The sequence below is a fragment of the Scyliorhinus torazame genome, chromosome 5 (genome assembly GCF_047496885.1).
Source record: "Scyliorhinus torazame isolate Kashiwa2021f chromosome 5, sScyTor2.1, whole genome shotgun sequence".
Lineage (NCBI taxonomy): Eukaryota > Metazoa > Chordata > Chondrichthyes > Carcharhiniformes > Scyliorhinidae > Scyliorhinus > Scyliorhinus torazame.
In genome coordinates this window covers 141385662-141506391 of record NC_092711.1, presented here as the reverse complement: position 1 = coordinate 141506391, position 120730 = coordinate 141385662, and the positions used below count along the sequence as shown (strand labels likewise).

General features: G+C 46.6%; 2 protein-coding genes across 5 annotated transcripts in view; both read left to right on the top strand.

Moving 5' to 3' along the window:
* Positions 1–4881, top strand: part of LOC140419844 (uncharacterized) — a 9257-nt gene extending 4376 nt beyond the window's left edge. The window contains exon 2 of the mRNA XM_072503891.1: positions 1–4881. This exon is cut by the window's left edge and continues 1901 nt beyond it. The gene's annotated coding sequence lies outside the window, so the exon portion shown is untranslated.
* Positions 4882–32410: 27529 nt separating this feature from the next.
* On the top strand, positions 32411–100322 carry LOC140419850 (uncharacterized). 4 transcript variants are annotated; one of them, XR_011946037.1, is made up of 2 exons: positions 32411–32610; positions 47379–49272. XR_011946037.1 is itself a non-coding variant. In XM_072503904.1 (2 exons), exon 2 carries the CDS (start codon positions 98628–98630, stop codon positions 99504–99506), a length of 879 nt encoding a protein of 292 aa, XP_072360005.1. In that variant the 5' UTR covers positions 32411–32610; positions 98289–98627; the 3' UTR covers positions 99507–100322. The 4 variants fall into 4 exon arrangements, 2 of the variants coding, with proteins under 2 accessions (XP_072360005.1, XP_072360004.1); XM_072503904.1 differs by lacking the exon at positions 47379–49272 and adding an exon at positions 98289–100322; XR_011946036.1 differs by lacking the exon at positions 32411–32610 and adding an exon at positions 32659–32743.
* The last annotated feature ends 20408 nt before the right edge of the window (positions 100323–120730 follow it).

The window sequence follows — 120730 nt, the reverse complement described above, 5'->3', positions numbered from 1 at the left end:
CAGGACTGAACCTGGAGTGGGTGGATGGGTTTGTCTCCTCGTCAACTCCTGGTGCTCGGATGTGGCGACCCTGGCGAACTACTGCTCCCGGACCTGGAATACCCGACTGTGAAGTACCGTCCATACTGCCTTCCACGGAGTTCACTTCTGCCATCATCACGGCGGTCTACATCCCACCCCAAGCGGAAGTGAAGACGCCGCTTGATGAATTGTAACCGCTATAAATAACAATGAAGCAGAATACCTGGAGGCCTTGTTCATCGTGGCCGGAGACTTCAACCAGGCCAACCTCGAGTGTACTGCCAAAATTCCACCAACACATCTCCTGTCCCAACAGGGGCCCCAACATCCTTGACCACTGCTACACAAACATCAAGGGCGTCTGATGATCCATCCCCTGACCGCACTTCGGAAAATCGGACCACAAGATGGCGCTCCCTCTCCCGGCATACAAGCAGAAACTTAAGCTGGAGAATCTGGTTATGAAAGTTGTGCAAATGCTGATCTGAGACAACAGAAGAGCTCCTGCGCGACTGGTCCATATTCAAAAACTCGGCAGCTAACCTAAACGGGTATCCCAGCACCAACACAGACTTCATCAGCAAGTGTGTGGAGGATTGTGTGTCAAAGAAGGTAGTACGTACGTTACCCAACCAGAAACCATGGTTTAATCGGGAGATTCACTCCCGACTGAAGGCCAAGTCTGAGGCGTTCAAGTCAGGCAACCGTGACCTATACAAAAAAATCTAGGTACAACCTCTGCAAAGCCAACAGGGATGTCAAGAGACAACAGAAGAGTTGTCCAGACTATGCTAGAATCATGGACTCTCATCGATTGTGGCGAGGCTTAAACAACATAATGCGCTAAAAAGCAAAGCCGAGTAGAATCTTTAGCAACGGCGCACCCCTTCCCAACAAACGCAATGCATTCTATGCTTATTTCGAGCAGGAAACCAACAAACCTTTGTCATCTGCCCCAGCAGCCTTGGGCACACCCATGCCCACCGTCACAGCGTACAAAGTCAGATTGGCCTCCTTGAAAGTGAACCCTCGGAAAGCAGCAGGTTCTGACGGGAGTCCCTGCCATGCACCCAGATCCTGTGCGGACCAACTGGCGGGTGTGTTAGCGGACATCCTCAACCTCTCTCTACTCCATTCTGAGGTTCCCGCCGGCTTCAAGAAGACCACCATCATACCGGTGCCAAAGAAGAACCAGGCAACGTGCCTCAATGACATCGATCATTACGAAATGCTTAGACCACAGCTGGAGTAATGTGTGCAGTTTTACTCCCCTTACCTTAGGAAAGGTATTGCCACAGAGGAACAGCAACAAAGTTTGACCAGACTTGTTCCGGGTTTGGCAGGACTGTCCTATGAAAGGAGATTGGGGAAACTAGGCCTCTTTTCTCGAGAGTTTCAAGGAATGAGAGGGGATTTCATTGAAACTTACAAAATCCATAAAGGAATAGACAGGGTGGGTGCAGGTGAGATGTTTCCCCTGGTTGGAGAGTCTGGAACCAGGAGATACAATTTCAAAATAAGGATGAAGTCACTTAGGATCGGTCTCGGAGGAGACATTTCTTTACTCGGGGGGTTGTGAATCTTTGGAATTCTCTACCCCAGAGGGCTGTGGAAGCTCAGTCACGGAGTGTGTTTAAAGCAGAGACTGACAGATTTCTGTTTCTTTGTTTAATAAATTATTTTTTTCTAATTAAGGGGCAGTGGAGCGTGGCCAATTCACCAATGCTGCACATCAAGTTCGGTTGGGGATCTGAGACCCACAAGTCACTTGGAGAATGTGCAAACTCCACATGGACAGTGATCCGGGGCCAGGATCGAACTCAGGTTCTTGGTGCCGTGACGCAACAGTGCTAACCACTGGGCCACCGTGCCACCCAACTGACAGATTTCTAAATATCAATAACACAAATGGATATGGAGATAGTGTGGGGAAAAAGACATTGAATCATAGAATCATAGAATTTACAATGCAGAAGGAGGCCATTCGGCCCATTGAGTCTGCACCGGCCCTTGGAAAGAGCACCCTACCTAAGTCCACACCCCCACCCTATCAGAGTAACCCCACCCAACCTTTTTGGACACTGAGGGCAATTTAGTATAGCCAATCCACCTAACCTGCACATCTTTGGACTGTGGGAGGAAACCGGAGGAATCCCACTCAGACTCAGGGAGAAAGTGCAAACTCCGCACAGACCGTGACCCAAGCCGGGAATCGAACCTGGTACCCTGGAACTGTGAAGCAACTGTGCTAACCACTGTGCTACCGTGAAGTGGATGATCAACCATGATCGTATTGAATGGCAACGCAGGCTCGATGGGCTGAATGGCCAACTCCTGCTCCGATGGTATAAAGATAGGTAGGAAAGTAATTTGTGAAGAGGACATAAGGAGACTACAAAGGATAGAGGTAGGTTATGTGAGTGGGAAAAGATCTGCCAAATGGAGAATAATGTGAGAAAATGAGAAATTGTCCATGTTGCCAGAAGAATAAAAAAGTTTCTGATCTGAGTAGTAAGTGATTGTAGAGCTCTGAGACTCAGAGGGATCTGGGTGTCCAAGAGCATGAATCACAAAGGGAATTGAATACAAAAGTAGGGAGGTTGTGCTTCAGGTATACAGGACATTGGTGAGACCACATCTGGAGCACGGTGTCCAGTATTGCTCTCATTTAAGGAACAATGTCAATGTGTTGGAAGTAGTTCAGAGAAGGTTTACTGGACTCCTACCTGGAATTGGAGGCTGGTCTTATGAGGAATGATTGGACAGGCTGGGCTTGTGTCCAATGGAGTTTAGGTGAATTGATTGGACCATATAAGATCCTGAGGGGTCTTGACAGGGTGAATGTGGAAAGGATGTTTCCTCTTGTGGGAGAATCTAGAAATTGGAGTCACTTTAAAAGTAACAACTTGCCCATTTAAGGCAGAGGAGAACTTTTTTCTCTGAGGGTTGGGCGCCTTTGGAACTCTCTTCCTCAAAGGGCAGTGGAAACGGAGTCTTTGAATATTTTCAAGACAAAATTGAATAGATTCTTGATAATCAAGGGGATGAAAGGTTATCGTGGGGTCGGCGGGAATGTGGAGTTGAGGTTTCAATCAGATCAGCCGTGAACTTATTGAATGGTGGAGCAGGCTCGAGGGGCCGAGTGGCCTACTCCTGCTCCTAATTCGTATGTTATCACATCCTTTATAATAGATTGTAGCATTTTCCCTCCTACTGATGTCAGGCTAATGGGTCTGTGGTTCCCCGTTTTCTCTCTCTCCTTAAATATTGGGGTTATATTTACCACCTTCCAATCTGCAGGAACCATTCCAGAATCTAAAGAATTGTAAAAGATGATCACCAATGTATCCACTATCTCTACAGCCGCCTCTTTCAACATTCTGGGATGTAGAGCATCAGCTTCTGGGGATTTATTAACTTTCAACCACATTAATTTCTCCAGTACTACTTTTTCACTAATTCTAATCTCTTTCAGTTCCTCGTGCTCACTAGTCCCTTGGGTCTCTCATGTTTTTGGGACGATTTCTGTATCTTCCACCATGGAGACAGACACACATTGTTTAGTTTCTCTGCCATTTCCTTATTCCCCATTATAAACTCTCCTGTCTCTGCCTGGAATGGACCCACATTGGTCTTTGCTAATCTTTTCCTTTTCACATTCCTATCGGAGCTTTTCCAGTCGTTTTTATGTTTCTCGCCAGTTTGCTCTCATATTCTATTTTCCCTTTGAGTTTCTTGATTCTCCTTTGCTGAATTCTAAAACAAGTTCCCAATCCTCAGGGTTACACTTATTTTGGCAACTATATGAGTGATAAGATATCTTATTTTATCTTCAAAAATGACCCCAAGATCTGGTTGATTGGAGGTGTCCAAAAATACAACTTTATTGCTAATTATTCACCTTGATTCTCTTCCATAAAAATAAATCAAATTCAGATCAAGGAATACATCAAAACATAATAAAGACAGTTAAACAAAAACATAAGAAAATATTAGGAAATGAATAGATGGTTCAGAATTTCTTGAAGCATGAATGCAGAACAAACTTTAATCATGAAACTTTATTCTTAAAGAAATTCTTATCAATGGTCTAACCCCTTATTGGTTTCAAATTCTCAGCTGAGGCCTCCTGATTTATTTTAAAAACTCTGTCACTTGGAACATGATTTGTTATCCAGACATTGGTCATTACTTAAGATTCATTAATGTCTATCAAATTAATTAAATATCTACATGCTCCCGCCACGTGTACCAATCCTCTGAAGATAAGGTGTTCTGCATTAACCTTGCTTGTTGCTAAGGCTTTGCTACATTTTGTAAATGTTTCTGTTGCTCAGGCTGCGATACTTTTTCATTACCAGATGTATTTGTAGAACAATGGTTTATTCATTACGAGGGCTTTTATGCAATTTTCTTGAAACCGTGTTAGATTCTGACACATATTAAGTTGCTGTACAGCAATTCTCATATTTTTATCTGAAACAATGACTTTGCCTTGTGGATATTCCATTTTCTGTCTGTATGTATACTGAATTTAAGAATTATACTGCATCGATTCTTCAAGATACCAATAAATCAGTGAAGCAATAAATCTGTAATCGATCAATGAGCCTCTTCCTTTGACCTAATGGAATCTTAAATTTTTCTTGTTAACCACGGTTGCGTCACTTTTCCTGTTGGATTTTTGTTTCTTAAAGGAATCTCTATTTTATGTAAATATGAGATAATTCCTTAAATGCGACTGCCTGTGTATCATTACACATTTTATTGTAAGTTCCCAATCAACTTGCCTCTCATAGCTTGACCGTTTCCTTCTGAGACAGAACCATGTAACCACCAAAGCCTAACTTCATCTGAACTGCATGCTTTGGGGTTCCAAACAGAAACAGGAACTATCTGTCATCTACCTTCCAAACACCCTTTCACTCTGTGATCCTGGTGAAATTTGAAGCCAAGTATTTGCCACAAGGCTCAAGAGCATCAGCCCACTGGAGGCAAAGTCGTGAGACCGGCCAGTCCAGCAGAAAGAAACCCTCCGACCCTCCCCATTGACCAACTGACAGAATGAACACAATGCTGTTCTGGGTGTAATTGAGAGTAGCAACAATAACAGCAGAATCCAACCCCTGTAATCACTTGTGACCTTGTTGGTGTCTCAGCAGGTACAAGGAAACACAGAATCCCTTCTCACATTGAGTGCAGGTGAATGCTCACTCCCCGGGGTGAACTGGCTGCTGTCTCCGCAGGGTGGATAAATGTCTGAATCCCTTCCCACACTGAGAGCAGGTGAACGGCTTCTCCTCCGTGTGAACTCGCCGGTGGGACGTCAGGCTGGCTGATTGAATCTCTTCCCACACTGAGAGCAGTTCAATGGCCTCTCCCCAGTGTGAACCCTCTGGTGTGTTACAGGGTGAATGACTGACTGAATCCTTTCCCACACTGAGAGCAGCTGAATGGCCTCTCCCAGTGTGAATGCGCCGATGAGCTTCCAGTGCAGATGGGGCTTTGAATCCCTTCCCACAGTCCCGGCATTTCCACTGTTTCTCCATGCTTTGGGTCTCCTTGTGTCTCTCCAGGTTAGACAATTGAAGCCTTACTCATACAGAGAACACGTGTACAGTCCCTCCCCGCTGTGAAGCTCTAACTGGTTGAAGCTCTTTCCACAGTCAGTGCGCTGGAACACACTCACTCGGGTGTGTGTGTCCCAAAGAATCAAGTGACTGTCAGATCAAGATGTGATGTTTGGGATTTCTGTCCGTAATTCCTCCTTTTCTAATATCCTGTAAAAACAATTTACAAAATACATCACTGTCAGTACAGGATAGAAACTCAGAACAGACAGTTCTAGTTTCTCTGGAACATTCTTATCTCTCTCATTCCCTAAAAGCTGTAAATCTCCATCCCAAAAACTCTCCCTCCATTCACTGTATCTAATATTCACCCTCCCAATTCTGAAGGTGCTGATTCAGGCTGATTGACAGATCCCTGCTCACTGCTCTGTGTCCCAGACACAGAGATCAGAACAAATAGGAGCTGCAGTCGACCATTTGGCCCATTAAACATGCTCAACCCTTTATTTGTCGAATGAGGAACAGTTGAGAACTCTGGGTCTGTACTCGTTGGAGTTTAGAAGGATCGGGGGGGATCTTATTGAATCTTACAGGATACTGCGAGGCCTGGATAGAGTGGACATGGAGAGGATGTTTCCACTTGTGGGAAAAACTAGAACCAGAGGACACAATCTCAGACTAAAGGGACGATCCTTTAAAATAAATGTGAGGAGGAATTCTTTCAGCCAGAGGGTGGTGAATCTTTTCAGCCAGAGGGTGGTGAATCTGTGGAACTCTTTGCCCCATTTGAGTTTTCCTTATTTGGGAAGGCCCACGTGCCTCGGACACCAACGACATGGCCGGTAGCGACAAGCCCCACCATCAAGGTAGCAGGTTTAATTGGACATTATCAATCAAAGCCAAATCACTGAGTGTCTTTAAGACAGAGATAGATAGGTTCTTGATTAATAAGGGGATCAGGGGTTATGGGGAGAAGGCAGGAGAATGGAGATGAGAAAATATCAGCCATGATTGAATGGCAGAGCAGACTTGATGGGCCGAGTGGCCTAATTCGGCTTCTATGTCTTATTAGTGTCACAAGTAGGCTGACATTAACGCTGCAATGAAGTTACTGTGAAAATTAGGGCTGAACCGATCCAACCTTGGCTCCTTTATACAATCGAAATCCGCACCACCTCCTCCCATAATCAGCTGGTGAGAATCCAAATCCTAGATTTGACTATTTTGAAGGCAGTGCTGGATAGATTCTTGATAAGCAAGGGAGTGAAAGGTTATTGGGGGGTCGGTGGGAATGTGGAGTTGAGGTTACAATCAGATCAGCTGTGAACTTATTGAGGGGAGCTGCTCCACAATTTGGTTGTGGGATGCAGAATGTATTTATCCCATAACCCGACTCATTCCACTTCCCTTTCTCTTTCCTCTTTTTCGGAGGTCATGTTTGGCTGATCCCACATGCTATTTACACTTATGAACCTGTTGGCATTTGCTGCTACACAAAATCGTGCTGCCCTAAAATTAGGCCCCTTCAGTGAACCTCTGAGCACCCGGGACAAAACCGAATAGAACTGACCCCCCTAAAATTCGGCCGGTTAAGAAAGCTTCAACAACTGTATTATGTTTTTTAAAACTTTTAAAAATAAATTTAGAATACCCCATTATTTTTTTTCCAATTAAGGCGCAATTTAGTGTGGCCAATCCACCTAACCTGAACATCTTTGGGTTGTGGGGGTGAAACCAAAGCAGACACAGAATTTGCAAACTCCACACGGACAGTGACCCAGCGCCGGGATTCAAACCTGGGTCCCAGTGCTAACCACTTGGCCACGTGCCGCCCCATCACTGTATTAAGTTGATCTTTTCTCTACATCTTGCGACAACGTAACATTATATTCTGCAGTCTCTCCTTCCTTCCCTATTTACGGTATGCATTGTTTGTACTGCATGCAAGAAACAATACTTTTCACTGTATCCTAATACATGTGACAATAAATCCAATCCAATCAAAAAACTACATTTACATCATCATCAAAACATATACACAAGGGCAGGCAAAGAATTATACAGTCAATAGGAAAGACAATCTGGTGGGTGTCTATTCTGCACTGGTTGCCTGCTCACTTAAGGGATTTGGTTCTTCTTGACCTTGGATGTCTTCTCTTGGTCTTCAGAGGATGTCTCTCCCCTGGAAGGTGTTATAGTCTCTTTTGCAGACAGAAGATTAGGAGCAGCAAGGGGTTCTTCAGCAATCTCGATTTCTGCGAATTGACCAGAAGTCGCAGTCACATGATCGGGTAGTATGGATGGCGGTTCATCCTGAGGTAGTTCTAGCACACACGGTACTGGCACATTGATGGGTGTCACTAACAACTGATCTGTGTCGTCTCCACACTCGCTCATCTTCAGTTTGCACAGTGTAGGAGACAGGGCCAGTTTCAGACAACACAGTTACAGGGACCTTCTTCTCGCTGGTGGTGCAGCTGCACACCAAAACCTGCTCTCCTTGTCCAAAAAAGCATCTTTTGGGATTCTCTTCTCTTCTTCACGTTTGTGACTGCTGATTGTGTTCCACTGTCCCAGACGTCTCCAGGGGAAATGTTGATCAGATGTGGTTCTCAGCTTCCTCTTCAGTAGTAGTAAAGCTGGGGAACTGAGTGGTCGTGTGTGTGGTGTTGCGAGATGTTGCTAAGAAACTGTTTAGACGGCAATTTAATGAACCTTGGTCCTTGAAGGTTTTCAGTGCATCTTCAAGGACTGGACTAACCTTTCGGCTGAACCATTTGTGGATGGGTGGTAAGGTGCTGATTTTATGTGTTGGATACCACTCCTATTTAGATAGTTCTCAAACTCCTGAGCTGTGAATTGTGGACCGTTATCACTCACAATTTGTTCTGGTTTCCCAAATCTGGTGGGAAAATCACATCAGATTTTCGATGGTTTGTTCCGCAGTTGTTGATTTCATTAGGACCACCTCAGGCCATTTGGAGTGTGTATCTATGACAACCATCAACATGTGCCCCTCGTATGGCCCTGCAAAGTCAATGTGTAACACCATGGTTGAAGTCTCCCTGCTGCCAATGAAAGAAAACCTTTTGTGGCCCAAAATAGTTTAAGGGCCTGTGGGCCGTTAGCAATGTGAAGTGACGACCACAGAGATATTGGTGAAATCTTCTCGCACCATAAATAATACTCAGTGCCTCCTTCTCCAACTGGACGTAATCTGATTCAGCACTTGTTAAGGTATGTGACAAAAGCTATTGGTCTTTCTTCCCCTGAAGGTGGTATGTGTGACACCACCATCCCAACACCGTACAGCGAGACATCATTGGTAAGTTGTGGTGGTAACTTTGGGTTGAAATGGACCAACACTCCTGAATTCTTCAGTGTTTCATTAACTGACTGATGTGTTTTTTCACACTCTGCTGTCCATTGCTATGCTTGTTTTATGCACAACAAATTAGGTCATGGTTTAAGCAGGGTTTTGAATCAAATTTCTCATATTGGTGAATTAACCTGAGGAATGATCTTAACTGTGTTACATTCATTGGTCATGGATCCTCCATGATAGCCTCCATCTTCTTAGCTGCCTTCTGTTAGAATGGTGAGCAAATGTGGAGATTCAGCGTCAACATTCATTTGCAGGTAAGCCTGCGATAGGTCAATTTTACTGAATTTCTGTCCTCCTGCTCGGCCGGTGAACAAAACCTCAATCAACAGTAGCAGGTATTGATCCGCACATAAAAAACCGGATTGATGGTTGTTTTAAAATCTTCGTAAATGCGTATAGTCCTGTCCTGCTTCATTACAGGCACAATAGAGATTGCACAGCCACGAGTGGTGATGAGTTGACCAGTAGTTAATTAATACACTAATCTTCAATTAATACATTTGGTTAATATAAGATCTGATGGTTCAAAAAAAACAATTTGTGGAAAACAATATTTTTTTTCTTACTAATCGTGAATGGATTCAGCAATGAGCCTTATTCTTGACACAGAATTTGACAGAATATGATGTCATGCAGTTTATTAAAATTAGGAAATATTCTCTTTGTTTAAATAATATCTGGTGGCTCTGCTGTTTCTCAGAACATTTAGGTATAATGTTATTTTTAAAAATACATACATCTATGTTAGCTTCCTTGACCTTGTTCTTTATGACAGCGAATATGTTACTTAAGTTATTGATTACCGAAGCCTACATACAGTTTGCTAAATTACAACGGTGATTACACTTCATTGGCTGTGAAACATTTTAGGACGTCATGTGCAAAATTTTAAGTTGTCCAGGAATTAGATATATTACACTCAATTCCTTTGTCAAGATGATTAGTAAAAATTCAATCTTCAATTTCTGTGATACCCATATATTTGACACCATTTTGAAAACTCTTGTGAAAATCCAAACACACTGAGTCCTGAATGATTTGATTAAAAACACAGCGAGTTGTTGTGCTTTGGAATGTGCGCCTGAAAACAGCGCAAGAAGCAGTTTCAACTGTTGTCTTTCAAAAGGGAACTGGACAGGTTCTTGAAAGGACAGGAAAATTGCAGGGTGATGGTTTTAATTGGATAGCTCGGCCAAAGCATGAGCCGGTTGGGCAGAATGGCCTCCTGTGCACTCTGAGCTTCGTGTGCATTTAAACCAAGTGGTAATGAGCTGGAACCCATTTCCTATGAGGCCGGGAGAAGCCTAGATGACAGGATGGTTATAAATGGAATTTGGATCAATACTTTAGGGAAATAAACCTGCAGGGATATAGGGATAGAACGGCGAAATAGAACTGACTGGTTTGATCTACACAGAGCCAGCATGGCCTGGTTCCGAGTGGCTCCATTCTCTACCTTCATGAACCTACATACTAAAGAGAGAAATTTCATCAGCTCCAGTCTCTCCAATTGAAAGCAGAAACGCATCTGAATCCAACCATTGTCATCACTTGTGAACTCGCTGGTGTGTCAGCAGGTGGTGTGAGTGAGTGAATCCCTTCCCACACTCAGTGCAGGTGAACAGGCTCTCCCCGGTGTGAACTCGCCGATGTCTCAGAATGCCGGACGACATTTTAAATCTGCGCAGTGAGAGCAGCTAAACGGTTTGTCCTCGGTGTGAATACGTTGGTGGACCCTCAGACCGCAGCATTTTTGAAGCCCTTCCCACATTCCGAGCATTTAAAGGGTCTTTCATTCGTGTGAGTGACCTGGTGTACAAGCAGGCTAGACGACTGAGTGAATCACTGCCCACACATGGAGCAGGTGAATGGCCCCTCCCCAGTGTGAACTCGCTGGTGTCTGCAGGACCGGTGCATCACTGAATCTCTTCCCACGCTGAGAGCAGACGGATGGCCTCCCCAGTTTGCACCCGCTGATGTCTCACTTAGTTGGAAGAATTCCTAAATCTCTTCCCACAACTGGAGCAGGTGAATGGCCTCTCAAACCAGTGTGAACTCGCTTGTGTATCTGTAGATAAGTTGACCGGTTGAGCCTCTCCCCAGTATGAACTTGTCAGTGTGTCGGTAAGTTGGATGAATGACTGATCCATTCCCACATTCAGGACAGGTGAACGGCATTTCCCCAGTGTGACTGCGGCAAAGAATCTCCAGCTTAGATGGGGCTGTGAATCCCTTCCCACATAGAGAGCAGGTGAACGGCCTCTCTCCGGTGTGAATGCGACGATGCGTTTCTAGCACAGATGGAGATTAAATGAAAATCGCTTATTGTCACGAGTAGGCTTCAATGAAGTTAGTGTGAAAAGCCCCTAGTCGCCATATTCCGGCTCCTGTTCGGGGAGGCTGGTACGGGATCTGAAACCCTTCCCAGCGACCACATTTGCACGGTTTCTTCATGATGTGGATGCATTTGTGACTCTGCAGGTTGGACAATCAGTTCAAATGTCATCCACTCACAGAACACATGTACGGTCTCTCCCCGCTGTGAAGAATGTGATAAATTTGTTCTGCTTTTTAATTAGTTAAAGCACTTTCCACAGTCAACGCTCTGGAACACTCTCACTCGGGTGTGTGTGTCTTGGTGCTTTTCCAGTCACACTGATGATTAAAATCTTTTGAAGCAGACAGAACAGAAAACATTTCTCCTTCCCGCTTCAAAGGCCGATGATATTCCGGTCTCAAGGAAATGAGTGAATCTATCAGATTGAGACATGACATTTGAAATTTCTGTCTGTAATTCTTCCTCTTCTAATATCCTGGAAAAACAATATACGAAAGTTATCACTTTCAGTACAGGATAGAGACTCAGAACAGACAATTCTAGTTTCTCTGAAACACTCTTTCCTCTCTCATTCCCCAAAAGCTGTAAATCTCCATCCCACACACTCTCCCTCCATTCTCACTCTGCTGTATCTAATATTCACCCTCCCAATTTTCCTGAAGGTGCTGATTCAGGCTGAGTGAGATACATGCTCACTGCTTCCTGTCCTGGACACACAGACCTGAAAATGTAAATGCAGGCTGCCAGACAGATATATGTCTATATTACTGGACTAAAAATCATAGAATCTACTGTGCAGAAGGAGGCCATTTGGCCCATCGAGTCTGCACCAGCCCTTACAAAGAGCACCCTACTCAAGCCCACGTCTCTACCCTGTCCCCGTAACTGTCACCCAGTAACCCCCACTTAATCTTTTTAGACACTAAGGGCAATTTAGCATGGTCAATCCACCTAACCCACACGGCAGCATGGTACCACAGTTGTTAGCACAATTGCTTCACCGCTCCAGACTTCCAGGTTCGATTCCTGGCTTGGGTCACTGTCTGTGCAGAGTCTGCATGTTCTCCCCGTGTCTGCGTAGGTTTCCTCCCACAGTCCAAAGATGTGCAGGTTATGTGGATTGGCCATGATGAATTGCCCTTAAGTGTCCAAAATAGGTTGATGCGGTTACGGGGATAGGGTGCCCTTTCCAAGGTCCGATGCAGACTCGATGGGCCGAATGGCCTCCTTCTGCACTGTAAATTCTATTATTCTGAATCTTTGGACGGTGGGAGGAATCCGGAGCACGCAGAAGAAACCCACGCAGACACTGGGAGAACGTGCAGACTCCGTTCAGACAGCGACCCAAGCTGTGAATCGAACCTGGGTCCCTGGAGCTGTGAAGCAACTGTGCCAACCACTATGCTACCGGGCTGTCCCTAAAAAAATGTGTTCTGCCTCTAAAAATGTGGTTAACATACATACTTGATTCCCTTTCTTACCCTTCAATTGCTGCAAATCACCAGTTGAAGGTCAGAATAAGAAAATGAATTGAAAGGAGAGAAAATAAAGTTTTTTACTCACAGATGTTGCAGACAGAATTGGGTTTCAATCTGTGTGAAGGTCAATCTTCGTTCAGACAAAGCCCGCGCTCTGATTAGCTGGAGGACCAAAGTCCTTCCGGTCCTCCAATAGTTTCCATTGGTTGCCAGCTGCCTGAATACAATGAGCAGCTATGTCACGTGGCACTGGAAGCACTTTTGACTCTTGGAAAGCGGACATTTTGGCCAATGGGATTAGCACTATCCTGCACATGCGCAGCTGCCCCTGTCCCTTGGACGTGCAGTACCGGGCTGCCCGCCCGTGCGGCGAATCGAGCGGTTTACCCAGCGTGGGGCATTGTGGGAGGCCCGGCCGCCATTGCTCACTCGCAGCCCAGTCTCCTGGATTGGAATGAAAAGCGTCATTCTGACACAACGTACATATGGGTGGCCACTGGATTTGATTGTGACGCCCCCCCTTAGCAAAACAGTTTCTTAACTTCAGGTGTAAAGATTTAGATACCTAGATGACATATTGGGAAGGGCAATGGGTGAATGTGAAACTGAACCCGAGAGTCAGCACCTTTAGGGGAGGCGAATTGGGGAAAAGCAAGATAACATAGTGGGATGAATTAGTGTCACAATTAATAGGGAGTGTGTGGGTGACAGAGATTTATTGGTTAAGAGGGAGAAGTTTTCTGCTCTTGTTGCTGCTGTTCAGGACAAAGCTTATTCATTTGAAAGGTTGGGGCTCGTTTTTGCTGATGTTAGAGACCACTGTAACTGGGCTGTAGTTTAATGCTCTGGATTTAGGTCCAATGAACCAGATTTGCATTGAACTCCCTGTATTATGTCCTTGATGTGGGATAGTTGGAACTCTGATTTGCTGGGTTAACAGTGTACCTTTAAGAACTGCTGTTTGTGATCTCTCCTTATTTATTCAGGGACTCCTAGCTGAAATTATTTTACAGAACAATTCGTGTTCAGCATCGAACCCAAACAAATCCCAGGTGTGGATTTGACAATTCCAAGTCTGAAATGTTTCATTGATTGAAATGACATAGAATAGATATTGAAGAAACATGCCATTCGGGCCACCTGGTCTGTTATGGCTTTAATGCTTCACACATGGTTCCTCCCAGTCTTATTCACCTTCACTGTCAGTCAGGGCTCAGTGGGTTACACTCCTACCTCTGAGTTCCAAGGTTCTGGGCTCATGCCCCATTGAGGACTGGAGAACTACACTCGGGACTGACACTGCAGTGCAATACTGAGGTAGTGCTGCTGTGTTGGTGTTACCATCCTTCAGATGAGATGTTAGTGAGGCCCAGTTTACCTGCTTGGTTAGATTTAAAATACCTCATGTTATTTTTGAGACAAGCAGGGGAATTGTCCCGGTGTTCTGGTCAATATTTATCCCTCATTCACGAACAACAGCACAAAAACAGTTCTTCTACTCATTATCACACTGCCCCTTCTGGGGTTTTTTTACTTGCCGATAGGTTGTAGGGAGTCTACAAATATGTACAGAAATTCGTGTGAAAAATTTGCAGATGGAGTATAAGGCAGGAGGAATAGAGAAGCAGTATCCTATTTAAATGGAGAGAGATTACAATACTCAGTGTTACAGAGGGATCTGGGTGTCCTGGTATAGGAATCACAAAGTTGGTGTGCAGGTAGAGCAAGTGATTAGGAAAGCAACTGGAATATTTGCGTTTCTCACAAGGGGAAATAGAAGCTACAGCTGTGCAGGGCCTTGGTTAGACCACATCTGGAATATTGTGCACTGCATCTTCACCTTGTTTGAAAAACAAAGATATAATTGTGTTAGCTGCAGTTCAGAGAAAATTCACGCGACTCATTCCTGGGATGAGGGGCTTCTCTTATAAAGAAAGGTTGAACATGTTGGGCAGACTTTAGATGAAGGAGAGGTGATCTTAATGAAACATTTACAATCCTGAGGGGATTTGATAGGGTAGAAATCAGGAGGAGGTTTCCAATTTTGGGAGAGACTAGAACCAGGGGACACAGTTTATCAATATGAGGTCCACCATTCAGACAGAGATTGAGGAGAATGTTTTTCTCTCGGAGGGTCTTTAGTCTGTGGAATTCTCTTCCCCAGAGAGCAGTGGGGGCCGGGTCATTGAATATATTCAGGGCAGAGTTGGACATATTATTAACAGAGGAGACAAGGGTTATGGGGGTGGAACAGGAAAGTGGAGTTGAGATCACAACCAGGTGAGCCATGATCTTATAGAATGGGACAGCAGGCTCGAAGGGCTGACTGGCCTACTCCTGTTCCTATGTTCCTATCCGGTTGTGCCTAAATTTGCTGCCACGTTTCCTACATCACAACAGTGACTACACCTCAGAAAGTACATCATTGGCAGCAAAATGCATCGAGAATTCCAGTGTTCACTTCAGTAAGGCCTTTGACAAGGTCCCTCATGGTAGACTAGTACAAAAGGTGAAGTCACACGGGATCAGGGGTGAACTGGCAAGGTGGATACAGAACTGGCTAGGCCATAGAAGGCAGAGGGTAGCAATGGAGGGATGCTTTTCTAATTGGAGGGCTGTGACCAGTGGTGTTCCACAGGGATCAGTGCTGGGACCTTTGCTCTTTGTAGTATATATAAATGATTTGGAGGAAAATGTAACTGGTCTGATTAGTAAGTTTGCAGACGACACAAAGGTTGGTGGAATTGCGGATAGCGATGAGGACTGTCTGAGGATACAGCAGGATTTAGATTGTCTGGAGACTTGGGCGGAGAGATGGCAGATGGAGTTTAACCTGGACAAATGTGAGGTAATGCATTTTGGAAGGGCTAATGCAGGTAGGGAATATACAGTGAATGGTAGAACCCTCAAGAGTATTGAAAGTCAAAGAGATCTAGGAGTACAGGTCCACAGATCACTGAAAGGGGCTACACAGGTGGAGAAGGTAGTCAAGAAGGCATACGGCATGCTTGCCTTCATTGGCCGGGGCATTGAGTATAAGAATTGGCAAGTCATGTTGCAGCTGTATAGAACCTTAGTTAGGCCACACTTGGAGTATAGTGTTCAATTCTGGTCGCCACACTACCAGAAGGATGTGGAGGCTTTAGAGAGGGTGCAGAAGAGATTTACCAGAATGTTGCCTGGTATGGAGGGCATAAGCTATGAGGAGCGATTGAATAAACTCGGTTTGTTCTCACTGGAACGAAGGAGGTTGAGGGGCGACCTGATAGAGGTATACAAAATTATGAGGGGCATAGACAGAGTGGATAGTCAGAGGCTTTTCCCCAGGGTAGAGGGGTCAATTACTAGGGGGCATAGGTTTAAGGTGAGAGGGGCAAAGTTTAGAGTAGATGTACGAGGCAAGTTTTTTACGCAGAGGGTAGTGGGTGCCTGGAACTCACTACCGGAGGAGGTAGTGGAGGCAGGGACGATAGGGACATTTAAGGGGCATCTTGACAAATATATGAATAGGATGGGAATAGAAGGATACGGACCCAGGAAGTGGAGAAGATTGTAGTTTAGTCGGGCAGTATGGTCGGCACGGGCTTGGAGGGCCGAAGGGCCTGTTCCTGTGCTGTACATTTCTTTGTTCTTTGTTCTTTGGCCATGAAAGGTGTTATATGAATACAAGTCTTTTTTTTAACCTGCAAATCCCTCTGTTCTTTTCTCTTTCATGGACGTATTCAGCTTCTCCTTAAAGTCACGCACACATTGACACTCAAATTGATAAAGGAACCAAAGGCGACCTGAGGGAAACCTTTTTTACAGAGCGATGGGTGAGGATCTGGAAGGTTCTGATGAGAGTGTGGTGGAGGCAGATTCAATCACGGTTTTTAAGAGGGAATTGGGTAAATGCTATAAAGGGAAAGTATTTGCAGGGTTATGGGGGAAAGGCAAGGGAGTGGCGCTAGCTGAGCCGCTCTTACTGAGAGGTGACAGACACAATGGGCCGAATGGTCTCCTTCTGTGCTGTGAGCATTCTGTGATTCTATGCTGCAAATCGTGGGATCTCCATGATCCATCAGGAAGTTATGGAATGGGGAGAATCGAGAATCCCTCAAATGTTGCCCCTCCCTGTCATAGTCATCAGCCAACATCCTTCTCCCGCTCCAACTACGAATCTCTGTCCCCCACAAACCACATTAATCACTTTGAACTTGAACAAAAGGAGCTATCTGGCAGAAGGGAGACCAAATTCAAGGGGTGGCAGCAGGACAATGAGATCGGAGATGAATCAGTCTTGTTGCCGATGGTACAGAATGTCCAGCAGAGGCAGTGTAGATGGAGCCAGATGTCCAATCTGGGCCAGAGCCCCTTGTATGTGATGCTGCTGGATCAATGTTAAAACGGCAGACTGAGACTGTGCAGTACAGCAATGCAATATTACTGGTTTCATAAACCAGAGGCTATGTCACATCACCCTCATCTCTCCACACTACATTTGACAAAGGACCTGTATCCCTCATCGGGTACCCCCGAGATTGTTGAATGTCTCAGACATTAAGAATTGAAAGGAAGGCTGTGGGGCTCTTTGTCTCAGCAAACAAACAGACTCCTGTTGGACAGCCTGGGATATGAAATGCAGATGGCTTTTGTATAGCTCTCTCTGAATTTTGTCTGTGTGGCCCACAATGTGTCTTTGGTGGGTCTTCAGTGATAATGAGGTGCAAGTTTTCTATACACTATCAGATCGCTCATTTTATTCAAGGGCATCTCTCTTAAACAGACATAGATTCAGTCATTTTTGTGTCTTTGTTCAGTGACCATGTCTCTGTACAGGTCGAGATCGTTATCCCTCAACATGTCACACAATCTTATCAAAACTTCACAGGACTGTTGTCCCAATAGCTTAGCTTATATCTCTCTTCAAGCACATGATGTGTCAGGCAGCATCTCGGATTTTAAGCATGCGGCTGGATTCTCCACTGTCGGGATTCTCCGTTGCACCGGCAGTGCACTGAAGCCCGGGAATTTCCCAATGGAGTGGGGTTGCCCACAATGGGAAATCCCATTGGCCGGCTGGCAGGTCGGAGAATCCCGCTGCCGGCGGGGGCGGCGCATATACAACTGGTGCAGCGGGACGGAGAATCCCACCCATGGTTTTCCTTTTAAGGTTTCAGAGGCAAATGATCAAAATATTATCAAGAAAAAGGCAACTTATTCATCTCATCTACACTTCCCTGAATCTCACTGGAATATAGGTGGACACCAGATTGTTACATTCCAGTTAACTACACCCAAGGTGAGTTAGTCCAATTCCTTTCTGTCCAGGACAATCAAACATTCCCATCTGATCCCAGGTATTAACATATTCTGTTTGTTTATTCTTTATTGTCAATGTCAGGCTGGGGTTGTTCACCTTGGAGCAAAGGAGGTTGAGGGGAGATTTGATAGAGGTGGACAAGGTTATGATAGAGTTACGTAAGGTTGATAAAGAATAGCTGTTCCCATTAGCTGATGGGACAAGGATGAGGGGGACAGATTTCAGGTTTTGGGTAAGTGTTTCAGGGGGATGTGAGGGAGAATATTTTTACACAGCGAGTAGTAATGACCTGGAACTCACTGCCCACGAGGGTGGAGGAATTAGAGATAACGACCAATTTCAAAATGATATTAATGGGCACTGGAAGGAAATAAACTTGCAGGGGAACGGTGACATCGAGGGGGAATGGGACTGACTGGATTGTTCTACAGAGTCAGCATGGACTCCAGTTACTGAATGGACCTTTTTGAAGGTAACTTTGTGACATTGAACCCGAGTTTGTGCAGCTGTTGATCAAAACGAACAACTTCTTCACCAAATATTTCTGACTCTTGACCAATGGGAAAAGTGTTACCAGCTTCCCCACAACAAATTGAGGCAATCAGCTTGGAGCCTCTTCTAACGATGAACTAAAACTTGTGTCAAACAGGGTGTTCTGGAATAGCTGGTACTCTGACCCCTTCCTGACCTTAACACCATTTTTTTTTATTCGTAAAGCTACAGTACAGTATTCAACACTTAAAGAGACATGCCACTGAAGACATTTCATCACCGAGCTTACATACAGTACAATTTATTAATTACACAAACGTGTTAATGAGGTGATGTCTCACTGATACTGATGGCTGACTCCAGCTATTCTCCATGGAATCACCGCACTTTTTAGTGACTACAATGTACTGACATCACCAAACCTAAACACATAGAGCTTCCATACTCATCGATCCCCAAACAGGCTGAATGTGCCCCGGTGCCCAAAGTGGAGAGTCACAGGAACAGGGTACAGAGGAGCCAAAGAGAAACCATTTGGGTCCAGAACATTGTGAACATCCTTTTACTCTGGTTGTCTTTGATCCTCAAGTCATTTTCTGCTTTTTTAAAACCATGTTCGGTTTCATTAATAAACTTGTATCAGGAAAAATATTTGATTTTTCTGGACTTTTCATGATTACATTAATGCACTTTAAGGAAAGTGGGTGAGAGGGGTTGACTGACTCTTTAACAGAAAGTGAGACCCTCTGAGGTAATTGGCAAAGGAGCCAGAGGGGGAGATGAGATTTTATTTTATTTTTTGACACAGCGAGGTGTTCTGTTCTGCCTGAAAGCAGATTTAATTGTATCTTTCCAAAGAGTAAATACTTGAAAGGGAAGAATTTGCAGGGCTGTGGGGAAAGGGCAGAGCAGTTGGATGAATCAGAGAGTCCTTTCAAAGAGATAGCAGGGGCACGATGGGCTGAATTGACTCCTCCTGCATCCTGTGAATCTGAGCCTCCTGTTTTTGTGCAGGTTAAAAGGGACAGATTTCATTGCAGCCTCTTCCCTGTATATGTATTTAAAGTGACAAGTTTCTCTTTAGCTCTGAGTGACCGATATAACAATTGGTTGGAGGTTCATTTCCCAGTCAGTCCTCCAGCACCTTCCTGTCTCTCTATTAGTGCAACGCCCATGGCAGTTTCCCAACTGGGGCACAGGCCCCATTATTCTCAGCTAAATCGGGCAGGAGATACAGAGGTCTGAGAACACGCACGAACAGACTCAAAAACAGCTTCTTCCCCACGGTCACCAGACTCCTAAATGACCCTCTTATGGACTGACCTCATTAACACAACACCGTGTATGCTTCATCCGATGCCAGTGCTTGTGTAGTTACATTGTATACCTTGTGTTGCCCTATTACTTTCTTTTATTCCCTTTGCTTCCCATGGACTTAATGATCTGTTGAGCTGCTCGCAGAAAAATACTTTTCACTGTACCTCGGTACACGTGACAATAAACAAATCCAATCCAAGGGGTCTTGCGGTGGCGGCTCTGAGGGAGGAAGTCGCACATTTGGTGGCTCTCGCTCCGGTCGGACTTTTAGACCTTTTCCCCCGACTTTTTCGAACTTTTGAGCGCTGGAGTGGAAAACAAAAGCACTGTAGATCTGGATCCATACAGAGTTGTATGGACTTAAGGAGCAGAAGGAAGCGAAAACAGGCGAAGAATGGGCTGAACAAAGGCGGTGTGGAAGTTCAAGCGGGAGGAAAGATGGCCGACGAACGGATGGTCCAGTCAGCACTGGACAACATGCCGAAGATCATGAAGGAGAGCTTTGCAGCGCTGAAGCAGGATAATCTGGAACCTCTTCAGAAAGCGTTTGAGCGGCTGGACCAAAGTCTGGACGCCCAGGATAAGAAGGTCCAGGCACTGGAGTTACAGACGGATTTCCAAATGGTAGCGGACGTGGAAATTAGAAAGTTGAAGGAGCAACAAACGAGACTGATGGACAGGCTGGAGGACCTGGAAAATAGGTCTCGCTGTCAGAACCTAAGAATCATTGGCCTCCCGGAGGGGGCCGAGGGAGTGGATGCCACGGTGTATGTGGCAGACATGCTGCAGAAGCTGGTGGGGGATGATTTCTTCCCGCGTCCGTTGGAGCTGGACAGGGCACACAGAGTGCAGGCGAGGCAGCCGAAAGGGGGGGATGATGGTCAGGTTCCACAGGTTCGTGGACAAGGAGCGGGTTCTACAGTGGGCCAAGAACACAAAAAGCTGCACATGGAACAACAGTGTCCTGCGCATCTACCAAGATCTCAGCCAGGAGGTGGCCAGAAGGAGGGCAGCCAAATTAAAGAGATTCTGTACAAAAAGGTGAAGTTCAGACTACTTTTCCCGGCGCATCTTTGGGTCACGTACCAGGAACAGCAACATTATTTTGAAGACCCTGAGGACGCGATGGACTTCGCAAAGGGACATGGACTGGTGCCGACCTGAGGACCCATGGACTCAAGTTCGAGTGTTTTAAGTGATGTTTACATGTTTTCTCAGATTACCCTTCTGGTTAGTTATTTGATTCTGCACGTTCTTTTATTCACAATTCGGGGTGCGTTTCGTTTGTTTTTTTGTGTCCTCTTGTGTATCGACGCGTTGTCTGGAAACAACGGGAGTCAAAGTTATTCAGTGCTGTTTTGCTATTTTTCTTTTAATGTTCGGATGGGGGTAGTTGGTAGCGCCCACCTCTTTACTCAACTTGAATTGCACTATTGTTGGGGTGGTCTTTGTTCTTTGTTTGTTTTTCTTTTTTCCCAGAGCGATTGCTCGAATAGGGCTGATCTGGGGAAGTGGTGTTGATGGGCGGAGGGGAAGGGAGCGGGGGAACAATAGTTGGGAGACAGGTTGGCACCAGAGTGGAGAGTCATCAGCCTTAAATATACACAAGGACTCTGTCCCCACAACTCTCTCAGTTCCAAAGACTCTCAGAAGAATTTCCTCCTCATCTCGGTCTTAAATTGACATCTCTTTATTCTGAGACAATACCCTCTGGTCCTAGATTCTCCCATGAGGGGAAACATCCTCTCTGTATTTACCCCATGAAGCTCCTTCAGAATCCTGGATGTTTCAATGAGATCACCTCTCATTGTTCTAAATTCCAATGAGTAGACTCCCAACCTGTTTAACCTTTGCTCCTAAGACAATCCCTCCATACCTGGGATCATCCTAGTGAACCTTCTCTGAACCTCCTCCAATGAAATAATATCTTTCCTTAAATAAAGGGGATCAAAACTGCTCTCAGTTCTCCAGATGTGATCTCACCAGCACCTTGTACAGCTGCAGCAAGACTTCCCGACTCTTATACTCCAACCCCCTTGGAATCAGGGCCAACATTCCATTAGCCTTCCTGATTACCTGCTGCACCTGTCTGCTAGCTTTCTGTGTTTCGTGCACAAGTTCCCCAAGTCCCTTTGTGTTGCAGCTTTCTGCAGTTTTTCTCCATTTAAATAATACTGTTCTTTTGTTCTCCCTTCCAAAATGAACTTCACATTTTCCCACATTATGCTCCATGTGGCAACTTCTTGTCCACTTGCTTAACCTATTAATAGCTCTTTGCAAACTGTTTGTATCCCCCTCGCAACTTGCCTTTCCATCTATTTTTGTGTTGTCTTCAAATTTGGGCACAGTACGTTCGCTTCCTTCCTCCAAGTCATTAATATAAATTGTACACAGTTGCGATCCCAGCACTGACCCCTGTGGAACCCCACTGGTTACAGGTCACCAACCAGAAAAAGAACCCCTTATCCCCACTTGCTGTTTCCTGCCCATTAGCCAATTCTCTATCCACGCCAACCCCATGGGTTCTTATCTCATGACTTAACGTTTTGTGAGGTACCTTGTCAAAGGCCTTCTGGAAGTTTAAATACAACACATCTACTGGTCCCCCTCTATCCACTCTGGTTGAGACTTCCTCAAAACACTCTGATAAATTAGTCAGACACGGTTTCCCTTTCACAAAACCATGCTGACTCTGCTTGATTAGATTATGATTTTCTCAATGTGCTGCTATTACTTCCTAATAATTGATTCCAACATTTTTTTCAACAATAAATGTTAGGCTAATCGTCCTATAGTGTCTCGTTTTTTCCTCCCTCCCATTCTGAATTGAGGGGTTGTCACATTGGCAGTTTTCCAATCCTCTGGTACTTCTACAGAATCCAAGGATTTTTGGAAAATTACAATCAATGCATCCACTATCTCTGTAGACATTTCTTTTAGAATCCGAGGATGCAGCCATCCAGGGGACTTATCTTATCCCCATTAGTTTGTCCAATACAACTTCTCCAGTGGTGGTATTTAATTGCTCCCTCCGTATTCTTTAGTATTAATGGGATATTCGAAGTACCTTCCACCGTAAAGACTGATGCAAAATATCTGTTTAACTCCTCTGCCATTTCCTTGTTCCCCATAACTGACATAGTGGCATGGAGGCACAGTGGTTAGCACTGTTGCTTCACAGCTCCAGGGACCTGGGTTCAATTCCCGGCTTGGGTCACTGTCTGCACTTTCTCCCCAAAACTGCGTTGGTTTCCCCCGGGTTCTCCGGTTTCCTCCCACAAGTCCCAAAAGGCGTGCTTGTTAGGTGAATTGGACATTCTGAATTCTCCCTTTGTGTACACGAACAGGTACCGGAGTGTGGCGACGAGGGGATTTTCATAGTAACTTCATTGTAGTGTTAATGTAAGCCTACTTGTGACAATAATAAAGATGGTTATAATGAATATTATTACGCTCTCCCAAGATTTATTTTCTAAGGAGCCTCTGTGGAGTTGAGGTGTCAATCAGATCAGCCGGGAACTTTTTTTTAAAATGTTTTTATTCTCCGTTTTCACATTTTCCCCACCCACAAACAGTAAATGGTAACAAATACAAAATTAATCCCCTTAACAATACCAATGATCCCATCCTCCCACCACCCCAAACAACGGCCCACCTGTCAATATATGCATCCAATAAAACAAACCCTCCCACGGTGGAAACAAAAAACAAAGGAGAAAAAGAAAAAGGAGTCCGGGACCGCCCATGGTCACCATTGACCTATAGAGTCCACTCCCCCTCCCCCCTACACTCAACGCCATCCAACCTCTGAAAGAGTACCGTACATGATACCCAAGAGTTGTACACGCCACCGCCCCCCCCCCCCCCCCTCCCAGCTCCAACTCCTCCCGTCCACTGCCTCTTGTAAAACTCCTCCCCCCAACCTCGGTTTCCTCCCCCCAACCTCGGTTCCTTCCCCCCCAACTTTCCACCCCGGCTAGACCACTCGGACCCTGTTCTGCCAGGCTCCGATGGCCGCAGCCCCTCCCCCCACCTCACTCCCGTTCACTGGCCAGCACAAACCGGACGGCGTGGAGGCCCCCGCCCGGGTCCTTCCCCCCCCTTGCCCGGCCCTAGGAGAGCCCAGAAATCCCCTTTTAGCCCACAAACCCCGCATATCCACTTACACCCCAAAGAGCCCTCATTTCGAGTGAAAGTCCCATCACTTCCCTTGTCCAAATATATACAACACTGGCTCCTTTAGCCCACACACCCGCACGCAGTGAAACAAAAAAAGAAGAAAATAGTCATGAGGTTACATTGGTTACTTCTGCTTTCGCAAACTCCTCCGTTGCTTCCGCCGTTCCAAAATAAAAGTCCCTGAGCTTGTAAGTCACCCTCAGCTTCACTGGATATACAATGCCGCACCGCACCTTGCTAATGTACAGTGCCCTCTTCACCCGGTTGAAAGCAGCCCGCCTCCTTGCCAGCTCCACCGTAAAGTCCTGGTATACACGTATACCAGCTCCAGCCCACTGCACCACCCGCTTCTGCTTGGCCCAGCTCAGGACCTTCTCTTTCACACTGTACCTACGGAAGCACAGAGTCACTACCCTTGGCGGCTCACTCACCATTGGTACAGGCCTCCACGACCGATGAGCCCGAACCAGTTCATATCGGGAGGGATCCTCCCCCTCCCCCAATAGTTTCGCCAGCATCGCGGCAAAATACTCAATCGGCCTCGGTCCTTCAACTCCTTCGGGCAGCCCCACAATCCTCAAATTCTGTCGCCTGGATCCGTTTTCCAGGTCTTCCATTTTTCCTCGCAGATCCTTGTTAATGTCCATCACCTTCCGCATCTCCTTCCCCATCGAGGCAACTTGATCACCGTGCTGCAATAATGTCTCCTCCACTTCCTTCAGCGCTTCCCCTTGCCCCCGCAGCTCCGCTACTGCACTCGTCACCGCCATCGTCACCGGGGAAATAGACTCCTCCACCAACGCACTCATCACCTCCCTCATCTCCTTCCTCATTGTCTCCACGTATCTTGTAAACTGCCTTTCGAATTCCGCAGCCATCACCATAGTTATTTCTTTAGCCGTAAGAAATGCGGCCTCCCCTGGTGCTCCAGCCTCCATTTTCCTTGGTGACCCCGCGGTGACCTTTCCACTCCCCGACGGACCTTCAGCTGTTTTCTTTATGGACGTTCTTTTGCTCACCCTCAACATTTTTCTTCACTGTGCCTTCTCCCTGCTTTTGCCGCCTCCGTGGACCCTGGGACCGGGCTTAAAGCCCCGAAAATGCCTTTCCCGAACGGGAGCCCTCCATTGTGCGCCCGCCTCCCGCCCGCCGTCACCGGAAGTCCCTCAGATCAGCCGTGAACTTATTGAATGGTGGAGCAGGCTCGAGGGGCCGAGTGGCCTACTCCTGCTCATAATTCGTATGTTATCACATCCTTTATAATAGATTGTAGCATTTTCCCTCCTACTGATGTCAGGCTAATGGGTCTGTGGTTCTCCGTTTTCTCTCTCCCTCCTTAAATAGTGGGGTTACATTTACCACCTTCCAATCTGCAAGAACCATTCCAAAATTTGTAGAATTTTGAAAGGTGATCACCAATGTATCCACTATCTCTACAGCCGCCTCTTTCAACACTCTGGGATGTAGAGCAGCAGCTTTTGGGGATTTATTAACTTTTAACCATATTATTTTCTCCAGTTATTCACTAATACTAATCTCTTTCAGTTCCTCGTGCTCACTACGCCCTTGGTTCTCTAGTGCTTTTGGGACAATTTCTGTATCTTCCTCTGTGAAACAGACACAAATTGTTTAGTTTCTCTGCCATTTCCTTATTCCCCATTATAAACTCTCCTGTCTCTGCCTGGAATGGACCCACATTGGTCTTTGCTAATCTTTTCCTTTTCACATTCCTATAGGAGCTTTTCCAGTTCTCCCCAGTTTGCTCTCATATTCTATTTTCTCTTTATCAGTTTCTTGGTCCTCCTTTGCTGAATTCCAAAACAAGTTCCCAATTTTCAGGCTCACTACTATTTGGGCCATTTTATGAGTCTCCTCCATTGATTTAATGGAACCGTTAACTTTTCTTGTTAGCCACGATAGCTTCACTTTTGCTGTTTAATTTTTGCTTCTTCAGGGGAATCTATATTTTATGTAAATAAAATGCAAGTGGTTGCCTGTCTATTGTCTATCGTCATACATAGAACAACAAAGAACAAAGGACAGTACAGCACAGGAACAGGCCCTTCGGCCCACCAAGCCTGCTCGGATAATGATGTCTGTATAAACTAAAACCTTCTGTGCTTCCAGGGTCTGTATCCGTCTATTCCTATCCTATTCATGTATTCGTCAAGATGCCTATTAAACGTCACTATCATACCTGCTTCCACCACCTCCTCTGGCAGCGAGTTCCAGGCACTCAACACCCTGTGTCAAAAGCGTCCCTCGCACACCTCCTCTAAACTTTACCCCTCGCACTTCAAACCCATGTCACCTGGTAATTGACTTTTCCAACCTAGGAAAAAGTTTCTGACTATCCACTCTGTCCATGCCACTCAGAATTTTGTAAACTCTTATCAGGACTTCCCTCAACCTCTGTCACTCGAGTGAAAACAATCCGAATTTATCCAACCTCTCCTGACAGCTAATACCCTCCAGACCAGGCAACATCCTGGTAAACCTCCTCTGTACTCTCTCCAAAGCCCCCACATCCTTTAGGTAATGTGGTGACCAGAATTGTCGGCAATATTCCACGTGTGGCCTAACTAAGGTTCTGTACAGCTGCAGCATGACTTGCCAATTTTTATACTCAATGTCCCGACCAATGAAGACAAGCATGCCGTCTGCCTTCTTAGCTCCTTATCCACCTGCGTTGCCACATTCAGTGATATATTTATTGTAATTTCCCAATCTACCACAGACAACTTGCCCCTCATACCATGACAGTCTCCTTCTGCAAGAAACACCCAGATAAATTTGGCAAAAGAACAATGTAACCACCATAGCCCATCTTCATGGCAACGTGGCTGCTTTGGGAACTAAATATCTTCCAACGTGCAAACACCTTTTCATTCTGTGCTCCTCGTCAAACTTGGAACCAGGTAATCGCAACGAGGCTCAAAAATGGTCAGCCCACCGGAGGCAGAGGTGTTAGACCGGCCAGTCCAGCAGAAAGAAACCCTCCAATCATCACCATTCACCAGATGTCAGAATGAACAAAATGCAGTCCTGGATGTCAGTGAGAGCAGAAACAATAACAACGGAGCCAACATCTGTAATTTATTGTGAACTTGTTGGAGTCACAACAGGTGTGATGAATCACAAAACCCCTCCCCACATTGAGGTCAGATGAATGGTCTCTCCCCAGAATTAACTCGCGAGTGTCTCCGGAGTTGGGACGGACCATTGAATGTCTCCCCTGCTCTACAATTCCCGTTGCCTCGGGAAGGCAGCCAGCATAATTAAGGACCCCACGCACCCCGGACATACTTTCTTACACCTCCTTCCGTCAGGAAAAAGATACCAAAGTTTGAGGTCACATACCAACCGACTCAAGAACAGCTTCTTCCCTGCTGCCATCAGACTTTTGAATGGACCTACCTCGTATTAAGTTGATCCTTTCTCTACACCTTGCTATAGCTGTAACATTATATTCTGCAGTCTCTCCTTCTTTCCTTATGTACGGTATGCATTGTTTGTACAGCAGGCAAGAAACAATACTTTTCACTGTATTCTAATACATGTGACAATAATAAATCAAATCAAATCAGAGCAGGTGAATGGCCTCTTCCAGGTGTGAACTCGCTAGTGTTCCCGCAGGGTGTATGGATATTTGAATCCCTTCTCTCACTAACAGCAGGTTAACTCCTTCTCCCCTGTGTGAACTCGCTGGTGCCTCTCCAGGCTTGATGAAGTAGTAAATCCCTTCTGACACTGAGAGCAGGTGAATGGCCTCTCCCCAGTGTGAACTCGCTGGTGTGACTGCAGGGCGGATAACTGAGTGAACCGCTTCCTACACTGAGAACAGGTGAACGGCCTCTCCCCAGTGTGAATTCGCTGGTGTATCTGCAGGTCGGATGATTGAGTGAATCCCTTCTCACACTGAGAGCAGGTGAACGGCCTCTCCCCAGTGTGAACCCGCTGGTGTCTCCGCAGGTTCGATGAAGTAGTGAATCCCTTCTCACACTGAGAGCAGGTGAACGGCCTCTCCCCAGTGTGAACCCGCTGGTGTCTCCGCAGGCTCGATAAAGTAGTGAATCCCTTCTCACACTGAGAGCAAGTGAACGGTCTCTCCCCAGTGTGAATTCTCTGGTGTGACTGCAGGCTGGATAACTGAGTGAATCCCTTCTCACACTGAGAACAGGTGAATGGCTTCTCTCCAGTGTGAACTCGCTGGTGTGTCTGCAGGGCGCATAACAGAGTGAATCCCTTCCCACACACAGAGCAGGTGAATGGCTTCTCCCCAGTGTGAACTCGCTGATGTATCCGCACGCTCAATAAGGTAGTGAATCCCTTCTCACACTGAGAACAGGTGAATGATTTTGCCTCAGTGTGATCTCGCTGGTGTGTCCGCAGAGCGGATAACTGAATGAATCCCTTCCCACATAAAGAGCAGGTGAATGGCCTCTCCCCTGTGTGAATGCGTCTATGAGCTTCCAGCTGTGAAGGGGCTCTAAATCCCTTCCCACAGTCTCCACATTTCCACGGTTTTGTCATGTTTTGGATCTCCTTGTGTCTCCCCAGATTGGATAATTGAAACCTTGACCACACACAAACACGTGTAGTCTCTCCTCGCTGTGAATGGTGTGATGTTTTTTCAGGCTGTGTAACTGGTTAAAGCTCTTTCCACAGTCAATGCTCTGGAACACTCACTCGGGTGTGTGTGTGTCTCGGTGCTTTTCCAGTCACAATGATGGTTAAAATCTTTTGAAGCCGAAAGAACAGACAAACATTTCTCATTCGAGATTCAAAGTCCGATGATATTCAGTTCCAAGGAATTGAGACTCAGTCAGAATGAGACGTGACGTTTGAGATTTCTGTCTGTAATTCCTCCATTTCTAATATCCTGTAAAAACAATTTACAAAAGACATCACTGCCAGCACAGGATAGGAATTCAGATCAGACAATTCTAGTTCCCAGAGAACATTCGTTCCTCTCTCATTCCCCAAAAGTTGTAAATCTCCATCCCACACACACTCTCCCTCCATTCTCACTCTTCTGTATCTAATATCCACCCTCCCAATTCTCCTGAAGGTGCTAATTCAGGCTGATTGACAGATCCATGCTCACTGCTTCCTGTCCTGGGCACAGAGATCATAACAAATAGGAGCTGCAGTCGACCATTCGGCTCATCGAGCCTGCTCGTCTAATCTGCGATCATTGACTGATCTAGGTCAGCGTCATTCTCTGTGTTATTGACCAGAGGCTGAGTGTGCTGACTCAATATCTGTGAGCTCATGATGCCGAGCTGTAAAACACCAAGGAAAGATCGACGATCCCGAGGCGAGAATCCTGAATGTTGAGCAAGATGCCTCCTCAGCAGAGGCAAGAATTTAATCCTTGGAAAACCGGCTGAGTGGTGTGGTGGACTCCTGGAGGACTTGGAGAACCGAGGGTCAGAGAAAGAACATCCGGACTTTGAATCTAGAAGGAGAAATGTTTGTCTGTTCTTTCGGCTTCAAAATATTTTAACCATCAGTGTGACTGGAAAAGCCCCGAGAGACGACGACCCCCCCCCCCCCGAGTGAGAGTCGTTGTTTTCTCCAGCTGAATGTGAAGCCTGGGTGTTTCCAATTAGAAAGAGCATCGGATCCGGTCTTTGAGGCCGATGGATAGTTTTCATCGCAGGCCTGTAATCATTCCCTTCCACAACTTGAAAGATCACCAGAAGTTCCTGGAGACGGGTACGGTGAAATGAAATGAAAATCGCTTATTGTCACAAGTAGGCTTCAAATGAAGTTATTGTGAAAAGCCCCTAGTCCCCACATTCCGACACCTGTTCGGGGAGGCTGGTATGGGAATTGAACCTTGCTGCTGGCCTGCCTTGGTCTGCTTTAAAAGCCAGCTCTTTAGCCCTGTGCTAAACCAGCCCCCTGTGAGGTGGGACCTGGCTCCATGAGGGAGTGAGGATTTCCTTTTTCCAGGACTTTTCGGCTGCCACACAAACGAAGCATCGAGGCTTCGCTGAAGTTTGAAGGGAACTCAAGACTGCTGAGTGAATTCTGTTATGCTTTATCCTGTGACCCTGAAAATTGTGTCCGACAACTCCGTCAAGTCTTTCGATAATCTGACTACTGCCTTGGCCTTCGTTAAATCCATGAAGGGCAAGGATTTGGACGGATGGTTTGCAGCTCAGACTAACTAAGGCTCTTATTCGGACTCTTTCCTTATTACTGTTTTGTTGTCGGAATTTGTTATCTTTTATCTTGTTGAAGGGAGGTGTTATTCTGTGAGCACTGATTGAATATCTTCTTCTCCTCGAGTGTTCCAGGGACTCATATTATCTTATCTCCGTTATGGTAGATGTGCAGGGCACTTATTATCGGTCGTCTTTCTTCTATTATCCGAGCATTAATCATGGCAGAACCGAGTGGTGCCATTGCCAAAGGGTGGGTGGTGGTGGATGCAGGTCTTTACAGGTGGGTCTAAAATATGGGAGGGGCATTCGATCCCCATTCCCTTGTTGGCCTTTCTTTTCTTCCCTCAGTTTAGAGAAGATATCCCAAGGTTAACAACAGTCTGGCCATGGGCTAACCCTCCGGGTCCTCAGTCTTATTGAGGAATGTCCCCTTGGATCTATTGTGGTCGTGATTCTTTTGTATTTTTGTTATTATGGGAGGGTTTATGTGTTGTTGACTTTATCCTACTCTGGTACAGATGGGGCTTTTATCCATAAAAGGAGCAGTTTGGGGAGACTTTGGTGCCTCTGGTGTAAAGTGAGTTGGAGGAGGGGGTAATAGCCCACGCCCAATTGTGGCGTGAAAATCTGTTCCTGTTCTCTCTGTCGCCTAACTAATGGCGGCTGTTAATCTTCAAATTTTCTCAGGGAATGTACGGCGCATCCATCACCCTATCAGAAGGAAAATGGTCCTCTATTTTCTTAATTAGAAAGTCGACATAGCTTTATTCCAGGAAACTCATCTAGATTAAACTCATTTGGAGCAGCAAGGTGGCACAGTGGTTAGCGCTGCTGCCTCACAGCTCCAGGGACACAAGTTCAATTCCGGCCTCGAGTGACTGCCTGGGTGGAGTTTGCACCTTCTCCTCATGTCTGCGTGGGTTTTCTCTGGGATCTCTAGTTTTCTCCCACAGGGCAAAGATGTGCAGGTTTGGTGGATTGGCCATGTTCAAAAAGGTTAGGTAGGGTTACTGGGTGACAGTGACAGGGTGGAAGCATGGGCCTAGGTAGGGTGCTCTTACAAAGGCAGGTGCGGAATCGATGGTCTGAAAGGCATCCTTCTGCACTGTAGGGGTTCTATAATGAGGAATACTTTAAATTGAGGCCGGATTGGGTGGGAAGGATTTTTTTTGCCTCTTTGTCATCAAGTAGCAGGGGTGTGGCAATCCTTATTAATGAAAATATCCCTTTTAAGGTTGAAACCAGCACCAAGGATAAAGGAGGTAGATATGTGATCATTAGAGGTTTGGTGCATGGAGATGTTGTTTTAATAATGAATGTTTATGGACCCCCGAATTACTCCCTGGAGTTCATTGCAAAGGCTTTTGTGGATTTTGCTGTTAGCTTCGACTAACTCTTTTGTGGTTGGTGACTTCAACGGCCACTTATATCCTCTGGTGGATAAGCTCCTGGATACCTGGTTACCGCCCCCCCCCCCTCCCCCCCCTCCCCCCCCCCCCCCCCCCCAGCTACAAGCTCGGGCGTTGGTCTCGGCTTGTGAAGAGGTGGGTTATGTGGATGTTTGGAGAACTTTGCACCCGAGGGGCGGAGATTTTACCTTCTTTCCAGTCCCACAGCAATGTCAGACTAGAATCGCCGACTTCATCGTGCCGAGGACGACCTGGTGTCCGCTTGCACCACAGGGAACATCTTAAATGCAGCCCCCGCCCCCGTTTTTCTGGAGGTTCTGCTCGAGGGCTCACCCCCAGGGCGAGAAGGTGGAGGTTTGATGCCTCCCTGATCAGAGATACTTCATTCACTGCACATTTTACGGAAGAGTTTGAGTTCTTCCGTTAACTCGGCCCCTGGTATTTCCCCTCCAGACGTGTAAAGCTCATGCCGGGGGGGTGATCATTTGCGTCACTGCTGATGAAAGGTGCAGAATGCTGGAGAACCAGCGGCGTCTGGAGGTTTGTTTGATGAAGGCCCAGGAGGAAGTTTCCGCCGGAGTGAAGCTCAGTCACACCAACCCCGCACTCTGATTGGCTGAATGACCAGAATCCTTCCGGTCGCGCAACTGTTCCCATTGGCCAATGCCTCAGCAGGAAGGTCAGGAGGTGAGCTCCACTGCACATGCGCAGTCTCGGGCAGCTCACCGAGCGGCTTCCAGCTCTGGTCGGAGCCGGTTGCCTGGAAACCTTGTCTCGAGGAGGTGTGGAGGGAGGGGGTTCAACGGGCTGGGCGGCGCGTCCGCGCACTGGAGCACGGTGACGACATTGCGAATAGAGTAATTTCTATTGGCTGATTCAGACAGGGCTCCATTGTGATGTCACAGCGGATGTGAAGGCAAACCTCCTCCTGTCTCCAACATCTGTGAGTAAAACACTTTCTTTTCTCCCCCTTTCCATTTCTCATTCTGACCTTCAATTGGTGACTTGCAGCAACTGAAGGGAAAGGAAGTGAATCCAGGGAGGGTGCAGACTCTGCAAAGCTTGGCCCAGGACAGGTGCAGCAGGGGGTGGATGGGGAGTGGAGCTCACTCTGCGCTGTCTCCATCAAGCGCAGGCTCCCGGGAGGCCAGGTGGGCTCTCTGGGTTTGCGGAATGGAGGAAGGAGGGGAGCTGGATATGTTACTGGAAGCGGCAGGTCGGATTGGGGCCAGGGTTGGAATTCTTGCGGAAGCCCGCGTCCCGCCGCCGGCAGCCCGGGGTGGGTTGGTGCTGGGTTGCTGCTGCTCCTGGAGGCTCCGGGGGTTGGCCCCCTGGGACCCTCGGGATAGACTCTGGGACTTTCCAGCCTTTCACTGACTGTTGCCGACTTCGGAGCGACTCCCCGGGGTTTCCCCCCGGCCGTTGCCATTTTGCTTTTCGTGAGTTTCGGCTGGAAGGTTTCGAGGGCCGAAGGTCACGACATGAAATGTGTAATTTGGTGAACTTTGTTGAGCGCTGCACGGTGTGAAAACGAGCTTTTGTGTTGGACTTTGCTTTTTTTTTTCTTGCCTTAGGACAGACTTCTCATTTTTCCTGGATTTTTGTTTTATTACTGCTGTCTTTGTCAATGATGTTAAATTGCTCTGCTTCCGGGTGGTCCCGTGCCTTTGGGCAGGGTCCATGAAGGAGGGGGAGGGGGAGACCCTCCCTCCCTCCCTCCCTCCCTCCCTCCTCTCTGCCACGCCCGGATGTGACTCCCTCCGGCGGGCTGTGCTCCCTGCGAGGGGCAGCCTTTCCGCCGGTGTGTGGGCTGCCGGGCTGGGTGGAGGGGGTGGGCCGGCGATGAGTGAACTCGCTGCTTGCTGGCTTTCTGGCGAGCGGCTTAGGACGGTTGTTTCGGTTTTGACTGAGAACCCCTTGGGTACCAGGGGGTGATTACACCTTTCCGGGTGGTGTCTCGTGTGTAGTGGGTGTTTTCGACATGATCCTGTTTATTGTTGTCTTTGACTGGACTGTTGGTGATTGTTTCAGTGTTGTAAGACTATGTTGGTTTATTGTTGTTTGTTTTGACCGTGTTGTTGGATCGCTCAGCTTACCAATGGCCCCTTGCCGGTTGAGTCGGTTTCTACGGTTCCCTGACTGAAGGCGCCTCTCTCCTCTACCACGCCCGGATGTGTGACTCTCCGGCGGTCTGTGCTCCTTGCGGAGGGAGCCTCTCCTCCGGCGTGTTGGCTGCCGGGCTGGGGAGGGGAGGGTGAGCGAAGTAGCCGCTTGCTGGATTTCTCTGGCGGGCGGCTTGGGACTGTTGTTTGCGTTGAACTGGGGACCCCTTTCGGGGGGGGGTGACGAACGGGGGGTGATCGAGTCGGACGTGGGCGGCTCTCCGTATTTAGTAAATGTTTCTTTTCGATATGCTGCTTTTCGGTTGTTTCTGTTCAGACTGCCTTTGTCTGTTGATGAACTTCTGGCGTTGTTTCCGTATCCTGGAACGGTCTTTGTTATATCATAGTTGAAGTGGGTCACGGCTTTGTGTCCTGTGATTAACTTTATCCTGCAAATCTTTTAAAGGTGAATTGAGGCCTTGTGATTGTTTTTGGGACGTGACTGTTAAAACATGTATCCAGGCCCCGTGCCTCGTGGTTCCTCTTTGCTCTGAAACGGTCGTATTGTGTCGGGGCCTTGTGCCCCGCGGCTGTTTGTGTTGTGTTTGGGGGATTGTTACTCTGAAATGTATTTAGGCCCCGTGCCTTGAAACTTTTTTTGATTTATAAAAAAAAACAACTGTTGAATTGTGATTGCAATAAAATATTTGAAGGGAAAGGAAGTGAATCCAGGGAGGGTGCAGACTCTGCAAAGCTTGGCCCAGGTCTCTCTCTCTCTCTTAAACACAGTGACATCCTTTGCTCCCTCAGCTTGACACATTTATTTGTCTGGCTAAAAGGATGGTCTCTTTCCCAATGTTCACAATTAAAGGGCTGGTTTCCCCAAAGTTCTCCCTGTGTCTATGCGGGTTTCCTGCAGGTGCTCCAATTTTCTCCCACAAGTCCCGAAAGATGTATGACTGGTAATTTGGACATTCTGAATTTTCCCTCTGTGTACCCGAACAGCACGGTAGCATTGTGGATAGCACAATTGCTTCACAGCTCCAGGGTCCCAGGTTTGATTCCTGGTTTGGGTCACTGTCTGTGCGGAGTCTGCACGTCCTCCCCGTGTGTGCGTGGGTTTCCTCCGGGTGCTCCGGTTTCCTCCCACAATCCAAAGATGTGCAGGTTCGGGTGGATTGGCCATGATAAATTGCCCTTAGTGTCCCAAATTGCCCTTAGTGTTGGGTGGGTTACTGGGTTATGGGGATAGGGTGGAGGTGTGGCCTTGGGTAGGGTGCTCTTTCCAAGAGCCGGTGCAGACTCGATGGGCCGAATGGCCTCCTGCACCGATGATTCTGTGACAGTTGGAGAGAACTGGAAATGGGGTCAGATTTGTACTGTAGTGGGGGAGGGGTGGAATGGTGGGGCTGGATAAGGGCCAGCAGTAGGTGGAGATATAGACAAAGATGTCGAGCACATAAGATAAAAGGAATGCAAATGGTGGTAATTAAGGCTAAGAAGGGTGCTGATAGTGGTACATAAAAAGGTTAGAATGTGTGAATGGCAGAATAAAGGTGAGCAGTGTGTAAAGGGCAACTTGAAATAATTCGAATGAGGGGAGGGGTGTGTGGTGGTATGTATTAGGGGTATTACGGTACCCTGTGATGCCGAGAGGCTATTGGTGGACAGACACTGGTCCCTGATTGGATCTGCTGCCTACTAGCTCCTCCCAGTAAGGCGGAGTATAAGAACCCGGGTTCTCCCAGCAGCCGCATTCTGTAACCGAGCTGCTGGGGAACAAGTCTGCGTAATAAAGCCATCGATTGACTTCTTCTTATCTCGCCTCGTGAGTGATTGATTGTGCTACAGGGTGGAGAACAGTGGGGAGAGAAAAAGCGATCAATGGAAGAAATTAAAACAAAAATAAATTGAGATAAAAATGGGGTAAAGGTGGTGGAGAGTCTGAACTCAATGTTAAGTCCGGAAGGGTGTAACATGCTTAATCGGAAGATGAAGTGCTGTTCCCCCAGTTTGCTGGAGAGGAAATTGCTGAGGCCTTGACAGAAATCTTTGGATCCTCACTGTCTTCAGGTGATGTCCCGGAGGACTGGAGAATAGCCAATGTTGTTCCTCTGTTTAAGCAGGGTAGCAAGGATAATCCAGGGAACTACAGGCCGGTGAGCCTTACTTCAGTGGTAGGGAAATTACTGAAGAGAATTCTTCGAGACAGGATCTACTCCCATTTGTAAGCAAATGGACGTATTGGTGAGAGGCAGCATGGCTTTGTGAAGGGGAGGCCGTGTCTCACTAACTTGATAGAGTTTTTCGAGGATGTCACAAAGATGATTGATGCAGGTAGGGCAGTGGATGTTATCTATATGGACTTCAGTAAGGCCTTTGACAAGGTCCCTCATGGTACAAAAGGTGAAGTCACACGGGATCAGGGGTGAGCTGGCAAGGTGGATACAGAACTAGCTAGGTCATCGAAGGCAGAGAGTAGCAATGGAAGGATGCTTTTCTAATTGGAGGGCTGTGACCAGTGGTGTTCCACAGGGATCAGTGCTGGGACCTTTGCTGTTTGTAGTATATATGAATGATTTGGAGGAAAATGTAACTAGTCTGATTAGTAAGTTTGCAGACGACACAGGTTGGTGGAATTGCGGATAGTGATGAGGACTGTCAGAGGATACAGCAGGATTTATATTGTTTGGAGACTTGGGCGGAGAGATGGCAGATGGAGTTTAATCCGGACAAATGTGAGGTAATGCATTTTAGAAGGTCTAATGCAGGTAGGGAATATACAGTGAATGGTAGAACCCTCAAGAGTATTGAAAGTCAGAGAGATCTAGGAGTACAGGTCCACAGGTCACTGAAAGGGGCAACACAGGTGGAGAAGGTAGTCAAGAAGGCATACGGCATGCTTGCCTTCATTGGCCGGGGCATTGAATATAAGAATTGGCAAGTCATGTTGCAGCTGTATAGAACCTTAGTTAGGCCACACTTGGAGTATAGTGTTCAATTCTGGTCGCCACACTATCAGAAGGATGTGGAGGCTTTAGAGAGGGTGCAGAAGAGATTTACCAGAATGTTGCCTGGTATGGAGGGCATTAGCTATGAGGAGCGGTTGAATAAACTCGGTTTGTTCTCACAGGAACGTCGGAGGTTGAGGGGCGACCTGATAGAAGGTCTACAAAATTATGAGGGGCATAGACAGAGTGGATAGTCAGAGGCTTTTCCCCAGGGTAGAGGGGTCAATTACTAGGGGGCATAGGTTTAAGGTGAGAGGGGTACGATTTAGAGTAGATGTACGAGGCAAGTTTTTTTACACAGCGGGTAGTGGGTGCCTGGAACTCGCTACCGGAGGAGGTGGTGGAAGCAGGGACGATAGTGACATTTAAGGGGCATCTTGACAAATACATGAATAGGATGGGAATGGAGGGATACGGACCCAGGAAGTGTAGAAGATTGTAGTTTAGTCGGGCAGCATGGTCGGCACGGTCTTGGAGGGCCGAAGGGCCTGTTCCTGTGCTGTACTTTTCTTTGTTCTTTGTTTGTTCTTTGCGCTGGGCTTCACCTGAACATTGCAGCAGGCCAAGGACGGACATGTGGACTGAGAGCAGGACGGTGAGTTGAAGTGGCAAACGACAGGAAGGTCTGGGAACTGCTTGCGGATGGACTGGAGGCGTTCTGCAAAGCCTGGAAAAATATATTCATTTTGCTTCCGGTTTGCACCCCTCTATCACCTCCACATGGTCTGTCTCCAACACTTCCCTTTCCTTCCTTGACTTTCTATTTCAATTTCTGAGATAGACTGTGCACTAATATCCATTACAAACCTACCGACTCCCACAGCTACGCCGACTACAGCACTTCACACCCCACATCCTGTAAGGACTCCATCCCATTCTCTCAGTTCCTTCACCTCCATCACATCTGTTCCGATGATGCCACTTTCCTAAACTGTGCTGCTGACATGTCTTCATTCTTCTTTAACCGTGGCTTCCCACTCACTGTGGTCGACGGGGCTCTCAACCGTGTCCGACCCATCTCCCACACCTCTGCCCTCCCCCTCACTCCTCTCTCCCAGAACCAGGATAGAATCCCCACTGTCCTCACTTTTCACCCCACCAGCCTCCGCATTGAAGAAATCATCCTCCGCCAGTTCTGCCAACTCCAGCATGACTCCACCACCAAACACATCTTCCCCTCACTCCCCCTGTCAGCATTTGGAATTCTCCACCCCAGAGAACTGTGGAACCTCGGTCATCAAGTATTTTCAAGACTGAGATTGCTAACGTTTCAAGGTGACGCATGTGATATAAAATAGTTACTTTAGAGAGATTAGTTACTGTAATGTAAACATAGTCTGATTCTGTTAGTTCACAGACAAAGGATTTCAGAACGCATGGCAAAGCAAGGGGTAGGGGTGTCCAGATAAGGAGGAGAAAAGGATGCTGGGTAATAGGAGGCCAGAGGAAGGGATGAGAAGTGAGCCAATCAGGATGTATGGCCAGGTCAGGAGGGGTATAGGATGACCAATGGGAATCATGTATGTGAAACTTGATGCCATTTGAATGTATTTGCAGAAATCCCTTTGTCTCCTTCTTCATTCGTTTCCTGGGGTCTAGGAGACTAGTTGTGTCCTGTGCCTGTGTGAAATGAATCAGACTTGCAAGTCAAATAAAATAACTAATGCTATACCTGCAAATCCATCTCGACTTTTATTGAGGCCAGATTGACGGGTAAAGAAATTTATGGTTTGTCATTTGGTGCGCGAAACCCGGGATTTCTCAAGACCAACCGCAAAATCAGAATTAGACTGATTATGAACAGGGAGAGTGGGAAAACGGGCCCACAATATACTGCTGGAAAATGACCGCGCATTGCTTTTTCCCCTCTTCTTATCGTCTGATTAGTCTGGTCACTCGCGGTTGGTACGGAAAGATCGTCTCGACGAATTCAAAGATCAGTCTGGGGATTAGAAATGTAATTGATGGGATTTCATATTAATGATTCGGCTTGGGTTAGGTTTTGGGTTGATGTAACATCTAAACAGAGATGATTCAATTCCATGTGTGAGTTCTGATTCGGCTTGGGTTAGGTTTTGGGTTGATGTAACATCTAAACCGAGATGATTCAATTCCATGTGTGAGTTCTGATTCGGCTTGGGTTAGGTTTTGGGTTGATGTAACATCTAAACAAAGATGATTCAATTCCATATGTGAGTGTTTTGAATAACTGATGTGACCTCAGGATGAGGGTTCAGTTCAATGAGTGTTTTTAAATCTAAAGATGGTTTAATTCCATATGTGGTGTTTTGAATAACTGATGTGACCTCAGGATGAGGGTTCAGTTCAAATGAGTGTTTTAAATCTATAGTTGATTAAGCTAAAATTGTATCCTTGGACTGAAGTGGCGAGAAACGATAAATTTTAAAACAAACTGGATGCTGCATGTTAGTTAAAGCAGAAGTCTCTCAAAGGGTTAACAGCAGCCAAAGTTAAAGACTACAGACAGTGCTTCTCACACGGGCCTTGAGATAACAGCAGCAGCCTGTGGTGTAATCGGATACCTTTCTTTCGAGTCAGTGAACTCCAGCAAAGTTACGTTTTGAATTAATTAAAGGAAACCAGTGGGTTTCTCCACCTCTTTGATAAAAGTTTATTATTTTCGAAAGCAATTGATTGGAATTGCCAGAATCTTAAGTTTTACTTACTTGAAATAATGTCAATCTCATTTTATTTGTGAATTAATAGAAACTTAAAGAAACTCACTGACACCATTTTAAAAAGTGTAAATCTGGAAATGACAGCTGACTTTGCTCCGGTATAAATCACCGCAGCTAACTGCTTCCTTATTGATAGCAGCCAACATTTTGTGAATGTAAGAAAAACTCGTTGAAAGAAAATTGTTAAGATAAAGAATTAATTAAGTTGTAAAAGTTATACAAGTTTGTGTTAAGCAAATCGTAAATTTAGTTCTGAGTTGAGATCCGAGCTCAGGTTGCAGTATTTCAATTTGAATTTTCAAACATTTTAAGTTTTAAAAACACTGTTAGAAGCTTTTCAATAATTTTTGCCAAGGAGCAAAAATTGCCATTGGTTATAAATAAGCAAATAAAAATATATAATAATAATAAAAAAGAAAGAGCCAAAGTATGAAAGATAAAGAGTTAATCAGATTATGGAGACAGTATTGTCAACATGAGAGGGATAAGATATGTTATCAAGTTGGCAGGACAATGCCCTTAAAATGGGAATTCCAATTAGTGAAGGGGGTAACCAAAAAACATTACAGGTCTTGGAAAAAGGAATGTGCATTCAAAAAATGCGCAAGTGAAGACAGGGAAGGCTCGGGTCAAACAAAAGATGGGCTACGTAGTTCAATGGCTGGCCTTGAATTGACAGAATATGACGAATTGGACAACTTGATCATGTCGGCAAGGATTCCAACTGCACCTGTAGCATTGTCTGCACTAATTCCAGAACCACCAGAGTATAATAATTTATATCCAGTCACTGCTCCCCAGATTCCAATCATGCCAGTCACTCCAGCCGTTTTGGTTGATTGCGTGGGTCCTAATTTACCATCTTCACGATCTAAGAGAGAAGGGGAGCTCTGTTCCACAAGCCCAGTTAGCTCTAGGACAGCGAGAGAAGGGCCTGATCTTATCCAGAAACAATCAAGCATACCACCTAAATCCCTTCAGACCGATAAGGGGGAACAGCAAACTCCGAGAACAAAGGGAGAGAAAAAGGGATGGTTCTGAAGAGAAGGAGCTCCGTCTAGTGACAGGGAGGGACGTCGAAGTCTTGGAAGAGCCAGAGGAAATAGCTAGAGTGCCCCCTGGTGAGACTCTGAGACAGTTGCCGATTAGGAAGATACCAAACCCTGACGCTGTGACGGCCGGGGCCCAGCCCACGATAGACGTTTATGTCCCATGGAGACCCAGTGAGATGATGGTTATTATGGCTACAATCCCAGACAGAAACAAATCTCCTGCTGCTTTCGTGGATTACCTGAGAACTACCATCTCAATTTATCAGCTGATTCTAGAGACCTCTGGGCCCTAGTCCAGCAGGTTTTAACCCCAGCAGAGTACCGCAATCATCTTAATCACTTGAATTATGCTAGCCACGCCGCACTTCAGCAAGCCCATGCGTTAGACGACAATAGACGGATACAAATCCTGAATGCGTTGAATAGCACATTTCAAAAGCCCATAAATATTTCTGCTATCTTAGACCTCAAACCTAAAAAGATTGAAGAGCCAGAGGAATTTCTGGAACGTTTTAATGAAATCTACCGTGGGCAGTCAGGCGACTTGCGATATCAAAATGGTCAGAATTCCCCTCAATATTGTGCTATGTTAATGCATTGCCTACCACCTTCCGTGGCTACTGCTGTGAAATGTAATAACATGAATTGGACAGAGAACGACCCTTCCCAGATGGCAAGGGCAGTCAGATTTTATTGGAAGGTGGTGTAGGCCAGGAAGGAGGCTCAGTTACAAAGGTTAAGACCGAGTATGTAATGAAAATGGATGATCTGAGACTGACGAATGTGATATAAAATAGTTACTTTAGAGATACTAGTTAATGTAATGTAGAAATAAGCCACTTTGATTCTGGCAGTTAGGGACAAAGGTGTTTGAGACCGCATGGAAAAAGCAGGAAGAGGTGTGTCTGAGAGTGATGCTGCATTGATAGGGGCCAGAGAAAGGGATTGGAAGTGAGCCAATCAGAATAGATCGAACAGGTCAGGAGGGACATAGGCTGACCTATGTCCGTCGAGTATGTGAAACTTGATACCATTTGAATTGATTTTGCAGAGATCCCTTTGTCTTTTAGTTCAGTTGTTTTCTGGGGTGTAAGAGGCTGGATGTCTCTTACGTTTCTGTAAGATGATTTAAGCTTGCAAGCTAAATAAATAACTTCTTTTTACGTGCGAATCCATCTCAACTTTTAATGAGGCCAGACTGACAGAGAAAGAAATTTGGGGATCAACAAGACCCCAACCAGCGGCAGAAACGGTAGCTTACCAGCTGGAACCCCAATATTGTGACTTTGGGTGGGTGGATCAGCGAGGGGGAGGATATCAAACCCACCCAAATGGACCCTCGGCTCCTCTTTATGGCCCACCGTATGCACCAACAGCTTTACAACCGCCGCCCCCTCTGAGGGGCCATTGGCCTACTGGGAGAAGAGGACGGGGCAGATATAGAGGGAGCAATGCATGTTTTAATTGCGGCCGTGCAGATCACTGGCAACAGGAATGCCCCTTTAAAAGACAGGCAGCAGAAGGAGATTATCCGACCCAAAGGAGGGGGTACCCACCAAGGGGAGGACAGATGAGATGCACTGACTTCTCCCAGGCAAACCCTTTCCCAACACAGGATTGACTAGCTAATTTAGTCATAAGGACTCTCCAAGTGGACAGGGAACCTATTATTTCTCTGCAGATTGGAGATCAACATCACTCATTTGTAATTGACACTGGAGCAGCCATGTCTTCTGTGCAATCAGAACTTCGCCTACCACTATCCGACCACACGCGGCATTTGTCGGGGTCCCAAGGACAGGTGTGTGAGTATCCTCTCTCTGAACCTGTGACAGTCACTTAACGAGAATAAGTCTGCAGATCATCAGTTTGTAGTGACTACTGGACTGTAACTTGTTGGCCCGAGATTTACTGTGTATCCTCCAGCTACAGCTAGAGTGCGGAGACGAAGGGGTAACGGTTCAAGCATGGAGGATCAGACAACAGTGCTATATTTCTATTACTCCCCAGTGGTGGACGTTAGACATTGAACATTCACTGCATCACGTTACCCTGGCCTATGACAGAACTGGACAAAACAGGGAGTTGGAGGACAAATACCGGCCATTAATTGGGATCGAATGGCCAGTCAAAGTTACAGTCACGGGAAAAGAAGGTACAGCCGATTTTGTTACAATACCACCACATTTATGGCCACAGTCAGCTTCGGTAAGCCCTCATATTACACGTCAGGTCCACGACTAGTACCATGCCAGGGATCTGGGGCCTATGGTAAGGAGGGCAATGGATCATTCGGATCCAACAGAGTACGCACTTCAAGTCACGCCAGACGGCACTTCCATAAAATATTTTGAGGTCCCTGAAACGATTAACACTCGACTGCAGCATCACCGGGGACATGATGTTTTGGAATATGTCAATTCACAGGTCTGGGCGGAATACCCATCACAAGTGATAAAGACAAATGTTACACCTATTAAGGTAACGATTAAGGACAGTGAAAAGCTGCCTTCCATTTGGCAATACCCCCTGAAATCCCAAGCTGCCCGTCTATAGACAAATTAATCCGAGAGCTGTTGCAACAGGGTATTTTGGTCCCTTGCCAATCAGAATGTAACACCCCCATACTTGCTGTGCCTAAACCAGCCAAGCCAGACCAGTACCGATTAGTACAGGATTTACGTTCAATCAATGCCATCGCACAGCCGTCACATGCTCCCACTCTCCAACAGGATATTACGGTGTATAGCTTCCACTCGGTCATCGCACTACTGAGGCAACTGCAGACTCAGCATCTTACCGCAGCTCGTCAGAATAGGTATGAGATATACCTTTTGAACAATCCACGTCTGACATTTAAACACTGTACCACTATCAATCCAGCCTGTTTTCTTAGTGGTCCCCCTGTCCATGAGGACGCACCTGGTCACGACTGTTTAGCCTTGATTCAGGAATCTACCACAATAAGGGACGATCTGAGTGATATTCCGACATGATATTCCGACAACCTGACATGATTATGTATGTTGATGGCAGTGCATTAGTAAGCCCCACTGACCGGAGATTGTCCGGTTATGCAATCGTACAACAGGATCGTCTGATCCTAGAAGCGGCAGCTTTCTAGACCCCTTATTCAGTCCAACAAGCCCAACTTTTTGCCCTCACCCGTGCATGTATACTTGGGGTAGATCGTCGGGTAAATATTTACACTGACTCCCGATATGCTTTCGGGGTAGTTCATGACTTCGGACAACTCTGGAAGAATAGGGGATTCCTTACCTCGGCAGGCACGGAAATATCCCACCGGGGTTTAGTTAATGACTTATTGCAGGCCCTCCTTATGCCCGCGCAGATTTCCGTCATTAAATGCGCTGCCCACACAAACGGTAAGACCCCAGTTGACGTTGGTAATGAACAAGCAGATTGTGCAGCGCGGACAGCCGCGCAAATTCAGCAAGTGATGGTGCCTAAAATGTTAAGTCAGACTAAACGATCTACTATAAATATGTCTGCTTCTGACAAGCCAATGCCAACCATCCAAGACGTCATAAGGTTACAGGAGGACGCTCCTGAGAGTGATAAACAAATGTGGAAACGGTTAGGTTGTAGATATGATTCTGTTTCCTCTTTATGGACCATGCCAGCACATCAAACTTGTGTGTCTGATGTACTGGCTTTATGGGTCATCGAATGTGTACACTTTGCAACTCATTGTGGGGCTCGGGGGACTAGTGATTTGTTGCTGGACACTTGGTGGCACCCTAAAACGCAGGGGTTTGCCCAGAGTATCAGCACTTGGTGTTTGATTTGTCAGCAATATAACACCGGCAAAGGTATCCCTTGTGGGATGAGGCAAACCCTGTTACCCAGTGGTCCCTTTGAGACGCTCCAAATTTATTACATTGAGTTCGAAAGATGTCAATGTTATAAATATGTTTTGGTCAGTGTGGATGTGTTCAGCAGATGGGTTGAGGCGTATCCAACTATCGATAATAAAGCTGCTACTGTGGTTAAAGTTCTGATGCGGGAAATCATTCCCCGGTACAGAATACCAGCTCAGTTGAGTTCTGATAACGGGCCTCATTTTCTTGGACAGATTAGCCTGCCTCCCTTCCCCAGTGCTATTTTACAGGTGTGGAGCATGATGGGGTGGCCAAGCACCGCCTGTGTGATCTTCGGCCTCACCTCGCTTGGAGTGTCATCGGCGACGGACATGGAAAAGGGAAATATTATCTACATTTGTAACCCCAACCAAACTACAAGGACATTTTGTTTATGCAGAGGTGATGTTCTTCACTGTCCCCATATACGAGGACATGGTATCGACTCATGGAAGGTCATCGGGTTGAGGGAAAATGCAGGACTCGTGAAGCAATTGCACCGGTCCCGGCGATGGGAAGGGAACATTACATGGACATTGCCTTGTTTTTGGAGTACATGTAAATTTGATTTTGGATGTGTTAAGATTGGTGCCATAAAGGTAAAATCAGGCCGTCAGGAGAGCGTAGGAAGTGGCTTTGAGAGAGAGAGGGGGACTAGAGAGAGGACGGGGCGTGTAAGAAGGGAAGTACAGCTAGAACGTAGGTTATCAGGGGATTCACTTAATTCATTTAGAGGCCAAACTGAGGAAAACCCGGGTAGTATGAATCTCTTCTACCAGATTTACCACCGCTTGTATGGCCATGGACGGGTTGTCTGCTACCCGAATCCCGCAGCAGTGTCTAGGTTATTTTCTGTTTAACCGCTTTGGGGCACTCCCCAAACGGTGGTTCATTGTCAGCGTTCTGAGCCACCGCCCGAGCAAGTCACTCTTCCTTACGATCCGGGTTCAGCACCACCGGCTGTTTGCCTTCCCCTTCCTCGGGATAATTCCCACTCACAGTATGATAGGCTGCAATGGTGGAGGGCGTACATACCTAGCCACTTCACTCCCAATAAGGACTCCCGGTTATACGAGAATTGTTTCAGCAGTGAAGATACGGCTGTTTGCTGGTAGAGGTGGAAACGAATATAACATGTCTGTTCCCCACCTGTACGGACAGGAGGTGTCATATCACCCAGGCGTCTGGCCAATGCGTTTGTTACAACACCACCTGCGTTCCATTGAACGCCGGCCTCCAGCTCCTTTGTGGCTGGGCGAATGTCTCTCATATCACTGTTGGGACTAGGGCTTTCCGCATTGCTAGGCGGCCCGAATGGGCGTTTCAAAGCTGGATAAACTGGGCTACTGGGGGATCCCTGCGCAACCGATATACAGATTGTGATGCTAGCCTGCACACGGAGCAAGGATACTACTTTTTATTTAATGGCACAGTGACCAATGTTTTGTCACCCCCATTTCCCTGCCAAATTGCTATTGGGACTCTAGTCCCTACCACAGTCCCCTGCCCCTCGGCGTGGATGCTGCATACTCAGTTAACCCGCCGGGCAGTCTCAGCTGAATTCTGCGAGAACTGGAAACAACCTCAGGTTCTCGCACCCAACCGGGGCCACTCAGCCGGGTGGGGAATTCTGAGCGTCGTGTAGCTGCGGTTGTTTGCAATGCAGAACCTGTACGCTCTTGACTATCTTCTGGTCTGAGAGGGTGGGGCATGCGCCATAGTACAGGGCAAGTGTATCATGGGAGTTCAAGACTTAACCGCTAACATCACTAAATTTATGGATCGCATATGGGATCACCTGGACGGAATGCAGGATCCTGGCTCTTGGGGTAACTGGGGTTTTGGAGGTTGGAAGTACTGGTTGATAAATATGGCCATGTATTTAGTGGTGGCTATTGGCTGCATCTTTGTGGGCCTGGCCATCCTTAAATGTGTGATGGGTAGAATGCGGGGTGCACTGGAACAGATCAACGCCCCTAGAATCTTGGCTGGTAAAATCCACGAGAGTGCAGCGGATGAAGGGGGCTACTACAGGAATTGGAAATGCATTGTCGAATCTTTTTAGATGAGGGACCGTAGCTATGGATTGGATAGTTCGGTTATCATGAAATGATAAAAGGAGGGAATGACGAATGTGATATAAAATAGTTACTTTAGAGATATTAGTTACTGTAATGTAAACATAGGCCGGTCTGATTCTGTTAGTTCACAGACAAAGGATTTCAGAACGCATGGCAAAGCAAGGGGCAGGGGTGTCCAGATAAGGAGGAGAAAAGGATGCTGGGTAATAGGAGGCCAGAGGAAGGGATGAGAAGTGAGCCAATCAGGATGTTTGGCCAGGTCAGGAGGGGTACAGGATGACCTATGGGAATCGTGTATGTGAAACTTGATGCCATTTGAATGTATTTGCAGAAATCCCTTTGTCTCCTTCTTCATTCGTTTCCCGGGGTCTAGGAGACTAGTTGTGTCCTGTGCCTGTGTGAAATGAATCAGACTTGCAAGTCAAATAAAATAACTAATGCTATACCTGCAAATCCATCTCGACTTTTATTGAGGCCAGACTGACGGGTAAAGAAATTTATGGTTTGTCAAAGGGAGTGAAGGTATCGAGGGATATGGGGGATAGTGTTGGAAAATGATGCTGAGGTAGATCGGCCAATGCTCTCATTGAATGGTTGAGCAGGTTCGAATGGCCGACTGCAGCTCCTATTTGTTATGATCTCTGTGTCCAGGACAGGAAGCAGTGAACATGGATCTGTCAATCAGCTTGAATCAGCACCTTCAGGAGAATTGGGAGGGTGAATATTAGATACAGCAGAGTGAGAATGGAGGGAGAGTGCGTGGGACGGAGATTTACAGATGTTGCGGAATGCAAGAGAAAAGAAAGTTCCAGAGAAACTAGAATAGTTTGTTCTGAATTTCTATCCTGTACTGACAGTGACGTCTTTTGTAAATTATTTTAACAGATTCAAAGAGGCAAAATTACAGACCGAAATCTAATACATGTCGTCTGGATCTGACAGTCCCTCAATTCCTTGGGACCTGAATATCATTGGCCTTCGAATCTAAAGGAGAAATGTTTGCCTCATCTGGCAACTTGAAAAAACTTTAAACATCATTGAGACTGGAAAAACACCCGAGTGAGAGTGTTCCAGAGCACTGACTGTGGAAAGAGCTTTAACCAGTTACACAGCCTGAAAAAACATCGCACTATTCACCGGGAAGAGACCCTACACGTGTTCTGTGTGTGGACGAAGACTCAACTGATTGTCCGACCGGGAGAGACACGAGGAGACCCAAAACATGGAGAAACCATGGAAATGTGAGGACTGTGGGAAGGGATTCACAGCACCGTCTGTGCTGGAAATTCATCGGCGCATTCACACTGGGGAAAGGCCATTCACCTGCTCTCAGTGTGGAAAAGGATTCATTCTATTATCTGACCTACAGAGACACCAGCGAGTTCACACTGGGGAGAGGCCTTTCACCTGCTCTCAGTGTGGAAAAGGATTCACTCAGTTATCGAGCATGCAGGCACACCAGAGAGTTCACACTGGGGAGAAGCCGTTCATCTGCTCTGTGTGTGATAAGGGATTTGCTCAATTATCCACCCTGCTGAAACACAATGTCACTCACACCAAGAGCAGGCCCTTTAAATGCTCTGACTGCAGGAAGGGTTTCAAAAGCTCTCAGCTACTGATGTCCCACCAGCGCGTTCACTCTGCGGAGAGACCGTTCAGCTGCTCTCACTGCACAAAGAGGTTTAGATCCTCATCCAACCTGATGAAACACGAGCGAGGTCACACCCGGGAGAGCCCGTTCACCTCTCCGACTGGGAAAAGCTTCACTCGGTCATCACTTGCTGAGCCACAATGTCATTCATATCAAATGAGAGACCTTTAAATGCTCCGACTGTGGGAGTGGGTTTAAAAGCTCTCAGGTACTGATGTCCCATCAGTGCATTCACACTGAGGAGAAACTGTTCAGCTGCTCTCACTGCACAAAGAGGTTTCAAACATCATCCACATTGCGGAGGCACCAGCAAGTTCACACTGGAAAGAAGCCATTCACCTGCTCTCTCTGTGGGGAGGGATTCACTCAGTCGTCCAACATGCTGAGACACCAAAGGGTTCAGAAGTGATGACGGGTTGGATTCTGCTGTTATTCCTGCTGTTAATTACATCCAGGACTGAACCTAGAGTGGGTGGATGGGTTTGCCTCCTCTTAAACCCCCCCCCCGGGGCCTACTTTCTGGCTAGGCCGGCCCCTGAACACCGACTCCATCTTGAGTAGGGGCGGCGCACTAAAGAAGTCCCCCGCTCTTGCACAGGATGGCGTACCCCAACTGCGCATGCGCAGGATTGAGCTGGCCCAACTGCGCGTGCATGCATGCGGCGTGAACTGCTCTAGCGCCGTGCTGGCCCCAATGGGGGCCGGAATCGTAGGTAACTAGGCCCGGTGTGCACCGTCGTGAAACACGACGGCGCGAACTCTTGGGCCCAATATTGGAGAAGCGCCCCCAAGGTGTTCTGCATTAACCTTGCTTGTTGCAGAGGCTTTGCTACATTTTGTAAATGTTTCTGTTGTTATGGCTGCGAAACGTTTTCATTATTAGATGTATTTGTAGAACAACGGTTTATTCATTACGAGGGTTTTTATGCAACTTTTCTTGAAACCGTGTTGGATTCTGACACATGTTAAGTTGCTGTACAGCAATTCTCATATTTTATCTTAAACAATGACTTTGCCTTGTGGATGTTCCATTTTCTGTCTGTATGTATACTGAATTTAAGAATTATACTGCATTGATTCTTCAAGGTACCAATAAATCAGTGAAGCAATAAATCTGTAATCGATTAATGAGCCTCTTCCTTTGACCTGATGGAATCTTTAATTTTCCTTGTTAGCCACGGCTGCGTCACTTTTCCTGTTGGATTTTGTTTCTTAAAGGAATCTATATTTTATGTGATTGTGATAATTCCTTGAATGCGACTGCCTGTGTATCATTACACATTTTATTGTAAGTTCCCAATCAACTTGCCCCTCCTAGCTTGACAGTTAGCTTCTGAGACAGGCTATGGTGGTTACATGGTTCTATCTTCATCTAAACCTGCACGCTTTGGGGTTCCAAACAGGAACTATCTGTCATCTACCTTCCAAACACCCTTTCACTCTGTGATCCTTGTGAAATTTGAAGCCAAGTATTTGCCACAAGGCTCAAGAGCATCAGCCCACTGGAGGCAAAGTCGTGAGACCGGCCAGTCCAGCAGAACGAAACCCCTCCGACCCTCCCGATTGACCAACTGACAGAATGAACACAATGCTGTTCTGGGTGTAATTGAGAATAGCAACAATAACAGCAGAATCCAACCCCTGTAATCACTTGTGACCTTGTTGGTGTCTCAGCAGGTACAAGGAAACACAGAATCCCTTCCAACATTGAGTGCTGGTGAACGCTCACTCCCCGGGGTGAACTGGCTGATGTCTCTGCAGGGTGGATAAATGTCTGAATCCCTTCCCACACTGAGAGCAGGTGAACGGCTTCTCCTCCGTGTGAACTCGCCGGTGGGACGTCAGGCTGGCTGATTGATTGAATCTCTTCCCACACTGAGAGCAGCTGAATGGCCTCTCCCAGTGTGAATGCGCCGATGAGCTTCCAGTGCAGATGGGGCTATGAATCCCTTCCCGCATTTCCACTGTTTCTCCATGTTTTGGGTCTCCTTGTGTCTCTCCAGGTTAGACAATTGAAGCCTTACTCATACAGAGAACACGTGTACAGTCCCTCCCCGCTGTGAAGCTCAAACTGGTTAAAGCTCTTTCCACAGTCAGTGCTCTGGAACACTCTCACTCGGGTGTGTCCCCCCCCCAAAGAATCAAGTGACTGTCAGATCAAGATGTGATGTTTGGGATTTCTGACCGTAATTCCTCCTTTTCTAATATCCTGGAAAAACAATTTACAAAATACATCACTGTCAGTACAGGATAGAAACTCAGAACAGACAGTTCTAGATTCTCTGGAACATTCTTTCCTCTCTCATTCCCCAAAAGCTGTAAATCTCCATCACACACACTCTCCCTCCATTCACTGTATCTAATATTCACCCTCCCAATTCTCCTGAAGGTGCTGATTCAGGCTGATTGACAGATCTCTGCTCACTGCTTTGTGTCCTGGACACAGAGATCATAACAAATAGGAGCTGCAGTCGGACATTTGGCCCATTAAATTTGCTCAACGCTTTATTTGTCGAATGAGGAACGGTTGAGGACTCTGGATCTGTACTTGTTGGAGTTTAGAAGGATCGGGGGGGGATCTTATTGAATCTTACAGGATACTGCGAGGCCTGGATAGAGTGGACATGGAGAGGACGTTTCCACTTGTTGGAAAAACTAGAACCAGAGGACACAATCTCAGACTAAAGGGACGATCCTTTAAAACAAATGTGAGGAGGAATTTCTTCAGCCAGAGGGTGGTGAATCTGTGGAACTCTTTGCCGCATTTGAGTTTTCCTCATTTGGTAAGGCCCATGTGCCTCGGACACCAACGACATGGCCGGTAGGGACAAGCCCCGCCATCAAGGTCGCGGATTTAATTGGACATTATCGACCAAGGCCAAATCACTGAGTGTCTTTAAGACAGAGATAGATAGATTCTTGATTAATAAGGGGATCAGGGATTATGGGGAGAAGGATTGAGAATGGGGATGAGAAAATATCAGCTATGATTGAATGGCGGAGCAGACTCGATGGTCCGAGTGGCCTAATTCGGCTCCTCTGTCTTATTAGTGTCACAAGTAGGCTGACATTAACGCTACAATGAAGTTACTGTGAAAATTAAGGCTGAACCTATCCAACCTTGGCTCCCTTACACAATCTAAATCCGCACCACCCCCTCCCATAATGAGCTGGTGAGAATCCAAATCCTAGATTTGACCATTTTGAAGGCAGTGCTGGATAGATTCTTGATAAGCAAGGGAGTGAAAGGTTGGTGGGAATGTGGAGTTGAGGTTACAATCAGATCAGCTGTGAACTTATTGAGGGGAGCCTGCTCCACAGTTTGGTTGTGGGATGCAGAATGTATTTATCCCATAACCTCATTCATTCCACTTCCCTTTCTCTTTCCTCTTTTTCGGAGATCATGTTTGGCTGATCCCACATGCTATTTACACTTCTGAACCTTTTGGTGTTTGCTGCTACACAAAATCAGGCTGCCCTAAAATTAGGCCCCTTCATTGAACCTCTGAGCACCCGGGACAAAACCGAATAGAACCGACCCCCCTAACATTCGGCTGGTTCAGAAAGCCTCAATCACTGTATTAAGTTGATCTTTTCTCCAAACCTTGCTATAGCTGGAACATTATATTCTGCAGTCTCTCATTCCTTCCCTATGTACGGTATGCATTGTTTGTACAGCATACAAGGAACAATACTTTTCACTGTATCCTAATACATGTGACAATAATACATCAAATCAAAAAAACTACATTTACATCATCATGAAAACATATACACAAGGGCAGGCAAAGAATTATACAGTCAATAGGAAAGACAATCTGGCGGGTGTCTATTCTGCACTGGTTCCCTGCTCACTTAAGGGATTTGGTTCTTCATGACCTTGGATGTCCTCTCCGGGTCTTCAGAAGATGTCTCTCCCCTGGAAGGTGTTATAGTCTCTTTTGCAGACAGAAGATTAGGAGCAGCAAGGGGATCTTCAGCAATCTCGGTTTCTGCGGATTGACCAGAAGTCTCAATCACATGATCAGGTAGTATGGATGGCGGTTCATCCTGAGGCAGTTCTGGCACACACGGTACTGGCACATTGATGGGTGTCACTAGCAACTGATCTGTGTTGTCTCCACACTCGCTCATCTTCAGTTTGCACAGTGTAGGAGACACGGCCAGTTTCAGACAACACAGTTACAGGGGCCTTCTTCTCGCTGGTGGTGCAGCTGCACACCAAAACCTGCTCTCCTTGTCCAAAAAAGCATCTTTTGAGATTCTCTTCTCTTCTTCACGTTTGTGACTGCTGATTGTGTTCCACTGACTCGGACGTCTCCAGGGGAAATGTTGATCAGATGTGGTTCTCAGCTTCCTCTTCAGTAGTAGTAGTAAAGCTGGGGAACTCTGAGTGGTCGTGTGTATGGTGTTGTGAGACGTCGCCAAGAAACTGTTTAAATGGCAATTTAATGAACCTTGGTCCTTGAAGGTTTTCAGTGCATCTTCAAGGACTGGACAAACCTTTCGGCTGAACCATTTGTGGATGGATGGTAAGGTGCTGATTTTATGTGTTGGATACCACTCATCTTTAGATAGTTCTCAAACTCCTGAGCTGTGAATTGTGGACCGTTATCACTCTCAATTTGTTCTGGTTTCCCAAATCTGGTGGGAAAATCACATCGAGATTTTCAATCGTTTGTTCCGCAGTTGTTGATTTCATTAGGACCACCTCAGGCCATTTGGAATGTGTATCTATGACAACCATCAACACGTGCCCCTCGTATGGCCCTGCAAAGTCAATGTGTAACACCATGGTTGAAGTCTCCCTGCTGCCAATGAAGGAAAACCTTTTGTGGCCCAAAATAGTTAAGGGCCTGTGGGCCGTTAGCAATGTGAAGTGACGACCACAGAGATATTGGTGAAATCTTCTCGCACCATAAATAATACTCAGTGCCTCCTCCTCCAACTGGGCGTAATCTGATTCAGCACTTGTTAAGGTATGTGACAAAAGCTATTGGCCTTTCTTCCCCTGAAGGTGGTATGTGTGACACCACCATCCCAACACCGTATGGCGCAACATCATTGGTAAGTTGTGGTGGTAACTTTGGGTTGAAATGGACCAACACTCCTGAATACTTCAGTGTTTCTTTAACTGACTGATGTGCTTTTTCACACTCTGCTGTCCATTGCTATGCTTGTTTTATACACAACTAATTAGGTCATGGTTTAAGCAGGGTTGCTCGCTTTGAATCAAATTTCTCATATTGGTTAATTAACCCGAGGAATGATCTTAACTGTGTTACATTCATTGGTCATGGATCCTCCATGATAGCCTCCATCTTCTTAGCTGCCTTCTGTTAGAATGGTGAGCAAATGTGGAGATTCAGCCTCAACATTAATTTGCAGGTAAGCCTGCGATAGGTCAATATTACTGAATTTCTGTCCTCCTGCTAGGCCAGTGAACAAAACCTCAATCAACAGCAGCAGGTATTGATCTGCACATAAAACCAGATTGATGGTTGTTTTAAAATCTCCGTATATGCGTATAGTCCCGTCCTGCTTCATTACAGGCACAATAGAGGCTGCACAGCCACGAGCAGTGATGAGTTGACTAGTAGTTAATTAATACACTAATCTTCAATTAATACATTTGGTTAATATAAGATCCGATTGTTCAAAAAGACAATTTGTGGAAAACAATAGCTTTCTTTCTTACTAACCTTGAGTGGATTCAGCAATGATCCTTATTCTTGACACAGACTTTGACAGAATATGATGTCATGCAGTTTATTAAAATTAGGAAATATTCTCTTTGTTTAAATGTCTGGTGGCTCTGCTGTTTCTCAGAACATTTAGGAACAATGTTATTTTTTAAAATACATACATCTATGTTATCTTCCTTGACCTTGTTATTTATGACAGCGAATACGTTATTAAAGTGATTGATTTTTAAAACTAAAATTGATTACCGAAGCCTACATACAGTTTGCTAAATTACAACGGTGATTACACTCCATTGGGTGTGAAACATTTTAGGACGTCCTGTGCAAAATTTTAAATTGTCCACTAATTAGATATATTACACTCAATTCCTTCATCAAGATGATTAATAAAAATTCAGTCTTCAATTTCTGTGATACCCATATATTTGACACCATTTTGAAAACTCTTGTGAAAATCCAAACAGTATCCTGAATGATTTGATTAAAAACACAGCGAGTTGTGATTTGGAATGTGCGCCTGAAAACAGCGCAAGAAGCAGTTTCAACTGTTGTCTTTCAAAAGGGAACTGGACAGGTTCTTGAAAGGACAGAAAAATTGCAGGGTGATGGTTTTAATTGGATAGCTCGGCCAAAGTATGAGCTGGTTGGGCAGAATGGCCTCCTGTGCACTCTGAACTACGTGTGCATTTAAACCGAGTGGTAATGAGCTGGACCCCATTTCCTATGAGGCCGGGAGAAGCCTAGATGACAGGATGGTTATAAATGGAATTTGGATCAATACTTTAGGGAAATAAACCTGCAGGGATATAGGGATAGAACGTGGAAATAGAACTGACTGGTTTGCTCTACACAGAGCCAGCATAGCCTGTTTCCGAGTGGCTCCATTCTCTACCTTCATGAACCTACATACTAAAGAGAGAAATTTCATCAGCTCCAGTCTCTCCAATTGAAAGCAGAAACGCATCTGAATCCAACCATTGTCATCACTTGTGAACTCGTGGTGTGTCAGCAGGTGGTGTGAGTGAGTGAATCCCTTCCCACACTCAGTGCAGGTGAACAGGCTCTCCCCGGTGTGAACTCACCGATGTCTCAGAATGCCGGACGACATTTTAAATCTCTTTGCGCAGTGAGAGCAGCTAAACGGTTTGTCCTCTGTGTGAATACGTTGGTGGCCCCTCAGAACCGCAGCATTTTTGAAGCCCTTCCCACATTCCGAGCATTTAAAGGGTCTTTCATTCGTGTGTGACCTGGTGTACAAGCAGGCTGGATGACTGAGTGAATCACTGCCCACACATGGAGCAGGTGAATGGCCCCTCCCCAGTGTGAAGTCGCTGGTGTCTGCAGGGCCGGTGCATCACTGAATCTCTTCCCACACTCAGAGCAGACGGATGGCCTCGCCCAGTGTGTACCCGCTGATGTGTCACCAAATTGAAAGAATTCCTAAATCTCTTCCCACAATTGGAGCAGGTGAATGGCCTCTCAAACCGGTGTGAACTCGCTTGTGTATCTGTAGATAAATTGACCGATTGAATTCTTTTCCACACTCAATGCAGGTGAAGAGCCTCTCCCCAGTATGAACTCGTCAGTGTGTCGGTAAGTTGGATGAATGAATGACAGATCCCTTCCCACATTCAGGACTGGTGAACGGCCTTTCCCCAGTGTGGTTGAGGCAAAAAATCTCCAGCTTAGATGGGGCTGTGAATCCCTTCCTACATAGAGAGCAGGTGAATGGCCTCTCTCCGGTGTGAATGCGACGATGCATTTCCAGCACAGATGGAGATCTGAATCCCTTCCCAGCCACCACATTTGCACGGTTTCTTCATGGTGCGGTTGCATTTGTGACTGCAGATTGGACAATCAGTTCAAACGTCATCCGCACACAGAACACATGTACGGTCTCTCCCCACTGTGAAGGATGTGATAAATTTCTTCTGCTTTATAATTAGTAAAAGCTCTTTCCACAGTCAGTGCTCTGGAACACACTCACTCGGGTGTGTGTGTCTTGGTGCTTTTCCAGTCACACTGATGATTAAAATCTTTTTGAAGCAGACAGAACAGAAAACATTTCTCCTTCCAGATTCAAAGGCCGATGATATTCCGGTCTCAAGGAAACGAGTGAATCTATCAGATCGAGACATGACATTTGAGATTTCTGTCTGTAATTCCTCCTCTTCTAATATCCTGGAAAAACAATTTACAAAAGTCATCACTGTCAGTACAGAACAAAGAACAAAGAAAAGTACAGCACAGGAACAGGCCCTTCGGCCCTCCAAGCCCGTGCCGACCATACTGCCCGACTAAACTACAATCTTCTACACTTCCTGGGTCCGTATCCTTCTATTCCCATCCTATCCATATATTTGTCAAGATGCCCCTTAAATGGCCCTATCGTCCCTGCTTCCACTACCTCCTCCGGTAGTGAGTTCCAGGCACCCACTACCCTCTGCGTAAAAAACTTGCCTCGTACATCTACTCTAAACCTTGCCCCTCTCACCTTAAACCTATGCCCCCTAGTAATTGACCCCTCTACCCTGGGGAAAAGCCTCTGACTATCCACTCTGTCTATGCCCCTCATAATTTTGTATACCTCTATCAGGTCGCCCCTCAACCTCCTCCGTTCCAGTGAGAACAAACAGAGTTTATTCAATCGCTCCTCATAGCTTATGCCCTCCATACCAGGCAACATTCTGGTAAATCTCTTCTGCACCCTCTCTAAAGCCTCCACATCCTTCTGGTAGTGTGGCGACCAGAATTGAACACTATACTCCAAGTGTGGCCTAACTAAGGTTCTATACAGCTGCAACATGACTTGCCAATTCTTATACTCAATGCCCCTGCCAATGAAGGCAAGCATGCCGTATGCCTTCTTGACTACCTTCTCCACCTGTGTTGCCCCTTTCAATGACCTGTGGACCTGTACTCCTAGATCTCTTTGACTTTCAATACTCTTGAGGGTTCTATCATTCACTGTATATTCCCTACCTGCATTAGCCCTTCCAAAATGCATTACCTCACATTTGTCCGGATTAAACTCCATCTGCCATCTCTCCGCCCAAGTCTCCAGACAATCTAAATCCTGCTGTATCCTCTGACAGTCCTCATCGCTATCCGCAATTCCACCAACCTTTGTGTCGTCTGCAAACTTACTAATCAGACCAGTTACATTTTCCTCCAAATCATTTATATGTACTGCAAACAGCAAAGGTCCCAACACTGATCCCTGTGGAACACCACTGGTCACAGCCCTCCAATTAGAAAAGCATCCCTCCATTGCTACCCTCTGCCTTCTATGGCCTAGCCAGTTCTGTATCCACCTTGCCAGTTCACCCCTGATCCTATGTGACTTCACCTTTTGTACTAGTCTACCATGAGGGACCTTGTCAAAGGCCTTACTGAAGTCCATATAGATAACATCTACTGCCCTACCTGCATCAATCATCTTAGTGACCTCCTCAAAAAACTCTATCAAGTTAGTGAGACACGACCTCCCCTTCACAAAACCGTGCTGCCTCTCACTAATACGTCCATTTGCTTCCAAATGGGAGTAGATCCTGTCTCGAAGAATTCTCTCCAGTAATTTCCCTACCACTGAAGTAAGGCTCACCGGCCTGTAGTTCCCGGGATTATCCTTGCTACCCTTCTTAAACAGGAACAACATTGGCTATTCTCCAGTCCTCCGGGACATCCCCTGAAGACAGCGAGGATCCAAAGATTTCTGTCAAGGCCTCAGCAATTTCCTCTCCAGCCTCCTTCAGTATTCTGGGGTAGATCCCATCAGGCCCTGGGGACTTATCTACCTTAATATTTTTTAAGACACCCAACACCTCGTCTTTTTGGATCACAATGTGACCCAGGCTATCTACACCCCCTTCTCCAGACTCAACATCTACCAATTCCTTCTCTTTGGTGAATACTGATGCAAAGTATTCATTTAGTACCTCGCCCATTTCCTCTGGCTCCACACATAGATTCCCTTGCCTATCCTTCAGTGGGCCAACCCTTTCCCTGGCTACCCTCTTGCTTTTTATGTACGTGTAAAAAGCCTTGGGATTTTCCTTAACCCTATTTGAAATTCAGAACAGATAATTCTCGTTTCTAGAGCACATTCTTTCCTCTCTCATTCCCCAAAAGCTGTAAATCTCCATCCCACACACTCTCCCTCCATTCTTACTCTGCTGTATCTAATATTCACCCTCCCAATTCTCCTGAAGGTGCTGATTCAGGCTGATTGACAGATCCCTGCTCGCTGCTTCCTGTTCTGGACACGGAGACCTGAAAATTTAAATGCAGGCTGCCAGACAGAGATATGTCTATATTATTGGACTAAAAAATCATAGAATCTACCGTGCAGAAGGAGGCCATTCAGCCCACCGAGTCTGCACCAGCCCTTACAAAGAGCACCCTACTCAAGCCCACGTTTCTACCCTATCTACGTAACCTGTAACTGAGTAACCCCCACTTAATCTTTTTGGACACGAAGGGCAATTTATCATGGCAAATCCACCTCACCCACACATCTTTGGACTGTGGGAGGAAACCGGAGCACCCAGAGGAAACCCATGCAGACACGGGGAGAACGTGCAGACTCTGCACAGACAGCGACCCAAGCCAGGAATCTAACCTGGGACCCTGGAGCTGTGAAGCAACTGTGCTAACCGATATGCTACCGTGCCCCTAAAATATGTGTTCAACATACTGACTTGATTCCTTTTCTTTCCCTTCAATTGCTGCAAATCACCAAATAAAGGTCAGAATAAGAAAATAAATGGAAAGGGGAGGAAATAAAGTATTTTACTCACACATGTTAGAGGCAGAAGGAGGTTTCAGTCTGTGTGAAGGTCAATCTTCGTTCAACCAAAGCCCCCGCTCTGATTGGCTGGAGGACCAGAGTCCTTCCGGTCCTCCAATATTTTCCATTGGTTGCCGGCTGCCTGAAAGGTGATGTCACGTGGCACTGGGAGAACAATTGACTCATGGAACGCAATTTGGCCAATGGGATTAGCACCATCCAGCACATGCACAGCTGCCCCTCTCCATTGGACGTGCGGTCCCGGGCTGCCCGCCCGTGCGGCGGATAGAGCGGTTTTCCCATCGTGGGGCATTGTGGGAGGCGCGGTCGTCATTGCTCACCTAGAGCCCAGTCCCCTGGGACTGGAATGAAAAGCGTCACTCTGACACAACGGACATGTGGCTGATCACTGTATTTGATTGATTTCAGCCATCCCAACTTATCATTTATTAAATTCACTTTAGTTCAGACAAGACTAACCAATTAAGGCAAAGACAAAATTCTCTGCATAGTAAATTTAAAAAGAAGTTTATTAAATCAAAAAGGTTTACTGATCAACTTTAAGACATTGACTATTTACAACTTCATGTGGGTGATCGGTCTGTGGAAGTGTAACCCTCTCTGGCTCCTTGTTTGACAGTAATTCTTGTGAAATTCAGCCTCAGGAGTCGGGCTTCTTCTTTGATCCTAATTTCCTTGGAACTCGGCCTCGGGAGTCTTCAGTACTTGACCAGCAAAGAAGACCTTCAGAACCTCTACTTTTAGCCCCAAAGTGACCATTACCTCACGTCAGAGTGGGTTTGTTCTAACATGACCATTGGTCAATTTGGCTATTAGATTAGTTTAATTGGGATCCCCAATTACTTACACCACCTTCTTTCAGTATCGTAGACAGGGGCGGCACAGTGGTTAGCACTGCTGCATCACAGCGTCAGGGACCCAAGTTCAATTCCATCCTTGGGTGACTGTGTGGAGTTTGTACTTTCTCCACATGTCTGCGTGTGTTTCCTCAGGTGCTCTGGTTTCCTCCCACAGTCCAAATATGAGCAGGTTAAGGGGTAATGAGGATAAGGTGGGAGAGTGGGCCAAGGTAGGATGCTCATTCTGTGGATCGGTGCAGACTCAATGGAATGAATCGCCTCCTTCTGCACTGCAGGAATTCTATGATCCTATGAATACATTGGAACAGGGCAGCATGGTGGCGCAGTGGGTTAGCGCTGCTGCCTCACGGCGCCGAGGACCCAGGTTCGATCCCGGCTCTGGGTCACTGTCCATGTGGAGTTTCCACATTCTCCCCGTGTTTGCATGGGTTTCACCCCTACAACTCAAAGATGTGCAGGGTAGGTGGATTGGCCATGCTAAATTGCCCCTTAATTGGAAAAAATGATTTGGGTACTCTAAATTTATTTTCTTTTAAAAATGAATACATTGGAACTGTTTCATACTATCCCTTTATCTGATTCAATCAATCCGTTATTCATACAGTTTCAAATGTTGAGGCTAATATAAGCTTGAAGGTCTCTCTTGTCAGTACATTTATCTTCATTGCACATTCTTTACATACACAGCAATTAAGCTTTTACATTTTTACAGCAAATAAAACTCAGCCTTTCACTATAACTACTAATTAATTATTGATTCATTAATCTGAACTCAATTAGCTCATTACTTATTCAGTCATTTGTTCCTGACTGGTAGCTGATCAATATTGTTGATTAACACAAGATACATTGGTTCAAAGAGCTTGTTTTGCAGAAGGCTATTCCTTTCTTTCTTATGAACCTTGATTGGATTGAACAATGGGACTTCGACTTGAGCCAGACTTTAACAACATATTATGTCCTGTAGGTTTACAAAATCCTGGAACAATGTTAGTTTAAACAATTTCCATGAGTTCAGTCGTTTATGGAAAAAGTTTGGTTGAAAAACTATTCATTTAAAAAATAACAGTCCAGTCACATGCTGGAGTTTAACCTGGCTTCCTTGACCTTGTTACACACAACAATGATGCAGACGCACAATAATATAATAATAATCGCTTATTCTCACAAGTAGGCTTCAATGAAGTTACTGTGAAAAGCCTCTAGTTGCCACATTCCGCCGCCTGTTCGGGGAGGCTGGTACGGGAATTGAACCCGCGCTGCTGGCACTGTTCTGCATTACAAGCCAGCTGTTTAGTCCACTGTGCTAAACCAGCCCCTATAGCGATTGATTTGAACTAAATATAATTTTTTAATTACATTCATGGGATGTGGGCATTGCAGGTTGTGCCAGCATTTATTGCCCATCTGTAATTGCCCTTGAGGAGGCAGTTAAGAGTCATCCACATTGCTATGGGTCTGAAGTCACATGTAGGCCAGACCAGGTAAGGATAACAGATGTTATTATGAAATTATGAATGCTAATAGAATAGAATGTAATTTTTTATTGCGAGGGGAAATGAATACAAAAGTAGGGAGGTTATGCTTCAGTTATACAGGACATTGGTGAGACCACATCTGGAGTACTGTGTACAGTATTGCTCTCACTGAAGGAATGATATAAATGTGTTGGAAGCAGTTCAGAGAAGGTTTACTGGACTCGTACCTGGAATCGGAGGCTGGTCTTATGAGGAATGATTGGGCAGGCTGGGCTTGTGTCCGATGGAGTTTAGGTGACTTGATTGAACCGTACAAGATCCTGAGAGGCCTTGACAGGGTGGATATGGAAAGGATATTTCCTCTTGTGGGAGAATCTAGGAATTGGAGTCACTTTAAAAGTAATAACTTGCACATTCAAGGTAGAGGAGAACTTTTTTCTATCAGATGGTTGGGAATCTTTGGAACTCTCTTCTTCAAAGGGCAGTGGAAACAGAGTCTTTGAATATTTTGAAGGCAGTGCTGGATAGATTCCTGTTCATCAAGGGGCTGAAAGTTTATCGGGTGGGGTGGCAGGAATACCACAAGAAATAGGAACAGGAGTAGACCATTTGGCCCTTCGAGCCTGCCCCGCCATTCAATCATGGCTGATCCAACATTTCTGTTGGCCACTTTCCTGCACTTTCCCTGTAATGCTTTTTTTAAAAATATATTTTATTAAAGTTTTTCGATCAACCAAGAATTTTCCATTTTTACAACTTTGTAACAGTATATACATTGATCGTTTGAAAAACAATATATTAACTAACGGCAAATGTCAACACAAATAAAAAACAAAAAGAAATAGTAACATTGAGAAAATAAATATGAACAACAATTATGTAACAACACACAAAAAAACCCCAAAGACCCGAATGCACCGCTCCCCCCCCCCGGGGTTGCTGCTGTTGTCTTTCCTATTTTCCCTTATCGTTCTGCGAGATAGTCGAGGAACGGTTGCCACCGCCTGGTGAACCCCTGAGCCAAACCTCTTAGTGCGCACTTTATCCGCTCCAATTTTATAAACCCTGCCATGTCGTTTATCCAGGCCTCCACGCCCGGGGGTTTAGCTTCCTTCCACATGTAGAATCCTTCGCCGGGCTACTAGGGACGCAAAGGCCAAAACATCGGCCTCTCTCGCCTCCCGCACTCCCGGCTCTTCTGCAACCCCAAATATAGCTAACCCCCAGCTCGGTTCGACCCGGACCCCCACCACCTTTGAGATCACTCTTGCCACACCCACCCAGAACCCGTGCAATACCGGACATGACCAAAACATGTGGGTGTGGTTCGCAGGGCTTCCCGCGCATCTCCCGCACCTATCCTCCACCCCAAAAAACCTGCTCAATCTTGCTCCCGTCATATGTGCCCTGTGTAGTACCTTGAATTGGATCAGGCTGAGCCTGGCACACGATGACGAGGAATTTACCCTACTTAAGGCATCTGCCCACAGCCCCTCCTCCATCTCTTCCCCCAGCTCCTCCTCCCATTTTCCTTTCAATTCCTCTATCATCGTCTCCCCCTCGTCTCTCATTTCCATGTATATATCGGACACCTTACCGTCACCCACCCATGCCCCCGAGATCACTCTGTCCTGGATCCCTTGTGCCGGGAGCTGCGGAAATTCCCTCACCTGTTGCCTCACAAATGCCCTCACTTGCATATAACGAAATGCATTCCCAGGTGGTAACCCGTATTTTTCTGTCAGTGCTCCCAGACTCGCGAACGTCCCGTCCAAGAACAAGTCCTTCAGTTTCGCAATTCCTGCTCGCTGCCAAGATTGAAAACCCCCGTCTATCCTTCCCGGGACGAACCTGTGGTTGTTCCTTCTCGGGGACCACACTGAGGCCCCCGTCACTCCCCTATGTCATCTCCACTGCCCCCAAATCTTCAGAGTCGCCACCACCACTGGGTTTGTGGTGTACCTTTTCGGGGAGAACGGCAGCGGCGCCGTTGCCAGTGCTTTTAAGCTAGTTCCCCTACAGGACGCCATCTCCAGCCTTTTCCACGCCGCTCCTTCTTCTTCCCTCATCCACTTACATATCACAGACACGTTAGCGGCCCAATAATAATCACTCAGACTCGGCAGTGCCAATCCCCCTCTATCTCTACTGTGCTGCAGGAACCCCCTCTTTACCCTTGGGGTCTTTCCGGCCCACACAAAGCTCATGATGCTCCTGTCCACCTTCTTAAAAAAAGGCCTTTGTAATCAGCATGGGGAGGCACTGAATCACAAAAAGAAACCTCGGGAGGACCACCATTTTAACTGCCTGCACCCTGCCCGCCAATGACAGGGGCACCATATCCCACCTCTTAAAGTCCTCCTCCATCTGCACTACCAGTCGTGTCAAGTTAAGCTTATGCATGGTTCCCCAGTCCCTGGCCATCTGGATCCCTAAATACCGGAAATCTCTTGTTACCCTCCTCAGCGGCAGCTCGTCTATTCCCCTGCCCTGTTCCCCGGGGTGCATCACAAACAGTTCACTCTTCCCCATATTCAGTTTGTATCCCGAAAACTCTCCAAACTCCCTGAGTGTCTGCATTATCTCAGGCATCCCTTCCACTGGGTCCGCGACATATAACAGCAGATCATCCGCGTATAATGACACCCGATGTTCTTCTCCTCCTCTAAGTACCCCTCTCCACTTCCTGGAGCCCCTCAGCGCTATGGCCAATGGCTCAATTGCCAACGCAAACAGTAACGGGGACAGGGGGCACCCCTGTCTTGTGCCCCTATGTAGTCGGATCGTTGCCTGTTCGTAATCACACTTGCCACCGGGGCCCCGTATAGGAGCCGAACCCATCTAATGAACCCCTCTCCAAATCCAAATCTCTTCAGTACCTCCCACAGATAGTCCCACTCCACTCTATCAAATGCCTTCTCTGCATCCATAGCCACCACTATCTCCGCCTCCCCCTCCGGTGGGGGCATCATCATCACCCCTAACAACCTCCGTATATTGGTATTCAATTGCCTCCCTTTAACAAATCCTGTTTGGTCACCATGCACCACCCCAGGGACACAGTCCTCTATCCTTGTCGCCATCACTTTGGCCAATAACTTGGCATCTGCGTTCAGGAGGGAGATAGGCCTGTATGACCCGCACTGCAGCGGGTCTTTGTCTCTTTTCAGGATCAGCGATATCGTCGCCTCCGACATCGTCGGGGGTAGTGACCCCTTTCCTTAGCCTCATTGAAGGTTCTCGTCAGGAGTGGGGCCAGCAGGTCCACATATTTCCTATAAAATTCCACCGGGAACCCATCTGGTCCCAGGGCCTTCCCTGCCTGCATGCTCCCGATTCCTTTTACCACCACCTCTTCCTCAATCTTCGTTCCCAGTCCTGTCCTCTCCTGCTCCTCAACCTTCGGGAACTCCAACTGGTCTAGGAAATGCACCATTCCCTCTTTCCCTTCCGGGGGTTGGGCCTTATACAGCCTGTCGTAGAATACCTTAAATACCCCATTCACCCTCTCCGCTCACTGTTCCATCCTTCCCTCCTCGTCTCTAACTCCTCCGATCTCTCTTGCCGCCCCCCTCTTCCTAAGTTGTTGGGCCAGCAGTCGGCTCGCCTTCTCTCCGTATTCATACTGTACTCCCTGTGCCTTCCTCCACTGCGTCTCCGCCTTACCCGTGGTCAACAAGTCAAAGTCCGTGTGTAGGCTCCGTCTTTCCCTGTATATCCCTTCATCCGGAGCCTCCGCATATTGCCTATCCACCCTCAAGATCTCCCCAATCAGTCTCTCCCTTTCTTTACCCTCTTGTTTCCCCTTATGGGCCCTTATGGAGATCAGCTCCCTTCTCACCACTGCCTTCAGCGCCTCCCATACTACTCCCACCTGGACCTCTCCATCATCATTAACCTCTAGGTATCTTTCAATACATCCCCTCACCATTCCGCATGCCCCCTCGTCCGCCAACAGTCCCATGTCCAATCTCCAAAGTGGGCGTTGCTCCTTTTCCTCACCTAGTTCCAGATCTACCCAATGTGGAGCATGATCTGAAATGGCTATAGCCGAGTACTCCGCTCCTGCCACCTTCGGGATCAGCGCCCTTCCCAGGACAAAGAAATCTATCCGGGAGTACACTCTATGGACGTGGGAGAAGAAGGAAAACTCTTTACTCCTCGGTCTAGTAAATCTCCAGGGATCCACTCCTCCCATCTGCTCCATAAAGCCCTTAAGCACCTTGGCCGCTGCCGGCCTCCTCCCGGTCCTAGATCTGGACCGGTCCAGCCCTGGGTCCAGCACCGTGTTGAAGTCCCCCCCCATTACCAACTTTCCCATCTCCAGGTCCGGGATGCGCCCCAACATACGCTTCATAAAGTTCGCATCATCCCAGTTCGGGGCATATACGTTCACCAGCACCACCGCTTCACCTTGCAATCTGCCACTCACCATCACGTACCTACCCCCACTATCCGCCACTATGGTCTTCGCCTCAAACGATACCCTTTTCCCCACCAGTATTGCCACCCCTCTATTTTTCGCATCCAAGCCCGAGTGGAATACCTGTCCCACCCATCCTTTTCTTAATCTGACCTGATCCGCCAGTTTCAGGTGCGTCTCCTGAAACATAACCACGTCTGCCTTTAGCTTCTTTAGGTGCACAAATACCCTTGCCCTCTTAATCGGCCCATTCAACCCTCTCACGTTCCACGTGATCAACCGGGTTGGGGGGCTCTTTGCCCCCCTCCCCCCCACTCTCGTCGACTAGCCATCCCCTTTTTTAAACCAGCTCCTCACCCGGTTCCCACGCAACCGCTTGTCCCCCAGACGGCACCCTCCCGTCCCGATCATCTCATCTTGTAACAGCTCCCCCTTCCCCTTAGCAGCAGCAGCAACCCAGTTAATCCCCCCCCCCCCTAGATTCCCCTCTAGCTTAATTGCACCCCCCATATTGCTTCCCGGAGTCAGCAAACTCTGGATGACCTCGGCGTCCCCCGTTTATCCTTAGCCTCCCTGCGTGTGAGGCCCCCTCGTTCCTGCGCCCCCTTTTTCCGCCACAGTTTCCATAGCTTCTCTCTCGGCCCCGCCCCTAATGGCGCAGCTCCCTCTCTCCTTCCCCATCCCCTTCACCACCGGCGCCCACATTTCTTCGTGTCCCCCCCCCCCCCCCTTCGAGGGGAAAAAATTCCCCCATCTGATTTACAATTTCTTGCCACCACCTCGCTACTACATTCCAAACATCCTTTCCCAAATCTAGTCCAACTCTCCTCTTGAATGAATGTCCACGCCTCCTCTGCCGTCTCGAAGTAGTGGTGTTTACCCTGGTGTGTGACCCACAGTCTTGCCAGCTGCAGCATTCAGAATTTCACTTTCTTCCTGTGGAGCACCGCCTTGGCCCGATTGAAACTCGCCCTCCTTCTCGCCACCTCCGCACTCCAATCTTGGTAGACGCGGATCACCGCGTTCTCCCATCTGCTGCTCCGTGTCGTCTGAGCCCATCTCAGAACCATCTCCCTGTCCTTGTAGTGGTGGAATCTCACCACTATTGCTCGCGGTATTTCCCCTGCCTTTGGTCTTCTCATGAGGACCCGGTACGCTCCCTCCACTTCCAGGCGGCCCGTCGGGGCCTCAGCTCCCATTAAGGTATGGAGCATCGTGCTCACATATGCCCCAACGTCCGCTCCCTCTGCCCCCTCGGGAAGACCCAAAATCCTTAAGTTCTTCCTCCTCGAGCTATTTTCCAGGGCTTCCAATCTCTCCATACACCTCTTGTGTAGCGCCTCGTGCGTCTCCATCTTCACCACCAAGCCCTGTATCTCGTCTTCATTTTCGGCAGCCTTTGCCTTCACTCCACGGAGCTCCATCTCTTGGGTCTTTTGCGTCTCCTTCAGCCCCTCAATCGCCTGCAGCATCGGCGCCAGCACCTCCTTCTTGAGCTCCTCCACACATCGCCGGAGGAACTCCGGCTGTTCCAGGCCCCATACCAACTGGGCTCCCTCAGCCGCCATCTTGCTTCTCCCTTCCCTTCTCTGCCACTGCTCCAGAGGATCCTCCACAATCCGGCCACTACTATCACTTCTTTCCATCCACACCCGGGGGGACTCCTTCCTATGTCGCCTCACACTGGGTTTAGCCTTTGAAAATTTCTGTTGGGGCTCCTGATAAGAGCCCAAAAGTCCGCTGAAACGGGAGGTGCCGAAACGTGCGACTTAGCTGGTCATCGCCGCACCCGGAAGTTCCTTTCCCTGTAATGCTTGATTCTCTCGCTCATCAAGAATCTATCTCAGCCTTAAATATAAACAAGGACTCTGTCCCCACAGCTCTCAGTTCCAAAGACTCAAGCATCAGAGAAGAAATTTCTCCTCATCTCAGTCTTAATACAGTAAGAAGTTTTACAACACCAGATTAAAGTCCAACAGGTTTGTTTCGATGTCACTAACTTTCGAAGCGCTGCTCCTTCCTGTCCTGGCTTGACACAATTCACACCTCTTTAACCTGGGGTTACCCCATCTCTGGATCTGTAAAGATTTAATCACCTGCTAATGCTCACATTCCAAGCATTGTCTGTCATCTTTGAATCTGTCTATATATATGTTTCTGACATACCTCTTCATTCACCTGAGGAAGGAGCAGCGCTCCGAAAGCTAGTGACATCGAAACAAACCTGTTGGACTTTAACCTGGTGTTGTAAGACTTCTTACTGTGCTCAGCCCAGTCCAACGCCGGCATCTCCACATCAGTCTTAATAGGCACCTCTTTATTCTGAGACGGGTCCCTCTGGTCTACAGCTGCAGCAAGACTTCCCGACTCTTATACTTCAACCCCCTTGGAATCAGGGCCAACATTCCATTAGCCTTCCTGATTACCTGCTGCACCTGTCTGCTAGCTTTCTGTGTTTCGTGCACAAGTTCCCCAAGACCCTTTGTGTTGCAGCTTTCTGCAGTTTTTCTCCATTTAAATAATACTGTTCCTTTGTTCTCCCTTCTGAAATGAACTTCACATTGTGCTCCATGTGACAACTTTTTGTCCACTTACTTAACCTCTCAATATCTCATTGCAAACTGTTTGCATCCCCCTCGCAGCTTGTCTTTGCACCTATTTTTGTGTCATCTGCACTTTGGGCACAGTATGTTTGCTTCGACCTCCAAGTCATTATGAGATATTATAAACAGTTGTGATCCCAGAACTGATCCCTGTGGAGCCCCACTGGTTACAGTTCGCTGTTTCCTGCCCACCGGCCAATTCTCTTCCATCCCAATATACGAGCTCCAACACCATGGGCTCTTATCTGATAACTTAACCTTTTGTGAAGTCCCTTGTCGAAAGCCTTCTGCAAGTCCAAATACAACACATCTACTGGTTCGCCTCTATCCACTCAAGTTGTGATAAATTAACCAGACACGATTTCCCTTTCATGAAGCCATGCTGACTCTGCTTATTATGATTTTCCAAATGTGTTGGTATTACTTCCTTAATAATTGATTCCAAAATGTTTCCAACAATAAAGGTTAGGCTAATCGGTCTATATTTACCCACTTTTTGTGTAGGGATGTCACATTGCCAGTTCTCCAATCCTCCGGTACTTATCCAGAATAAAATAATTTTTGGAAAATTATAACCAATGCATCCACTGTCTCTGTAGCCATTTCTTTTAGGATCCTAAGATGCAAGCATCAGGGCCAGGGCACTTACCTGCCTTCAGCCCCATTAGTTTGTCTAACATTATTTGTCGTGATTTGATTCCTCCCCCCTATTCTTTAGCATTGATGGGATATTCAAAGCCTCTTCAACCATAAAGATTGATGCAAAATATCTGTTTAACTCCTCTGCCATTTTCTTGTTCTCCATAACTATCTCCCAGATTTATTTTCTAAGGGGCCTGCGTGGAGTTGAGGTTGCAATCAGTTCAGCCGGGAACTTATTGAATGGTGGAGCAGGCTCAAGGGGCCGAGTGGCCTACTCCTGCTCCTAATTCGTATGTTATTACATCCTTTATAATAGATTGTAGCATTTTCCCTCCTACTGATGTCAGGCTAATGGGTCTGTGGTTCCCTGTTTTCTCTCTCCCTCCTTAAATAGTGGGGTTATATTTACCACCTTCCAATCTGCAGGAACCATTCCAGAATCTATAGAATTTTGAAAGATGACCACCAATGTATCCACTATCTCTACAGCCGCCTCTTTCAGCACTCTGGGATGTAGAGCATCAGCTTCTGGGGATTTATTAATTTTTAATCCAAAAAATTCTCCAGTACTACTTTTTCAGTCATGCTCACAATTGTGAGAACCCCTTGGTTCTCTCGTGTTTTGGGGACGATTTCTGTATCTTCCTCCATGAAGACGTGAATGACACATACTTTTTAGTTTCTCTGCCATTTCATTATTCTCCATTATAAACTCTCCTGTCTCTGTCTGGAATGGACCCAAATTGATCTTTGTTAATCTTTTCCTTTACATATTCCTATCGGAGCTTTTCCAGTCGGTTTTATGTTTCTCGCCAGTTTGCTCTCATATTCCATTCTCTCTTCATCAGTTTCTTGGTCCTTCTTTGCTGAATTCTAAAACAAGTTCCCAATCCTCAGGGTTACTACTATTTTGGCCACTTTATGAGCCTCTTTCTTTGATCTAATGGAATCTGTAACTTCTCTTGTTAGCTATGGTTGCATCGACTTCCGGTTGCGGCTATGCGGAGCTAAGTCGCACGTTCGGCAGCTCCTGCCAGAAACTGACTTTTGGGCTCTTTTTAGGGCCCCCAGTGGCATTTGTTCGACGGTTCCCAGTGTGGGAAGGTGATAGTAACATTTCCCCGGCACTGTATGGATTGGACCAGGAGTGGAGCGGTGACAAAAGTAGTTTTGGAGCAGCGAAAAGTGCGAGGGAGGAAAATCAAGATGGCGGCAGGTGGAGACCAGGCAGCGTGGGCGCAGTGGTCGCAGGAACATCAGGAGTTTCTCCAGCACTGCTTCACGGACTTGAAGGCAGAGCTGTTGGAGCCGATGAAGGCTTCGATAGACAAGCTGCTCGAGACCCAGAAGGCCCAAGGGGCGGCGATCCGGGAGGTGCGGCAAAAGGCCTCAGAGAACGAGGACGAGATCTTGGGCCTGGCGGTGAAGGCACGAGGCGATGCATAAGAAATGGCAGGAGACGTTTGAGGACATGGAGAAACGGTCGAGGAGGAAGAACCTGCGGATTCTGGGTCTCCTGGAAGGAGTGGAGGGGTCGGAGTTGGAGCATATGTGGTCACGATGCTGAACACATTGATGGGCGCGGGGGCCTTCCTGGGGCCCTGGAGCTGGAGGGGGCCCACTGAGCCCTGTCGAGGAGGCCCAAGCCCAACGAGCCGCCGCGAGCGGTGCTGGTGCGGTTCCACCGCTTCGTGGACAGGGAGTGTGTCCTCAGGTGGGCAAAGAAGGAGTGGAGTAGCAGGTGGGAGAATGCAGGGGTCCGGATATACCAGGACTGGTGCGCGGAAGTGGCCAAGAAGAGGGCCGGGTACAATCGGGCTAAGGTGGCTCTGCATTGGAAGGGGGTGAAATTTGGAATGTTGCAGCCGGTGCGACTGTGGGTCACTTTCAAGGACCGCCACCACTACTACGAGACGCCGGAGGAGGCATGGACCTTTATCCAGGCCGAAAAGTTGGGCTCGGATTGAGGGTCGGTTGCGAAGGGATGTCGAGAGGGGATTGATGTGTTTTGGGGGGGATGTTCTGTTCTGTTTGGTACTGGGTTTTTTTTGGGTGCTGGGTGGGGTAGGGTGAAATGGTTCGTAGTGGGTGTTTGGTGAGAGTGTGGGCGTCGGTGGTTGGAAGAGGGGGTTCCATTGGGGGGAGGGGTGAGGGGAGGCCCGAGGTGGGGGAGCTGGGATCAGGCCGCGAAAGGGAGCTGCGCCAGAGAGGGCGGGGCCAGCTTGGTGGAAAGCGTGGGCTTTTTCCCGTGCTAGGGAAGGAAGGGGGCAGGGTCGGGTGGTGCTGGAGAGGAGCGCCCGCTGATGGACAGGGGCGGGGGGGGGGAGATTCTCACACTGGGGTAGCCATCACAAAGGAGAAAGTGCTAGAGAAACTAAGAGGTCTAAAAATTGATAAATCTCCGGGCCCAGATGGGCTACATCCTAGAGTTCTAAAGGAGATAGCTGAAGAAATAGTGGAGGCGTTAGTTATGATCTTTCAAAAGTCACTGGAGTCAGGGAAAGTCCCAGAGGATTGGAAAATCGCTGTTGTAACCCCCTTGTTCAAGAAAAGAACAAGGAAAAAGATGGAAAATTATAGGCCAATTAGCCTAACCTCGGTTGTTGGCAAGATTCTAGAATCCATTGTTAAGGATCAGATTTCTTAATTCTTGGAAGTGCAGGGTCGGATTAGGACAAGTCAGCATGGATTTAGTAAGGGGAGGTTGTGCCTGACAAACCTGTTAGAGTTCTTTGAAGAGATAACAAATAGGTTAGACCAAGGAGAGCCAATGGATGTTATCTAGACTTCCAAAAGGCCTTTGATAAGGTGCCTCACGGGAGACTGCTGAGTAAAATAAGGGCCCATGGTATTCGAGACAAGGTACTAACATGGATTGACGATTGGCTGTCAGGCAGAAGGCAGAGAGTTGGGATAAAAGGTTATTTTTCGGAATTGGCAACCAGTGACGAGTGGTGTCCCGCAGGGTTCAGTGTTGGGGCCACAGCTGTTCTCTTTATATATTAACGATCTAGATGACGGGACTGAGGGCATTCTGGCTATGTTGGCCGATGATACAAAAGATAGGTGGAGGGGTAGGTAGTATGGAGGAGGTGGGGAGGCTGCAGAAAGATTTAGACAGTTTAGGAGAGTGGTCCAAGAAATGGCTGATGAAATTCAACGTGGGCAAGTGCGAGGTCTTGCACTTTGGAAAAAAGAATAGAGGCATGGACTATTTTCTAAACGGTGACAAAATTCATAATGCTGAAGTGCAAAGGGACTTGGGTGTCGTAGTCCAGGATTCTCTAAAGGTAAACTTGCAGGTTGAGTCCGTAATTAAGAAAGCAAATGCAATGTTGTCATTTATCTCAAGAGGCTTGGAATATAAAAGCAGGGATGTACTTCTGAAGCTTTATAAAGCATTAGTTAGGCCCCATTTAGAATACTGTGAGCAATTTTGGGCCCCACACCTCAGGAAGGACATACTGGCACTGGAGCGGATCCTGCGGAGATTCACACGGATGATCCCAGGAATGGTAGGCCTAACATACGATGAACGTCTGAGGATCCTGGGATTATATTCATTGGAGTTTAGGAGGTTGAGGGGAGATCTAATAGAAACTTACAAGATAATGAATGGCTTAGATAGGGTGGACGTAGGGAAGTTGTTTCCATTAGCAGGGGAGACTAGGACCCGGGGGCACAGCCTTAGAATAAAAGGGAGTCGCTTTAGAACAGAGATGAGGAAACATTTCTTCAGCCAGAGAGTGGTGGGTCTGTGGAATTCATTGCTACAGAGGGCGGTGGAGGCCAGGACGTTGATTGTCTTTAAGACAGAAGTTGATAAATTCTTGATTTCTCGAGGAATTAAGGGCTATGGAGAGAGAGCGGGTAAATGGAGTTGAAATCAACCATGATTGAATGGTGGAATGGACTTGATGGGCCGAATGGACTTACTTCCGCTCCTATGTCTTATGGTCTTATGGTCTAAACCCATAACAATCTTAAGGGATACATGGGCTACTCAACCTCTCGAACTGGAAAAGGATTTGTTTTTTCTTTCAGAGACTCCATGAAAGCTGAGGAATTAGTGAATGGGAAAAGTGGAGATTGTATTCCAGTCCCATTGTATAAAGTACAATTGGAGTGTGATCTAGTGTCAGGTCCAGTAGTTGTTGGGCTGGCTGAGCAATTCCCAGTGGACCGAGTAGATTTACTTTTGGGGAATGATTTGGCAGGAGTGACGGTTGTAGATTCATCCATGATAACAGAGGGTCTGAGAGAATTACTGCAGTTATCACATGAAATACCAACAGTAGGGCATGTGGGAATTAAGAAAACGCATTGGGCATTAGATTACTCAAAGAAAAATGTTGAAAGATGTTAATCACAGATCAAATGACAATGGTAGTGAACCAGATTCTCAGAATTCTAAGACTGAAGGTGACCATAGGAAAGAGGAGTTTGAATTTAATAGTAGTGACAGTGATGAAGAGGCAGACGAGAGTACCAAATTCAATTTTGCTTCTGATTATGAAGTGATGATGAACAGCTATTACCAAATAGGCCTGTCACTAACTGATCTTGGGCCAATGCCAAGTAATTCTCCTAAAGCTAGGAACAAAGTCAGAAAATTGGAGGCAGAAAGTGATTTGGACTTTTCTAAAAGTGATTTGTTAAAGCCCCTTGCAGTAAATCCATTGCCATCCCCTTCAGGGGAAATATTTCCCACAGCATGCCTGCTTTGAAGCAAAGTATACATGATAGCACAGCATCAGTTAGTCAGGGCGAGGACTGTGAAGTGACACTGAGCTGGTTCATCCACGTCCTTTTAAAGATCCACAGTGCCTCTTAAAGGGAGCAAATGGCAAAGGAGATGAAATAATCAGTCATCAATACCTTTTAAAACTAAGAGGAAGATGAATGGAGACCTATGTCGTGATTCTGTCACCACATCTGGTAACAAAAACCAGAAAATGCATGGGCCCAACAATGTGTTATCCTCTGATTCTGAAAGTCTGTATTGCTAAATGGAGATGAGTTGTGATTACGAAAACTCCAAAGAGGAGGTAGAAGCTGTAAAACAAAGAATGGTTCTTATTTCTGAAAGTAACCATGTGCAAGAAAAGAGAGGATGTAAAGCTGGAGGGGTTGAAGAGTGTTTGAGCATTAAAAATGAACCAAATATTTCCCTCAGCATTGACAATAGTGCTTGTTGTTTGACTGTGGGAAATCTTTGAAATTTGGCTAAACATTCATTGGACAATCAGAAAAGACTGACTACAAGAGATATAGTTCGAGTACATTAGATGGGTCGTTTTCTGTACAGTGTGTGCAGGAGGGTTTCCTGACACAATATGTTGACAGGCCAACAAGAGGCGAGGCCATGTTGGATTTGGTTTTGGGCAATGAACCAGGCCAGGTGTTGGATTTGGAGGTAGGAGAGCACTTTGGGGACAGTGACCACAATTCGGTGACGTTTACGTTAATGATGGAAAGGGATAAGTATACACTGCAGGGCAAGAGCTATAGCTGGGGGAAGGGCAATTATGATGCCATTAGACGTGACTAGGGGGGTGGATAGGGTGGAGAGGTAGGCTGCAAGTGTTGGGCACACTGGATATGTGGAGCTTGTTCAAGGATCAGCTACTGCGTGTTCTTGAGAAGTATGTACCGGTCAGGCAGGGAGGAAGGCGTAGAGCGAGGGAACCATGGTTTACCAAAGAAGTGGAATCTCTTGTTAAGAGGAAGAAGGAGGCCTATGTGAAGATGAGGTGTGAAGTTTCAGTTGGGGCGATAGATAGTTACAAGGTAGCGAGGAAGGATCTAAAGAGAGAGCTAAGACGAGCAAGGAGGGGACATGAGAAGTATTTGGCAGGTAGGATCAAGGAAAACCCAAAAGCTTTCTATAGGTAGGTCAGGAATAAGCGAATGACTAGGGAAAGAGTAGGACCAGTCAAGGACAGGGATGGGAAGTTGTGTGTGGAGTCTGAAGAGATAGGCGAGATACTAAATGAATATGTTTCGTCAGTATTCACTCAGGAAAAAGATAATGTTGGTGAGGAGAATGCTGAGACCCAGGCTATTAGAATAGATGGCATTGAGGCACGTAGGGAAGAGGTGTTGGCAATTCTGGACAGGCTGAAAATAGATAAGTCCCTGGGGCCTGATGGGATTGATCCTAGGATTCTCTGGAAGGCCAGGGAAGAGATTGCTGGACCTTTGGCTTTGATTTTTATGTCATCATTGGCTACAGGAATAGTGCCAGAGGACTGGAGGATAGCAAATGTGGTCCCTTTGTTCAAAAAGGGGAGCAGAGACAACCCCGGCAACTATAGACCGGTGAGCCTCACGTCTGTAGTGGGTAAAGTCTTGGAGGGGATTATAAGAGACAAGATTTATAATCATCTAGATAGGAATAATATGATCAGGGATAGTCAGCATGGCTTTGTGAAGGGTAGGTCATGCCTCACAAACCTTATTGAGTTCTTTGAGAAGGTGACTGAACAGGTAGACGACGAGGGTAGAGCAGTTGATGTGGTGTATATGGATTTCAGTAAAGCGTTTGATAAGGTTCCCCACGGTAGGCTATTGCAGAAAATACGGAGGCTGGGGATTGAGGGTGATTTAGAGATGTGGATCAGGAATTGGCTAGCTGAAAGAAGACAGAAGGTGGTGGTTGATGGGAAATGTTCAGAATGGAGTTCAGTTACAAGTGGCGTACCACAAGGATCTGTTCTGGGGCCGTTGCTGTTTGTCATTTTTATCAATGACCTAGAGGAAGGCGCAGAAGGGTGGGTGAGTAAATTTGCAGACGACACTAAAGTCGGTGGTGTTGTCGACAGTGTGGAAGGATGTAGCAGGTTACAGAGGGATATAGATAAGCTGCAGAGCTGGGCTGAGAGGTGGCAAATGGAGTTTAATGTAGAGAAGTGTGAGGTGATTCACTTTGGAAGGAATAACAGGAATGCGGAATATTTGGCTAATGGTAAAGTTCTTGGAAGTGTGGATGAGCAGAGGGATCTAGGTGTCCTTGTACATAGATCCCTGAAAGTTGCCACCCAGGTTGATAGGGTTGTGAAGAAGGCCTGTGGAGTGTTGGCCTTTATTGGTAGAGGGATTGAGTTCCGGAGTCAGGAGGTCATGTTGCAGCTGTACAGAACTCTGGTACGGCCGCATTTGGAGTATTGCGTACAGTTCTGGTCACCGCATTATAGGAGGGACGTGGAGGCTTTGGAGCGGGTGCAGAGGAGATTTACCAGGATGTTGCCTGGTATGGAGGGAAAATCTTATGAGGAAAGGCTGATGGACTTGAGGTTGTTTTCGTTGGAGAGAAGAAGGTTAAGAGGAGACTTAATAGAGGCATACAAAATGATCAGGGGGTTAGATAGGGTGGACAGTGAGAGCCTTCTCCCGCGGATGGAAATGGCTGGCACGAGGGGACATAGCTTTAAACTGAGGGGTAATAGATATAGGACAGAGGTCAGAGGTAGGTTCTTTACGCAAAGAGTAGTGAGGCCGTGGAATGCCCTACCTGCTACAGTAGTGAACTCGCCAACATTGAGGGCATTTAAAAGTTTATTGGATAAACATATGGATGATAATGGCATAGTGTAGGTTAGATGGCTTTTGTTTCGGTGCAACATCGTGGGCCGAAGGGCCTGTACTGCGCTGTATCGTTCTATGTTCTATTTCATGAGCTTTCGGAGCACAGCTCCTTCATCAGGTGATGAAGGAGCTGTGCTCCGAAAGCTAGTGATTTGAAACAAACCTGTTGGACTTTAACCTTGTGTTGTAAGACTTCTTACTGTGCCCACTCCAGTCCAATGCCGGCAGCTCCACGTCATTACATTACACACGACACAGAAAGGGGCAGATATCATAAAGATGCTGAAAGGGTATGAACAGAGTTGAAGGGAAACACCGGGGGGCACTCGGTTAACAAATCATGAAGTAAACATCAGAAATTCTGAACTAATAAAGCCACATCCTCCTCAGTTAGTAACGGATATAAAATGCACGTTGAATCTGGGGCTGGTTTAGCACAGGGCTAAATTGCTGGCTTTGAAAGCAGACCAAGGCAGGCCAGCAGCACGGTTCAATTCCCATACCAGCCTCCCGAACAGGCGCCGGAATGTGGCTACTAGGGGTTTTTCACAGTAACTTCATTTGAAGCCTACTTGTGACAATAAGTGATTTTTATTTCATTTCATTTCAATATGTAGCGGAAACAACCAGAAATGCAGTGATCCACAGAACGCCAAGTAGAGTTTGACAGACTGATGGCCATGTTGGTGAGCGAACCAATGCTGGCCACCCCAGACATTTCCAGACCATTTAAAGTTGTGACAAATGCCAGTGACATGGGCAGTGCTATTACAAGACAACGATGCAGGAATCAAGAGGTTAGGGAGGTATTTTTAGAAAAAAACTCAGTCTGCGCAAAGAAAGTATTCCAACATTGAAGAGGAAGCCTTGGCCTTGCTACTAGCCCTTCAGCACTTCATAGTATTTGTCCAACATGACAATGAGCTAAGCATAGTTTACGCAGACATAATCTACTTGCATTTATAGAGAAGTTTAAAACCTGGAACGCAAGATTATTCCATTGGAGTTTATTATTACAACAGTTCAATGTTACAATTGTATATATTCCTGGAAAGGATAATGTGTTTGCAGATACTTTGTCATGGGTTTACAGGCTGACTAGTTACCAATGTAAAGACTGGGAAAGGAACTTGTACAATGGGGATGGATTGAACGTTTGCGATTTATGTCTTGCATATCTCATAATGAAACGTCCTTTTGACTGATTTGGCTGGTTGCCAATGAATTGGCCCAAAAAGCTGTGAGCTGCCCAGGAACAGGTGGTGATTGGATATTATTCCACTGGAATGCATTTCCGAGTCCCAAGATATCAGTTGGGTTTCAGTTTTCATTCTGGCAGCACACTGATCAAGCTAGCTCTCTCAACAAAGGTCTAGCTAACTCTCCCCAGAAGGCCTGGTGGGTGCTATATTCCTGAGGCTACAGAGGCCTAAAGACAAACATTGAACTAAAAGCAAAGTTTGATGTGAAATAAGGTGCCTCTCCAGGAACAATTTGACTACTGCATTTTTAAAGTAGAGTACCTGAATGAATGAATCTCCAAAGGAGATCATTACAGACTGCAAACCAAAGACTTTGATCTGCAAGTTTGCTGTGACAAAAAGTGCGGTTAAAACCATAATTTGGAATAAAGACTCTTCCTTCCCTCCACTTTTGATTTTTTTTAACCCCTTTCCACCCCCCACCCCCCTCCCGTGTTCGGCTGTCTTATGTGTGTGCGTATAGAGGGTGGGGCAGGTTGAAGTGAGTATTAGGTATGAACTTGTCGTTAACCAGTTGCATTGACTGCATATTTTATGACAGTTCTTGTTATAAATAAACAGTAATCATGTTTACATTTTCTAAGTATCCTGCTGTAACCTCCTTAATAATGGATTCTCGCACTTTCCCTGTCACACATGTTAGGCTAACTAGCCTATTGTTTCTTGCTTTCTGCCTCCCTTCTTTCTGGAATAGAGGTGTTACATTCTCTATTTTCCAATCGACTGGGATCTTTCCAGAATCTAAGGAATTTTGTGGGATTATACCAATGCATCTACTCTCTTTGCCAAATCCAAAGATGCAGGTCACCCAGTCTTGGGGACTTGTCAACCTTTAGGTCCAATAGTTTTCCTGGCATCTTTTCTCTGGTGATTGTTCTGTGTTCCTCCCTCCCTATTACCTCTTGATTTTCAATTATCTTTGTGAATTATTCTCAGTCTGAAACCATGACAATAGACACAAAATATCTGTTTAAAGCCTCCATCATTTCTTTGTTTTCCATGATCAATTCCCCAGGCTCACTCTCCAGAGGACCAACCTGGATTTAATCACTCTTTTTCTCTTCAAATACTAGCAGAATCCTTTACTGTCTACTTTTATAGTCCGTGAGTGTTTACCCTCATACTCTGATTTCTGCCTCTTTATTATATTTTTGGTAATTCTTTGCTGATTCTTAAAATCCGTCCAACCTTTAAGTGAACACGAACCTTTGCAGATTTGGATGGTGTTTCTTTCAATTTAATACAATCCTGGACTTCCTTATTTAACCATGGATGATGCATTCTTCTCAAAGAGCCTTTCTTTCTATCTGGGCTAAATTGTTGCTGAGAGTTATTCAAAGTCATCCACTTCCATACTGATTTTCCAACTTTTAACCTAGTTTCCCAAGTTCGCTTTAACCAGCTCTCCCTTCATACCCTTCAGAATTATCTTTACTTAGATTTTAAAACACTGGTCTCAGACTAGTCTTTAGGATACCCCATTCTTTTTTTCCAATTAAGGGGCAATTTAACATGGCCAAGTCACCTACACTGCACACCTTTGGGTTGTGGGGGGAGAATGTGTAAACTTCACATGGACAGTGCCCCAGGGCCGGGATTGAACCCAGGTCCTCAGTGCCATGAGACAGCAGTGCTAACCACTGCTCCACTGTGCCTCCCTCAGACGAGCACTTCTCACTTTCAAACTGAAAGTGGAATTATATTATATTATGATCACTGTGACTTAGAGGCTCTATCACTATGAGGTTATTGAATAATCCTGTCTTGTTGCACATTACCAGGTCGTGGATAGTCTGCTCCCTGGTTGGCTCTAGAATGTACGGCTCTAAGAAATTGTTCCAAAAGACTCTCAACCCATTTTTTAGGATATTTTTGTGATTCGGATTCTCCCAATCGACATTAAAATTATCGGGGACCTTGATGATTGTTTCTCCGTTGGTGGGTGTCCTTGTGTCTCTTCAGGTTCAATGCTCAGTTGAAGTTTCATCCACATACAGAACACTAGGAAGGTTTCTCCTCAATGTGAATGTTGTGATAATATTTCAGGCTTTCCACAGTCAGTGCAATGGAACTTTCACTTGGATGAGTCCTTGTGCCTTTCCAGTGAAAGTAATATTTAAATTATTTTAAAGCTGACAGGTTATAACTTCTCCTTCTAGATTCAATGGTTAATGATATTCAGATTTTGATGAATTAAGTGAATCTGTCAGATTGCAATATGGGGCTTGGCTTGCAATTTCTGTCTTCAAATCCACCCATCTGATAAATGAGTTTACAAACATCATCACTTTCAGTACAGGATAGAAATTTAGAACAGACAATTGTGTCTCCTATCCTCCCACCAGGATTTCTCCTGCTGCTTATCCACAATTCTCCTCCCCTGAAGGTTCAGTTTCACTCACACCTATTGTCCTCCCCAATATGTCACCCACGCGTCTAAATCTTTACACCTGAAGTCAACAAACTGTTTGCTAAGGGGGGGCTCACCATCAAATCTAGTGACTATCCACATGTACTTTGTATCAGGGTGGGGTCACTGCCCTCCCATCGCTACTTTTCATCCTTGTCTCAGGAGTTGGGAGACTGGGCTCCGGATGGCGGCCGTATCCCCCACAATCCCCAGCGCTGGGAAACTGCTCTATCCAACGCGCGGGCAAGGACCGGAATTGCACTGGCCCAAGGAAGAGAGGAAGCTGCTCATGTGCAAAATAGAGCCCATCCCTGAACTTCCTGCTACGATATTGACCAATAGGAAAAGTTGGAGGACCGGAAGGATTCTGGTCCTCCAGTTAATCAGAGCGCGGCTTTATGTGAATGAAGATTGAGCTTCACACAGCATGAAACGTCCTGTCTCCAACATCTGTGAGCAAAACACTTTCTTTTCTCCCCCTTTCCATTTCTTTTCTCATTCTAACCTTCAATTGGTCACTTGCAGCAACTGAAGGGAAAGGAAGTGAATCCAGGGAGGGTGCAGACTCTGGAAAGCTTGGCCTAGGTCTCTCTCTCTCTCTCTTAAAGACATTGACATTCTTTGCTCCCTCAGCTTGACACATTACGACACTTGGATTCCATTCAGCAGCCATGCCATCCATGCCAACTCTGCAGAGAAATCCAATCAGTCCTATTCCCCCTCGATATCCCCATTACTCTGCAAGTTTATTTCCTCAGTCTTTTATTTTGAAATGATGATCGTCTGCTACCTCCACCCTCATAGGAAGTGAGTTGCAGATCTCTTACATCTCACTGTTGAAATAACTATCTCCCTCACAGCCCCAGCAGTCTCCAGTCCTGTAATCAAATCCTGTGTATTACATTTTTAGTGTGGTACTGAGTACTTACTGGGAAAAGCAGAGTGAGAATGGAGGGAGAGTGCGTGGGATGGAGATTTACAGCTTTTGGGGAACAAGAGAGGAAAGAATGTTCCATAGAAACTAGAATTATCTTTTGGATTTCTATCCTGCACTGACAATGATGTGTTGTGTAAATTGTTTTTACAGAATATTAGAAGAGGACAAATTCCAGTCAGATATCTCAGACGTCACAACGCGATCTGACAGAGTCACTTGATTCTTTGGGGCTGAATATTATCAGACTTTGAATCTAGAAGAAAAGTTTGTCTCCTCTGTTGACTTCAAAGGATTTTCAGCAACTTTGCAACCTGAAAAGCACAGAGACACACACACCCGAGTGAGAGTGTCCCAGTGCAGATACTGAATGAGCTTTCACCAGCTACACAGCCCAAAGAAACATCGCACCATTCAGAGAGGGGAAAATCCGTACACATATTCACTGTGAAGACAAGGTTTCAACTGATCATTGGACCTGGAGAGAGAGACATTCTGCATGGAGCAACCATGGAAATGTGGGGACTGCGGCAAGGGATTCAAATACCCGTCACAACTGGAGGCTCATCACCGCAGTCACACTGGGGAGAGACCATTCATCTGCCCTGAGTGTGGAAGCGGTTTGAGTCATTTATCCACCTTGCAGTCCCACCAACACTGGGGAGAGGCTGTTTACCTGCGTTGAGTGTGGGCAGGAATTTACTCAGTCATCCAACCAACTGAAACATCAGCGAATTCACACTGGGAAAAGGCCATTCATGTGCTCTGAATGTGGGAAGGGATTCAGTGATTCATCTAAACTGCTGCGACACAAGCGAGTTCACACTGGGGATAGGCCGTTCACCTGCTCCGTGTGTGGTAAGGGATTTGGTGCTTTACCGACTCTACTGACACACCAGCGAGTACACACTGGGGATAGGCCGTTCACCTGCTCCGTGTGTGGTAAGGGATTCGGTGCTTTACCGACTCTACTGACACACCAGCGAGTACACACTGGGGAGAGGCCTTTCACCTGTTCTGAATGTAAGAAGGCTTTCACTCATTCATGCAGCCTGCAGGAACACAGGCGAGTTCACACTGGGGAGAGGCTGTTCTCCTGTTCGGAGTGTGGGAAAGGACTCACTCGTCTGCAGATGTGCTGAGACACCAGTGTGTTCACACTGGGGAGAGGCCGTTTACCTGCTCAGAGTGTGGAAAGGGATTCATTTAGTTACCGCATCTGCAGACACATCAACGCGTTCACAAGTCATTACAAAGGTTGGATTCTGCTGTTAATCACATCCAGGACTGAACCATGTTCATTCTGACACTTGGTGCAGTGGGAGGGTCGGTGGGTTTCTTTCTGCTCGAAAGAACTTTGTTCCCAGTAGACTGGAAACTTTGTTCCCAGTAGAATGATGCTCTTTTGAGCCTGGGAGAGCACATTTCCACTGAAGTGATTCACAAAAGCTGATGCAGGACATTTATTTTATCCTGGATTGTAAATAGTTTTTTTCCCCCACTACAGGTAGATCTCAAATAAATTCAGAAAGAACTGGAAAAACGCAGCAGGTCTGGCAGCATCTGTGGAGAGAAACAGAGTTAATGTTTCACGTCCAATGTAACTCCACTTCAGAACTAAAGAGAGGGAGAAATGAGATGGGTTTGATGCTGGTGAGAAAGGGGGAGGGTCAGGTAGAACAAAAGGGAAAGTCAGGGATTGGTTAGAGGGTGGGTGAGATTAAATGACAAAAATGTCCTGGAACAAACGCAAAGGAAGAGGTAATGGTTGTAGTAAAGAAACAAAGCATTGCCCACCAACTGAGGAAAAGGGGAGCAGCGAGGGAGATACGGGGGGGTGAGAGATGAGGAGAGAGGGATGGAGCGGAGAGAGTGAATGGAGTGTTCAAGGCATTTTATGAAAGATTATATGAAGCGCAGCCCCCGGACGGGAAGGAGAGAATGATGTGCTTTCTGGATCAGCTGGGATTTCCTCAGGTGGAGGAGCAGGAGAGAGTGGTGCTGGGAGCACAGATTGAGACGGAGGAAGTAGTGAAAGGGATTGGGAGCATGCAGGCGGGGAAGGCCCCGGGACCAGACGGATTCCCAGTTGAATTCTATAAGAAATATTTGGACTTGCTGGCCCCGCTACTGATGAGAACCTTTAATGAGGTGAGGGAAAGGGGGCAGCTGCCCCCGACTATGTCAGAGGCAACGATATCGCTCCTCCTAAAGAAGGAAAAAGACCCGCTGCAATGCGGGTCATACAGGCCCATTTCCCTCCTGAATGTGGATGCTAAGATTCTGGCCAAGGTAATGGCAATGAGGATAGAGGATTGTGTCCCGGGGGTGGTCCATGAGGACCAAACTGGGTTTGTGAAGGGGAGACAGCAAAATACAAATATACGGAGGCTGCTAGGGGTAATGATGATGCCCCCACCAGAGGGGGAAGCGGAGATAGTGGTGGCGATGGATGCCGAGAAAGCATTTGATAGAGTGGAGTGGGATTATTTGTGGGAGGTGTTGAGGAGATTTGGCTTTGGGGACGGGTATATCAGGTGGGTACAGTTGCTGTATAGGGCCACGATGGCGAGCGTGGTCACGAATGGACGGGGGTCCGACTATTTTCGGCTCCATAGAGGGACGAGGCAGGGATATCCTCTGTCCCCGTTATTGTTTGCATTGGCCATTGAACCCCTGGCCATAGCACTGAGGGGTTCCAGGAAGTGGAGGGGAGTACTTAGGGGGGGAGAAGAACACCGGGTATCTCTGTATGCGGATGATTTGTTGCTATATGTGGCGGACCCGGCGGAGGGGATGCCAGAGATAATGCGGATACTTGGGGAGTTTGGGGATTTTTCAGGGTATAAACTGAACATGGGGAAAAGTGAGTTATTTGTGGTGCATCCGGGGGAGCAGAGCAGAGAGATAGAGGATTTACCATTGAGGAAGGTAACAAGGGACTTCCGGTACCTGGGGATCCAGATAGCCAAGAATTGGGGTACATTACATCGGCTTAATTTAACACGGTTGGTGGAACAGATGGAGGAGGATTTCAAGAGATGGGACATGGTGTCCCTGTCATTGGCAGGTTGGGTGCAGGCGGTTAAAATGGTGGTCCTCCCGAGATTCCTTTTTGTGTTCCAGTGCCTCCCGGTGGTGATCACGAAGGCTTTTTTTTAAAAGGATTGAAAAGAACATCATGGGTTTTGTGTGGGCCGGGAAGACCCCGAGAGTGAGGCGGGGATTCTTGCAGCGTAGTAGGGACAGGGGGGGCTGGCACTACCGAGCCTAAGTGAGTACTACTGGGCCGCCAATGTTTCAATGGTGTGTAAGTGGATGGGAGAAGGGGAGGGAGCGGCATTGGAGAGGGCGTCCTGCAGGGGGACTAGCCTGCAAGCAATGGTGACGGCGCCGTTGCCGTTCTCACCAAAGAAATACACCACAAGCCCGGTGGTGGTGGCTACACTGAAAATTTGGGGGCAGTAGAGACGGCATAGGGGAGGGACGGGAGCTTCGGTGCGGTCCCCGATAAGAAACAATCATAGGTTCGTTCCGGGGAGAATGGATGGGGGATTTGGAGCATGGCAAAGAGCTGGGGAAGTACATCTAAGAGATCTATTTGTAGATGGGACGTTTGCGAGTCTGGGAGCGCTGACGGAGAAATATGGGTTGCCCCAAGGGAATGCATTTCGGTATATACAATTGAGGGCTTTTGCGAGGCAACAGGTGAGGGAATTCCCGCAGCTCCCGACGCAGGAAGTGCAGGATAGAGTGATCTCAGAGACATGGGTGGGGGACGGTAAGGTGGTGGACATATACAGGGAGATGAGGGACGAGGGGGAGATCATGGTAGATGAGCTGAAAGGGAAATGGGAAGAAGAACTGGGGGAGGAGATTGAGGAGGGGCTGTGGGCTGATGCCCTACGTAGGGTAAACTCATCATCCTTGTGTGCCAGGCTAAGCCTGATACAATTTAAGGTGCTGCACAGGGCGCATATGACTGGAGCACGGCTTAGTAAATTTTTGGGGGTAGAGGATAGGTGTGCGAGATGCTCGAGAGGCCCAGCGAATCACACCCACATGTTCTGGTCATGCCCGGCACTACAGGGGTTCTGGGTGGGGGTGGCAAAGGTGCTTTTGAAGGTGGTGGGGGTCCGGGTCGAACCAAGCTGGGGGTTGGCTATATTTGGGGTTGCAGAAGAGCCGGGAGTGCAGGAGGCGAGAGAGGCTGACGTGTTGGCCTTTGCGTCCCTTGTAGCCCGGCGCAGGATATTGTTAATGTGGAAGGAAGCCGAACCCCCGGGTGTGGAGACCTGGATAAACGATATGGCAGGGTTTATAAAGTTAGAACGGATTAAGTTCGTATTAAGGGGTTCGGCTCAGGGGTTCACCAGGCGGTGGCAACCGTTCGTCGACTACCTCACAGAAAGATAGAGGGAATGGAAAAGAAGTAGACAACAGCAGCAATCCAGGGGGGAGGGGGGGGTGGGGGGAAGGGCGGGGGGGAGGAATCGGACGGACTCTCAGGGATGTTATTGTATATGTATAGGTATTTGGTATATGTAATTGTATATTGGATTGTTGGATTGTATTTTTGGAGAGTATTTATTTTGGACAAGGCAGTTGCCATTTAGTTTTGTTTTTTGTTTATATATTATTTATTTGTTTAAAACTGGCCACGGTTATTTATATTGCTTTATTGTTGTGTAAAAGAAACACTACGTATTGTTATGTTTGGCCAAAAAACTTGAATAAAATATATATTTTTAAAAAGAAACAAAGCATTGGCCCAGAGTAAGTGTTAATGGCAGAATAAAGGACAGCTCTGTCTGGAAGCAAAAAATCATGAAAACAAATGCAGACTGGCACTCGGCAAAAAAGACAAATCAAAATGGAGGAGCGAGTTCCGGTCTGAGCTGTTGAACTCAATGCTGAGTCCAGAATGCTGTAAAGTGCCTCATCAGAAGATGAGGGGCTGTTGGTCCAGCTTGTGTTGGGCTTCTCCGGAACATTGCAGCAGGCCGAGGACAGAAATATGAGCCTAAGAGCAAGGTGGCGAATTCTAATGGCAGCAAGCGGAAGGTCAGGGTCATGCTTGTGGACTGAGCGGAGGTGTTCCACAAAGAGGGCAGGGAACAGGCTACAGATGAATTAAAGACAAACCATTTGTCCCAGGACATTGTGAACATCCTTTTACTCTGGTTGACTTTGATCCTCAAGTCATTTTCTGTTTTTTTAACCATGTTCTGCTTGATTAATAAACTTTTATCATTACAATGTTTGATTTTTCATTATTAGATTGATGTTGTTTAGGGAAAGTGGGTGAGAGGGGTTGGCAGGCTCTTTAACAGAAAGTGAGTCCCTCTGAGGTAATTGGCAAAGGAGCCAGAGGGGGAGATGCGATTTTATTTTATTTATTTGACACAGCGAGTTGTTCTGATCTGTCTGAAAGCAAATTCAATGGTATCTTTCCAAATGGCAAATACTTGAAAGGGAAGAATTTGCAGGGTTCTGGGGAAAGGGCAGAGTAGTTGGATCAATCAGTGAGTCCTCTCAAAGAGATAGCAGGGACACGATGGGCTGATTGGACTCCTCCTGCAGCCTGTGAATCTGAGCCTCCTGTTTTTGTGCAGGTTAAAAGGGACAGATTTCATTGCAGCCTCTTTCCTGTATATGTATTTAAAGAAATGGTTTCTCTTTAGCTCAGAGTGACCGATATAAAAATTGGAGGCTCATTTCCCAGTCAGTCCTCCAGCACCTTCCTGTCTCTCTATTAGTGCGATGTCCATGACAGTTTCCCAACTGGGGCACAGGCCCCGTTATTCTCAGCTAAATTCAGCCTCAGCTCTATTGCCTGGCTGTCATTGACACGAGCAATAGAGACAGAAAGGTGCCCGAGGCTCAAATGGGAAGTCAAAACTTGTGGCTCCAAACCAACACTTCAACATTTGTCAGTTAAATCCATGTTATTTATTCTGGGGGTTTTATTATTAGATTTAGGCATTGGAGGCAAAGGGTGGGAGTTTTAAAGGGTAACTTTCCCTTTCTAACTTTGCATTGGCTATAGTGTCAGCCGTGGCTCAGTGGGCAGCTCTCTCACTCTGAGAGGCCCTGTCTGCCCCTCTCGGGTGGATGTAAAAGTTCCCACAGCCACTAATTTGAAGAAGAGCAGGGGAGTTATCCCCGGTGTCCTGGTCAATATTTATCCTTCAATCAACATCACTAAAAACAGATCATCTGCTCATTACCACATTGCTGTGTGTGGGATCTTGCTGTGTATAAATTGGCTGCTGCTTTTCCTACATTACAACAGTGACTACACTTCAAAAGCGCTTCATTTTCTGTAAAGCACTTTGGGATATCCTGTGGTTATGAAAGGCGCTACAGAAATGCAAGTTTTTAAATTGAAGATTTATGTTTTCTGAACTTGTTATTTGGAACTTAATTGATTTCAGCCACCCCCAACTTACCTTTTAATAAATTCACTTTGGTTCAGACAAGGCAATTAAGGCAAAGGCAGAATTCTCTTGATATTAAATTTTAAACATTTATTCAAAGAAACTTTTAAGACATTGACTTTTACAACTTCATGTGGATGATCAGTCTGTAGAAGCGTAACCCTCTCTGGCTCCTTCTTTGACAGTAATTCTTGTGGAATTCAGCCTCGGGAGTCTGGCTCCTTCTTTGACAGTAATTTCCTTAGAACTCAGCCTCGGGAATCTTCAGTACTTGGCCAACAAGGAAGACTTTTGGAACCTCTACTTTTATCCCCAAAGTGACCATTACCGCACGTCAGAGTTGGGCCTGTTGTAACCTGATCATTGGTCAATTTGGTCACTGGATTAATTTAATTGGATCCCCAATTACTGACACCACCTCACTATCTCAGACAGGAATACAATAGAACTGTTTCATACTATCCCTTCATCTGATTCTATACAATCCCTCATTCACACAGTTTCAAATGTTGAGGCTAATCAAAGTTTGAAGTCTCTCTTGTCAGTACATTTATCCTCATTGCACATTCTTTACATACACAGCAATTAAGCTTTTACATTTTTACAGCAAATAAAACCCAGTCTCTTACTATAACTTACTGATTCATTATTGATTATGTAATTGTAACTCAATTAAGGCTCATTACTTAGTCATCTGCGACTGACTGGCAGCTAATTAATACAGTAATCTTTAATTAATACATTTGGTTAATACAATATCCACTGGTTGAAAAAGACTCTCTTATGGAAGACAATCACTTTCTTTCTTACTAACTTTGATTGGATTGAACAATGAGTCTTAGACTTGAGCCAGACTTTGGCAGGATATGATACCCTGTCACTTGACAAAATTCTGGAACAATGTTACTTTAAACAATTTAGCCTCATGCAGCAGTTTCTAGAAACAGTTTGGTTTATACAGAATGAATTTTTAAAATAAAGGTGCAGTAACGTTTCAGAGTTTAACATGGCTTCCTTAACCTTGTTACTTATAACATTGAAGATTGACGAATGATTGATTTTAAAAACTAAATATTATTAATGTGGCATACCGAGAATTTCCGACATTACAACAGTGACTACACTTCAAAAGTATTTCAAAGGCTGTAAAAAGCTTTAGGAGATTGTGTGGTCATCAAAGTTGTTATAGAAATAGATACAGAATCCCTTGAGTGCAGAAGGAGGCCATTTAGCAAATAGAGTCAGCACCGACTCTTCCAAAGAGCACTCTACCCATATCCACTCACCCGTAACCCCATAACCTAACCTGCACATCCCTGGACACTGAGGGACAATTTTGTCAGGGCTAATCCACCTAACCCATACATCTTGGAGACTGTGGGAGGAAACCAGAGCACTCGGAGGAAACACACACATTCACAGGGAGAACATACAAACACCACACAGACAGTGACCAAGGTCAGAATTGAACATGGGTTCCCTGGTGCTGTGAGGCAACAGTGCTAACTACTATGTCATTGTACCACTCAAATAAATGTAATTTATTTTTAGAACCGGTCCCCAAACTTGGACATATCACACTCGGTCCACTCACAAAGATCACTCGTAAAGACTGAGACTTGATTTTATGTAACAACCATGTCTTTCACTGCATTTCAAATACCCTGTGAAAATCCAAACACAGTATCTCATGACGGTATTTGATTTAAAACAGAATGACTTGTTGTGATTTGGGATTCATTGCCTGACAATGGTGCAGGAAGTAAATTCTGCTGTAACTTTCAAAAGGGAACTGGACAGATTCTGTGGGGAAATAAACTTGCCGGGCGATGGGACCAAATCGATTGTTTATTCAAAGAGCTAGCTTGGGAATAGTAGGCTGAATGGTCTCCTTCTTTGCCCTCTGATTCTCGTTTACATTTGAAGAAAATCTTAGACTTGAACCAGAGTTTGGCGGTATTTGGGAATTACCTGACACCCACTTCCAACGAGGGGGGTAGAAGTGGAGATGATGGAATGTTTCCAAAGGAAATTTGATGGGTTTTTGAGGGAAATAAACCGACAAGGATACGGGAATAGAACAGGGCAATCATTTGATCAATAGAAATCTACAAGTTGTGAATCTTTGGAATTTTCTACCCCAGAGGGCTGTGGGAGCTCAGTCACTGAGTGTGTTTAAAGCAGAGACCGACAGATTTCTAAATACCAACAACACAAAGGGATACGGGGATAGTGTGGGGAAAAAGGCATTGAAGTGGATGATCAGCCATGATCGTGTTGAATGGTGGAGCAGGCTCGACGGGCTGAATGGCCAACTCCTGCTTCTATATTCCAATGATACAAAGATGCGAGAAACACCCAGATAAATTAGACAAAAGAACCCTGTAACCACCATAGCCCATCTTCATGGCAACGTGGCTGCTTTGGGAACTAAATATCTTCCAACGTGCAAACAACTTTTCATTCTGTGCCTCTCGTCAAACTTGGAACCAGGTAATCGCAACGAGGCTCAAAAATGGTCAGCCCACTGGAGGCAGAGGTGTTAGACCGGCCAGTCCAGCAGAAAAAAACCCTCCAATCATCACCATTCACCAGATGTCAGAATGAACAAAATGCAGTCCTGGATGTCAGTGAGAGCAGAAACAATAACAACGGAGCCAACATCTGCAATTTATCGTGAACTTGTTGGAGTCACAACAGGTGGGATGAATCACAAAACCCCTCCCCACATTGAGAGCAGATGAATGGTCTCTCCACAGAATTAACTCGCGAGTGTCTCCGGAGTTGGGACGGATCATTGAATGTCTCCCCTGCTCAGAGCAGGTGAATGGCCTCTTCCAGGTGTGAACTCGCTAGTGTTCCTGCAGGGTGTACGGATATCTGAATCCTTTCTCTCACTAAAAGCAGGTTAACGCCTTCTCCCCTGTGTGAACTCGCTGGTGTCTCTGCAGGTGGGATAACCGAGTGAATCGCTTCTCACACTGAGAGCAGGTGAACGGCCTCTCCCCAGTGTGAACTTGCTGGTGTCTCCTCAGGCTCGATGAAGTAGTGAATCCCTTCTCACACTGAGAACAGGTGAACGGCCTCGCCCCAGTGTGAACCTGCTGGTATGTCCGCAGGTCGGATGATTGAACAAATCCCTTCTCGGACTGAGAGCAGGAGAACGGGTTCTGCACAGTGTGAAGCCGCTGGTGTGTCCGTAGGTGGGAGAATTGAGTGAATCCCTTCTCACACTGAGAACAGGTGAACGGCCTCTCCCCGGTGTGAACTCGCTGGTGTGCCCGCAGTGCGGATAACTGAGTAAATCCCTTCTCACACACAGAGCAGGTGAACGGCCTCTCCCCAGTGTGACTGCGCCGATGAGCGTCCAGCTCAGATGGAACACGGAATCCCTTCCCACAATCCGCACATTTCCACCGTTTCTCCAGGGTGGGGGTGTCTTTGTGTCTCTCCAGGTTTGTCGATCAGTTGAAGCCTCTTCCACACACAGAACACGTGTACAGTCTTTCCCGACTGCGAATGGTGTGATTTTTTTTTTCAGTCTGTGTAACTGGTTCAAACTCTTTCCACAGTCAGTGATCTGGAACACTCTCACTCGGGTGTGTGTGTCTCGGTACTTTTCCAGTCACACCGATGTTTTGAAGCCGACAGAAAAGACAACCATTTCTCCTTCTCGATTCAAAGTCCGGTGATATTCAGTTCCAAGGAATTGAGAGACTCAGTCGGATTGAGACGTGATGTTTGAGATTTCTGTCTGTAATTCCTCCTCTTCCAATATCCTGTAAAAACAATTTACAAAAGTTACTTTTCTTCTCCTCATTTTGGAGACGGTTTCCTGAGGGTAACGACAGTCTGGCCGTGGGGTTAATCCTCCGGGTCCTCAGTCTTATTGAGGAATGTCCCCTTGGTTCTATTGTGGTGGTGATTCTTTTGTATTTTTGTTATTATGGGAGGGTTTATGTGTTGTTGACTTTATCCTACTCTGGTACAGACGGGGCTTTGATCTGTGAAAGGAGCAGTTTGGGGAGACTTTGGTAAAGAGAGTTGGAGGAGGGGGTAATGGCGCACGCCCGATTGTGGTGTGAAAATCTGTTCCTGTCTCTCTGTCGCCTAACTAATGGCGGCAGTTAATCTGCAAATTTTCTCAGGGAACGTACGGGGCTTCCATCACCCTTTCAGAAGGAAAAAGATCCTCTCCTTTCGAAAGGAGAAAGTCGACATCGCTTTATTCCAGGAAACCCATCTGGATTATGAGGAACACTTTAAATTGAGGCGGGATTGGTTGGGGCAGCTTTTTTCACCTTTTTTTCATCCAGTAACAGACTTGTGGCAATGCTTATTATACACTATCCAAGCAGTCAGGGTAACTCTGCCGATTACAATGTGCATGTCAATTTCCTTTGTGCCGGTCCCCCCATCTCCCGTCCCTCCCCTCCGCCCCCTTCACTCGTCGTTTCTGGCTTCTTTCCTGGGCCCTTCACTGTACAATGGGAGTTATCTGTTATTTACAAGTGGACGGTGCCCTCCCTTCCCCCCCATTGGTGGGCCTCCCCCCTTCCATCCCGCGCACTCCCTGTCCTGTTTTAAACCTTCCCTTGGGGGTTCCTCTTCTTGTGTTTTTGTTCTCTGCTCTCTGGTCTGTCAGTTGGTTTCTGGCCTCTCCCTCCTTTTCCCAGTAGCGCCTGCCCGCCACATCCCTTTCCTGCCTGCTCCCTGTGATCCCGGTGGCTCCCAATCGCCCACCTCCCTTCCCCAGTGTTCCATTGGCCGCTGGCTTCAAACAGGTCCTGGAAAAAGTTGGTGAATGACCTCCACACTTTGTGGGAACCATCCTCTGACCCTCGGACGGTGAACTTGTTCTTCTCCAGGTGGAGAAATTCCGATAGGTCTGCCAGCCAGTCTGCAGCCTTTAAATAGGCTGTGCAGAATTCGACAAGTCTGGGGCACACCCAGAACAGGTGGGCATGGTTTGCTGGGCCCCGCTGGCACCATTCACATTTGTCCTCCATCTCCGGGAAGAACCTGCTCATTCGGGTTCGTGTCAGGTGTGCTCTGTGCACAACATTCAGCTGCATGAAACTTAGCCTTGCGGAGGAGAAGGTGGAGTTGGTCCCGTTCAGTGCTTTGCTCCAGAGTCCCCACCCTATTTCCATCCCTCGCACTTTCTCCCATTCGTCCTGGGTTTCGTCAAGTAAGGAGCGCATCCTTATTAAGAGTTGTCCGTACAGGTCCCCACAGTTTCCCTTCCCCAGACTGTCTGCGTCCAGTAACTCCTCTTGCATTGTGCTGCTCAGGGTTCCTGTGTATGTTGGTGTCTCCTTGCGGAGAAAGTTTTTGACCTGGAGCTCATCCCTGTTTGGTAGGTCCAGTCTCTCAGTCAGCTGCTCTAATGTCGCTAGTCTATTTCCCGTGTAAAAGTCCCTAACCATCAGTGTTCCCCCGTCCTGTCTCTACTTCTTGAAGGTGGTGTTGAGAACAGCTGGTGCAAACCTATGGTTGCTGCAGATGGGGGCCATGATGGACACATCGGTCAGACTGAAATGCTGCCACATCTGGTTTCAGGTTCTCAGGGTAGCTGCCGCCACTGGACTGGTGCTGGCGGGGATGGGAGTGTTGCCGTGACGAAGGCCCGGAGGGTCATTCCTGTACATGAGGACTCGTCCATCCTCACCCATTCCATGTCTGGGTCCTTTACCCATCTCCTCACTCTTTCGGCCGTGGCTGCCCAGTGATAGTATTGTAAGTTCGGGAGGGCCAGGCCTCCCATGTTTCTTCTCCATTGTAGTACTGTTTTAGGGATTTTTGAATTCTTGCCCCTTCGCACAAATGATGTTAGGTTAGGTGGGTTGACCATGATCAATGCACTGGATTATGGGAATAGGATGGGGAGTCTGCCTCTGTGAGTGCATTTTCTGAGGGTCAGTGCAGACTTGAAGAAGCGAATGGCCTCCTTCTGCACTATAGAGATTCTGTGTCATCTATATTATTTTAATTTGACTATGCTGTTTGTCTGTTATGTAATATTTTGGGGTATGCGCCCTGCATTGTTATTCTTCTGTTTTTATATAATCTTACCCTCTTTCTCCACTCACTCTGTTAACCTGTTAACTGATCTGGCATTTCATCTAGAGGCTCTTGTCGCTCAAATATCCTGCTATGAATTAATTCTGCGATGTGTTGCTTGTATTTATGCGGCAGTATCAGTTGTTCTACACTGTACCCATTTTCCATCAATATTTCTGTTATTCTGTTGCATTCATTATTTTAAAAATGGTTAAAAAACGTGGCAAAAGAAGTATTAAAAATCTGTCCAACTCATCCTTGTATATATTCAGTGACCCACATACTCCACTGATCCCTGTGGAAGAGAATTCCATAGACTAATAGCTTTTTGAGGGAAGAGATGACTGGAAATATATAAATAGCAACAGTACAATATTACACAACCAGAAATAATAGTAAATGTACTTTATTACAGACCATAATATATCAAATTTAAAAATACTGGACATATCTCTAGCTGATATTAATTTACTGTCCCATTAAATGTCAGCCATCTCCTGGAGAAACCAGCCCTTTAATTGTGATAAAAGAAAATTACTGCGGGTGCTGGAATCTGAAACGAAAGAGAAAATGATGGAAAATCTCAGCAGGTCTGGCAGCATCTGTAGGGAGAGAAAAGAGCTGACGTTTCGAGTTCAATGACTCTTTGTCAAAGTTTTGTCAAAGAGTCATCGGACTCGAAACGTCAGCTTTTTTCTCCCTACAGATGCTGCCAAACCTGCTGAGATTTGCCACCAATTTATCTTCCTTTAATTGTGAACATCAGGAAAGAGACCATCCTATTATTTATTAATTATTTTTTAAATGCATTTTATTCAAACTTGTATCAAAGTTACAGCAAATAAACACCCCGGGAAACATTCTTCCCAACAATCAACTATACGGTTTGTACAGATTTTTCTCCTTTTTCAACCCCCCCCGGTCGAACAGCTCCTCAAACATGGTCACAAACATCCCCCACCTTTTCTCAAACTCCCCTGCTGCACCCTTAACTCAGACTTTCTCTTCTCTAACCGCAGTAAGCCGTGCAGGTCACCCAACCGCGCTGCTACCCCCGGTGGCGAGAGACCATCCTTTTAGCCAGACAAATAAATGTGTCAAGCTGAGGGAGTCTTTAAGGGAGAGAGAGACCTGGGCCAAACTTTGCAGAGTCTGCACCCTCCCTGGATTCACTTCCTTTCCCTTCAGTTGCTGCAAGTGACCAATTGAAGGTGAGAATGAGAAAAGAAATGGAAAGGGGGAGAAAAGAAAATGTTTTACTCACAGATGTTGGAGACAGGAGGGAGTTTCCTTCACTTCCGCTGTGACATCACAAAGGGCACTGCCTGAATCAGCCAATAGGAATTACTCTATTCCGCGCTGTCGTCACCGGGTTCCAGTGCGCAGGCCCAGCGCTCCCCGCCCCCCACCCGTTGTTTCGCCCGGCCCTTGAACAAGGGAGAAAAAACCCGACAACAGAACCTCCTCGAGACAAGGTTTCCAGGCAACCTGTTGACGGCCAGAGCGAGAAGCCAATCGGTGATCTCCCCTGCCCACGACTGCGCATGTCCAAGGGAGGGGCGTCTGCGCATGTGCAAAGGGTAGCCCGCCTCCTGACCTTTTACTTGAGGTATTGACCAATGGAAAGAGTTGGAGGACCGGAAGGACTCTGGTCCTCCAGCTAATCAGCGCGGGCTTTGTGTGACTGCTCGATTGAACTCCACAGGGACGCAAACTTACTCTCGTCTCTAACATCTGTGAGTAAACCATTTTCTTTTCTTTCCATTTCTTTTCTCATTCTCACCTTCAATTGGTGACTTGCAGCAACTGAAGGGAAAGGAAGTGAATCCAGAGAGAGTGCAGACTCTGCAAAGCTTGGCCCAGGTCTCTCTCTCTCTTAAAGGCCTCAACCGGGACCTGGGATTCATGTCGCATTACATTCATCCCCCACCATCTGGCCTGCAAAATCCTATCAACTGTCCTGGCTTGATACAATTCACACCTCTTTAACCTGGGGTTACCCCATCTCTGGATCTGTAAAGATTTAATCACCTGCTAATGCTCGCATTCCTAGCATTGTTTGGCATCTTTGAATTTGTCTATATATGTGTTTCTGGAACAGACCTCTGCATTCACCTGAGGAAGGAGCAGCGCTCCGAAAGTTAGTGACATCGAAACAAACCTCTTGGACTTTAACCTGGTGTTGTAAGACTTCGTACTGTCTTAAAGACATTGTCATCCTTTGCTCCTCAGCTTGACACATTTATTTGTCGAGATCTTCTCAGAAGCCCAAATACGACATTCATGAACCCTGCCGCTGCCCAGCTTGTAATATAATTAGGAGCCAATTTAGCTCAGCTGGTTAGTGATGCAGAGCGAGGTCAGACTGGTCCTCCCTCATGATTGTCAGAAGGAGGGCAGCATGGTAGTGCAGTGGTTAGCACTGCTGCCTCATGGCGCCGAGGTCCCAGGTTTGATCCCGGCTCTGGGTCACTGTCCGTGTGGAGTTTGCACATTCTCCCCGTGTTTGTGTGGGTTTCACCCCCACAACCCAAAGATGTGCAGTGGAGGTGGATTGGCCAAGCTAAATTGTCCCTAAATTGGAAAAAATGAATTGGGTACTTTAAATTTTAAAAAGAAATTGATTGTGGGAAGGATGCCCTCCAGCTTTCTCACCAAACCTTTAGATAGCAGTTTCAAGTCAACATTCAAAAGAGAGATTGGCTGATAAGAGACAAACTCCCATGATACTTGTCCGCTTCAGAATCAAACAGACATAAGCCTCACAAAGAGTCGATGGCAGCATACTTGAGTCAAAGTGATAATACATACCCACAAATAGATCCAACAGTAAATCCTCAAATCCCCCGTAAAACCCACACCCACAGCCATGTGGTCCCAGCGCTTTACCTGGCTGAAGCTCCTTCATGGTCTTTGACATTGCTTCCCCAGAAAGAGTAGCATTAAGAGCTTCACGCTGGCTTTGTGAGGCCTCCGGGAGATTCAAGGAAGAGACATAATGCTCCACACCTCCAACACATCACCAGACTGCTCAGATTTGTATAATCCTGCATAGAATTCCCGAAATTCCTGTTTAGTTCCTCCGTCTTCATGACCCTTTGCCCTCCGCCAAGCCGCACAGAGAAAATCGCTCCAAAGTCGGTGTTTGTATTTGCTCCGGTTACTCCCAAACTCGTACAACTTCTGCCTCACAAACTTTAAACTTTTCTCAACCTGCTGAGTAAATTGGGAGACTTGCTGCGTTAACCTCCTTCAGCAATAGCTTACTTGGGCCTCCTTATAATTCTCCTCGGCCTTCGCCAAACAAACCTCCCAGACGCCGCCGGTTCTCCAGCACCTGCACGTTTTATTAGCAGTGTAAGAAATGACCCCCCCCCCCCCCCCCAACCCCGGCATGAGTTTTACACGTCTGGAGGGGGAAATTCTAGGGGCCGAGTTAACGGAAGAACTCAAACTCTTCCTTAAAATGTGTAGTAAATGAAGTCCTCTTATCAGGAAGGCATCAAACCTCCACTTTCTCGACCTGGGGGTGAGCCCTCGAGCAGAAGCTCCAGAAAAATGGGGGGGCGCGGGGGGGGGGGGGGGGGGGCGAGGTGGATTGGTCCAAAATTATAATGTTTCCTGTGTTGCAGGAGGACACCAGGTGTAGGATCGTCTTCGACACAAAAAAGTTGTTGATTCTAGTATGACATTGATGTGGGGCTGGAAAGAACAGAAAATCTCCGCCCCTCAGGTGCAAAGTTCTCCAAACATCCACATAACCCACCTCCTCACAAGCCGATGCTACACCCTAGCTTGAAGTGTGGGGGGTTCTTGGTAACCGGGAGCTTATCTACCAGAGGATTTAAGTGGCAGTTGAAGTCGCCAACTACAAAAATGTTAGTTGAAGCTAACTCTGCGAAATCCACAAAAGCCTTCGCAATTAACTCCGGGAGTAATTCGGGGATCCATAAACATTCATTATTGAAACAACATCTCCATGCTCCAAACCTCTAATGACCACATATCTATCTGCTTTGTCCTTCGTGCAGGTTTCAACTTTAAAAGGGATATTTTTATTAATAAAGATTACCACACCCCTGCTACTTGATGAAAAAGAGGCAAAAAAACCTGCCTCACCCAATCCCGCCTCAATTTAAAGTATTCCTCATCACAGAATCCCTACAGTGAAGAAGGAGGGCATTCGGCCCATCATGTCTACACCTGCCTTTGTAAGAGCACTCTCCTTAAGCCCTTGCCTCCAGCCTATCCCAGTCACCCAGTAACCCTACCAAACCTTTGTGAACACTAAGGGGCAATTTACATGGCCAATCCACCTAATCTGCACATTTTTGGAATGTGTGAGGAAACCGGAGATCCCGGAGGAAACCCGCACAGACACTGGGAGAATGTGCAAACTCCACACAGCCAGTCACCCGAGGCCAGATTTGAACCTGGGATCCTGGAGATGTGAGACAGCAGTGCTAACCACCATGCCACTGTGTCGCCCCGATTGAGTTTAACCTAGAAAGAGTTTCCTGTAATAAAGCTATGTCGACTTTCTCCTTAAGAAAGGAGACTATCATTTTCCTTCTGATAGGGTGATGGATGCCCTATACATTCCCTGAGAAAATATGGGTTGGATTGGATCCGCTGGTGTCTCAGCAGGCTGGATAATTGAGTGAATCCCTTCACACACAGAGAGCAGGTGAATACTCTCTCCCCAATGTGAATGCGTTGATGAGCTTCCAGCAAACATGGGGCTCTGTATCCCTTCCCACAATCCGAACATTTCCACGGTTTCTCCATGTTTTGGGTCTGTGAGGGACAGAGATTTACAGCTTTTGGGGAATGGAAGAGGAAAGAATGTTCCATAGAAACTAGAATTGTCTGTTCTGAATTTCTATCCTGTACTGACAGTGATGTCTTTTGTAAATTGTTTCTGCAGGATATTAGAAGAGGACGAATTACAGACAGAAATCTCGAACGTCACGTCTCAATCTGGCAGAGTCACTCGATTCCTTTGGACCTGAATATCATCAGCTTTTGAATCTAGAAGGAGAAATGTTTGCCTCATGTGTTGACTTCAAAAGATTTTAAACATCAGTGTGACTGGAAAAGCATCGGGACACGCACACACCCGAGTGAGAGTGTTCCAGAGCACTGACTGTGGAAAGAGCTTTAACCAGTTACATTGCACCATTCACAGTGGGGAGAGACTACACGTGTTTGTGTGTGGTCAAGGCTTCAATTATCCAATCTGTGGAGACACAAGGAGATCCAAAACATGGAGAAACCATGGAAATGTTCGGATTGTGGGAAGGGATACAGAGCCCCATGTTTGCTGGAAGCTCATCGACGCATTCACACTGGGGAGAAGCCGTTCACCTGCTCTCAGTGTGAGAAGGGATTCACTCAGTTATCCAACCTTCACAGACACCAGCGAGTTCATACTGAGGCAAGGCCATTCACCTGCTGTCAGTGTGGGAAGGGATTCACTCAATTATCCAGCCTGCAGAGACACCAGCGGGTTCATACTGGGGAGAGACCGTTTACCTGCTCTCAATGTGGGAAGGGATTCAAACATTTATACAGCCTGCACACACATCAGCGAATTCACATTGGGGAGAAGCCATTCACCTGCTCTCAATGTGGGAACAGATTCAGTGCGTTATCCAGCCTGAAGTCACACCAGCGAGTTCATACTGGGGAGAGGCCGTTCACCTGCTCTCAGTGTGGGAAGGGATTCAGTCGTTCATCCAACCTGTGGACACACCGGCGAGTTCACACTGGGGAGAGGCCGTTCACCTGCTCTCAGTGTGGGAAGGGATTCACTGAGTTATCCCACCTACAGACACACCAGCGACTTCACACTGGGGAGAAGCCATTCACCTGCTCTCAGTGTGGGAAGGGATTCAGACATTCATCCACGCTGCAGAGACATCAGCAAGTTCACACTGGGGAGAAGCCGTTCACCTGCTCTCAGTGTGAGAAGGGATTCACTCAATTATCCAGCCTGCAGAGACACCAGCGGATTCACACTGGGGAGAGGAAATTCACCTGTTCTCAGTGTGGGAATGAATTCACGCAATTATCCAGCCTGCAGAGACACCAGCGGATTCACAGTGGGGAGAGGCCGTTTACCTGCTCTCAATGTGAGAAGTGAATCACTCGATTATCCATCAGAGACACCAGCTGATCTGATTGTAACCTCAACTTCACATAGATCATAGAGTCATGCAGCACATAAAGGCCTTTCGGCCCATCGAGTCTGCGCGAGTCCAAAACAACCACTTAACCATTCTAATCCCATTTCCCAGCACTTGGCCTATAACCTGGGCATCACAAGTGCCGATCTAAATGCTTCTTAAATGTTTTGAGGGTTTCTGCTTCCACGAGCCTTTCAGGCAGCGAGTTCCAAACTCCCACCACCCTCTGGGTAAAAAAGCTTTTCCTCACATCCCCTCTAAACCTCCTGCCTCTTATCTTAAACCTGTGCCCCCTGGTCACTGATCCCTCCAGGAAAGGGAAAGGTTTTTTCCTGTCTACTCTATTTATGTCCCTCATAATTTTTTACATCTCAATCATGTCCCCCCCTAGTCTTCGCTGCTCCAAGGAAAACAATCCAAGTCTATCCAATCTCTCTTCATAACTGGTACCTGGGACTTCGATGTTGTGGCCATTTCGGAGACATGGATAGAGCAGGGACAGGAATGGATGTTGCAGGTTCCGGGGTTTAGGTGTTTTAGTAAGCTCAGAGAAGGAGGCAAAAGAGGGGGAGGTGTGGCGCTGCTAGTCAAGAGCAGTATTACGGTGGCGGAGAGGATGCTAGATGGGGACTCTTCTTCCGAGGTAGTATGGGCTGAAGTTAGAAACAGGAAAGGAGAGGTCACCCTGTTGGGAGTTTTTTATAGACCTCCTAATAGTTCTAGGGATGTAGAGGAAAGGATGGCGAAGATGATTCTGGATATGAGCGAAAGTAACAGGGTAGTTATTATGGGAGACTTTAACTTTCCAAATATTGACTGGAAAAGATATAGTTCGAGTACAATAGATGGGTCGTTTTTTGTACAGTGTGTGCAGGAGGGTTTCCTGAAACAATATGTTGACAGGCCAACAAGAGGCGAGGCCACGTTGGATTTGGTTTTGGGTAATGAACCAGGCCAGGTGTTGGATTTGGAGGTAGGAGAGCACTTTGGGGACAGTGACCACAATTCGGTGACGTTTACGTTAATGATGGAAAGGGATAAGTATACACCGCAGGGCAAGAGTTATAGCTGGGGGAAGGGCAATTATGATGCCATTAGACGTGACTTGGGGGGGATAAGGTGGAGAAGTAGGCTGCAAGTGTTGGGCACACTGGATAAGTGGGGCTTGTTCACGGATCAGCTACTGCGTGTTCTTGATAAGTATGTACCGGTCAGACAGGGAGGAAGGCGTCGAGCGAGGGAACCGTGGTTTACCAAGGAAGTGGAATCTCTTGTTAAGAGGAAGAAGGAGGCCTATGTGAAGATGAAGTGTGAAGTTTCGGTTGGGGCGATGGATAGTTGCAAGGTAGCGAGGAAGGATCTAAAGAGAGAGCTAAGACGAGCAAGGAGGGGACATGAGAAGTATTTGGCAGGAAGGATCAAGGAAAACCCAAAAGATTTCTATAGGTATGTCAGGAATAAGCGAATGACTAGGGAAAGAGTAGGACCAGTCAAGGACAGGGATGGGAAATTGTGTGTGGAGTCTGAAGAGATAGGCGAGATACTAAATGAATATTTTTCGTCAGTATTCACTCAGGAAAAAGATAATGTTGTGGAGGAGAATGCTGAGCCCCAGGCTAATAGAATAGATGGCATTGAGGTACGTAGGGAAGAGGTGTTAGCAATTCTGGACAGGCTGAAAATAGATAAGTCCCCGGGACCTGATGGGATTTATCCTAGGATTCTCTGGGAGGCCAGGGAAGAGATTGCTGGACCTTTGGCTTTGAATTTTATGTCATCATTGGCTACAGGAATAGTGCCAGAGGACTGGAGGACAGCAAATGTGGTCCCTTTGTTCAAAAAGGGGAGCAGAGACAACCCCGGCAACTATAGACCGGTGAGCCTCACGTCTGTAGTGGGTAAAGTCTTGGAGGGGATTATAAGAGACAAGATTTATAATCATCTAGATAGGAATAATATGATCAGGGATAGTCAGCATGGCTTTGTGAAGGGTAGGTCATGCCTCACAAACCTTATTGAGTTCTTTGAGAAGGTGACTGAACAGGTAGACGAGGGTAGAGCAGTTGATGTGGTGTATATGGATTTCAGCAAAGCGTTTGATAAGGTTCCCCACGGTAGGCTATTGCAAAAAATACGGAGGCTGGGGATTGAGGGTGATTTAGAGATGTGGATCAGAAATTGGCTAGCTGAAAGAAGACAGAGGGTGGTGGTTGATGGGAAATGTTCAGAATGGAGTACAGTCACAAGTGGAGTACCACAAGGATCTGTTCTGGGGCCGTTGCTGTTTGTCATTTTTATCAATGACCTAGAGGAAGGCGCAGAAGGGTGGGTGAGTAAATTTGCAGATGATACTAAAGTCGGTGGTGTTGTCGATAGTGTGGAAGGATGTAGCAGGTTACAGAGGGATATAGATAAGCTGCAGAGCTGGGCTGAGAGGTGGCAAATGGAGTTTAATGTAGAGAAGTGTGAGGTGATTCACTTTGGAAGGAATAACAGGAATGCGGAATATTTGGCTAATGGTAAAGTTCTTGAAAGTGTGGATGAGCAGAGGGATCTAGGTGTCCATGTACATAGATCCCTGAAAGTTGCCACCCAGGTTGATAGGGTTGTGAAGAAGGCCTATGGAGTGTTGGCCTTTATTGGTAGAGGGATTGAGTTCCGGAGTCGGGAGGTCATGTTGCAGCTGTACAGAACTCTGGTACGGCCGCATTTGGAGTATTGCATACAGTTCTGGTCACCGCATTATAGGAAGGACGTGGAGGCTTTGGAGCGGGTGCAGAGGAGATTTACCAGGATGTTGCCTGGTATGGAGGAAAAATCTTATGAGGAAAGGCTGATGGACTTGAGGTTGTTTTCGTTGGAGAGAAGAAGGTTAAGAGGAGACTTAATAGAGGCATACAAAATGATCAGGGGGTTGGATAGGGTGGACAGTGAGAGCCTTCTCCCGCGGATGGATATGGCTGGCACGAGGGGACATAACTTTAAACTGAGGGGTAATAGATATAGGACAAAGGTCAGAGGTAGGTTCTTTACGCAAAGAGTAGTGAGGCCGTGGAATGCCCTACCTGCTACAGTAGTGAACTCGCCAACATTGAGGGCATTTAAAAGTTTATTGGATAAACATATGGATGATAATGGCATAGTGTAGGTTAGGTGGCTTTTGTTTCGGTGCATCATCGTGGGCCGAAGGGCCTGTACTGCGCTGTATTGTTCTATGTTCTATAGCTAAAACTCTCCAACCCAGGAAACATCCTGGTAAATCTCCTCTGCACCCTTTCCAGTGCTATCCCAACCCTCCTATAATGTGGATTCCAGAACTGCACACAATACTTTAGCTGTGGCCTAACCAATGTTTTATACAGTTCAAGCATAACCTCCCTGCTCTTAAACTCTCTGCCTCAGCTAATAAAGACAAGTATGCCATATGCCTTCTTAACCACTGGATCCTCCTGCTCTGCCACCTTAAGGGCCCGGTGTACATGCACACCAAGTCCCTCTGATCCTCGGTGCTTCCCAGGGTCCTGCCGTTTACCATGTATTCCCTTGTCTTGTTTGACCTGCCCAAGTGCATCACTTCACACTTATCCAGATTGAATTCCATTTACCACTGATCAGCCCATCTGACCAACCCGTCTATATCCCCCCTGTAATGAAAGGCTATCCCCCTCACTATTTACCACCCCATGTCATGTCATCCGCAAACTTACTGATCAACCCTCCTACATTCATGTCCAAGTCATTTATATAAACCACAGACAGCAAGGGCCCCAACACTGATCTCTGTGGGACCTCACTGGACACAGTCTTCCAGTCAGAAAAACACCCCTCAACTATCACCCTCTGCTTCCTGCCACTCAGCCAATTCTGGATCCAAATTTCCTTGGATTTCTTGGGCTCTTACCTTCGCTATCAGTCTCCCATGTGGGACCTTATCAAAAGCCTTGCTGAAGTCCAAATAGACTCCGTCAAATGCATTTCCCTCATCTACACAGCTGGTCACCTCCAGGTTTAGTGCCCAGAACTGCTCACAGTCTCCAAGTGGGGTCTAACTAGAGTTTTGTAAAGCTGCAGCATAACGTCTGCGTCCTTATACTCCAGTCCTCTAAATATAAAGGCCAGCATTTCATTAGTCTTCTCGATGACTTTCTGCACTTTATGCTCGATAATAAAATTCTCCTGTCTCTACCTATAAAAGACCCATGTTTATCTTCACCAAATGTTTCCTTTTTATGTACCGACAGAAGCTTTTACAGTCCATTTTTATGTTTTTTTTTCTGGTTTACATTAATATTCTATTTTCCCTTTCTTTGTCAGTGTCTTCGCCCTCCTTTGCACAATTGTAAAATCCTCCCAATCCTCAGCTTTATTATTTCTGGTAACTTTATTGGCCTTTTCTTCCATATCTTATACTATCTTTACCTTCCTCTGTTGGCGGGCATAATGGTGGCACAGTGGTTAGCACTGCTGTCTCACGGCGCCGAGGTCCCACGTTTGATCCCGCCCCGGGTCACTGTCCATGTGGAGTTTGCACATTATCCCTGTGTTTGCGTGGATTTCGCCCCCTCAACCCAAAGATAAGCAGGGTAGGTGGATTGGCCACGATAAATTGCCCCTTAATTAGAAAAAATGAATTGGGTATTCTAAATTTTAAATGTTTTTTTTAAACTTCCTCTGTTAGCCACGGTTGACTGACTTTTTGGGGTTTTTGTACCTTGAAGGAATGTAAACTGTGTAATAATTCTATAAAGTCTCTCCATTTCCTGTGTACTGTCACACCTTTAATGTATTTTCCCCAATCCACCTCAGCTAATTTGTCCCTCACACCGTCATCATTTCCTTTGTTCAAATTTAACACCCTGGCTTCAGATTGAAATACCTCACCTTCAAACTTAATGTAAAATTCTGTCATAGTGTGGTCATTCAGCCCTAAAAGTTCTTTCACAGCAAGATTATTATGGGCGGCACGGTAGCACTATGGGTAGCACTGTTGCTTCACAGCGCTAGGGTCCCAGGTTCGATTCCCGGCTTGGGTCACTGTCTGTGTGGAGTCTGCACGTTCTCCCCGTGTCTGTGTGGGTTTACTCCAGATTCTCCGGTTTCCTCCCACAATTCCCGTAAGACGTGCTGTTAGGTAATTTAGACATTCTGAATTCTCCCTCTGTGTACCCGAACAGGCGACGGAATGTGGCGACTAGGGCTTTTCACAGTAACTTCATTGCAGTGTTAATGTGAGCCTACTTGTGACAATAAAGATTATTATTAATTAACCCTTTATCGCTACTTAATACTGGATCTAAGACAGCTGGTTCTCTAGTCGGTTCCTCAACTTACTGTTCTAGAAAACCGTCCCTACACACTCCAGAAACTTATCCTCCACAGTATCAGTGCTCATTAGGTTTACACAGTCTATATGCAGATTGAAGTCACCCATGATAACTGTTTTACCCACGCTACAAGCTTCTCGAATCTCCTGATTAATCCCATGCCCCACCACTACTGTTTGGTGGTCTATAAACAACTCTTACCAATGTTTGCTGCCCCATGCAGTTTCTTAGCTCCACCCAAACAGATTCCTGACTGAGATCCTCCCTTATTAATGTACTGATGCCGTCCCTTATTATCAGTGCAACATCACCCCCTCTTCCTTTCTGTCTGCATCATCAGCAAACTTAATGACAATACCGTTGGTCCCGTCATCCGAGTCATTGATATAAATTGTAAAAAGTTGAGGCTCCAGCACTGATCCCTGTGACACACCGCTCATTACATCTTGCCAACCAGAAAATGACTGATTTATGCCTACTCTCGGTTTTCTGGTAGCTCGCCAATCATTCACCGTGAAAGATTGTTCTGGTGTTAAAGGCTGCCAGACAGAGAAAACAATGGAACTCTGGGGAATGAATCATCACTTTGCACTGGTTCTGAAACGATTAAGTTTCGACTTCCGGGGTAGAGTAAAATATAATTGTGAAGTGCGGTTTTTGATTGTGTAACGGGCAATGTTCTATTTTATACTTTAATGTGTAGGTTTCCGACAAAAGTCATGTTTAGTCAATGCTGTTTCTAATAATAATGAGTTGGATGATGGAATCGAATGCATGGCGGGTAATTTATACAAAAATAAAGTTAAAGTACCCAATTCTCTTTTTTTTTCCACTTAAGCGGCAATTTAGTGTGGCCAGTTCACCGACCCTGCACATCTTTGGGTTGTGGGGGTGAGACTCACGCAATTACGGGGATAATGTGCAAACTCCACACGGACAGTGACCCGGCCTGGATCAAACCCGGGTCCTCAGAGCTGTGAGGCAGCAGTGCTAACCACTGCACCATCGTGACGTCCTTGACAGCGAAATTTGCTGATGACACAAAGATAGGTCAGAAAGTAATTTGTGACGTGGACTTAAGGAGTCTGCAAAGGACAACAAATAGGTTAAGTGAATGGACAAAAATGGTACGGATGGAGCATAATGTGGAAAAATGTGAACTTGTCCACTTTGGCAGGAAGGACTAAATAAAACAGCATATTATAGAAATGGAGAAAGATTTCAGAACTCTGGTACAGAGGGATCTGGGTGTCCTGATACAGGAATCTCAGTAAATTAGTTTGCAGGTACAGCCAGTGATTGGGAAGCACAATGGAATATTGTTGTTTATTGCAAGGGGACTGGAATATAAAAGTCAGGATGTTTTGCTGCAGTTGTACAGGGCCTTGGTGAGACCATATTTGGAGCACTGTGTACAGTTTGGGTCTCCTTATTTCAGGAATGAGGTAATTGCATCAGAAGCAGTTCAGAGGAGGTTGACTCCCCGGATTCTGGATGAGGGGTTATCCTCTGAGGAAAGGTTTGACAGGTTGGGCCTTGTTCCATTGAGTTGAGAAGAATGAGAGATGAACTTATTGAAACACGAGGTCCTGAGTGGAATTGACAGAGAGAATGCTGGGAGGATGTTTCCCCTTGTGGCAGAGACTAGAACTCGGGGACACTGTTTAAAAAACGGGCTGTGTTTCTGGTGCAGTGCGCCCCGCTGGCTGCGGGATTCTCCGTCTCACCAGCCGGTCAATGGGGTTTCCCATTGTGGGCAGCCCCACGCCGCCAGGAAATCCCCAGCATGGGTGCGCTGCTGGCAAGGCGGAGAATCCAGCCCAAGGGGTTTCCCATTTAAGATGCTGATGAGGATATTTGTTCTCCTGAGGGCCCTGTGTCTGTGAATCTCTCTTTCCCAGAGAGTGGAGGGGCAGGGGAAGCGAATATGTTTTAAGGCTGAGTTTGATAAATTCTTGATTGACGAGGGAGTGAAAGGGTGGAGGAAGGAAAGTGGAGTTGGGACCACAATCAGATCAGCCCACATTTTATTGAATGGTGGAGCAGGCTTGAGGGGCCGAATGGCCTATTTCTGCTCCTAATTTGTATGTATAGACCCTTAACACCCGCTTCCCCAAACTCTGAAATGATCCACAGTGATAACCCTTATTGGTGACAGTGGTTAGATGTTATTCAGTATAAATAAGAGCCGACACAAGCTAATGTCTGAGCAGTAATATCAAAGTGCAGCAGCATTACCATTACACTCTGGGTAGAAGCACCATCTCCAGGTAAATGCTCCCTGCTCTGCCCCAGATGCCATGGCCCCAGTCAGTGGAATGTGTAAAACCTCAACAAATCTCTGTGCTCGGGGAATCCCTTCTTATACTTTATTACATCACAAAGTCTATGGAGACTGATTTAACCCAATCATTGCTGAGCTAACATTTGAAGAGACCAATTACAAAACCTGTCATTGAACCGTCTGTACCCGCCCAAGCCACATCAAACTCTCAAACAATTGTCTTCCCCACGCTCCGTCCCCGGTACAGGGAGTCAGCATTCCCATGCCAAGCAGTGAAAACATGGTGGCCTTGACACCCAGGTGTTATCTAGGATTCCAGGCATTCTTGTTTTCTCTGTCCTCTGGGAGCTGTTTATCTCCCTGTTCCCACACAGCAAGTCGTCTGTTCTCAGCTCTGCTCGATTTCTGCTGGAGTTTGGTCCCTTTTACACCTTTCGGATCAATAAAACATTTGGTCAGTGAAGACCCAAACCACAATTTCCCATCCTGTCACCTGTCAACCATCCTTACTCAGAGCGTAATCACAACAGGAATAAAAACAGGAGAAGTGTAACAATCAAATTCAAAATAAATCCACAGCCAGTCATTGAATTTAATTTAATGTTCACTAATTAGCAAGAAAACCTGAAGCAGAAAGTCCTCCAGGAATCTTACAGTCCTCACCTAGAGGGGGGGGGGAAGTCTTTCTGACCCCTCACTCAATGTCACTTCGTTATTTCCCATTTCTGTTCTGGCTCCGCCTGGGGTAACATCTACTCCATCTTTTCTTCTCCTGAAGGAGCACCGTGAGTTCTAGGTTCCTGGTACATTAGGACAGATGCTTCAAGGAACAGATCAAACATGGATGTGAAAGATTCTCCAGCTCTCTCTTTGTGGTCAGTTCTTACTCAGTATTATTTCTCCCAAGCCCTTCATTGTCCCATTATCACTTTAATTTCACTCCCACTTTGCCCATGTCCAGTGTGTTTAATTCTATCCTGATTGTTTTAAAGTCAGTTTCTCTCTGGAGTGTGTGTCACTGTCTTGATGATGTCACAATGTTGTCTCAATCCCCTGGCCACATTAACCATTTCATCTCCTCCTGTGTCTCCAGTAGCTGTGTGTGTTTGGGACCCGGTCTTCAGTCCATTTCACCATGAATTTAAGCTTGTTATTTTTCACATGTAACAAATCACATCTGCACACCTACACCGGTATCCCAAAATCATGTCACATATTCTTAACTCTCAGATGCGCTGATGAAAAGATCAAAGGGGGTGTCTGTCTGTCTTATCTGCCCTGTTATGAATAGAACGTCGGAGGATACCAGATTGATTCCATTCATTCACACCCAAGGTAAATATTCCAATTCATTTATTGTCCAGAACAATATTCCCAGGATCTTTAAAACAGAAATTAAACATTCCCGTCCGATCCCAAATATTAACATATTCTGTTTGTTTGTTCATGTCAGGTTGGGATTGTTCACCTCGGAGCAAAGGAGGTCGAGGGGAGATTTGAGAGAGGTGGACAAGATTATGACAGGTTTAGGTAAGACGGATAAAGAAAAGCTGTTCCCATTAGCTGATGGGACAAGGATGAGGGGGTATCGGGTTATCAAAAGGGTTCCAATCTAGAGAGGTAGAATTGAAAAGCAGGGAGGTTATGTTCAACTTGTTCAGAACCAGGGTTAGACTACACTGGGAGCACTGTCAACATTTGTCATCTCCATTTAGAAAAAGGAAATAGAGGCACTGGAGAAGTTGCAAGAATAATACCAGAACTGAGAGCATTTCACCCTCAGATCATATCATATATATATAGATTACAGTGCAGAAGGAGGCCATTCGGTCCATCGAGTCTGCATCAGCCCTTGGAAAGAGCACCCCACTCAAGCACACGCCTCCTCCAGTCCACCCCCTTAACCCAGTAACCCCACTAAGGGCAATTTAGCATGGCCAATCCACCTCACCCGCACATATTTGGACTGTGGGAGGAAACCGGAGCACTCGGAGGAGACCCACGCAGACACGGAGAGAACGTGCAGACTCCGCACAGACAGTGACCCAAGCCGGGAATCGAACCTTGGACCCTGGAGTTGTGAAGCAACTGTACTAACCACTATGCTACCATGCTGCCCTCAGGAAAGACTGAGGCTGCTTTTCTCTAGAAAAGAGAAGACTGAAGGATGACTTGATGGAAGTCTTTAAGATTATGAAGGGGTTCAATAATCCAATAGGGATTTCAATGAGAAACCTCTTTACCCAGCGAGTGGTGAGAATGTGGAACTCGCTACCACAGCGAGTGGTTGAGGTTAGTAACTTGAGTATATTGAAGGGGAAGCGAGATACAGACATGAGAGAGAAAGGAATAGAAGGACCAGATTTCAGGTCTCAGGTAAGAGATTAATGGTGGGAGGTGTGGGGAGGGGGTTTGTGGGGGGATATTTTGATGAAGAGAATGGTAATGACCTGGAACTCGCTGCCTGTGAGGGGGTTGGAAATGAAGACAATGGAGGATTTAAAACGGAAATTGGATTGACATTTGAGAGAAATTAACTTGCAGGGCTACAGGGATAGAACGGGGCAATGTGACTGACTGGCTGGCTCCAGAGCCAACTGGGAATCGATGGACTGAATGGCCCCCTTCTCTATCCTCATGACTCAAATCTAAAGAGAACAATTTCAGCTGCTCCAGTCTCTCCAACTCACTGAAGTCCCTCATCCCTGGTGCCGTTCTCGTAAATCTCCCCTGCACCCTCTCCGAGAACTTCACATCTTTCCTAAAGTATGGAGCCCATATATAGTCAAAGGAAATAGAGGCACTGGAGAAGGTACAACAAAGATTCACAAGAATAATACCGGAACTGAGAGCATTTCACCCTCAGGAAAAGCTGGGGCTGCTTTTCTCTAGAAAAGAGAAGACTGAGGGGTGACCTGATGGAAGTCTTTCAGATGATGAAGGGGTTCAATAATCCAGTAGGGATTTCATGACAAACCTCTTTGCCCAGCGAGTGGTGAGAATGTGGAACTCGCTACCACAGCGAGTGGTTGAGGTGAACAGCATGAATACATTGAAGGGGAAGCTAGATACATACATGAGGGAGAAAGCAATAGAAGGATATGCTGATGGGGGGAGATGAAGAGGGCTGGGTGGAGGCTCAAGTGGAGCATTAATACTGACAGAGACCAATTGAGCTGACTGGCCTGGCCCTGTGCTGTAGACTCAATGGAACAGAAACAAATGTGATTATTTTAGATCCAACTGTAGTAGGGGAAAAACACTATTTACTATTCAGGATAAAATAAGTGTCCTTCATCGGCTTTTGTGGATCATTTCAATGGAAATGTGCTCTCCCAGGCTCAAAGAGCATCAGCCCACTGGCAGCAAAGTTGTGAGACCGGCCAGCCCAGCAGGAAGTAACCCTCCGACCCTCCCACTTCACCAAGTGTCAGAATGAACATGGTTCAGTCCTGGATGTGATTAACTGCAGCAAAAACAGCAGAATCCACTCCCTGTAATCCCTTGTGAACTTGCTGGTGTCTCAGCAGGTGTGAAAATTGAGTGAATCCCTTTTCACACTCAGAGCAGGTAAACGGTCTCTCCCCAGAATGAGCTCGCTAGTGTCTCATCAGGTTGGATGAATCTCGGAATCGCTTCCCACACTCAGAGCAGGTGAACGGTCTCTCTCCAGTGTGAACTCGCTGGTGTGTCAGCAGTGCAGATGAATCTCTGAATCCCTTCCCACAATCAGAGCAGGTGAATGGTCTCTCCCCAGTGTGAATCTGTTGGTGTCTCTGCAGTTTGGATGACCGGGTAAACCCCTGCCCACAGTCAGAGCAGAGCAGATGAATGGCCTCTCCCCAGTGTGAGCTCGCTGATGTTCCAGCAGGTTAGATGACGTCCTAAACCTTTTTGTGCAGTGAGAGCAGCTGAATGGTCTCTCCTCAGTGTGAACTCACTGGTGGGCCAGCAGGTTGCATAAATAAGCAAATCCCTTCCCACAGTCAGAACAGGTAAACAGCCTCTCCCTGGTGTGACCTCGCTGGTGGGCCAACAAGGTGGATGAATCGCTGAATCCCTTCCCACACTCAGTGCAGGTGAACGGCCTCTCCCTGGTGTGAATTTGTTGGTGCCTCTGCTGGTTGGATAACTGAGCAAAACACTTCCCACACTCTGAGCAAGTGAATGGTCTCTCCCCGATGTGAACTCGCTGGTGCGTCAGCATGCTAGATAACTGAGTGAATGCCTTCCCACAGTCAGAGCAGGTGAATGGCCTCTCCCCGGTGTGACTGCGTTGATGAATTTCCAGCTTGATGGGGATATGAATCCCTTCCCACATTCTCCACATTTCCATGGTTTCTCCATGGTGCAGGTGTCCTTGTGTCTCTCCCCATGTCAGACCATCAAATGAGGTCTTCACACACTGAACAAATGTGGCTCCAAATGATAATGTTTTATTCAAGCTGTGTAAATGGTTAAAGCTGGAACACTCTCACTCGGGTGTGTGTGTGTGTCCTGTTGCTTTTCCAGTCACACTGATGTTTAAAATCTTTTGAAGAACACAGAACAGTCAAAAACCAAAAAGAAAATGCTGGAAAATCTCAGCAGGTCTGGCAGCATCTGTAGGGAAAGAAAGGAGCTAACGTTTCGAGTCCAGATGACCCTTTGTCAGAACAGTCAAATATTTCTCCTATATTCAAAGACTGATGATTTTCAGGACCTGAAAAATTGAGTGACAGTCAGATCTTGATGTGATATTTCGTCTTAGTTTCCTGCCTGTAAATCCTCCCCTTGAAGTATCCTGTAAAAAATTCATCACTGTCAGTGCAGGATAGAAATTCTAGTTTCTCTGGAACATTCTTTCCTCTCATTCCCCAAAAGCTGTAAAGTCCGCCCCACACACTCTCCCTCCATTCTCACTCTGTTGTATCTGGTATTATCCCTCCCAATTCTCCTGAAGGTGCTGATTCAGGCTGATTAACAGATCCATGCTCACTGCTTCCAGTCCTGGACACAGAGACCTGAAAATCTTCATGTAGGCTGCCAGACTGATATATGTTTATATATTTTGTTTAGATCAGTTAGCTGGACAGTTGGTTTGTGATGCAGAGGTAGTTAAATTCCTGTGCTGGCTGAGGTTATTCATGAAGGCCCCACCTTCTCAACTTTGCCCCTTGGACTTCCGGTTGCGGCGATGCGGAGCTAAGCCGCACGTTTCGGCAGCTCCAGCGACAACGGACTTTCGGGCTCTCCAGAGGAGCCCCAACGGAGCATTTTTGAATTAATCCCGTGTGGGAAGGTGCAGTAAGGTCCCCCCCTTACGATTTATGGCCGAGATCAGCGGTGGAACGACGAGAAAAGAGGCCCTGGAGCAGAGACCAAAACGAGGGGAAAAAAGCAGGAGGGCGGAGAGCGGGCAGCGTGGGGGCCAGACCAGCAGGAGTTCCTCAAGCGATGTGTGGAGGAGCTGAAAAAGGAGGTGCTGGCGCCAATGCTGTTGACGATCGAAGGGCTGAAGGAGACCCAGAAGACCCAGGCGGTGGAGCTTCGCGAGGTGAATGATAAAGTGAATACCAACGAGGGCGAGATCCTGGGCCTGGCGGTAAAAATGGAGGCGCACGAGGCTGTGCACAGGAGGTGCCCCAATCCGGCTGATCATGTGGAATGTGAGAGGCCTAAATGGGCCGGTTAAGAGGGCCCGAGTGTTCGCGCACCTAAAGGGACTGAAGGCAGACGTGGCCATGCTTCAGGAGACACATCTGAAGGTGGCAGATCCGGTCAGGATAAGGAAGGGATGGGTAGGACAGGTGTTCCATTCGGGGCTGGATGCGAAGAATAGAGGGGTGGCAATACTGGTGGGAAAGCGGGTGTCGTTTGAGGCCAGGAACATAGTGGCGGACAAGGGAGGCAGATACGTGATGGTGAGTGGTAGGTTGCAGGGGACGGAGGTGGTACTGGTGAAAGTATATGCCCAGAACTGGGACGATGCTGGATTCATGAAACGGATGTTGGGGCGTATTCCAGACCTGGAGGTAGGGAGCTTGATAATGGGGGGGGGGATTTTAATACGGTGCTGGACCCAGCATTAGATTGCTTTAGATCTAGGACGGGGAAGAGGCCGGCTGCGGCCAAGGTGCTTAGGGGGTTTATGGATCAGATGGGGGGGGAGTAGATCCGTGGAGATTTGCCAGGCCTTTGGCCAGAGAATTTTCTTTTTTCTCCCACGTACATAAGGCCTACTCCCGGATAGATTTTTTTTGTTCTGGGCAGGGCATTGATCGCGAAAGTGGAGGGAACGGAGTATTCGGCCATAGCCATTTCAGACCATGCACCGCATTGGGTGGAGCTAGAGCTGGGGGAGGAGAGGGACCAATGCCCGTTGTCGAGGTTGGATGTGGGACTGCTGGCAGACGAGGAAGTGTGCGGGGGTGCATCGAAAGGAATTTGGAGGCCAACGACAACGGGGAGGTGCAGGTGGGAGTAGTATGGAAGGCGCTGAAGGCGGTGGTCAGGGGAGAGTTAATCTCCATCAGGGCTCATAGGGTGAAGAGAGAGGGCAGGGAAAGGGAGAGGTTAGTGGGGGAGATTCTAAAGGTGGACAGGAGCTATGCAGAGACTCCGGATGAGGGACTACTCAGGGAGAGACGAAGTCTCCAGACGGAGTTCGACCTGCTGACCACAGGGAAGGCAGAGGCACATTGGAGGAAGGCACAGGGGGCGATATATGAATATGGGGAGAAGGCGAACTGGATGCTGGCACATCAGCTCCGTAAGAGGATGGCAGCGAGGGAAATAGGCGGAATCAAAGATGGCAGGGGAACTATGGTGCGGAGTGCGGGGAAAGTGAATGAGGCTTTTAAGGCCTTTTACGAGGAGCTGTATAGGTCCCAACCCCCAGGGGGAAAAGAGGAGATGCGACGATTCTTGAACCAATTGAGGTTCCCAAGGGTGGAGGAGCAGGAGGTGGCTGGTTTGGGGGTGCCAATGGGGTGGAGGAGCTGGTCAAAGGACTGGGGAACATGCAGGCAGGGAAGGTCCCGGGGCCGGATGGGTTCCCGGTGGAGTTTTATAGGAAATACGGAGACCTGTTAGCCCCGTTGCTGGTAAGGACCTTCAATGAAGCAAGGGAGGGGGGGATCCTGCCCCCGACAATGTCGGAGGCGATGATCTCTTTGATCTTGAAGCGGGATAAGGACCCACTGCAATGTGGGTCGTATAGACAGATCTCGCTCCTTAAGGTAGATGCTAAGTTGCTGGCAAAACTGATGGCCATGAGGATTGAGGACTGTGTCCCGGGGGTGATTCACGAGGACCAGACGGGATTCATAAAGGGTAGGCAGTTAAACACTAATGTGCGAAGGCTCCTAAATGTGATAATGATGCCATCGGTGGAGGGAGAAGCGGAGATAGTGACAGCCATGGACGCGGAGAAGGTCTTTGATCGGGTAGAGTGGGAGTATCTCTGGGAAGTGTTGAGGAGGTTTGGGTTCGGGGGAGGGTTCATTAGTTGGATTAAGCTCGTGTATAAAGCCCCGGTGGCAAGTGTGGTCATGAACTGACGGAGGTCGGAGTATTTCCAGCTGTATCGAGGGACGAGGCAGGGGTGCCGCCTGTCCCCTCTGCTGTTCGCATTAGCATTTGAACCTTTGGCCATGGCGTTAAGGGAGTTGGGGAAATGGAAGAGGGTGGTTCGAGGGGGAGAGGAACGGATCCAGTGGAGGGGATGGTTGAGGTAATGCAGATCCTACGGGAGTTTGGAGACTTTTCGGGCTATAAGCTCAATGTGGGAAAGAGTGAGCTCTTTGTGATCCAGCCGGGGGAGGAGGAGTTGGGGGAGGAGATTGAGGAGGGACTATGGGCTGATGCCCTAAGTAGGGTTAATTCCTCTTCCTCGTGTGCCAGGCTTAGCCTGATACAATTTAAGGTGGTTCTTAGAGCGCATATGACGGGGGCGAGGCTGAGTAGGTTCTTTGGGGTGGAGGACAGATGTGGGAGGTGCTCAGGAAGTCCGGCAAACCATGTCCATATATTTTGGTCATGCCCGGCACTGGAGGGGTTCTGGAGGGGAGTTGCGGGAACAGTATCTAAGGTGGTGAAAGTCCGGGTCAAGCCAAGCTGGGGGCTAGCACTATTTGGGGTAGTGGACGAGCCGGGAGTCCAGGAGGCGAAAGAGGCCGTCATTCTGGCCTTTGCGTCCCTAGTAGCCCGGCGAAGGATCTTGCTAATGTGGAAGGAGGCGAAACCCCCCAGCGTGGAAGCCTGGATAAATGATATGGCTGGGTTTTTCAAGTTGGAGAGGGTCTACGCAGGGGTTCTACAGGCGGTGGTAACCGTTCCTAGACCAACTCGCGGAGCGTTAGATGTAGGTCGGACAGCAGCAGCAGCTCATGTCTTGCCACGCAAGTTCTCTTTCTTTCCTTTGTTACTGGGGGGGGGGGGGGGGGGGGGTTTGTTTGTAAGGTGGAAAATATTGTTGAAAAATTCTTAATAAAAACACATTTTAAAATATATATATATACGTTGCCCCTCGCCTGAGGTGTGGTGATCCTCAGGTTAAATCACCACCAGTCAGTTCTACCCCTCAAAATAAAAATATGTTTAATAGATAGGATTGTTTCAGTTGGTTAAGATACAGCAGAATGTTCCTGCAAGGCCACAGTTGAAGGCCAGGATGAGAAAAGAAATGGAAAGGGGTGACCTCACCTGACACAAAGCACATGTCGGTAGTCACTGGATTGGATTGTGACGTCTCCCTTAGAAAACAATTTGTTTACTTCAGGTGTAAAGATTTAGACACCTGGGTGGCACATTGGGGAGGGCAATAGGTGAGAGTGAAACTGAACCCGAGAGTTAGCACCTTCAGGGGAGGAGCATTGGGGGAAAAGCAGGAGGAGGATAGTGGGATGAATCAGTGTTAAAATCAACAAGGAGGAGGGAGTGTGTGGGGAACAAACATCTGAAAGGGAGAAGGATTTTACTGTTGTTGCTGCTGTTCAGGACCAGACCATATTCATTCTGCCACTTGGAGTTTCATTCTGCTGAAGTTACAGGACTGGAACTGGACTGGAGTTTAATATTCTCGATTTAGGTCAAATAAACCAGATTTGGATTGAACAACCTGTGTGATATCATTGATGTGCGATCAGTAAGGCTGCAGATTTTCTGGGTGATCGGTGTCTCTTTAAGAACTGCTGCCTGTGATCTCTCCTCATTCATTCAGAAACACTCAGCTGAAATTATTTTGCAAAAAAACAGTTTGCTTTCAGCATTACACCCAAACAATCCTTAATATGAAATTGATCATTCCGTGTCTGAAATGTTCCACTGGTTGGAATGACATAGAATGGACATCAAAGAAACAGGCCAATCGGTCCACCTGGTCTGCGATGGTTTTGATGCTCCACACATACCTCCTCCCAGTCCTCTTCACCTTCACTGTCAGTCAGAACTCAGTGGGTAATACTCTTACCTCTTGAGTTCCAAAGTTCTGGGCTCATCTTCCCATTCAGGACTGTAGAACAAAACTCAGGGCTGATACTGCAGTGCAGCACTGCGGTAGTGCTGCTCTGCTGGAGGTACCATCTTTCAGATGAGATGTTCGTGAGTCCCAGTTTAACTGCTTGGGTTAGGGGGATAGGGTGGAAGGGTGGGGATAAGTAGGTGCTCTTTCCGAGGGCCGGTGCAGCCTTGATGGGCCAAATGGCCTTCTTCTGCACTGCAAATTCTATGATGCTATGTCTACAAAAAGATGCAGGCAGGTTAAGTGTGTGGGGGGGAAATGCAGATGGAATATAATGTGAGAGAATATGAACATGTTCACTTTGGCAAGAGGAATAGAGAAACAGTATCCTATTTAAATGGAGCGAGATTGCAATACTAAATGGTACAGAGAGATCTGGGTGTCCTGGTATAGGAATCACAAAACGTTGGTTTGCTAGTAGACGGGGAATGGAAGCTGTGCAGGGCCTTGCTGAGGCCACATCTAAAATATTGTGCACTGCTTCTTCACCTTGTTTGAAAAACAAAGATATAATTGTGTTCGCAGTAGTTCGTACAATCTGCTAACACATCAATGAGTTCACACCGGGGAGAGGTCCTTGACCAGCTGCCTATGTGTGGGGGCAGGGATTCACCTGGTCATCCAGTCTGCTGACATACCAACGAGTTCACTGGGGAGAGACAATTCTCCAGCTCTCTGTGTGGGTAGAGATTCAGTCGATTATCTGAACTGAGACCTGAGCAAGCTCACCAGTGATTACAGGGTTCGAATTCTGCTGTTATTTCTGTTGTTTCTCACTCCCATGACTGGATCATGTTCAATCTGACAGCTAGTAAAAGTGGGATGGTTCCTTCCTGCTGGACTGGTTGATCTCATAAGTTTGCTTCCAGCCCACTTATTATCTTTGAGAGTTGTTGTGAAAATCTAATTTCATATTTAATGTGGATCATAGAATGAAAGGTTGCTTTGAAGGTAAATCATATTTACTTTGCTTTTGTGTTTGGAACCTCTGTGAACATATCACATTGCCATGAAGGTGGGATGTAGGGTTTGGGAGGTTCTTTTGTTGAATTTATCTGGGCATTTCTCACAGAAGGCAATTGAAGATTTGGTCTACTGCATTTTCAAGTTTCCTTGGACTTCGTGAGGGGGAACAAAAGCTGGAAGATTTACCTAGCTTGGAGCTAGATGAAGAAACCTACAGTGACCGGCACAGTTGGTTTCTCTGGTAGTGGAAGCAATCAGCTTCAACAGTGAGCTTGAAATGAGGAGAAGATGATCTGGGCGCTGGTTGGAAAAAAAAAATCTGTCTGCCCAAAGTCAGAACCAGAAGGCAGTGAGGCTCAATCTTGTGCTGAGTAATCCAGAGTCATCAAGCATTGGAGGCTCAATTTACCAAAAGCTAATGGAAAGATGTGGACGAATCCTTGGGCCTGAGAAGAGTTGCTGAAATATTGAGAAGAAAATGATGTGCATTCCAGAGGGCTGTGGCATACCTTTGGGTTAATCCTGAAAAAGTAAACAAACCTTCAAGATCTCACAATGTGTAAAGAATCTCTTCGGTAGAACGACGATACAGTTCGGACTTTACAACTTAGGTAATTACAAAATGTAGTGTTTCATTATGTGCTTTTTTAAAAAATCACATTCAAAAATTTTTTTGTTTACAGACGGTAAACATTGTGGTTTAGCTGTTTCAGTTAACTACTGGGTGTTTTGATTTCTCTTGAAACATTTACTGGTTAAAGACATTCGATAGATACAAGTTGTGACTCTCTGATTAGGATTAGGCTTTGAGGAAACTGATTAGTTAGAAGTCACACATTGTAAAAATGGTTGTTTTAAAAAAAATATTTTTATTGGCATTTTCAATTTATACACAGTAACACTTTACGTTCAATATTTACAGCACGTGTGGTTCTTATGTACATATTGTTGGCAAAAATTACGGTTAACAATGACAGGAGGAAACAACATAGAGTGATATTGGATGTTGTCAAATCACAGATTCTGACTCTCAGTCCCGAAAACCATAAGCTCAACGCTGATAACCCAAAATCACCCGAACCTATAAAAGCACTAACCTCAACCTTAATAACACTAATCCTAACCTCTAATAATCCAAATCATAACACCTAATACTCTTAACCTAATCATAACAATCACAATGGTTAGCATTGTTATTTCACAGCTCCAGGGTCCCAGGTTCGATTCAGCTTTGGGTCACTGCCTGTGTGGAGTCTGCACGTTCTCCCTGTGTCTGCGTGGGTTTCCTCCGGGTGCTTCGGTTTCCTCCGACAATGCCCGAAAGATGTGCTTGTTAGGTGAATTGGCCTTTCTGAATTCTTCCTCCGTGTACCCGAACAGGCGCCGGAATGTGGCGACTAGGGGCTTTTCACAGTAACTTCATTACAGTGTTATTGTAAGCCTACTTATGACAATAATAAAGATTATTAATTAAAATTAACTAACATCCTCAATAACCTTAACCGCGAATGCCCACTATCATCACCGTAAATATCCAATCACTTTCATCACCTGAAGTATCCACTGATCATAAAACTTCTTAAAACAAACACTGATTATCTACTAACCCTAACTCTTTATAATCCAAACCCTAACCCCGAATCGCCTATAACCATACAAGCATAAACAAATCCTAATCATAACCTAACATTAACTCCTTATAACCCAAACCCTAAAACCGAATATACATTAATGCTAAATATGACCCTAACCTTAAACACAACCTTAAACCAACAGCAACCCTAACCCTGGATATACACTGACCTCTGATAACCCTAACTGAGGATCCCAGACCGGCCTCTGAATCACAAGTTGCAGTGACACCTGCGGAGTCACTGGTTCATGTGACATTATTGATGATGCAGCCAGAGTGATACCCCCTCCCCCACCCCACACCTCAGCTCCGACACAGACTCCCTCAATGTGACAGATAGAGTGCTTTCTGAACTGCAATGGATTATGGGTAATGTCATCACTATTAGTCACCGTCACCAATCTCACACAACCGTTAAATACACAGACAGACACGGAGGAAGTGGGACATCCAACTCATCAACCATGCCACACAACACCTCCGCATCTGGACTGCAGGAAAAGTACATGTGGATAGTCACTGGATTTCATTGTGACGTCCCCCTTAGCAAAACAGTTTGTTAACTTCAGGTGTGAAGATTTAGGCACCACCTGGGTGGCACATTGGGGAGGGCAATAGGTGAGAGTGAAACTGAACCCGAGAGTCAGCATCTTCAGGGGAGGAGAATTGGGTGAAACGCAGGAGGAGGATAGTGGGATAAATTAATGTTACAGTCAATAGGGGAGGAGGGAGTCTCTGGGAGACAGAGATTTATAGTTTGAGATGAAGAATTTTCTGTGACAAATAAAATTGTCAGTTCTGAATTTCCACCCTGCAATCACAGTGATGAGTTGATGATGTCAATCCAATCACACCCATTAAAGTCTCTCTCAGGTCAGTTTTCAGCCTGCTCTTTCCCAGAGGAAATATCACCAACCTTTCCTGCACTGTAAATTCTATGATAATCTATGATTAATCTAGGACAAAGGTTCGGCACAACATCGTGGGCCGAAGGGCCTGTTCTGTGCTGTATTTTTCTATGTTCTATTCAAGCTATCATGTAATTTAAACACTCAGTCCTGCTATCATCCTTGTGAAGCTTTCTTGCACCTTCTTGAGGCCCTCTGTCAGTTTTGAAGGAGGGGCATATTTTAAAGGGGCGGCACGGTTAATGTCTCACACTAAAGATGGTCCCTCTGACAAGGCGACACTCCCTCAGTACTGACACCGCAAGAGTGGACTGTGGGGGCTCGAGTCTCTGGACAGGAGATTCAAACCCACCCCCCACCACCTCCTGACTCAGAGGCGAGAGTGCGACCCACTGTACAGAATCAGCTGGTGTTCGAGAATCGGTGATTTACTTCACAGAACGCAGAATCTTCAGTGCAGAAGGTGGCCATTCGGCCCATCGAGTCTGCTCTGGCTCTCTGGCAGAGAATTTTACCCAGACTCCCGTGTCTTATCCCTGTAACCTTTTACATTTCAGATATCAA

What these genes read in the sequence shown, in the direction of transcription:
- LOC140419850 (XM_072503904.1), top strand. Translation starts at nt 98,628, where the DNA reads ATGGAGAAACCATGGAAATGTTCGGATTGTGGGAAGGGATACAGAGCC.